Source organism: Phytophthora cinnamomi (assembly GCF_018691715.1).
Source record: "Phytophthora cinnamomi strain GKB4 chromosome Unknown Contig5, whole genome shotgun sequence".
Classification (NCBI taxonomy): domain Eukaryota; phylum Oomycota; class Peronosporomycetes; order Peronosporales; family Peronosporaceae; genus Phytophthora; species Phytophthora cinnamomi.
The window spans coordinates 176,772-316,820 of NW_027150938.1; the positions used below are offsets into that span (position 1 = coordinate 176,772).

A 140,049-nucleotide genomic window follows, 5' to 3' on the forward strand; every position below is an offset into this window, starting at 1 on the left:
CTAAAGTGCGTTCGCCACCCACTTTGGAGCCAGTGCCGAATCACATTCGTTTTTGCCACATAACACTTGATTTTGGGTAGAAGGGAGTCACGGGTGGTCGTGTGATGGGTTGAGACAGGGGATTTTGGCTCACCTTAGCACACACATAAGAAGAGTTACGAAGCTGACTTTGCTCTTCTCGGTCTTACGTTCAACAAAAAAAACTCACATCAATCGTCAACAAGGTGTTCGCCAGTTGGAGAACGCGGACGTCGACATATCGCTGACTCGCCGTTATGGTAGATGGGGAATGGATACATGCGAAGCCGTCTACTCAGCTCTCCTTGCCCATGCAGCGATGCGTGCACTAGCTGGACACCCACCTCATTCGCGATTTTATTTTCTAGAGCGTGCGTCAGTTGATCCAACTCCTGACTTACAACGCCTAGTATTTCCTGAAATTGAAAATTGCCAAGAACATATTTCCGCAGGGAGGTTGGAGGGAAATTTGGCTGCACGTGGATTTCTAGAGTTATTTTTGTACCTTCGTGTAGTAATTCTTCGAGGCTGTGCTGTATTATTTGACTGTCTCCCCGCTCGCTGTTGCCAACATCAAATGTTTGGTGAATCGTTTCAACGCTTTCGTGCGCAAGCACTAGCTGGAGCTGCAAACACGAAGTCAATGAAATGCAACTGCAGGTGGCAATGCCCATTTTGTCTGAGCAAATAGCTAACCAATACGCAGAGATAATGCAAGGGTTGCACACACCACACTGAGATTGTGCAGCTTTTGACAGGGGCTAACAGCAGTCTCACGTCATTGTCGAGTGGGAAAATGTCATTTCGTCTTATGCCTGTCGAAAACGCTACCAGGAGCAACATCACCTCGGTGCCTGTGGACGATCAATCTGGCACGCTGAGCAATTCTGAAGGTCTTCGGTCGTCTAACGATAGTGAGAATCCTCCATATTCGATGAGCAGAGGTATGTCCATCGTTCAGGAACTGTGGACAGAATGGTATGTTGGTCTATCTGGTTATCCGTCCACTGAGCACCTTGAAAGACACACGGGCGCAAGTGGCGAGTGTCGTAAAAAAAAGCCAAGTTTTACTCAAGACGGCATTGCATAATTAAACACGTACGCGGACTTAGCGATCGAGGTCTTCCAGTTGATAGTGCGCTCGATAAAACCGAAACAGAAAGCAAGCAGAAACTTCGACGCATTCTCGAAGTATTTAAGTAGCAAGAAACAATTTTAAACAAATATCCAATACGTACACATATAAAAACATCAAAAGTAAATTGCGCCACCTTCTTGTCCATTTCCATTTGCACACTGATGTTGTTGGTCTTGCTGATAGTGTGATCTACTTCGAAGATATCAAAACATTCCATCAAAAACAACTAATATTTCAGTCGCCGCGGCATGTACACATGTGGTGTCGAGAAATGGAGCCGAGACAGGGTGCGGAGAAGACTCGAGGCGCCGGCGCCAACTGGCAAGTCACAACCCATCACCAGTCATTGGGCCAAGCTCCCCGGTCGCTGATTGGCCCAAATTGGTCGGTGACGATGACTCGTCGACGGTCCCAAGTCAAGCGCGGGTGGTTGCAGTTCGCTAAGTACGCTGCGAACCTACTGGCAAGATCCAAACTTATGAGTCATCGGCGCCTGTCCCGAGTCGTCGGTGGCCTTTCGGCGGCCGTTTGAGTCGTCGGTTGCGCCGTCACGTCGCAGAGAAAGGACCGAAGAGTCGTGAGTTACTCTTGGCGGTCCAAAACGGACGCGTTTATACTTGATATTTGTATTGATCGATAGGAAACTTAAGAAATGACAAGATAAGCCTTCGGGCAACAATAACAGAACAGCTTTTCCTCCCAACCACGCAAGGCCGACACCGGTGCCTACAGTGAACGTCCTGCAGCTCAAGGTAAACCTGGTAGGTAGGATTATGACTGTCGGTGGGCACATCTACTAGTGTAGCGTGTGTTCATCCCTGGTAGGGCCAAGAGTTAGTGGCCGGTGTATTGGTAGCGACGAGTCGTCGGCAGGAACTGGAGGAGCGAGAGCGCACTCCATTTATTTCTTCCCACCGGAGTATAGCTCCGGCACCCTCGTATCACGCCGTGAAAGGCCGGGGCTCTTCCTTCTGAGGGCCTGCGCGTATATTTTGTGTGTGAGAGCGTGCTAGCCTTTGCTCGTGGCTAGTGACTCTGAGTCTTCCGTCGGTTGACTAGCGGAAGCTCGGTACACAGGGGAAACATCAACCCGGTGCAAGGGAAAGTTCCTGGTCCTTCAGGTTCTAACCCTAACATGCCCATTGAGTCTACGGTGACTTGGTGGGTGTTGTTGGTGGGGAAAGTGTGCCTTATATAAATTAGCGCGTGTTCCTACACGACACACATCACCAACGTACCCGATACATGTTATCATTTGCAATCAATGAGTCACACGTACAGCCCCCTTATCGGCATCCCCTAGAGGAAAGCGCTGTGTTTACCCTCCTGCTGGTGGATCATGGTTGCAGACAGGATGCACCACACGCTCAACACGGTGTTGTACTGGACGAGATGTAGTCCACAAACAGCAGTTCTGCTTCTAGTATCGGGACAGTATGGCGGTGAGCCACGTCGTCATCGAGAAGGCCCACTCCGTCGTGGTACATTCGGTCACAATGAACAGTAGACGTGAAGTGCACACCGGCTGCGACTGGAAGAGCATCATCGAGCATCACCGAGGGCAAGAACATGGGCGCGATGCCGGACACGAGCATGTCGCGGTCCACGGTGACGGCAACGTAGCGGAGCGGAAGCAGAAGCGGACGGCGGGCCGCCCAGTATCCAGTCGCTCGTGGCTGTGTGGTACTGTTGCTGCGACAGCTCGTGCGCGATGACGAAATAGTTGCGGTACACGTCGAAGTCCGTGCTCCTGTAGCAGTGCATCTGCGTCCGCTTGAGCGCCACGAGATGGAGAAGAATGCACCGACTGGAGCGTCCAACCACGCTGTCCTTGAGCAAATATGACACTAATTGCGCAGTATTTAGGTCATGACCCAACGGCTGGTATCTGCAGGTAACACGCCAAAAAGCGGCTGTTATCTCCAGATACCAGGCATTGGGTCAGGACCTAGTCGTGACTTTATCAGTATCCGTGCCGGACATATTTCAGGTCAGGGGTCTCAGATACAAAATCAAGTCAATAAGGTTGAAGAGGCGCCAGTTTGCGCGCATCGTAACTACTTCAATAATGGCCCTGTTGCACTCAAACCGGCTCTATCGAATAGGCGCGAAATCCTTCTTTCAGATAAGCTTGTGCTCGCCCCCCCCCCACAACGATCACTAGGTCGAGCGCAATGGGCCAGCCAAGTTCAGGTAAATCTAAGAAGCCGAGGGCGAAGAAGAAACCCCCAGTTGACACTTCGATCGCAGCTGTGGCTGCAGTTAAAGGCGGGAGGAGCTTACGGCTTACATCGGAAGGCTATGGGGTGTCTCGAGAGTCCCTTCGTCAGCGGTGTAATGGGCTTGTGCCGCTCGACGCTAAGCCTGGACCTCAACTTGTGTATGTCTCTGAAGGTGGTTCCAATGGTGTTGAAGAGATCGTACACTATCGGGCTTTGCACGGCATTTGTGTCAGGTTCGATGAACTCCGCTGCATGATACGTGAAGCTGCAGAAACTACAGGAACCCGTCCGCTCACTGATGATTTTCCCGACGACAAATACCTACAGCGGTGGGTAACGGCCCATCCAACTTTTTCGCTGCGTCACGCCCAAATCCTGGATTCGAAACGAGCAGCCGCTTCTACTCCCGATACTGCCATGAAGTTTTACAACAATTTGAAAAGTGTGTTGATGAAGTTCGACCTGATGGACAAGCCTGAGCGTATCTGGAATTGCGACGAGACGGTTATCTGCCCTCAAGGCCATACTGGAGAGCGTGTCATATTCCCCAAAGGTTTGAGAGCAAACGTGCAGCGCTCGGACGATCGCGAAAATGTCAGTATCATGGCCTGCGTTAGTGCGGCTGGCGATAGAATGCCACCGCTGTATATTTTCAAGGGCAAGTATAAGCAGAAGAAGTGGATGGTGAATGCGGAGAAGAAGGCGCGATGTGCCGTGAGTGAAAGCTCCAACATCAATGGCAAGTTGTTTGTCCATTGGTTGAAATGGTTTGTAGCCCTCCTCCCTCCGGAGCGTCATCAACTGCTTCTTTTGGATGGTCACTTTGCTCATATTGCATGTCGGCATGGGTCTGAGGTATGTGTACAAGACTTTCGAGGATCACGGTACTCCATAGTTAAGCAAAGGTGGCCTCGAGTGTGTCCAGCCCAATATCGTCTACATAGTTTAATCAAAATAATCAAAATCTGACCTGAAATATGTCCAGCACGGATATCCCAAAGAAAATCGCTTTTATCACGAGAACAGCAACATTTTGGATGCCGACGTTGACTTCTCGTAATGGGAGCTGCACTGAGATACTATTCGTTATAGATGGCGGTTGCAATCAGGTCGAAAGTGAATCGCATTTCTCGAGTTCACACAAGAAGCAGATCTGCAACGAAAGGTAGCATCATACCCACAAAGAGCAGTCATGAAGTCGTAAAGGTGAAAGTCCACGCAGCGATAAAACTCCGGTCCGTTGTCCAATTTGGCGTACTATTGGTCGCTGATGTTCCCGCTCGACTGGTTGACGGCACGCTTCAACGTATCAAGTAGCCAAAAGCAACACGCGTAATACGTCGCAGCGACAAAAATTTTCAGAGCGCCAAGACATAGTTAGTATCTTGGCTTTCACACTCGCCTTGACATCCTGAGGGGTTGCCATACATCAAGTGAAGTGTCTTAATCGAGACACACCGGTTAATGAAGAACGCAAGCAGCACAAAGGTGTAGACGAAAACCCAGCCAATCCACGGGCATGTCCAAAATCCAGTGCTTGCCCCACTTGTCCCAATGCTCAATTGTGACGTGGACGTCCGTCTGCCAATGAGATGGCAGAGGACTCCCACGTCAATTGCTAATGCATACATTTCTGTTTACGCGGTACAGCGTAATAAAACATTGCATGGGTTATATTCGTTACATGCTATCCTACTGGTCAATATCAAGAATAATCATGATTATGGGACGCATAAACATGGAGTTTCATGAGACTTCATTGGTTAGAAATCCTTGAGATGTGCAAGAATCAAGTTTTCGAGCCGAACTTTTGATTATGGGACGCGAATCGCATATTTGGATCAAGCTACGTTTTGGATTTGTAGATTCTCATTGGTAGATCAGGATAGAATTAGGATCTGAGATTGATAGACTTTAGGATGGGACCTGAATACTTGTTTGCGTGTCCAGGTCGCCAAGAACTACTGTTTGTGCGGCGGCAATGAACCGACGCCAAACTAACGATTCAATCAATCACTTTTCAACTTCCAATTTTACTCTCAAGTGTTCGACGGGCGCCCGCCACTGCGCCCTCAAGCTTCGGGTCTTCGCATCGGTTTGTGTGACATAGTAGCACTTGCCGTGTCAAGCTTCGGTTCGAGTTCAGGAAAGGTTTACTCGTGGCCACATCGTGGGAAGCGAGTTTTACCTGTGACTATTGGAGCCAGCCACATCGTGGGGAAGCTCTAGGTTGCGAACGTGCAGCGTTTGAGGAGCACACTTCGAACAAGTGGTACATTATGACTCCGTGTGGCCGGTGGAAATACCACGTAGGGGCTTTGCCTCCGCCTAGATCGGATTGTACCTAACCTTCGCTGTGTGCTTGGCTTTCACTAGAAGTTGGTTTAGCACCAGGGCGCCTGCATTGTGTCTGCGAAAGCGGAACTTTGTAGAAGTATAACGGTCCTTGGTTACCCGGTGATAGTCCCTTGCCGCTTTTTCGATCTTTGGAGTCGGTCTATGGCCCGCTACAAGAAGGGTCGCAACCAAAGCAGTAAGAGGAAGCATCAGAAAGCGAGTGACGTCAAAGTATCATCGACGTCCAGTCCTGCTCCTCCACCTGTTACGGCGATTGACACCAGCCTTTTCTTCTCGCCAGCCGAGGCGGAGAGTTTCGCTAAACTTCAAGTGGATCTCCTCCGCCAGGTCATAGCGGTTAAGCGGGATTTGGGCAAGTTTCGCAAAGAGACTTTCTGGATCAAGGACGAGAGCATCGAGTCCGAGGTTCATCGTCAACTTCACCTGGCGTTTCTGAACCTTTTGGAGTACCAAGACAATCTTGCTGCGAAGCTTAACAGCCTTATTTGCAGTGGGTCTAACTTGACTCACTACTTTTGCTTACACGTTGCGCAACGTGTATGAGGAAGCGTAAGTACTTAGTAATTACTTAGGTTAATTATATTTGAATACACAAATATAATTTAAATCCGATAAGACTCCAAGTGACTTTGAATAGGTAAAATGAGAACTGTACTGCTTGTAAATTGATCTTCCTCCTAGATCTGCTAAAACTGTTTATCATCTATGAAAGGGGTTGACAGCGGCTGGCTGTCAGAGCCCCGCCAATATGCACGTCTCTAATTGGTAGAAAGATGCTGCTTTCTACCAATAGGATCTTTGGGTAGGTGTGGACCACTCATTGTGGTGGCCCACTTCAATGTATCAATTGGTGTGACTTACACCAATGTGAGGAAGTATCTAAACCTTTAACAGATATCCTATCTGTTAAATTCAAAAGTGACTTGTAGCCACTTGTACGTGTAACCCCGTTACATTATTCGCCAGAAACCGCAGCAACACCAAGTTGTAAAACACTTTTTGAGCTTTTGATTCCTTTTCCGTTTTATTTCGCCGTATTTTACGGATCACTCACCGAAAAATCCGTCTGTCCTACCCCTAATGACTATGTACGTGTAACCCCGTTACACCATCCCCCCTTAAGGTTAGACGCGCGGGGCCTCCGCACGTCAATCTTCTGAATTGACCATTCGTCAATTCTCCGCGTTTGGAGAAGTAATCCGCGCTCATTCAACGATGAGCGCGCCTCAAGAAAAGAAGACTCCGAAGTCGTTGGAGAGTCATCTCTCCATCGATGACTACTTCGAACGCCAGAAGGCGAAGTATGGCGACGTCGTCGACTTCGACGACGACGATGAAGACGTGGAGGACGAGAAGGACTCGTCCTCAAAGCTCAAAGACTCAGTGTCGAGCGAGTCGCTCGACCCTCATGCCAAGAACATTCGCCCGCGCGAAGGGGACGAATCGGACGCTTCGAGTTCGAAGCGTTTGCGAACTGAGAGTGATACCCCGCTCGCTTCCGCTGGGGCTCTCAGTTCTCCGTGCGCTGCAACTGCAACTCGTGATTCCAAAGCTCAAGGCTCTCCGCGCGCTGCGCCTGCAGCGCGCGAACCGTTGATGCCGTCCGCGTCCGAGATCGCGGGCCAGTATGGGAACTCGGTACCTCCGGATGAGGTGCCGCTGTACGTATGCAGCGCCATCAAAGATGACGCTGTGGCTGCCGAGCTGCACTTTGATGCGGAAACGCATCAAAGGCGCGATTATTACATCGGACTCTTCCATGAGCTCCGATGGTTTCAAAGCAAGAAGACATCTTCTCGCAGCAAAGTGCCCGAGTGGCAGGCACTTTGTCAAAGTTGGAACGCTTTTGTTGAGAACTTCAACAAGAAGCCGAGTGCTTACCGTGATCGGATTAAGCAAACGCGTGATCGCTTTGAGACGTGCGCGAAGCGTGGAAAGTTGGAGCAACTCCACGTTGCTGCGGAGGAGCCTAATGTGCCGTGCGCTGTACCTGAGGGCTTTCAGTGCGCGAAATGCTTCCCAGGCGCGGTCCGCTTGAGCGACCGCGACCTGAACGGGTACACGTCGTTCCGTGTGCCCGAGACTCTCAAAGAGCTCCGTGCTAAATTCTTAGCACGTGAGGGTTCGGGCGCTAGCGATGACCGCAGCGCTCGTACTACTTCCGCTGCACCAGCGCGTACTGTTCCTCGTACGCCCTCACCATTTCCGGAACGTCCTCCAGCAAGACGCTCCGCGGCTCCCATGTATCTTGATGGGGAGGAAATCCTCTCCAACGAATACGAAAACGAGCCCCTTGAGGGTTCGTTTTCGGGATACTATGGTCAACAATCCGCTCAACAATCCAGCGGGTTGAGCCGCGGGCGTCATGGATCGGCGGTGGCGGGGGTGGGAACACACCCCGGGTATGGTCAGCCCCGGGCTGATCAGCACGCGTCTCTCCACGACCGGGTGACCGCCGTGGAGCGTTTGCAGGGCGTTGAGTTCGCCGCCCTGAAGCAGGAGCTGGCGAACCAGAAGGCCCAAGTCGCGGCGGTCTCGCAGGCCGCCTCGAATATCCAGGTCGAGTTGGGGACCCAGATGAAGGGGTTGCTCCCGCGCGTCCGCGCGCTGGAGGAGAGGCTGCTCGTCGCCGAGGCCAAGTCCTCCGCTTCTGCCTCGGCTCCTGCCGAGGCTTCGGGTCAGCCGAGCTAGATGGCTCGTGCTGCAGGTATGGCTTCAGCCGTCCTACGTAGAAGGTCGGATGGAGGCGCATGCTAGACGGTATGTCTAGCGTGTATGCGTTGCCGTGCCGTGCCAACACAGTGAACGGCCCGATGAAGCGCGGAGCAAGCTTGATTGCTCCGAAACCCGACACTGCATGTTTAGGCGCGTTTTGTGTAGCTAACAAGACAAATGAACTAACTTTGAATTCATGTGTGTTGCCTCTGCCCACATTGTCTGCGTTCAGCTTCTGTTGATCAACAGAAGCCGCTATTGTGTCTTGGACAAACCGAATTACGGCTTGTCCTTTGGTGATGAAATTGATTGCATCCGAGCTGAAGTCATTCAGCTCGCTCTCCGCTAGAGGCCCGGCCTCTGCGTGGTTCTTCGCGGTGTCTGCGCCCTGCGCAGACCCGTGGTCTTTGTCCTTGTTGTTGGAGGAGTCTGCGCCCTGCGCAGACTCATGTGGTTTGTTCGTTGTTGCAGCTGACACTGTGCAAGTGTCAGCGGTTTCTGCAGCTGCTGTTTTGCAGTCGAAGATCCTCCCCCACTTAAAGTGGGAGCCACCACTCCGAGTAAACTCGGCAGACGGGGATGCCGCATGGCATTCACATAAAACGGTGTATGCCCGGTCCAGGCATGCACCGAGTTATTGATGGCGAATTCCGCCATCGACAAACACTCGCTCCTGTATTGGAACGAGTGAGCGTAGCTCATCAAAATATCGACGAGCACGCGATTCACGCGCTCGGTTTGGCCGTCCGTCTGCGGATGATCCGCAGTCGACATGGAAATCTGGCTCCCAAGAAGTGTAAACACTTCTTGCCACAGGTGCGCTGTGAAGCGCGGGTCTCTGTCCGACACGATGTCGGACGGCATGCCATGGTGTTTGAACACCATGTCGACGAACAGACGGGCCGTCTGCTTCGCGGTCACCTCTGCCGGCACCGCAGCAAGATGTATCATCTTGCTGAAGCGGTCGACGAAGACCACAACACCGGTATTCCCTCCGCTGTCCGGGGGAAGACCAAAGATGAAGTCCAATGACATGGACTTCCAACACTCCGACGGAGTCGGTAGTGATTGTAATGGAGCCTGCGCAAACGGCGCAGGCTTTACGCGTTGGCATACCTCGCAAGCACGGATGTACTTGCGCACCCACTTATACTGGTGGTGCCAGTAGAAGTCGCGCGTGAGAAGGACGTAAGTCTTCTCACGTCCGAGATGTCCCGCAGTCGGGGCATCATGATATTCGTACATGATCCTGAGTCGCAGGTCATGATCGTTCGGTACGACAACGCGATCCGCGTCGTCGTCGACTGCATTATAAAGCAGTAATCCGTCGTGCACTCGAAAGCAGTGTGCACGCGCACGAAGGTGTTTGGGCAGCTTCTGACGAGCCTTGTCAGAAGGCGCTGTGCCATAGGCCAGCAAGAGGTTCGCGTCCGCGTCGTGCGCGTACGCGGCCTTCACATCGTCCAGCAGAGACGACGTGGGTTTGCTCGATCGCATGGCGTCAATGGCATTGACGTCAGCAACTTCTGCGTAGTCTGGCCGACGTGATAACGCGTCGGCCACTACATTCAATCTTCCGGGTTTGTATTCGACCCGGAAGTTATACTCCGCAAAGAATGAGAGCCATCTCGCCATTCTTTGTGATATGTGTGTGTGGCGACTTCACTGCGGTGCGCAGTGAAGCATGGTCGGTGTAGACCACAAATGGTCTACTTCCAAGTAGATACACTCGGAACTTTGCGAGTGCATATTTCATGGCAAGGAGTTCCTTGTCATGTATCGGATAATTACGCTCAGCTGCTTTCAGCTGACGCGACTGGTAATAGACGACACGATCACGGCCCTCGTGATCGTGCTGCATCAACGCGCATCCGATTTCGCGATCGGATGCGTCACACACTACGTGAAATGGGCGATCTTGGTCAGCCACTGCCAAGATCGGCGCCTCAGTCAAGCCCCGCTTGACTGCATCGAATGCCTTTTGGCAATCGGGTGTCCAATTCCACACAGCTTCTTTCTTAAGAAGCTGTGACAGCGGGCGGATCTTGCCCGCGTAATCCTCCACGTACTTGCACAAGTACGTGGCCAAGCCAAGGAACTGTCTCAGTTCCTTGACACTTGAAGGCGTTGACCATTCATTGATCACTCTGACCGTTTCCGGGTCAGGGCGAACACCATTCTTCCCTACGAAACACCCGAGGACGGGTATCTCGCTCGCCCCGAAAATACACTTCTTCAGGTTCGCGTAGAGCTTATACTTTCGCATAAGCTCAAGTAGCTTCCGGAGATGCACCCGGTGCATCTCTACGTCGGTCTTCCCGTCCACAGCCCGGCTGTGGATGAACACATCATCGAAGTAGCTCGGCGCGAAGTCGCGCACCGAGCGCAACAAGTGCGTCACGCACCTGTTGAAGGTCGCAGGGGCGTTGTTAAGCCCCTGTGGCATTACTAGCCACTCCCAGAGCATGCCGCTTGGCGTGCTCACTGCCGTGAGAGGGATATCGCTCTCACGCATTAGGATTTGATAAAATCCATCTCGCAAGTCGAGAGCACTGTAAACGGTGCTCCCGGCCATCGAATCGATGATAACATCTTTTCGCGGTATCGGCGTCTGCGCCGGTACCGTCGCATCGTTCAGCTTGTTGTAGGCATGAACGATGCGCCATCCGCCCTGTGGCGTTTTGACACAGAACGTCGGAGCACTGTGCGGGGACTTTGATTCCCGCACTTGTCCTGCTTTGCGACGACCTTCAAAGAAGTCGTCGATTGCTTTTACTCGCTCTCGCGGCAGTGGCCACTGCCGCGTGACACAGTACTTCGTGCCCGGCACGAGATCAATCTCGTGCTGAATGCCCTTATCCTGCGGAAGCTCCGCAGGAATGTCTTCCGGGAGTACGTCTTTGTACTCCCTCAACAATTCGTAATAGAGACTCGACTTTAACGAGTCCCAACCTTGTTCCTCGAAGCGCTCTCGCTTCGTCTTCGCACTGAGAGTGTCTTCACTCTCAGTGGTACTTCCCATGAAGAGCTGCCTCAGCTCTTCGCTCTCGCTCTCCGTTCTTTCGCTGTTCGAAAGAACGCAGACCTGCTCGATGCGTCCATCGTGCAAGTCGCGTGTGAAGCGCTTCCAGCCATGAGCTGGAAACGAAGTCAACTCCGACGCCGTCGTCGGAAGATTAGCAAGTTCCTTTTCCTGATACTGGAATCCAGTATCGGTGCGCGTCAAGACGCTTAGCGTCTCGACATTCGGCGTCACCGCCGCAGTCTGCCCAGCAGACTGCTCTTGTTGCGTCTCGGTCCCGGACCGAGACTTGCGCAGCGTTTTCCGTTTGCGCCGTCTTCTTGTTGTGCGGAGCCGGGCTCCGCACAGTTGTTCTTCTGGTCCAGGCCCGGCCGTGGACAGTTGTTCGCCGGCGGACCCTGTCCGCGGGCGCGCGGTATCAAGCCCGGCTTGACCGCATTTTCCTTCGTGCAGCCCGGCTGCACGGTAACGTGTCCCTTCGCCGGCAGACCCTGTCTGCGGGCGCGCGATATCAAGCCCGGCTTGATCGCATGGCGCTTCGTCGTGCAGCCCGGCTGCACGACAGCATGCAAATTGCGTCAGTGCGGTACGTTTGCAACCGTCCGCACTGTTTGCAACGTCAACTCCCGGAGTTGACACGCCTTTGTCACCTCGACGCCATTCATTGGCGGAGCCCCTCATGACCGAGGGTGCGTCGGCTCCCGGAGCCGACGCGTCGTTGTCGACCTGACCGCTTCGGGTCAGGGACTGTCCCTTATACGCTTGAACGTGGGTGTTGGTTCCCGGAACCAACACATCTTTTTCCTCCGACGTGGGCAGCATTGCCGACGTGGGTCTCACTTGTGCGCGCCCTCGCGCACTTCTTGGGCACTCCGGGACAGCAGCATAAAGCGCTGTCTCGACTGGTGAGCCGCGCGCACCTGCTGGTGCGTGCGCTGCGGTAACAGGGCCATCGCTCTCTGTTCCGCTGTCGCAGCCGAAGCGCACGAGCGTGCGCTTCTTCCAGTCTATCACCGGATCATGCCGTGCAAGCCACGGCATGCCCATTACTACGTCGAACTTATCGTCCAGGTCCAGGACGATAAAGTGTTCGACAAACACTCGTTGTTTGTACGAGAAGCGCACGTTCACGACGCGCTTCTCGGTCTTCACGATGGCTGTAGTGGGTCTAACTTGACTCACTACTTTAGCTTACACGTTGCGCTACGTGTATGAGGAAGCGTAGGAGTTTATTAATAATTTGAATTAATTATACTTGAGTCCACAAGTATAATATAAATCAAATAAAACACCAAGTAGGTAGTTTAAGGTAAAATGAGAACTGTATTGTTTGTAAATTGATCTTCCTCTAAAATCTGCTAAAAACTGTTTATCATCTATGAAAGGGTTGGCAGCGGCTGTCTGTCAGAGCCCCGCTAATATGCATGTCTCTGATTGGTAGAAAGATGCTGCTTTCTACCAATAGGATCTTTGGGTATGTGTGGACCACTCATTGTGGTGGTCCACTTCAATGTATCCATTGGTGTGCCTTACACCAAGGTAAGGAAGTATTCAAAGCTTTTAACAGATATTTATCTGTTAAATTCACAAGTGGCTTGCAGCCACTTGTACATGTAACCCCGTTACACCATCCCCCCGTTAAGCTTAGACGTGTCGGTCTCGACACGTCAATTAATATTGACTGCTTGTCAATTGTTTGTGCTGGGGTTTCCGTGCTCATCCGCAATGAGCACGATCAAGCTGAAGACCACCATTGCAACAGAGTGTAAACTCTCTGTTGCTGTGTACAATGCGCGGTAGCGCGAGGTTCGCCGCTACCACGGGGACAGACAACACAGTGTCTGTGTACGATTCTTCGATGTCGACCGCGTCTATGCGTCGACATCTCTAAGCGAATTTCTGTTGCTTACCGTGATCGGGTAAGCAAGCGCCAAAGCACTTCGAGTCCTTCTCGAAGTGGCAAGTATTAGCAACTCCACGCTGTTGCGGTGGAGGCTGGTGTCCGTGCGCCGTGCGCACTGTCCGTCCAGGTGGCGGTGCATATTAGCAACCGCGACCACAACAGGTATACTATATGTATACCTGAGAGCTTCAATGATCTCCGTGCTAATTATCTAGCACGCGAGTCGTCAGGCGTTGTAGATTACTACAGCGCTCGCACTACCTTCTTGCTGGTAGTGCGTGTTGGGTTTCGTACTCCTTCACCATGTCCGGAACGTCTTCCATAAGGACGTTCCGTGGTTCCCACGTGTCGTGTTGGGGAGGGAAACCTCTCCAACGAATGCGAAAACAATCCGGACCTCGGATTGTTTTCCTATGATCAACAATTCGCTGGACGATCCAGCGAATTTCTCCGCGTGCGTCTCGCAGCGGTGGCGGAGGTGGTGGAAACACGCTCCGATGGTCAACGCCGTGTTGACCTTCATCTCGTGTTGCTCCACGACCAAGTGACGGTCGTGGAGTACTTTCAGAGCGCGGCGATTGCCGCTCTGTTCCTTCGTGTCCCGGCTCTGGCGGTCTCCCAGACCGCCTTGAACGTGTCGGTCGGGCTGTAGGCCCGACTGTATTAACTGCTCCAGCGCGACTACGCGCTGGAGAGGGTTTCCCCTGTCGAGTCTGTCTCTTCGGGTCAGACGAGCCACTTGGCTCGTGCTGGAAGTATGGCTTTAACCGCCCGACATAAAATGTCGGGTGGAGCCGCATGCTAGACGGTATGTCTAGCGTGTATGCGTTACCGTGGCGTGCCATCACCGTGAATGGCCCGATGAAGCGCGGAGCAAGCTTGCTTGCTCCGAAATCCGAAACTGCATGTTTGGGCAGGTTTTGAGTAGATAACAAAACCAATGAATTCACGTTGAATTCATGTGTTGCCCCTGCCACTATTATCGGCGTTCAGCTTCTGTTTATCCACAGAAGCTGCAATCGTGTCCTGGACAAACCGAATTACGGCTTGTCTTTTATTGATAAAGTCAATCGCATCCGAGCTGAACTCGTTCAGCTCGCTCTCCGCAAGAGGCCCGGCCTCTGCGTGGTTCTTCGCGGTGTCTGCGCCCTGCGCAGACCCGTGGTCCTTGTTCCTTGTGGAGTCTGTGCCGAGCACAGACTCGTTTTCCTTGTTCTGGGGGTCAGCGCACTGCGCTGACCGTTGGTTCTTCCTGCCAAGGTCTGCGACCCGCGCAGACCTGGTTGTCTTGGCCCTTGTTGTCGCGGCTGACACCGTGCAAGTGTCAGCGGCTTCTGCAGCTGCTGTTTTGCAGTCGTAGATCCTCCCCCACTTAAAGTGGGAGCCACCACTCCGAGTAAACTCGGCAGACGGGGATGCCGCATGGCATTCACATAAAACGGTGTATGCCCGGTCCAGGCATGCACCGAGTTGTTGATGGCGAATTCCGCCATCGACAAACACTCGCTCCTGTATTGGAACGAGTGAGCGTAGCTCATCAAAATATCGACGAGCACGCGATTCACGCGCTCGGTTTGGCCGTCCGTCTGCGGATGATCCGCAGTCGACATGGAAAGCTGGCTCCCAAGAAGTGTAAACACTTCTTGCCACAGGTGCGCTGTGAAGCGCGGGTCTCTGTCCGACACGATGTCGGACGGCATGCCATGGTGTTTGAACACCATGTCGACGAACAGACGGGCCGTCTGCTTCGCGGTCACCTCTGCCGGCACCGCAGCAAGATGTATCATCTTGCTGAAGCGGTCGACGAAGACCACAACACCGGTATTCCCTCCGCTGTCCGGGGGAAGACCAAAGATGAAGTCCAATGACATGGACTTCCAACACTCCGACGGAGTCGGTAGTGATTGTAATGGAGCCTGCGCAAACGGCGCAGGCTTTACGCGTTGGCATACCTCGCAAGCACGGATGTACTTGCGCACCCACTTATACTGGTGGTGCCAGTAGAAGTCGCGCGTGAGAAGGACGTAAGTCTTCTCACGTCCGAGATGTCCCGCAGTCGGGGCATCATGATATTCGTACATGATCCTGAGTCGCAGGTCATGGTCATTCGGTACGACAACGCGATCCGCGTCGTCGTCGACTGCATTATAAAGCAGTAATCCGTCGTGCACTCGAAAGCAGTGTGCACGCGCACGAAGGTGTTTGGGCAGCTTCTGACGAGCCTTGTCAGAAGGCGCTGTGCCATAGGCCAGCAAGAGGTTCGCGTCCGCGTCGTGCGCGTACGCGGCCTTCACATCGTCCAGCAGAGACGACGTGGGTTTGCTCGATCGCATGGCGTCAATGGCATTGACGTCAGCAACTTCTGCGTAGTCTGGCCGACGTGATAACGCGTCGGCCACTACATTCAATCTTCCGGGTTTGTATTCGACCCGGAAGTTATACTCCGCAAAGAATGAGAGCCATCTCGCCATTCTTTGTGATATGTGTGGCGACTTCACTGCGGTGCGCAGTGAAGCATGGTCGGTGTAGACCACAAATGGTCTACTTCCAAGTAGATACACTCGGAACTTTGCGAGTGCATATTTCATGGCAAGGAGTTCCTTGTCATGTATCGGATAATTACGCTCAGCTGCTTTCAGCTGACGCGACTGGTAATAGACGACACGATCACGGCCCTCGTGATCGTGCTGCATCAACGCGCATCCGATCGCGAAATCGGATGCGTCACACACTACGTGAAATGGGCGATCTTGGTCAGCCACTGCCAAGATCGGCGCCTCAGTCAAGCCCCGCTTGACTGCATCGAATGCCTTTTGGCAATCGGGTGTCCAATTCCACACAGCTTCTTTCTTAAGAAGCTGTGACAGCGGGCGGATCTTGCCCGCGTAATCCTCCACGTACTTGCACAAGTACGTGGCCTACGTGGCCAAGCCAAGGAACTGCCTCAGTTCCTTGACACTTGAAGGCGTTGACCATTCATTGATCACTCTGACCGTTTCCGGGTCAGGGCGAACACCATTCTTCCCTACGAAACACCCGAGGACGGGTATCTCGCTCGCCCCGAAAATACACTTCTTCAGGTTCGCGTAGAGCTTATGCTTTCGTATAAGCTCAAGTAGCTTCCGGAGATGCACCCGGTGCATCTCTACGTCGGTCTTCCCGTCCACAGCCCGGCTGTGGATGAACACATCATCGAAGTAGCTCGGCGCGAAGTCGCGCACCGAGCGCAACAAGTGCGTCACGCACCTGTTGAAGGTTGCAGGGGCGTTCTTAAGCCCCTGTGGCATTACTAGCCACTCCCAGAGCATGCCGCTTGGCGTGCTCACTGCCGTGAGAGGGATATCGCTCTCACGCATTAGGATCTGATAGAATCCATCTCGCAAGTCGAGAGCACTGTAAACGGTGCTCCCGGCCATCGAATCGATGATAACATCTTTTCGCGGTATCGGCGTCTGCGCCGGTACCGTCGCATCGTTCAGCTTGTTGTAGGCATGAACGATGCGCCATCCGCCCTGTGGCGTTTTGACACAGAACGTCGGAGCACTGTGATGGGACTTTGATTCCCGCACTTGTCCTGCTTTACGACGACTTTCAAAGAAGTCGTCGATCGCTTTCACTTGCTCTCGCGGCAGTGGCCACTGCCGCGTGACACAGTACTTCGTGCCCGGCACGAGATCAATCTCGTGCTGAATGCCCTTATCCTGCGGAAGCTCCGCAGGAATGTCTTCCGGGAGTACGTCTTTGTACTCCTTCAACAATTCGTAATAGAGACTCGACTTTAACGAGTCCCAACCTTGTTCCTCGAAGCGCTCTCGCTTCGTCTTCGCACTGAGAGTGTCTTCACTCTCAGTGGTACTTCCCATGAAGAGCTGCCTCAGCTCTTCGCTCTCGCTCGCCGTTCTTTCGCTGTCCGAAAGAACGCAGACTTGCTCGATGCATCCATCGTGCAAGTCGCGCGTGAAGCGCTTCCAGCTCATGGCTGGAAGCGAAGTCAACTCCGACGCCCTCGTCGGAGGATTAGCGAGTTCCTTTTCCTGATACTGGAATCCAGTATCGGTGCGCGTCAAGACGCTTAGCGTCTCGACATTCGGCGTCACCGCCGCAGTCTGCCCAGCAGACTGCTCTTGTTGCGTCTCGGTCCCGGACCGAGACTTGCGCAGCGTTTTCCGTTTGCGCCGTCTTCTTGTTGTGCGGAGCCGGGCTCCGCACAGTTGTTCTTCTGGTCCAGGCCCGGCCGTGGACAGTTGTTCGCCGGCGGACCCTGTCCGCGGGCGCGCGGTATCAAGCCCGGCTTGACCGCATTTTCCTTCATGCAGCCCGGCTGCACGGTAACGTGTCCCTTCGCCGGCAGACCCTGTCTGCGGGCGCGCGATATCAAGCCCGGCTTGATCGCATGGCGCTTCGTCGTGCAGCCCGGCTGCACGACAGCATGCAAATTGCGTCAGTGCGGTACGTTTGCAACCGTCCGCACTGTTTGCAGCGTCAACTCCCGGAGTTGACACGCCTTCGTCACCTCGACGCCATTCATTGGCGGAGCCCCTCATGACCGAGGGTGCGTCGGCTCCCGGAGCCGACGCGTCGTTGTCGACCTGACCGCTTCGGGTCAGGGACTGTCCCTTACACGCTTGAACGTGGGTGTTGGTTCCCGGAACCAACACATCTTTTTCTTCCGACGTCGGCAGCATTGCCGACGTGGGTCTCACTTGTGCGCGTCCTCGCGCACTTCTTGGGCACTCCGGGACAGCAGCATTAAGCGCTGTCTCGACTGGTGAGCCGCGCGCACCTGCTGGTGCGTGCGCTGCGGTAACAGGGCCATCGCTCTCTGTTCCGCTGTCGCAGCCGAAGCGCACGAGCGTGCGCTTCTTCCAGTCTATCACCGGATCATGCCGTGCAAGCCACGGCATGCCCATTACTACGTCGAACTTATCGTCCAGGTCCAGGACGATAAAGTGTTCGACAAACACCCGTTGTTTGTACGAGAAGCGCACGTTCACGACGCGCTTCTCGGTCTTCACGATGGCACCTGTTGCCAGTCGTACCTCCAGAAGACTTCGAGGTGTATCTACCTCCTCGAAGTCAAGTCTCGGCAGGCTTCGTAGTCGAACAAAGTTGTTCGACGCGCCTGAATCTACCAAAACTCGAAGAGAGTCACTCGCTCTCTTCGAGTAAACCTTCAGGATGACTAGGTTCGGCCTGTCATCTTGTTTCTTGCAGTGAGAGCTAGTCTCACTGGGGGCTGCAGTCCTCAGTGTCGCGTGCCCGATGTCGGCACGCGCGACTGCATTACCAGTAGGGCGCCCCGCGCCTACTGGATGTTCGCGTTTTTTGTTGGTCCGCGGCGATGCCTAGCATCGCCACGACGGCCACCTCCAGGGGGCACGGGAGCCGTGCACTCTCTGGCAAAGTGACCGATCCTTCCGCAACGGAAGCATCGCACGTTATTTCCGTGCTGCTGGTGACCAGCAGCCGTTGCATTCGAGAGGTCCATTGGTTCCGGACCTCCCGTGCTCACTACCGGGCGCGGTTGCGACCTCGGCACGCTCGCATGCAGTTTAGCCTGCGGCAGGCTAAACTCTTCTTGCATGGCAAGGGTGATTGCAACTTCGAGAGTACTCGGGTACTCTCGGAAGAGATAGGTCTTCACGGGCCCATCTCTAAGTCCCTTCATGAACGTGACGACCTTGGTCGCCTCGTCAATCGGGTTAGTCACGATATTTGATACCAAATATCGTGCGCGCTGCGCGTAAGCATGGACGTCATGCTTACCCTGCTCAAGTTCGAGGAACTCCGCCCTCGACCGGAACTCGTTTTGCGGGGCTCAAACGCTTGTCTGAGCTCCTCTTTGAACACTTCGTACGTGCTGAAGCACGTAGGATCGGAGAGTCGGTGTCCATACGCCCAACTCCTTGCGCGTCCGCCAAGGCAGGACATGGCGAACGCGACCTTCGACAGCGGGTCGACGATGCGTCGAGCCGCTATGGCTGTGTCGAGCTCGACAAGCCATCGGAGGAGAGGCTCGCCCTCTCTTCCCACGTAATTGCTTACGCTCAACTTTAATGGTTGAGCACGCGGTGTCGTCCCTGACGACGCCGTCACTGAGGAAGCAGCATCACGCTGCTCCTTCATGATGAAGCCCAGAGCAACACCATGTTGCTCCGTCGGCGATAGCGTACGCAGCATCGTGGCTATCGCCGCTTCTCCGATGACTGTTGACAGTCGTTGGAGGGCCTCCCACTCTGGATCCGACAGGTGGGGGCAGTCCGCGCGTGCAACATGCGTTGCAGGCGTGTTGGAGCTCTCCATGGGCACCTCCGTGCTCATGTGGTTCTCGGCTCCGCGTTCGTACACCTCGTACGAACGTCAAGCAGTCGGTCGTTGGACGGACTACAAAGTGTTACCAGGTGTAGTGGGTCTAACTTGACTCACTACTTTTGCTTACACGTTGCGCAACGTGTATGAGGAAGCGTAAGTACTTAGTAATTACTTAGGTTAATTATATTTGAATACACAAATATAATTTAAGTAAGAAAAGGATTCCAAGTGACTTTGATTAGGTAAAATGAGAACTGTATTGTTTGTAAATTGATCTTCCTCCTAGATCTGCTAAAACTGTTTATCATCTATGAAAGAGGTTGACAGCGGCTGGCTGTCAGAGCCCCGCCAATATGCACGTCTCTAATTGGTAGAAAGATGCTGCTTTCTACCAATAGGATCTTTGGGTAGGTGTGGACCACTCATTGTGGTGGCCCACTTCAATGTATCCATTGGTGTGCCTTACACCAAGGTGAGGAAGTATCTAAAACTTTTAACAGATATTTATCTGTTAAATTCACAAGTGGCTTGTAGCCACTTGTACGTGTAACCCCGTTACATTATTCGCCAGAAACCGCAGCAACACCAAGTTGTAAAACACTTTTTGAGCTTTTGATTCCTTTTCCGTTTTATTTCGCCGTATTTTACGGATCACTCACCGAAAAATCCGTCTGTCCTACCCCTAATGACTATGACAAGGAGTAGGGCAGCTGAGAGTGAATCGCCTAACCCGCGGCAACGCCAAGTGCCACGGACGGCTCAAACGGAGGCGGCAACGCCGCAGGAAGCTCACTACGAAGTCCCACCCGCCGGAACGGCAAACGTTGCACCTGACGCAATGTCAATGCAACAGTTAATGATCTGGTTAACGCACCAACAGCAAACGTATCAGACGCAGATGCAAACGCAATTTCAAATGCAAATGCAGCAAGCCAATAACCGTTTTGAAAGCTTGCTCGCATCGCAAGGTGAACGACGGAAGAAGGATCCTCCCATGTATGAAGGGAAATTCGGTGAAGATTTGAAACTATGGATCTTTATCATGGAGGAATATTACGCTAACAAGCGCGGATTGATGGATGCTGATACGTCCGATTTTGTGACCATGATATCCAGCGGTTTAGGTAAATCTGTGCTGAACTGGTATCGCGCTTTTTCGTCAGATTGTGAAGCGGCAGGAGTTCCCAAAACATGGCAATTGTTTAAGGCGAAGCTACGTGAACGCTTTCGTCCCAAAGACTTTGAATACAATCTACGTGAGCGATTGTTTCAGCTGAAACAGCACGGGACCATCCATGAATATGTGTCATCGTTTCAGGATCTGATGTCTCAATCCGAGTTGGAGATTTCGGAGATGGAGAAGCGGTTCTACTTTCAGAACGGACTTCGGCCGGAGACAGCGAAAAAGGTGAAGGAGCTCAGTCCAAGATTCTTGCATGAAGTAATTGAGATTGCAACGAGTTTCGAGTTTGCTCACTATGGAGGACTCTCGGCAAAGACCACGGCGAATCACCAGCCTTGTTCGAAAGCGTCATCATCTGTGAAACCAGCGGCTAACAATACAAGCAAGCCGCCGGAGCGAAAGCTGCCACCGAAGAGTGGACCAAAAGAGGATTGGAGAAAGTCCGTCACTTGTCATAATTGTGGACAAGTCGGTCATATCAAGCCGCAATGCAAGTCCACCAAGGAAATCAATCACTATGTTGGCGGATCATTCTACGCCATTTTGGAAGTGAAAGCTTTAGCCTACAATCAGGAGGAGGCAGCGACTGACGTCTCAATATTCGTCGACAATGGAAGCAGCCTCAACGGTGTCACTGAAGATCTAGCTGTACGGCTTCAGCTGGACATCAAGGAGCATCCTGACGACATGATGACAGTTCGTCTAGGATACAACCAAACAGTGCAAAGACCGAGACGTACCGTCGAAATGATGTTGCACATTTCGGATTTCCCGGTGACGTGTGAAACGTTTACGGTCATGCCTGTCCTGGAGGATAAGGATGTGCTCCTCGGAATGAAGTAGCTTCGGGAGAATAACCCGGACACCGATTGGGAACGTTTACTATTGTGCCCGCGTACAAGGACCGAGGAACCTCAGGCTCTTCAATTGGTGGTACCTAACAGACCTCGAACGCGTATGATCGGAGGCCGTCGTTTCAAGAACGCAAACCAGAACCGCGAAATCTTCCATTACTACCGTCGTCATGGTCACAAGGGTGCGTTCGGTGAAACGAAACCGATCACAACGAAGCAATTTCTGAAGGAACTCCGCAAAGGGAAGGATATCAAAGCTGTGTTTGTTGTCAATCCACACGACTCAGAAAAGGCTGAGCGTTTTAAGCAACAAGAATGGGAGGCACTGGTGAACAACCCCGCATATGAAGTCTTGCTCAAGTATCGCGATACTGTGTTTCGCACTGAGCTGCCAAGTACCACACACCCTGTCCGCGAAGGGATTGAACACGAAACTCAACTCCAGCCGGGAACACAACCGATTTCGGTGAAATAATGGCGCCAAAGCCCGGAACACCGAACGGTGATCCAGGATTGGACGAAAGAGATGGCGCAGGCAGGCATTATTCGACCTAGCACCTCTGCATTCAGCGCTCCGACGTTCTGCGTCAAGAAGCCCGTGGGTTGGCGCATTGTGCACAATTATCGTCAACTCAATAGTGCCACCATTTTGCCAGCGATATCGATGCCGAGAAAGGAGGACACATTTGACGCGATGGGCGGTAGTTACTGGTTCTCCTGCATGGACCTCTTGTGGGGATACGATCAGGTTAAACTTCGTGAATCTGATATTCCATTTACTGCTTTTTCGACGCCCGATGGGCTGTTTGAGTATCTTGTAACCCCGATGGGTTTGAGCGGTAGTCCGGGCACATTTAACAGGCTGTTACAGCGAGTGTTCAGTGACTTGCACGATGTGATGCGCATCTATTTTGACGACATCTACGTTTTTACGCAAGACAAGGACGTGCTGGTGCATGTCGACGCGTTGGACAGAGTGCTTCAACGGTGGCAAGAACAGCGATTGTACGTAAAATTGTCGAGGTGTCAATTCTGCGTTGAAGAGATCCCCTGTCTCGGTGACTTTGTGGGTCGTCATGGTGCTCGAATGGACCCTGACAAAGTGCGCGTGATCAGCGACTGGCCGATTCCATGTACCAAGAAACAAATGGAAAGCTTCTTAGGTACGACTGTCTACGTCTCACGTTTTTGCGCCGACTTCGCACAATTTGCAGGCCCACTGCACGAAAGTACTAAGGGTTTACGCCCAAAGGAAATGTAACATTTGTCTGAGCATCAGTTGGAATGCTTCCATGAACTCAAACGCCGTCTTTCCACCCCTCCTGTACTACAACTTCCTGATTTCGACAAACCGTTTGGTATTCGTATGGATGCCTCGAATTTTGCCATAGGGGGAGTCTTGTTTCAAAACGAGGGAGGGTTGAAGCATCCGATTGCATACACAGGACGCAAAATGAAACCAGCGGAACTCAACTACCATGTTCGTGAGCAGGAGTTACTGGCTATCATGCATGCCCGTCGCGTGTGGAGAGTTTACCTTCTCGATCGCCCATTTACCGTGGAGACAGACCACAAGAGCATCGAGACTATATTGACGCAAAGGACAACCAATCGTCGTGTTGCGCACTGGTTTAACGAGCTAGCTGAATTCCAACCGCAGTTCAAGTGGATTCCAGGAGAAAGTAATCAAGTGTCGGACGCAATGTCCCGAAACCCACTCTTTGAGCATAAAGCCGCTAGTTAGTCTCAGCGAGCTCATCGAAGCTGCTCGAAACCGTGAAATTATTACTAGCATCCAAACGCCAAGTGCGACTGTGACGCACTCGGCCAAACAACTGTACCCTACCGACCGGACAGTTCAGGAGTTGTTGCAGAGTATTACTAGTGGTAAAGAGGTACTACTCTACTCTGTGAAGAATGGATTGCTATTTTACCAAACGAGAGATGATGAAAATGCTCGACTGGTAATCCGGATAATGAAGATCTGAAGAACCGTGTTATTTGTGAAAACCACGATGTGGTCACGGCAGGTCACCCCGGATACTTTAAGACATACTTGGGTGTCCAGAAAAGTATTACTGGCCCAAGATGTCGAAATACATTTAACGTTATGTCAACACGTGTGAACGTTGTCAGCGGAATAAGGCACGCCAAACGAAGCCGCCCGGACTACTACAGCATTTGGAGATTGCAGGAGGTAGATGGGTTGATGTGTCGATGGTCTTTATGATTGCACTGCCGAGCACGGAAACCGGAAAAGACGCCATTATGGTTATTGTGGACCGGTTGACGAAGCGTGCGAAGTTCATAGCAACAAATACAAATGCGACAGCAGAAGAGACTGCTGCGCTATTCATGGTCAATTATGTGAAAGACCATGGCGTGCAGAAATCGATCGTTTCTGACAGAGACTCCAAATTTACGTCCAAGTTCTGGCAAGAAGTGATCAAGACTTTGGAGACGACCCACAATCTGTCGTCTGCCTTTCGCTCACAGACTGATGGTCAGACCGAACGTACTAATCGGTTTATTGAAGACTATCTTCGGGGTGTTGTGAACCCATTCCAAAATGACTGGGATGAATATTTGCATCTCGCTGAATTCGCGTACAATAGACGTGTTCATTCCTCAATCGGTATGTCACCGTTTAGGCTGATCTGGGATATGTGCCCTATATGCCAGATGATGTGGCTAGGGACCCGGAATTTGAACAGTTGCACAAATCGGCGCAAGAATTTCTGCTCAAGCAAGATGCAATTTTGAAGATGGCACAAGATGCAATGAGTGAAGCACAAACTCGTATGAAGTCTTACTACGACAAGAACAGGCTTGCTCAAGACTTCAAACCTGGAGATATGGTACTCCTAGATGGACGAAACTTGGACATTCGTCATAAAGGCTTCGCACAGTCAAAGAAGCTCGCACCGCGGATTATTGGACCTTACCCGGTTGTGAAACAAATTCATCGTGACTCATACGAGCTGAAGTTATCGAAGGGTCTCAAGTTTCATCCCATATTTCACACCTCATTGCTCAAGACATATCGCAGTGATGAATCACGGAGCCAAAGTGTGAACAAAGTGATTTTGAAGGACGGTACGGAAGGTCAACTTGTGCGCGAAGTCATTGGTCATCGTAACAAGAAGAAGAAACTCCTATACCGGATTTGGTGGCTTGGTGAATCACGCGAAGAAGCAACGTGGGAACCAGTAGAGAACCTGAATCAGATTCCAGGTCTCATTGACAAGTACTGGGAAACGAAGAAGAAGAGAAAGCCAGCTTCGAAATAGCGGGGTCTTCTAGGAAGGGAGGTCATGTGACGTGGACGTCCGTCTGCCAATGAGATGGCAGAGGACTCCCACGTCAATTGCTAATGCATACATTTCTGTTTACGCGGTACAGCGTAATAAAACATTGCATGGGTTATATTCGTTACATGCTATCCTACTGGTCAATATCAAGAATAATCATGATTATGGGACGCATAAACATGGAGTTTCATGAGACTTCATTGGTTAAAAATCCTTGAGATGTGCAAGAATCAAGTTTTCGAGCCGAACTTTTGATTATGGGACGCGAATCGCATATTTGGATTAGCTACGTTTTGGATTTGTAGATTCTCATTGGTAGATCAGGATAGATTAGGATCTGAGATTGATAGACTTTAGGATGGGACCTGAATACTTGTTTGCGTGTCCAGGTTGGCCAGCACCCTGCTGAGCGAGAACACTCCTCTCCCCGATCAGCATCTCGTTCTCCACCGCCCACCCAAGAAGGCACTCGTCTCCTCGATTCCGTCCGAGGCAAGAACCCTCGCTCCTAGTAAGTTCGTCTGGTCCGCCTGCAGGCGGTGGCGATCTCATGATTCGAATTACTGCATTCGACGTAGATGCAGTCAGAGCCACCGCCACTGCGACAAATACAAGAGCTGCGCTGGTCTTCATGTCCGAGTATCTTACCTCTTGTTGGTCAATTTTCGATTGAGAAATGCCCAAACGACCAAGCCACGCCGGTCATCGCCACTTAAGTATTGGTTTCGTGCGATCCTCGCATCGGACGCTGTGGATCTTTGCCCCAGACGCTTAACCGCCCATTATTCATGCAAACGTACCAATACAAGTACTTCTGGTGCTAGGTTAACGGACTGGATGGTGAGGATTAACGGGCAATGAGGTGCCGCTAGCCGATCTTTATTCGGCTAGACGGACACCATGCTCTTGTTGTTGAATTAGGTACATGCACGACACTACTTTCGCTCCTAAGCTTGGCGACCGGGTCGCATCGACCCTTCCTTCCTGCCTTCCTTCTGCTCTCGGGCGTTCTCTCTCTCCACTCTCTCTCTCTCTCTCTCTCTCTCCGCTGCTCACTCGATGATCTCCACGTAGTTGGGTGAGCGCAGGCGGCGCATGCGGAACTTGGTGGGCTCGGCCTGCACCTCGTCGTCGTTGTCCTCATCCTGCATGATGCGCTCCTGCAGGTCGCGCGCCGTCTGGTGCTGGTTCTCGAAGAGCGAGGCCACGGCCTTCCCCACGCGGAGCTGGCGCCGCATGATGTCGGTGGCCTCGTTGGCCGCGCCGCCGCCCAGCTGCGAGAGGCTCACGAGCGCCAGGAGGAACAACGTGGGCAGCTTCATCTTGGTTTGTCTTGGCTCCTTCTTGGCTTGTGTTCTCGACGGACTGTGGCCGTTCGAGGTCTGGCTTCTGCGACGCCTCATGATCCATCACGAGACCGTTACGCCTCGATACGAATCGAGTCGTGACCGGCAACGATGGACACCTCTCTTCTTCGTTGATGGTTGCGATGGCTAAATAGTTGGAGGTGCATTTGGTAGCGTCATTAATCCTCTGGTGCTCACTTCACCGCGTCTCTCGTCTGGCGGCTTGTCATAGCGTTCAAAATACAAGTAGTACATCTATCCCCACGCACACTAGGCACTGCGTCTAGCTCCGTTTAGATCGAGCCGCTGAGCGCGATCTGGATGGTCAGGAACACCATGAACGCGAACGCAGTGGCCGACACGGTGGTCGGCACGGACTTGGTGTCTTCGAGCGACTCCGGAAGCAGCTCCTGCACGGCCACGTACGCCATAGCGCCGCCAGCGAAGCCCAGTCCGCATGGCAGGATGGGTAGCCACTGCTCCACGAACAGGAAGGCCGGGACGGCGAAGATCGGCTGCGGCGCGCTCGACATGATGCACCACAGCACCGCATAGAAGACGCTGAGGCCGCGCGGCACGAGCGACAGACTGATGGCCACCCCCTCCGGGATGTTGTGGATGGCCATCGTCATGGTGACGATGTGGCCGCGCCGGATGCCTCCCTCGCCGCCGAACGAGACGCCCACGCCGATGCCCTCCGAGACCGAGTGCAGCGTCATGACGGCCATGATGAGCAGCGCCTTGCGCGCGTCCAGGCCCTTGAGCCCGCACACCGACACGTCCTCGTAGTCCTCTAGGAAGACCTTGGTGAACTTGATGAAGAGCACGCCCAGGAACGCGCCCAGCAGCAGGCGGTAGCTCACGGACACGGCGTAGTCGGCCGCCTGCGGCAGGTACCAGCCCTCGTAGAACAGGCAGCCCGTGGCCGCGATCATCATGCCCGCGGCCAGGCCGTTGCAGATGCCCAGCCAGTACTTGTCCAGGTCGCGGATCCAGTAAAAGGGCAGCGCACCGATGCCCGTGGCGATGGCCGTGAGCCAGCCGCACCACCACACGTAGCGCGCGTTCTTGCCGCCGCGCCCGTGGAAGTGGTGGTGCATGGGGAAGCTGTAGAAGGTCACGAGCAGCATGGCCACGGCCAGCGCGTAGGCCAGCCGCTTGGTGGTGCGCGAGGAGCCCATGAGGGGCTTGGCGACGTCGTCATCCTGCTGCTGCTGAGAGGAAGAGGAGGAGGAAGACGAAGAGACTTTGCCTGAGCGCTGCTTCATGACTTCGGCGTCGCTGTCGACGGGCAGATCGAGCGTCTCGAGCGGCTCGACGTTGCTGATGGCCACGCTGGTCTCCATGCGGCTGGCTTCGGGCGGACGGAGCAGGAAGACACGCAGGCGCAGGAGGCAAAGTGAGCGGAGACGTTGGGCTGCTGCTGCTGGCTTCGAGGTGTGGAGGTGTGGGGGAGAGACTGACGTGTTTATTTGGACGACGCTACGAGTACTGCGCGTTTTTGTGTGCGTCGACCGGATATTTGAGCGCCGTTTTAGGCGTACAGGCGACGGATTAATGGAGGGGTAGGGGAGTTCGGACCAAAAGTCGGAGCCTGTCACACGTTGCATGCTCGCATCTGTGCTGTGCTGGTGGTGCCACCACGTGGCTGTGACGGCTCGTGTCAGGAGCGCAGTCGCTGTTGTTGCAGCGTGAAGCGATGCAGATCACGCTGCTTGCGGTGAGCCACCCGCGTCGGATGCACTCGGCACTGTTTAACAGGCTGCCGACGAGCACTTCAACGTCCGGGACCTTGCAGACCCTCCTCTTCGGCCGAGCGCGTTGGTTGGACACTCCGGCTACAGTAGAACCCGCCAAGCTACTGCAAGGCAACGCCGGCGTTTGTGCAGCGGCATCTTATACGTAGACTGCACTTGAGCTACGAGACTTGGGTCGCAAATTTTGACCACCAAGCACGCGCTAACGTTACATGTACTCTTGTTCAGCAACGTCGCCAGCGGCATCTTCATGGCAGTCTTCAAGAACCCACGAAGACTCCGCCTCGAACCTGCTGGAGCACCCATTCGCTCGCATTCAGTGATTGCATCACACTGTGATGCACAGCACAACACCAGAGTCAAGAAGCAGCTGAGGATCCGCGAGCTGGATGTGAGCTACGGGGTCAACGCCCGCAAGCAATGACGACGGAGCTGCAGGCCGCTGTAGCCAAGTCGGCTTGACGATTTGCCCGACCTCTTCCTATTGGCCGAAATCCTTCATTCGTATCCTCCAATCCGCATCCCCCGATCTTGCCGCCTTTTCATTTCGCGTCGATCCTCCAGCAGCATGTCCACCCTCACCAGCACCGACTTCGGCGAGCTCAAGCGCCCCACCACGCGCGTGCACGCGCCTCCGGGCGGCGGCTCCAGCTGGAGCTTCGGAGACGACTCGGCGCCCGCACCCACGGGCCGCAAGCGCTTCAACCAGCCGGCGGCGCAGACCCCGCAGCAGGACGCCAAGATGGAGTCGCCGCGCGCGGCCCCTGCTGCTGCCCAAGCGCCCGTTCAACCGACCGCCAAGGCCCCGAGGGCACCGTGCGTGTGGCGCTGCTCAAGACCAGCAGCGACGCGGAGCTTGTGGACCGCGTGGTGCAGAACTGCTTCGAGAAGCTCGAGGGCCAGGCCGTGAGCTCCGAGACCTTCACGGTGGCGTCGCTGGAGCAGCTGCCGTACGCGGCCAACAAGCTCACGGAATTCGGCGGCTTCGACGGCGTCATTTGCTTCGGCTTCCTCAACACGCAGGAGCCGCAGTTCCCGGCGCTGAGCGCCGCTCTGACGCAGAGCTTCATCGACATCAGCGTCAAGAACGTGCGCCCCGTGGTGCGCGCGGTGTTTGTTGGCGAGCCGCGCGTAGCGTCGGTCAAGATCAAGGGGGGATGGGGCGCCGAGTTCGCGGAGGGCGTCGTGTCCTTGGTGCAGCTCGGCGGATTCAAGGGATCCAAGTAGAAGTTGCAGGCAGACACTGGCCCAGCGTGTAGCAGACGGCGGCACTAAGCGGCGAGAGAGGAAGCAACACTGCTGGTGCGATGCTCCGCTACTGCAGGTGCAGGGTTCTGCAGTAAGCCAATGAATCAGAGATTACATAGTTCGAGTGCACGGTCAGCCTACGCCCCTTGTCGCCTTCACTTCACTTCGCTCGCTTCAAAGTCGATTCCAGTGCGATTGACGCAAGTGTTGCCGAAAACTGTACCCATGTCTATCTTTTCCGCCAATCACACGCCCGCATTTTCTCATAGCGAAAGGATCCGCGGCATTCCCCCTTTATCCAGCAGCCAGGACTCGAGCTCCAGCACCTGCGGCCATGTCGACGCTCACCAGCACCGACATGGGCGAGCTCAAGCGCCCCACCACGCGCGTGCACGCACCTCCGGGCGGCGGCTCCAACTGGAGCTTCGGAGACGACTCAGCGCCGGCGCCCACGGGCCGCAAGCGCTTCAACCAGCAGCAGCAAGAGCAGCAGCAGCCAGACGCCTCGATGGAGTCGCCGCCTCCCGCTCCCGAGCAGATCCAGACTCAGACGCAGACTCAGACGCAGGCTGCGGGTGCTCAGCCCGTCGGCGCCCTGCGCGTGGCGCTGCTCAAGACCAGCAGCGACGCGGAGATCGTGGACGCGGCGGCGCAGAACTGCCTGGCCAAGCTGCAGGCGCAGGCGGAGGCCGTGATCGCCGAGACGTTCACGGTAGCGTCGCTGGAGCAGCTGCCGTACGCGGCCAACAAGCTCACGGAGCTCGGCGGCTTCGACGGCGTCATCTGCTTCGGCTTCCTCAGCACGCAGGACGCGCAGTTCGCGGCGCTCAGCACAGCGCTCACGCAGAGCCTCATCAAGATCAGCGTCAAGAACGTGCGCCCCGTGGTGCACGCGGTGTTCGTCGGAGAGCCCCGCGTGGCCTCCGTGAAGGTCCGTGGCGGCTGGGGGGCCGAGTTCGCGGAGGGCGTGGTGCCGCTCATCAACTTGGGCGGCTTCGCTGGCCCCATCGCCCACCCGGCGTCCGGCGCGCCCGTGAAGAGGCACTTCGAGGTAAGTCGCGGCAACGTGCTGCCCGCCACGCTGCTGCGCGGGTCCAAGACGGTGCTGCAGTCGCTGGAGATCCTGAGGGACTCGCTCTACGAGCACGGAGCCAAAGGCATTTGCGGACTGGGACGCAAGTTCCGCATCATTGACGACGACGGCAACCGCTCGCTGAGTCTGGACGAGTTCCGCAAGGCTGTCAGCGAGCACGCGCTGGAGCTGAGCGAGAAGGAGGTGGAGGAGCTGTTCCACTTCATTGACACGAACAACTCGGGCGGCGTGGACTTTGACGAGTTCCTGCTGGCTGTGCGCGGTGAGCTCAACGAGCGCCGCACGCAGCTGGTTCTGACGGCGTTCAAGATCCTGGATGCGGATGGAAGCGGCGTCGTGGACCTCAACGACATCAAGGCCAAGTACAGCGCCAAGCAGCACCCCGATGTGCTGCAGGGCCGCAAGACCGAGGACGAGGTGCTGCTCGAGTTCCTGGACACGTTTGATGGCGGCGAGAAGGACGGTAAGGTGCACCCGAGCGAGTTTGTGCGCTACTACGCCAACGTGAGCGCGTCCATCGACGACGACGACTACTTTGAGCTCGTGATCCGCAACGCCTGGCACATCAGTGGCGGCGAGGGCTGGTCGGCCAACACCACTTGCCGTCGCGTGCTCGTGAAGCACGCCGACGGCTCGCACACGATCGAAGAGGTCAAGGACGACATCGGCATCGCCGCCGGCAACGTCGAGGCCATCCGTGCCAACCTCCAGGCACAGGGCATCAACGACATCGAGTCCGTGAGTACGACTGGCAACGTCCAGGCCGAGAGCGACACAGCTAACAAGCGCTCGAACGAGAGCTTCCACCCGCAAGTGGCACGAAAGAAGCAGCACGGTGCCGGCGCGAGCTCCATCATCTTCGGCTAGACCCACACCACAGTTTGAGCGTCTCATGCAATGAACAAGGAAAATGAAAGCAAGTCCAAAGTAACCACAATTCAACTGCATGTTTAGACATCACACTCCTTAATTCATCGACAACTTAGCTACAGTCACCACAAAATACAAGGCTCAACAGTTACGTGGGGGGGATCTGTGTGCCTCAACTTGTTGTACTTTGTCCTCATTCCGGATCAGAGTATATTAAAGTATGTTGAATTGGCGATCATCGGCAGCACAAATCCCCACACATAAATACACACATGCACACATCCACACGCAGTCCTCAATACCTTTACCGCCGGTCCCGCCACCTGCACTCCACAGTCACAAATCCAACTCGCAACGCACGTCTTCGCTCTGCAAAAAGGTTCCCAGGGTCGTATTGGTCGGGCGTCAGCAAGCCTCCGCCTTAACCTCTACACGTCCGCGTAGAGTCCATCTGCAAAAAGGTCCTTCCAGTGCGTCAAGCTTAGTTCTCCGGGATGTCCAGCTCGCCCTCGGTGATGAGGCGCTGGATCTCCGTGGGGGCCTCGCCGTTGACCGTGCAGCCGAGCGACGAAGCCGTGCCCAGGATCTCCTTGACCGTGCCGGCCAGCGTGCGGGCCATGGAGCGCTCGCGCATGACGCGTGCCACGCCGATGACCTGGTCCAGCGACAGGTTGCCGTCGTGCTTGATGTTCTTGACCTTCTTGCGGTCGCGCGGGGGCTCCTTGAGCTCCTTGACCAGCAGCGACGAGGCGCTGGGGATCAGCGTGACCGTGGCCTGGCGGTTGACGATCGTGAGCTTGACCGTCACGTTCAGACCCTTCCAGTCCTTGGTGGCCTTGCAGATGTCCTCGCCGATCTTCTTGGGGGACAGACCGAGCGGGCCGACCTTGGGGGCTAGCGCCGAAGCGGGGGCAACCTCGCCGCCCACCGTACGCAGAACGACGACCTTCTCTTCGCCAGCCGGAGGTGGAGCGCCCATGGTGTTTATAGAGGATGCGAGTGCGGGAAGAAGCTTCGGGGATTGAGAGCGAACTCGAATGGCGCACGGGACGTCAAGCCGCAACGCGCGGCGTAGCTCCTCGACCAACCAACGGCCAGGCCGCGCGCTAAGTACGACAACCTGGCCTACAGCTTGCGATATGATGAGAGAGAGGGGGATATAAAACCTCGAGGTTTTTTTAAGGTTAAGAACAACACTAAAGCGAGGGACACGGAGAGAGTGCCTTCAACTTGCCAGACGACGGTGACGACCTCTTGACGTTAGCAGACCAGCTCGATCTCCTTCTTGGCGTTGGCCAGGCAGGCCAGCTCCTCCTTGAGCTGGCTGCGCTCGGCGACCTTGTGCACCGGGTCCTGCATCAAGCGCGCGAGCTTCTCGTCCGTCAGCCCGTTCAGCTCGTCCGTCATCTCCGCGACGAAACTGCGCAGCACCAAGTCGTTCAGCCGCATCGGAATCGCGTCCACGAAGCGCGGCACCGCCACGTCCAAGTACGCCTGCAGCGCCACCTGCATCTCCAGTGCCTCGCGGTCTTCGGTCGAGATTGTAACCGCCTCCATGGCCTTCATGACATCAGTGAGTAGGACTTTGCCGCCCGGATGGACGGGTACCGAGGCCTTCACGTGCTCCTGAACAGCTCGCAGACGCTGCTGGTCCAGGTCTGCAAACAGACGCTTGTCTTGCGTGTATGGACGGCCTTCCGCGTGCAACAGGCTGGTCACCTCTGTTCTGGCAGACTCGACCACGCGATCAAGCACATCGGACGACGTGCTCTTGATGAACTGCACCACTCGAGAGGTAGCGTGGATCTCCCCGGCTACGTAGTCCGACACCAGTTTCGTTTGGCTCTGATAGGCGCGAAAAAGCTGCTGCGCTGGTGGGCCCCACTTGTCCACGCACTGGCGGAACAGGTTGCAGAAGACTTGGTACGACGGGAAGATGGCGAGTTCATCGCCTCGGTTTTCGCGAATGAATTGTTTCAGCACTGCGCGTTCATCAAAGCGCCAACGCTCCTTGGACAACCACTGGTTGTCGAATTCGACGCAGCAAATGTCGGTCCGGTTGATCTCTTTCACTTGTCCACAGCGCCACTGACCGTTGATCTCAATGAGCACCGCGTCTCCGACAGCGACTTCTTCTTGCGGCTTCCTAGCGTCGACGCCAAGGACATGGTCCTTCGTCTCATTCACTCCGGCCTGATGAGCTGCCTCCTCCACGCAAAGCACCGCCCGAAGTCGGGCGTTCATTTCACCGTGACGTTTACCAGTAATCTCATTCTCGTCTCCCCTTGGAGATGAGGACGGAGCAGGTAGCAGCTCGTACTGCCCCGACATCGCCGCTTCCATCAAGCGCAAGTACTGGTCGGCCCATTTGCCAAACTGCTGGCGCTGGGCAGTTGGAGAATCTAGCGGAGTGCCCAAACTCGACAGTGCCTTCTGCGTCTCGGCCATCAAAGCACTGATCTCCGTGATCACCTTGGGCAGTGAACGACGAATGTTGTCCTGCAGAATCGACACCAACCGCTCGCTCAACCTCGGCACTCCCCACAACTGTGTCGGAAGCTTACGCCAGTACTCGTGCTGACCGAAGAATGCCAACTCGTTCGCCACACCTTTCTCGATAGTCGTACCCTTGGTCAACTCGCGTTGACTACGGCACTTCACTGCGTGGTAGCCCAGACGCAGGCGCTTCTTCTTGTTCAGGAGTAACTCGTGCACCGCCAACTCCGCGCCGGCATCCACCAAATCCACCTTCGTCACCACAGCGATTGTCCTCGTTCCGTTCGGGTCAGCTTCCTGCGCCGCCTGCAAGATCTCCGTGTTGTGCATATCCACGTTGGCCGGTACGACGGCGATGATCACGGTGCGTTCCTGCTGCATGTACCGGTCCACCATCTGCCGCACCCTCGGGATGATACTCTGGTCCTCATGGTCACCAACCGTGCGGACAAGCCCCGGTAGATCGGTGAGCGTGAGATTCGGCAGGTCGGGGCCGCACATCTCGACCACGATCTGGTCGTCACTGATGTACTGGCCTTCGTCGACCAATTTCTGGGTGAGTTTGGTGATGGCGTCGGGGACGTCTTCCAGTCGGTGCAGCTCTTCCTTCTCTTCGCCGTCGTCATTATTCCCACCGTTGGTGCTCGATTGGAATCGAACGAGACGAACGGTGCCATGAAAAGTATCGGCGCGAGTGAGGACGAGTTGCGTGGGGCACCTCGTCGTGAGCTGGTCAGAGGACGGGAACGAGACGCCCGACAGAGCTGACAGCAGGGAGGACTTTCCACTGGAGGTGTCGCCCATGACGGCGATCTGCGGCAGCTCAATGTACTGCCCGAAACCGATGTCACGCAGCTTGTCAACAAGCTTGCGCTCTTCTTGAGCCTTGACGTGCGTGAACAAATTACTTTTCGTCTTGGTCATCTTTGTTGAAGCTGCTTTGGAGTGCGGTCGACTGCGAAAGTGGTGGAATGAAAAACACTGCCAGCGAGTGTGCTTACGAAGTTCCCCATCAATCTGAAAGAAATCTACTTCATTTGAAGAGATGATGGATGCCCATCAAAGTGCACAACGTGAAGAATTTGCTTTGCGCCAGTCAATCTACACCCCTAAAGCGAGCTCAGAAACGTCTCTACGCTCTTGACGACGCCGTGTTGCTTCATCTCCCTTGCGAACCAGCTCATAAGTTCTTGCTCCATGACAAGCGTCTCGTTTCGAGGGCATGAACTTTCATCTGGGACGCGCTTCGGCTTCGGTGCCGTCCTCCCTCCGAGGCGAATCCGCTCTTTTAGTTGCGTGAAGCAGATGCGCAGCTTTTGAGCTAATGGGATCACCTTCTCTCGAATGTGAAAGTTGAAAGTGACGAAAAGCAGGAAGCCGTAACGACTGTCATATTCGACTTCAACCTCGACGGGAATGCCAGGATCCAGCATGCCAGCAGCCCCAGCGCTAAGTGGTGATACCGCATTTCCGGCCATAGCACCCGCTGCACCGGTTGCACCTCGGCTAGTGCGAGCTTTGGGCCGCCACTTACTCGACACGGCTTCAAACATGTCCATAAGTTTGTGTTTCCACGAAACAGGGACGCCCTTCGCGTAGGCTACGCTTCTGCGCGGATGAGCGTGCTCGTCATCGCAGGCTTGAAGACCGAGATCTTTCCAGACGACGCGGCGTACTTCCGACGCGAGTTGGGACACGCTCTCTTGCTTGTCCAGCACGCGCGTCCCGAGGAACAACTCGAAATTATCAATGTCGATGGCTTTGTTCACTTTGATTCGCAGAGTTCGCCGGCCGAACTCCGCTTCATGACTTCGTTTCTTCTTGTAGCGGATTAAAGCGTAGATGCATCCAGCCATCCAGATAATATTCAGCACGAAGAACAGCAAGGGCACGTCGATGATAGTCTTCGCAAAAGCAGCCTCCACCCATTCAGGCATCTCTGCGTTTAAGGTTCCACCGGGAATTCGATCCAGGAGCGTGAACGCGAAGCTGCCTGCAAGGAGCACCTGCACTAACTCGAGCGACGAACCACATTGCTCCACCGCCAGCGAGGAGTCTGCGAGCACCTTGGTGTTGCCTTCGACAGTCTTGAAAATATCTTCGAGCTCGGAGGTGTTGAGCACCTCAGCCATTTGCCGCAAGTTAACAACCTCGTATTTTGCACCGTGCACGAGCTTTTCTAAATCGCGCGCGCGAAGGAGAATGTCGTGGTGCTGCTTCTTCAGGTCGAGGTAGCTGAAGATCGACTCTTCTTCTTCGGACGCGTTCGGTGATTTTTGAGGAATCTTCACGAACTCCAGCGACTCTAGCAGATAACCCAGCGTATCTGTGAACTGAAGCAATAAAACCACGACAATAAAAGTGAGTATGGCAAGAACACTGAGAGCCGTTAGCAATAAAAACACGTACAAGAATGAGGTCGTTCGTCGCCTCGTTCAACTTTGCTCGGATCGTGATGAGATGATGCGGGTCTTCTTTTGCACGGAAAATGAGCTCTCGGATATGTTTCAGCAGCTCTTCCAGCACGAAAATGCGCGTGAAGAAGCTACGCAAGAACATCTCGCGACACAGCAACGAGAAGTACGAGATGAAAACTTTCTCGAAGCGCTTGCAGGCTGAGCCGGCGATCAGCATGCCATCTCTCCCGACGATTAGCACGCTGTCCTCACCGATATCGTAGGCACAGTGAATATCGCCCAATACCTGCTTCAGCTCGTTCTCGAAGTCGCCCCGATCCATATATTCCAGGCCGGGCATGAACGGATCAATTTGGTCTGCCATGATCATGTTAAATTTGCCGCGATTCGCAATATCACCGAGGAACACCATGTCCAGCAAACTCGTTTGGTAGGATGATAGCAAGTCATCCATGACCTCGGACGAATCCTGGTGAATATCAACCAGCAAACGCGACAGCAAGTCGACGGAAATACGGTCCGCTCGTTTGTCCAAGATGGCGTCAACCTTGATCCCGTAGAAAATGGTTCCGTCTACGTTGAGATGAATGCCGAAGTTTTCAACTTGCACGATTCCGTCGTCTTCTGGGAAATTAATCTCGGCCTCGAAGTTGATGTATCGCACTGGATCGTAGTCGAGAATACGAACCTCCGTTAACCCCGGAGGCACTTCAAATTGAGTATCCGTGGGGCGATTATCGATTAGGGACGTGAAAAGCCCCCCTTGGCATCGATCCATTGACCCCAGCCGCTCATTCAGCGCGACGATTTGGTTTGACCCAAACGGAATCCACTCGCCTACAAGACAAACCGGATTGGCGAGTGCTATCGCTTCCGACAGCGTGTCACGAATATTGGATTGTCCGCTCGCAGCCTCTAAAGCTCGGTGTGCATTCGAGGACAATTGCTGGTACGCCTCGAGGCTTCGAACGCACTGCGGGACAAAGGGGCTGGACACGTACGACACATCTTCCGTCTCGGTCACTCCTGAATATCGGAAGTACCCGATCGACTCTAAAATGAAGCGACCTTCTTCGTTGAACTCGGGTTCTTCTTCATCTGCGCTCTGAATAGCCCCACTTGGAGCACTAGTAAGGTGCTTATCACTGCCCTTGGTGAACATCCATGCCGGCCCACTAGCTTCAATGGTAGTGGAGAGGTCCGGCGGGTCTTTGATCGGTATATAGCGGATTTTCAGAAGTTCACGTCGGTAAGGCTTCGGGGCAAAGATAAAGGCGTCAACATCAGCCTTCAACTCCTTGCTGACCTGGGACAGAAGCTGGAGGCCTCTGAACGACACCTGAAATGCCGTCACGGAGTGATAATCCTTCGTAGAGAGCTTCAGACCATTGATGAGGTTCGCCTCACGCAGATCGTCAATCGCTGACTTGCCGTCTTGGGTAGTGTTAATCCAAATGCGCTTCGGTCGTCCTTCTTGCGCGATGACCATCGCTGCTGGTGCGTAGTCGAAGTTGAGGGATCCTGCAGCGATACCTTCGTACATCAAGACGAGCAGAGGGATCTGTCGAATCCAAGACTCCTTGTCCTCCTTCGTGCGAGCACACACTGCATACCTCGACAGCATGTAGAGCAGCATGACATGATCCGTGGGCCATGTCTCCCTCACCGTACGGCCAGTTTCATCGCCTTCTTTCGACAATTCGGGCAGCGTGAAGGTCAATTCATCCGTGTCTCCTCCACCTTCTTCTTCATTGCCATTGGGAGCAGTCTGCTGCGAGGTAACTTCTCCTTCCCTGACAGCATGGCTAGAACCGAATTGTCGAGACATCCGACCACCAACTCGTGGATTACTATCATTTCTCGCCGTGGTTTGTCGACGATACGGCTGAGCGGGTGCAGCACAGTTGTCGGACTGCTTCACTACTACCGGGCTGGTAGCAGCGTTTGCTTCTTCTCTGGGAGATTTCACTCGGGCTGACGCAGTGCGTGGACTCTGATCCGCCAGCCCTGACTGCTGCGATGGGGGTCGAGGAGACGGCGACGAAGCTGTCCGCTTCATTTCAGCTACAACCGAAGCGTTACCTGTACTACCCGCTACTGTAGACTTGCTTTCATCACTCGAAAGGCTGGAAGTGCTGCCACCCTGTGACGACGAAGGAGCTTCGCCATTTTCGAGCGAACCAGACGTCGACCCAACAGGAGCAGGTGGGCGAGAGGCCATCAGCTGCTGCCTCGGTGACACGGGGGGTTCAGGGGGTTTCGAGCTTGGGATCAAACGATAGGCGGGGCTGGTCGAACCGCTGGTGGACGGACTCTGCTGTCTGGGAGATTCCTCGATGAGCTCGTCGAGGTGGGGGATCTGGCCTGGAAGAGGGTGATCTCTAGTTGCCATCCATCTGAGAAGATGGCAGCGGGGTTGCGAGTCGGAAGGCTGGTTCGGGAATGGCAAGCGACCCTCCCGGCCCAAGGCGTTTCGAGGTCACTTTTGGCAAACCGTTTTCGTTGAAGTTTTGCTACTTTTTCTTGAGATCATAAAGTGGAAGTGGATTTCGAGTAGTTCGGATTTGTTTCGAGTACAAGAATGCCTTTGTCAAAACCCGATTTTTTTTTTTACCATAATCAAACATGTCTCATATTTGATGAATTCCCATTTCGGTCCATTTTGGCATTTCGACACGAAGCAAACGATGGTGACGATCAGTGAGTCGGAGCGCGAGGGGTTCGACGACGTCCTGGGCAGCGGGGGCATCTTCCGCAAGATGCTGACGGTCAACACGGACGGCATCCAAGCAGGTACCGCGCTCGCGCAGGCCCCGTCTCCGGGGGCGTTGCCCCCGCCGAGGTATCGCTCCGTCCGGTAAAGTATCATCGCTGACTGTTTTGTCGCCTCTCCTTTGCTGCAGAATTCGGAGAGGAAGTGGGCGTCAAGTACTCGACGTGGGTGCTCAAGTCCGGGCAGAAGGTGGCGACCGACGAGACCAGGAAGTTCCGCATCGGAGACGGCGAGGTGATGCCCGGTACGGCGTTTTGACACAATTCCGCTACGAATTGGGATAGTATCCTAGTGGATGCTGCTGTGCTGTTAGCTAACCTTTAGCTATGATGCGACGCAGCACTGGAGCTGGTGGCCAAGATGATGCACGTGGGAGAAACTTGCGAGGTGCGCTGCGACGCCCGCTTCGCCTACGGGGACGTGGGGCTGGAGCCGCACGTGGCTCCCAGCGCCGAGATGAAGCTCGTGGTGGAGCTCTGCCGCGTGGGGAAGAAAATCACGGCCGAGATGAGCTCCCAGGAGCTGATCGTCGAGGCCACGCAGAAGAAGGAGAGCGGCAACCGCTACTTCAAGGAGAAGAACTACGAGCAGGCGGCCAAGCTGTACAAGCGCGCGCTCAAGCTGCTGGAGACGTGGGAGCACTCGGAGGAGGACGCCGCGCAGTGTAAGGAGCTGCTCATCGCGCTGGGCAACAACGTGGGCAACGTGCAGCACAAGCTCAAGCAGTACAAGGAGGCGCGCCAGTCGAGCCTCGAGGTGCTGCAGCTGGACCCGACCAACGTCAAGGCCATGTACCGCATCGGCCAGATCGCGCTGGACCAGAACGAGTTCGATGAGGCCAACATGTTCCTGCGCAAGGCCCTGGAGATCGAGCCGAAGAACGCCAAGGTGCGTCAGCTGCTGGTGCAGCTCAAGAAAAAGAAACGCGACCAGAAGGCGTTAGAGAGGAAGCTGTACTCAAAGCTGGGAGGCAGCAAGCCTGCTGACACGGCCGAGACGGGCAAGATCGCTGCGCTGGTGGCTCGAGTTCGGCAAAACCCAGCACTTATCGCCGCTGTAGTCACAGTTATCATCGCGATCCTCATGTACGTGTACATCGGGAAGCCGAACTACGCCATCGAAGACAGCAGCACCACCACCACCAACGACGTCGAAACAGATTAGGCAAGCAGTATCACTGCTCTGATAATTGCGATACAATGAAAGCAGTATTGAACTACGATGCGTTCTTACCATTTCCATCAGCTACACTACCCCTCTAGTTCTCGAGCACAACACGGTAGCGGACCTTGCCGTCGCGCAGCATCTGGATGCCCTCGTTGGCCTTGCTCATGGGCATCTTCTGGATCACGGGGCGCACGTTCTTCTCCGCCGCCAGCGCCAGCATGTCCTTGACGTCCTGGATGCTGCCGATGTGGCTGCCCACGAACTTGGCGCCCTTCATGACGACCTGGGCGGGCTTGAACTTGACCTCGTCGTTGGGCAGCCCAACCATGATGCACGTGCCGCGCGACGCGAGGAAGCTCAGGAACAATTGGTACGGCATGCCATCGGCATCAGCCGTCACGAGCAGGACGTCGACAGATCCCTCCGCGGCCTTCGCCTGCTCGGGGTCCGAGTAGTTGACGAACTCGTCCGCGCCGAGTGAGCGCACTTCCGCCTCCTTGTTGGCGGATCGCGAGAAGGCCACCACGGCTTCGGCGCCCATGGCCTTGGCGAACTGAATAGCCAGGTGGCCGAGGCCACCGATGCCCACGATGCCCACACGGTCGCCGGGCTTCACTCCCGCCTCCTTGAACGGCGTGAACACCGTCGTGCCGGCACACAGCAGCGGGGCGGCAGCGTCCGACGGGATGCTCTCGGGGATCTTGAAGGCGTAGGCGCCCAGCACGCGCACGTACTCGGCGTAGCCGCCGTAGGTCTTGCTGCCGTCCTTGTACGTGGAGTTGTAGGTGCCCACGAGGCCGGAGCAGTAGGCGTCGGCGCCCTTGGCGCAGTCCTTGCACGGAGCCTTGGGGTCCTTGTTGAGGCAGGCCCAGACCTGCGCGCCGACGCCCACGCGGTCGCCCACCTTGAGCTCTGCGACGTCGGGGCCCGCCTGCGTCACCTCGCCCACGATCTCGTGGCCCACCACGCACGGGTACAGCGTGGGCTTCCAGCCGCTGTCGATCACGTGCAGGTCCGAGCCGCAGATGCCGCAGTGGGAGATCTTGATCTCCACGTCCTCCGGGCCCAGCGGGCGCGACTCGTACTCCCAGGGCTGCACGGGCTCGCTCTTGCCGAAGCAGGCGAGCGCCTTGATGGTGCGCGGGGCGGCCGACATGACGCTGCAGGAGTTTTTTTCTGAGTCCCGTGACCCTCGCGTGAGCTCTGGTCCCCTGCCTAAAGTGGTAGCAATTCCGACAGAAACCTGCGAAACCAGATGAAATCAGCGATCGGATTCTACAAGGTTACCTGTCTCGTCTTATTAATGTGGGACACACCGTTTGAAATTAGAAGAAAATCAACGTGTTAGCACATTAAATGTGCTAACATTAAATTTTAATGTGCTCACACGTTGATTTTCTGCTAGTTATCCTGTTTGGCGCAGATACTTTTCACGCTGGTGGAGGCGCGCGAAATTTGCTCGAAGCAACTTGGTGAGAGTTTCGGCGGGAACGCGACGAGGCCGCTCAAGGTTCGCAATCGCTACGATCAAGGCAAAAGTCTGCAAAGAAACGTCAAAGTGGACTGCGCCGAGAGCAGTTCGCGAGATGGCAACGTTACCGTAGGCATTGGGTGCAGGACATTTTCATGGATGAGGACCGAAGTGGAGAAGCGACTGAATTCGGCGATTGTCGACTGGTGGTTTTCGGGCGAGGGAGAGAGGGTGCTGCAGTACATTCGAGAGGCTACGGAGTCGATCTGCGTGGGCATGTTCATTTTAACACATAAAGGGGCTACATGTACTGATGAGATCATTGAGAAAGCGAAAAAGGGACTGAAATTGAGGCTGGTGACGGACCTGGCCCAAGCTTGAGGGACAAGTTTTGAATGCATGATGAAGTGTTTGACGCTGGTATTCAAGTTTTATCACAGTGTGAATCTGTGTCATTGGAAAGTGGCGATATTCGACGGACGGCAGGTGATGTCCTCGTCGCACAACTGGTCCGGTAGTGGACTGAATGGTCCTAACGTCGAGTGCGGATTAATGAGCTACGGTCCTGTCGGCAAGCGCTTTTTTCTTCCTTTTTCTTAAAGATCGTCGGGAGTTAACTTTTTGGTGCATTTTTATAGTAAAATTTCGGCAGCAGATCAAAGAGGCCGAGCGAGACGAGAACGACGAACAGAAATACGAAAACGAGGAGCAGAAAACCGAGGATGCCTCTAAACAACACAGGAGGTCTTTCACGACGTTCTTGTGAGGGGAAAAGGGCGATCTGCGTTCATCGCTCCTGGCAATACCTGTAAATCGCACCCAAAAAGATTGAGGCATAAAAACAATTTTACATCAACGGTGTCACTTGCTGTCCATTGACTGCGCCCGGTACTCAGTCTGCATCAGCCAATGTTTCGTTTCGGATATGGTCGATCCTCACCCCAGACCCCATTTCGGTCGCGTCATATGCAACTTGCATGACCAAGGGAACGGCCAAAGCCTCGGCTGCCATTAAGCGGCGATCCATTTATGCAAGCACACTCATCTTGCAGAATGCGACACTATGTAGAAGATATTGTCTGTCCTCCACTGGCTGACCGATGGCGCCGCCGTTGGCGGCAGTTCCAAGATTCAGCATCTGTACTACAGCAGCTGCTGAATTTCGGCACGGTCGTGTGGTGACTTTAGATCCTGACAAAAGCACAGCTTCGGTCAAAATCTTGGCTCTCCGGTGTTTACAGGAAATTCCACAGTTAACCGACGCGTGGCAATCGCTGCTTGCATGATATGTTCACTTTTCTGAGTGAAGATCCTCACGCAAGGGGGATCGTTTGACCTCGATAACGTTTCTCCTGTTGACAAGGATTATGCGGGTGAGTATTCATGTCGACGGCGATTATGCAGTTCACGGTATCCAACGTTTCGAACGCACACTTTCACATAGAATACATGTCAACCTCCTTGAACACACGAACGTGTTCAGGAGCCCTATGTTCTCTGCAAGCAAGGCTGTAGGCACGCAGGCGGAGGTCTGCAAAAACACAGAGATCCTTGTCTGCGTGTGATCAGTCATCTGGTGATCATGATCAACTGGTACATGGATTGGATCAACTTCCCTGTCCACGTCATCGATTAGCTAGGCAGCTTGCCATACGCAAGCAGCCTCGAACACCACACGCTGATCAGCAAAGCTCACTTTGCAATTTGCCACCTTCGCAGCAGCTATATCCAAGAACAACGATGTCCACCGCCCCGAGAACCGTGCACGCTTACGCCGCCTTTGGCAAGGACGAGGAGATCAAGCCCTGGGAATACCAGTCGCGTCCGCTTGGCCCCGAGGACGTGGAGATCAAGATCTCGCACTGCGGTATCTGCGGCTCGGACCTACACACCATTGAGAGCGGCTGGGGTCCGTCTACCTACCCGTGTGTTGTTGGCCACGAGATCGTTGGTGAGGTCACTCTCGCCGGTGACAAGGTGACGGACTTGAAGGTCGGCGACCGCGTGGGCGTCGGCGCGCAGGTCTGGGCCTGCCTGAACAAGGACCCCGCGACCCCATGCAAGGAGTGCGCCAGCGGCGACGACGCCTACTGCGCGCACAAGGTGTGGACGTACAACGACACCTACAAGAACGACGGTGCTAACTCGTACGGCGGATACGCCGATTACGTGCGCGTGACTCATGAGTACGCCTTCAAGATCCCGGACAACCTCCCGTCGGACGTGGTCGCACCATTATTGTGCGCCGGTACGACGGTGTTCACGCCGTTGAAGGAGGCTGATGTGAAGCCAGGCAAGCGCGTGGGAGTCGTGGGCATTGGTGGCCTTGGTCACCTGGGCATCCAGTTCGCCAAGGCCATGGGCGCCGATGCGGTGGTGGCCTTCTCCCGCTCGGCCAACAAGGAGGACGAGGTGCGCGCTCTGGGAGCGACGGAGTTTGTTGTGTACACGGACGAGAAGCAGGCCGCTGCTGCGGAGGGGTCAGTTGACGTGTTGCTGATCTGCGCCAACGCTGACAACATGCCGTACACGCTGTTCCTGAGCTTCTTGGCCGTGCGCGGCTCGTGCATCATGGTGGGTCTGCCCAACGACGATGTCAAGTTCAACGCGTTCGGCGTGGTGGGCAAGGGTGCCAAGTTCGTGGGCAGCAACATCGGCAGCATCCAGGACATCAAGGACATGCTGGAGCTGGCGTCCAAGAAGAACGTGCGCGCGGTAGTCCAGAAGCTGCCGATGGCCAAGGTGAACGAGGGCATCAAAATGGTGCGTGACGGCTCGGTTCGCTATCGCGTGGTACTCGAGAACTAAACGTGATTAGGTCACGGAGAATTCGTGTACTACAATACATGCGCCTGAATGAAGTCATGAGCAGCATTAAGCTGTGCAATCAGGGAAAACGAAGGTGCGACATTTTAGGGTATTCATCTCTCGGCCGAGAGCTGACCAAGGGATCGATATTGAAAGAGCTGAGAAGATATGATCAGTCGTTCACTTGGTCGTCTCCTTCGTGCGTGCACGAATCGCGCGAATTCTCTCTGCTTTTCACTCAGTCGCTGCATGTCATTCTTCAAAATCCCATCTCGCTACCGATCATCATGGCTCGCTCCACTCCCAGCACCCGATCCTCGCTTTCTTCAGCCCGCTCTGGCCCGACTTCGAGCTCTCTTCGTCCCGAGGAAGCCTCGGAAGAGAGGCGCAATGCTCGTCGGGGTTTCTTACAGCTCCAGGAGCTGGAGAGTTTACGCGCGAGCAAGCGCGCGCGTCATCACTTCGATCCATTGCCTGATAGTGACGAAGATGAAGACGCGGACCACGCCATTTTGGACAACTTCCAGGCGCTTGGGTACCGCGTACTAAGTTTCACCGTCACTTTCACTGCACGAAAATCACGATCTGCCCATTTAATCAGAATCCGATCGTCCAACTCGGAATCTTTCGTATTGTGCTAGCCGTAGTGGAATAAAGGGAGTAGCTGAGCTCGTGTCATCGTCATGGTGCTCTCGATCAGTAGCAGGCGGAAAAGGGAACAAAGGTTGTGCTTGGGCAGCTAGGCCCTACCGTGCAGGGTAGGCAGCTTCTGACCTCGAGGTCTATTGACTGGCTGGCGTACGTTGAAGTGGCTGTGTCGCGCATCCCTTTCGCTTTCTTTTTGTATGTCCCGACTTTTAGAAGTGCTGCTTGGTACAGTATCGCAATGTGATTCAAACTATGTGAAGCACAGCTTCAAGGCAGACCTCGGAAAATACAGTATAGTATTGAATTGCAAAGTTTCAAATTCCATAATAATAATTTCAATAATTTCATGATCAGTAATACATATTTATTGCAATTATTTTTCTATTGCAAAATGTATGATACTACTACTGTGGAAATCCAATCTGTTACTGCTTTTCCTGTCTCAGTAATAATTGTACTGGAGACCTTGGGGTCCAATAGTACATATTTCCGCACAAAAATACAGTAATTGCAATTCAATAATATTTTTTTCCGAGGTCTGCTTCAAGGTGTCCGCTCACAAAGTTCATTCCGGAATCTGCCACGCAGGACTCGGAAGGACCAAGAAGACCAAGCAACTAAGCACCAGCCCATCCACCATGTCGACCGGCCCACGAACCATCCACGCCTACGCCTGCTTCGGCAAGAGCGAGGAGGTGAAGCCCTGGGAGTACCAGTCGCGCCCTCTCGGGCCGGAGGACATCGAGGTCAAGATCTCGCACTGCGGCATCTGCGGCTCGGATCTGCACACCATCGACAGTGGCTGGGGTCCGTCCATCTACCCGTGCGTCGTGGGTCACGAGATCGTTGGTGAGGTCACTCTCGCCGGTGACATGGTCAAAGGCATCAAGGTCGGCGACCGCGTGGGCGTCGGCGCTCAAGCCTGGGCCTGTCTGAACAAGGACCCCACGGCCCCATGCAAGGAGTGCGCCAGCGGCGACGACGCCTACTGCTCCCGCAAAGTGTGGACGTACGGCGACACGTACCTGAACGACATGGCCATGTCCTACGGCGGATACGCCGACTACATTCGTGTGGCTCACGAGTACGCCTTCAAGATCCCGGACAACCTCCCGTCGGACGTGGTCGCACCATTATTGTGCGCCGGTACGACGGTGTTCACGCCGTTGAAGGAGGCTGATGTGAAGCCAGGCAAGCGCGTGGGTGTCGTGGGCATTGGTGGCCTTGGTCACCTGGGCATCCAGTTCGCCAAGGCCATGGGCGCTGATGCGGTGGTGGCCTTCTCCCGCTCGGCCAACAAGGAGGACGAGGTGCGCGCTCTGGGAGCGACGGAGTTTGTGGTGTACACAGACGAGAAGCAGGCCGCTGCTGCGGAGGGGTCAGTTGACGTGTTGCTGATCTGCGCCAACGCTGACAACATGCCGTACACGCTGTTCCTGAGCTTCTTGGCCGTGCGCGGCTCGTGCATCATGGTGGGTCTGCCCAATGACGACATCAAGTTCAACGCGTTTGGTGTGATCGCCAAGGGCGCCAAGTTTGTGGGGAGCAACATCGGCAGCATCCAGGACATCAAGGACATGCTGGAGGTGGCGTCTAAGAAGAACGTGCACGCCGTGATCCAGAAATTGCCCATGAGTAAGGCCAATGTGGGCATCAAGATGGTGCGCGACGGCACGGTTCGCTACCGCGTGGTGCTGGAGAACTAAGGGACGACCAAAGCCGAATCTGGACGGCAGATTCAACGGCGCATCTTGTTAACAATCATCCCTGACACTATCAGCTGGTGGGCACCGTGGCCATATCCGTGAGCATCTTAACTGAGTTGTATCTTTCGCGTTGCTAGTATCATATCAACACCCTGCTTATCTGCACACATCACACGCGGCAACTGAGGCGATCAATGAGGCCGATCATACGAAGCAGTTATCATGCTAGCTCGCTTGCTATGAGTTCATAAGCTGTATGTCGGTGCTTGGAGAATATCCCACCATCCCCTTGTCATCCACCAATACGTTTCTCAGTCGGTTCCTGAGTCATAGGTGCAACGCACGAGACAGAATTGCCTGCAATTTTCGGTGTTGTTGTCACACTCATGGCTTGCTGCTTCATCTGCTGGCAATTCCCTTGATCACCTACCCCAAAACGGTGAAGGCTGTTACGAGTTGTCTTTCGTTTTATCAAGAAGATATGGTGGGACTTACAAACCCGTACAATTGCTCATCCTGGGAAGACTTTTTATCCTTAGAGAATCTCTAGTTGATCTCCCCACGAAGTACCAGTAGCTGGGGCGACGCTAGCGCTTGAAGAGCGCAGAAACATATCCCAGTACCCCCTTGACCGAAGTTTCCGCCGCACCTGAAGACGAATCTTCCTCAAGTTCAACGACAGGTTTTGCCGTCGTATCAGCGGATATCCGAACCACTTCATCTTGAATAATACGCTGCATCTCCTCCTGCACAGTCTTGAAGTCCTTCGGTGAAATCGTGCGACTGAACTCGTTGACAATATTCACAACGCGTAGCTGCATCTCCTTGCTATCAGAGTACGCATGACCGCGGAGCACTGCTCGCAAGCTCCTTCTGCTCGATAGTTGAGCTCGAAGCGACTCGGGCATCAAGTTGTAGATGTCAACCGCCCTGTTCAGGTGACCGCGCTTCGAGCATTCACCTAAAGCCATTGTATACATGGCTAAAGTAGGTTTGAAGCCTTCGTCCTGAAGACTCGCCATGATGTCGATGACTGTCTCCCACTCGTCCATCTTGGCTGCACACTTGACGAGAGAGTAGACGCTGTCTTCAGTTGTGGAAAGTCCACAACTATGCATTGTTCTCCTCACACCAAGCGCGGTATTCAGGTCGTTCGCACGCGCACAACTCTAGGATGATTTCGCACATTGAGTCGGTGAAGTTCACGCCGTTAACAACGGCGTGATCTGTGATAGCCACTATCAGTCCGTGCCGTTTTGCTCGCTTTGCTTTTCGCAGCATGGTCAAATAATCCTCGTTGGGATTTGTTGTGGTTTTCAGCAAATGATCTAGTATCTTGGGAACCATCTCTTGCTTGCCATCGGGCACCCCGGCTACTTGCAAAGCCGCGCTATACGCATTAAGCCTATTGGGTATATTCTTCAAGCAACGTGCCATAATTTCAGGCGCGGCAACGTCTTGCGGAAATTCGGCTGTGGTCGGCTTCTTCGCTACGGCGTTGGGCTTCTTCACAATGGCGTCGACCTGCTTCATATTACCGAAGATGATGTCCACGAGGTCGTGCTTGTTTGCGGCGCGAGCTTTCTTTAAGGCGTACGTGTACAAGCGTGCAGATGGGTGCTCACTTCCGCTCGGTCTATGGCAGATCTCGAATACGTCGCTGTGTTTGTCCAGCTTGATAACCGCCCTTAAAGCAGCCTTACACAAAAGCTCTTTCTGCTCAAAGCCGAGTTCGCGCATAGTCTTGAAGGCACGCAGAAGGTGGCCATAGCACTCCAGTTTACCGAATGACATCACAGCGTGAGTGTATTCCTCGTTCGCGTCCAGACCGTTCTCGTCCATTTTTTCAATATATCAAAGACGAAATCATACTGTTTTGACTTGAACGCGGTTCTTACAGCAGTAGTGTACGCGAGCAATGCGTCAGAATCTGCCCGTGCATGTAATCAAAAATGTCCAGCGTAAGTGCATGCTGTTTCGACTTCACAGCCGCCCCCACTACTCCGCAAAAGAAATCTGTCGAAATCTCAGCTGCGGCGAATTGTTCTCTCATGTCGAGGAAATCCAACGCTAAGTCATGCTTCTTCAAGTGAATCGCCGCTCTTACGATGACCTCGTACGTTTCGCCGTCGCAGGTGAGTCCAGAATTTCTCATTGACTCGAACACGTTTAGAACCTCTTCGTACAAATGATTTTTGTGCAAGGACACGATGAAGCTCTTGTATCCACTATTCGATTCACACCGTGATCGTCCATGTGCCGGAAGAGATCAAATACAAAGCCATTTTCGCCATTTTTGACCGCCCATCCGATAGCCGTGCGATAGACAAGCGCAGTATCGTCACCAATTCTGTGCATGTAGTCTAACACGCGCAGCACGAGTTGGTACCGCTTGTGTTGACACGCAGCAACCACCACGTACCCGTACGCCTTGGCGGCGTCTACATCAGCAGCTTTCATGAATTCCAGAATCCAAAAGACATGCTCATTTTGCTCCAAATTAGCCGCCGCCAGTAATGCTGGGATGTGGAAGGACGGCTCAACCTCTCCTCCATCCCGACGTATAGCGTCCCACACACGGAGCACCGTCTTGTATTGCTGCGTGTCGAAGTTGGTCAGCCCGTCTGGGCATCCAGCCGCACGCCTCGCCCCCACGCGTACTGCACCACCTCCCGAGACTCGTCCACTGAGCCCTCTCTCGCCAAAGTGCAGAAGACGTTCGATGCTACAAATTGCGACAGCGCGGTGCCGCCGCCTTCCCTTATGTCTTCAAACACGAGTCGAGCCAGAACTGCGTCGTTCGGAGCCGATTCCAGTCGCTCCCGATAGTCCCTCGCCAGAGCCCGATCTTCCAGGGACATTGCAGGCCTAGAGAGGGTGTTGCTGGTCGCTGCCTGCGAGTAGAAGCGGCTGGGGAGTTGCAGAGTGGCCGCAACATGTTGACACGCACCTGCTTGAGGGTTTTTTGGTGACAGAACGACCTGGAAACGGCAAGTTGTAGCGGACAAAGGGTGTGAGAGTGACAGCGCGCCTCTGGCGGAGCGTGACGGCGTGGTTGGAGGCCTCCAGAGGCTTGCGCGGCGAAGCGCGCGAGATGTCCACCTCAGCATTTTGGACGGGCTGAAAATGAGGGGCCAGACTCAATTTCGACATTTTTGACATTTTTTTTACATATGGTCTGGTTTTGGACAAGTACGGTCCTCTATTCAGGGTATACTGTCAAAAATGCAGTTGTTGGAACCTTTGAAAGTGTTTGAACGGCTTTCAATGAACGCAAGTTGTAAGCGGACACGTCTACAGAAATTCGAAGACGTATCGATGCGGCTGAGTGTGGTTGCTCTACCACCGCAGTCGTTGAACTGCGGACAACGTTGATGCAAACTCGTGTATCTGCACTGCATAATCAAAGTCGAACATCCCTCTCTCCGATTATGCAGGTCATGTTGTATTTCTGACCGCCTAGGGATGCCAACCACGACGCTCACTTTGCGATTTGCCAACTTCGAAGCACCAAGGCTACTACCACTACAGCAACAACCATGTCGACCGCCCCGAGAACTGTGCACGCCTACGCCGCCTTTGGCAAGAACGAGGAAGTCAGGCGTTGGGAGTACCAGTCTCGCCCGCTTGGCCCCGAGGACGTGGAGATCAAGATCTCGCACTGCGGTATCTGCGGCTCGGATCTGCACACCATTGAGAGCGGTTGGAGACCTACGACGTACCCGTGTGTTGTTGGCCATGAAATCGTTGGTGAGGTCACCCTTGCTGGAGACGAGGTGAAGGGCTTGAAGGTCGGCGACCGCGTGGGCGTCGGCGCTCAAGCTTGGGCCTGCCTGAACAAGGACCCCGCGGCCCCCTGCAAGGAGTGCGCCACTGGTGACGACGCTTACTGCAAGCGCAAGGTCGGGACATACAATTCGACTTACAAGAACGACGGCGCTAACTCGTACGGTGGCTACGCCGACTACGTGCGCGTGACTCACGAGTACGCTTTCAAGATCCCGGACAACCTCCCGTCGGACGTGGCCGCGCCGCTACTGTGCGCCGGTACGACGGTGTTCACGCCGTTGAAGGAGGCTGATGTGAAGCCGGGCAAGCGCGTAGGTGTCGTGGGCATTGGTGGTCTGGGCCACCTCGGCATCCAATTCGCGAAGGCTATGGGCGCCGACGCCGTCGTTGCTTTCTCCCGCTCGGCCAACAAGGAGGACGAGGTGCGTGCTCTGGGCGCCACGGAGTTCGTCGTGTACACGGACGAGAAGCAGGCCGCTGCTGCGGAGGGGTCAGTTGACGTGTTGCTGATCTGCGCCAACGCTGACAACATGCCGTACACGCTGTTCCTGAGCTTCTTGGCCGTGCGCGGCTCGTGCATCATGGTAGGTCTGCCCAACGACGATGTCAAGTTCAACGCGTTCGGCGTGGTGGGCAAGGGCGCCAAGTTCGTGGGCAGCAACATCGGCAGCATCCAGGACATCAAGGACATGCTGGAGGTGGCGTCCAAGAAGAACGTGCGCGCGGTGATCCAGAAGCTGCCGATGGCCAAGGTGAACGAGGGCATCAAAATGGTGCGCGACGGCACGGTTCGCTATCGCGTGGTGCTCGAGAACTAAGCGCTACGAATGGGGTAGAGCGCATCGTTAATGTATGTGCTTCGCTTTAATGCACGAGTGATGGTTAGGAGTGGTGGCCAACTTCAACTTGCCACAATGCAGGACTGGCAGTGACAAATTGACAAGGGTGTCAGAAACGAGAGATCCAGGAAGGCCCCCACCGATGTTGGCGGCGCGGCGCGTTGGCGTCGGCGCTCGGGCCCCGCGGCCCATGTCAGTTGTCAGCCCAGTTCAAGTCTCTGCACTGCTTGCCGCCCCGTTTCCGTGTTGCAAGTCGAGTGTTCCGCCCACCTCAAACCAATCTGCATTATCTCCCCGTCTCTAGTCGATTCTTCTCGCAGCTGCCGAAACGCAAACCCCACGTGATGACCCAGACGAACGTTGCGACGGCCAGAGACTACAAGACGATCCTGCAATGCGCTCCGGACGACGCGGGCCTGGCTCGAGTGATCTTCAAAGACATCCAGGACGACGTCGGCGCGACGCTCACCCGGTCCTTAGCAGGTGCCATCGCCTTCGCTCTGCTAAAGGAAGGGTCAGTAGGGGAAAGCGTGGAGGTGCTCGACTATGCACGGGACAAGGGCGTGCAGGTACACCCCAAGCTGTACGGAAATGCTTTTGGCGTGAGTTCGCGCGAGAGGGATAACGGTTGTATTCTGCGTTTATGAGATGCTATGCGGGCTAATAGTGGGTGTGAACGCCGCCCAAGGCAATTCACATCTGCGCTGGTGGCGGCTGTTCACTTGAAGCAGGAGAAGTGTGTGTTTGAGATCCTCAGTGAAGTGAAAGCCGAGGAAGTGAAACATAACAAGATGTGCGAACTTGTTGTTGGAGCCGGGTGCCAAACCAAACAACACGATCTTGCATTAAGAATTGGGCTACATGCACGCAAGCGGCGTCGACTGCGCGATTGGTACCATAATACTATTCGACTGGCATTCAAGTCGGGCAAGTATGGTCTGCCCAACGCGACACATAGCCATAAACGTGCTTAGAACTTGATCATGCAAATCAGCCTTATCCAGTGACATAATGTGACCTCTGTACGCTTTAGTCGGGTCGATTCCGTGCTCTTTCATCAGAAGCAATAACTCCAGAGCAAGCCCGAAGAGTGTTTGTCGTTGAAGTGGGTGCGAGTGTTGGTCCTGTCGAGAAGCGCGGTAGTTGTGGTCGATGTGCGGGGTAGACGGTTTATTTAATACTGAATTGCTACTGCTAGCCTAACATGCATGCCTCGCTGTGCTCCTACGCGAGCACAGGGCTCTCTTTGCGTATTTCTGGGGTTTTCCTTGACTATATGCTACCCTGCGTCTTTTTGTTTTCTTTTCATTTCTTTTCTACTAAATGCATGTTCCATGTTTCTTTTTCATGTTTTTCCTACAAAATGCATGTTCACTGTGACGGCTGACCCTCTCGGGTAGCTGCCACAGGAACTTCAAGCCTCTAGCCGCGAGCAAGCAAGCCAGAGTCTTTGCGCCGTATCGCTCTGGCTTGCTTGCTCAGCAGGCCAGAGGTGGGCCTGACATCTCCCCCTGGTTGACTTCGCGTTGGCGGAGTCGATACCCATCCAGGAGTTGACGCCAATGCGAAACGTGCTTGATCTGCGCTTCGCTTTCCCAGGTTGCCTCATGCTCCGGCAACCCATGCCACTTCACGAGCCATTGACGTTTGCGACGTCTAGTTCGTTTCTTGAGCAGCTTCTCCACAGTGTAGAGTTCTTCTCCAGTGTCCTCGTCCAAGATTAGAGGTACAGCCTTCGGAATCGGTCGATTCGGAAAATCCTCACGGTTCGTTTGGTAATGGGGCAGTAACTCCACGTTGAATGTCGGATTAAGACGTTTCATCGTGCGCGGAAGTATCAACTTCGCCACGTTGTCGTTCACCATAAGTTCAATCACGAACGGTCCAACCTTCTTAGCCGCTAATTTCGCTTTCTTCAATTCCGTGTTCTTGTTTACGGTTTTCAGCGGTAAGTTCTTCGTGTCGAGCAGCACTAAGTCACCTCTTTTAAAGACAATTTGTCTGCGCTTGCGATCGTAGTACTCCTTTTGTCTTGCTTGAGCTTCTTCCAAATTCTTCTGAGCACGTTCTACGATCTCCTGTCGCTCCTTCGCAAAGTTCTTCGCGAACTCCGCGAGCGTCACGTCATTCTCCGATTGCAGCAGGTCTTTCAACTCCTCTGCCACAATGTTTGACACCTTACGTCCTGTGTCAAGTTCGAATGGCGCAAACTTCGTAGACGCGTTGACGAGGGTCGAATGCGCATATTCGATAGTCCCTAGGTGCTTAACCCAATCGTCACCGTGATACGAGATCATACATCTCAATGCATCTTCGAGCACGAGGTTCTGGCGCTCTGTCTGGCCATCTGCCTGAGCTCGGTGCGCAGTTGTCATGCTGAGTTTGATACCCATCAACTTCATCAATGACTTCCAAAAGTCCGAGATGAACTTTGAGTCGCGATCACTGATGATGACCTTCGGCAATCCGTGATGCCGAACAACTGCATCAAAGAACACTTTAGCCGTGTCCTTCGCGTCAGCTGTCGAATACGTTGGTGCATACTTCGCTCCCTTGGACAACTTGTCCACTGCAACTAGTATTGCATCAAACCCTTCCGACACTGGCAAACCCGTGATAAAATCCATTGACACCACTTCCCAGCATTCCTTTGGCACTGGTATCGGCATCAGTAGTCCTTTCTTCTTCTGGCTACTGGACTTCCATCGTGCACAAGTCTCACACGTGCGAACGTATTCCCTTACGTCGCGGTCCATAGTCGGCCAGTAGTACCATTGCGCTGCTTTCAGGTACGTGCGTCGACTTCCAGGATGCGCGGACGTCTTTCCATCATGAAATTCGATCATGACATTTGTGCGAAGCTCTTTTACCTTCGGCACACAAAGTCGGTAGACAGTTTCGCCTTTCGTCTGTTTGAAAAACAGAAGCCCATTGTGCTTGACGAACTTCTCCTTTCCTGCTCCATTAGACCACTGTTGCTTGAAAGCAGGGTCTGATTCGTATCCTTCCTGAAACGCTCTTTTCGTCTCAGGGACCAAGTGCGGACTTACAAAATGATAGTCGACGCTGTTGACTTGCTGCTGTGCTACGCCAATCGGGCGACCCTCCCCCCGTAAGTCGACATCGTCGAGTAACAGGCGAGTATCATCCGTTGACAAGTTGCGCAACACTGCAGACTTAATACGGTGGTCATGAACTGGTGCGGCATTCTTCGCGCATTCGTCGTCGCAGTCATGAACCGTATACGTCACATCCGGAAGAGGTGCTTCTTTCTCCTCTTCGTCTTCCAGTCCATCCGGTGGAGGCCGTGAGAGCGCATCCGCTACAACGTTCATCTTACCTCGCACATGATGCAAAGTAAACGTGTATTGCGAAAAGTGCGTCAAAAAGCGAGCCATCTTTGGTGACACTCGTGGGTGATGCAACATCCACGAACACGCTGCGTTATCCGTGTAGACGTCGAATGGGCGTCCACGCAGATAGTGTCTCCACTTCTCCGTAGCCACTTTGATAGCTAGTAGCTCCTTCTCATGCGTCGGCCATCCACGCTCATGTTTATCCAACTTCTTCGAATAGAAGGCAATCGGATGATCTGCTCCGTCATACTTCTGTGACAGAACTCCACCAATACAATGTCCTGACGCGTCCGTCGTCACGATAAACGGTCGCTCAAAGTCCGGCAACTTCAGCGTAGGCGCTTGCTGAAGTGCGAGCTTGAGATGCAAATACGCGTCCTCCACAGGCTTCGTCCAATTCCATGGGGCAACTCCCTTCGTCAAATCCCTCAACGGACGAGCAATCTCGGCAAAATCACAGATAAATCTGCGATAACATCCTGCCAAACCCAAGAAACTCAACAACTCCTTTCGATTCGTCGGAGTCGGATACTTGGCTATCGCTTCCGTTTTACGCGGATCAACGCTTACTCCTGCCTGCGAGACAACATGTCCTAGGAAAGCCACTTCGGACTGACCATACGAACACTTTGCCATGTCCGCAAAAAGCTTCTCGCGACGCAGTACCATACAAACTGCACGCAGATGCTCCACATGCTCCTCCATACTCTTCGAGAAGACGCAGATGTCATCGAGATACACGACGACAAATTCGTACTTGTCGAACAGCTTGTGCATGAGCCTGGACCATGTCCCTGGCATTTCAGCCACTCCCATGGGCGCTACACACCACTGATACGTTTCCTTGTGTGTTCGAAACGCAGTGTACGGACGACTTGACTTCACCACCAGCATTTGATGGTATCCCTGCGCAAGGTCGATCAACGTGTAGATGACACAACCTACCATCTTATCGAACAACTCCTCGATTAATGGCAACGGGATCTTGGCAATGACAGTCACGCTGTTGAGATAGCGGTAGTCGAACACCCAACGCAACGGAATCTTCAAATTGCCGCTACGCAACCATTCAGCCATTTTCGGCATTTGACCTGTGACTGGGTCCTTCTTCGGGATAGCGAAAATGTTCGAAACCCACGGCGAGTTCGACACTTCAATCCATCCTTTCTTCAACTTGTCTTTGACAAATTCTTCGAAAGCATCCTGTTCCATCTTCGACATGCGGAACGGTGCACGAGAGCTTGGCTGAGCCCCCTTCTTCAACGTCACTTCAAAGTTGACTTCACGCATCGGAGGCAATCCGTCTGGTAATTGCTCCGGAAACACATCCTTGAACTCCTTACCGACTACGTTGAAGATCGGTTCTGGAATTCCTTCCACTTCGGGCACAAGTTGTATCTTCACCCGAAACACCTGCTCATACTCGCCTTCCTTCAAGTTGTGCGAGAACGACGGTGCATCGACGTCGATGAATTACATCCGGTCAGGTATGACAACCTCCTCCTTTTGCCAATCCACTTGAGGGTTGTAGTCCTTAAACCACGGTTTCCCCAAAATGACGTCGTGCGACTCCGGCAACTTCCATTCCACGAACTCGATCGCTGGAAAGAAGTACCCATCCATGCTCACTGGCGCCTCCACGTGTTTGACATTCGTCGCCGGTGTTAACGTGCCGTCAAAGCGCTGAGCTTGAAGTCGTCTTGACAGAAGCACATTACTAGCCAAACCTGGCATAATCATGTTCGTGCTTGCACCCGTGTCCAACAGAATTCGGACATCTCTGCCATTGATGCGACCCTTCCTGATGAAAAGGTTACTCGTACGTTCGGACTTCACTGCGTTCACCTTCAAGGTCTCCGTTGTACTTGTTGGTTGCGATCCTTGCTGAACCAACTTCACTGGCTGCTTCTCATGCAACTCAGCTTCCTGCTCTGGCGGCGATCCGCACACACCAGACTCCAATTCCGGTTGCATCGCATGCAAACTCGGTTCTTCAACTGGCTGTAGTCCACACGAGCCAGCATCTTCCGTCATTTCTGACGCTGCAGTGACAGTCTCTTCCACTTGTACACGTGCCTTGTCCATGAATGCCTGTAACCCATCCGCTTGTTCCTGGATGTCAGCCACACTCATAGTCACGCGATCCATGACGACAGTATCCACCTGTTCGTCATCCTCGAGGACCATGTTCATCCTCGGCTTACGCCCTTGATTACTGCCCGAGTTGTTGTACTTCGGCACATTCCGCTTAGCCATTTGCGTCTGCTGCAGCTGTATCGGACATTGACGAGCCCGATGGGCGCTACTCCCGCACCGGAAACACAGGTTTCGGCGCATACATTCCTCCTTCGACGGTACCCTTACGTTGTCGATCTCCATCGGCACTGGTCCATCGTTGTTGCTCTTCGATCGTCTGTTGTCGTACGATCGGTACCTCGGTCTGTCGCGTGCTCCTTCCGAGCGTCCACGATGCGCGTGAGACCGGTCATAGTCGAGCGCTACGGTAATAGCGTCGGTCAACGTTGCACTCCTGCGATACTGGACTTCCTCCCGAATACTTGACGGCAGACCACGCAAGAAATACATGATCTTGTCCAGTTCGCTCATCTCCTTGACTTGAGTAATCAAGTGCCTGAACTTGCTGATATAATCGGGCAAGTCTCGACACTGACGCTCCTTCAAGTCATTCATCTGGTCCCGAAGACGTTCTTGCAGATCCGGAGGCACGAACTCTTCCTCCAGCTTCAAAAAGAAGTATTCCACACTCTTCACATCGTCCTTCTTGACGATGTGCCACTGCGCGGCTCCATACTTCAGCGATCCCGCTAACACAGCCAAAATGCGTCCACTCAACTTACTATCCTTACAGTCTATGCCCTTAGCTAAAACGTACTGCTCCACCTGCTCCCGGTATAGTTGGAACGATTCCTTGAGCGTCCCCCCGTAGCTGGGCATTTTTATCCCATCCAGCTTTAGTTGCGACAGCTGCCTTGACTTGCGCAGCTCGTCGATCAATTCTGTCTGCTTCTCCATGGCCACCAACATACTATGCATTAGTTGGGCCGGATCCGCCATCTTGAACACGCGAAAACTTCGTACTTTGTGTGTTCACCCTTGAAACTTGATACCGGTGGGAGCAATCTACTTTTAGGGGCACTGACTAAAAGAAAGTAAAAGAGAAAACCTGTTAAAGAAAATAACCTACGCTACTTCCTAAAATTGGCCGAGTTATGCGCTGTGGGAGGTCTTGGACTTCTTCGATGCCTTTGAAGAGGTCGATGACACGTGAGAGGTCGATGACGCGTGAGAGGTCGAGCGGTGACGGTTGTCGTCCTGGTCTTCGCTTCGCCAAAATTTTGCTGTGCCGGGCTACCAAGAACAAAAACTGACTAACCGGCTTCGAGACTTATAGTGCTCGATTTATATGCGGTGCAGTCTTTTGAGAACAGTAGCTACTTGGGCAAATGGGCTGTCACCGGGGCCAGATGCAAAACAAATTTGCACCACGGCTGCCCTCCAGTTATATCCCACGTCAGCGTACAATAGTAGATTGCCCTATTAATGTACCAATGTCTCCCCAACAGCTGGGTTGGTCACGCTGACGTGACACTTACACCTCAAGGTGAAAAAGCCTCCCCTTGAGTGCCGTGCAGCAGCGAGCCTTCCCCCCCCCGCAAGTGCTACCAGATGTCACGTTGGGCCCGAAGAGTGTTTGTCGTTGAAGTGGGTGCGAGTGTTGGTCCTGTCGAGAAGCGCGGTAGTTGTGGTCGATGTGCGGGGTAGACGGTTTATTTAATACTGAATTGCTACTGCTAGCCTAACATGCATGCCTCGCTGTGCTCCTACGCGAGCACAGGGCTCTCTTTGCGTATTTCTGGGGTTTTCCTTGACTATGTGCTACCCTGCGTCTTTTTGTTTTCTTTTCATTTCTTTTCTACTAAATGCATGTTCCATGTTTCTTTTTCATGTTTTTCCTACAAAATGCATGTTCACTGTGACGGCTGACCCTCTCGGGTAGCTGCCACAGGAACTTCAAGCCTCTGGCCGCGAGCAAGCAAGCCAGAGTCTTTGCGCCGCATCGCTCTGGCTTGCTTGCTCAGCAGGCCAGAGGTGGGCCTGACACTATGCGGAAAGTGGGGTGTGTCTGCGATGTAGACATGTATGGATCTGTTGTGACTTCAGCCGTGCAAGTGAAGAACCGTGAAGTGGTAATGTCGATCCTAGATGACATGGAGCAAAACGTGGACCTGTCGAAGACGCAACCTGAAGTCTATCTTCGTGCTGTAAGAGCAGCAGTCTGTTCTAACCAGCATCAGTTGGTATTGACATGTTTGATTTCATGGATCAAGCCGGCGTGAATGCATCTGCCGCATACGTTTCTGCCATCAAAACCGCGTTCGAGTCGAAGCAGTATGATTTTGTCTTCGACATCTTGCAGAAAATGCAAGAGAATGGAGTGGACGAGAAGGTGCGGTACAAACGCACAGTAATCTCATTCGCCAAAGTTGAATGCTATGATCACGTTTTGCGTCCATACGAGGCTATGCGCGAACTCGGCTATGAGCAGGAAGAAGCCGTGTGTACGGCTGCAATAATAGCAGCTATTAAAGTGGACAGATATGGTGATGTGCTTGGAACCTGCGATGAATCGGGTGGCAAGTTGAGTACCTCCACACGTTTGTACTCGTTTGCATTGGCGCAAGCTCGCGCAGCGAACAAGCAAGCCTTGGTTGTCAGCATCTTGAATCATATAAAGAATTCCCCCACTGCTGCGAGGAAGCCTTCAACTGCTGGAAAGATGGCCACCATTGCCGCGAAGAATTCCTCCCTAGCTAAAACTCGATCAGATGACACGGAAACAGTGCCTGAGATTCTGTCGGAGTACTTGAAGAATTAACCCGGCAGAGTTGATGCTCATAACGCGGTCAGGTTCAACCATTGCCTTCACTCTGGTGAACAAGGGATCGTTGGGCAGGAGCGTCGAGATGCTCAAGTATGCACAGGACAAGGAGGTGAACTTGCACCTCAAGATCTACAGGGCGGTCTTTGGTGTCGCCTCACGCGAGAGGGAGTACCCTCTCCTGCTGCGTGTGTGAGACGGTATGCCGACTAACGGCTATAGACGCCGGCCATGGCAGTACACAGCTACGCTGTCGGCTGTCCACTTGAAAAAGGAGAAGCGGGTGTTTGAGATCTTCAATGAAGTGAAAACCCACACGGTGAAAGACGACATGTACGAAATTATCCTAGGAGCCGCGTGCCAAATGAAGCAGCACAAGCTTGTGCTTGAGATTCTCGACTACATGCAAGCGAGCGGTGTGGATTCCACTGCCGGATACCAAAATACTCGTCGACCCGTGTTCAAGCTGGGCGGGCGAGTATGATTTCGGTCTGGAACTTTTGCGTCTGATGAAAAAGCACGGAATCGACCCGATTGAAGAGTACAAGTATCAAATCATCTCTTTGCACAAGGCTGATTTGCATGATCAAGTTCTAAGCACGTTTATGGCTATGCGGAAAGTGGGGTGTATATGCACGTGCGGAGCTATTATGGAGTCAGCTGTCCGAGTGAAGAACCGTAACTGGTGCTGTCAATCCTGGATGACATGAAGCAGAACGTGGACTTGTCGAAGACGAAAACTAAAGCCTTTCCCCGTGCTATAATATAAGAGCAGCAGTTTGGACAAACCAGCATCGGTTAGTGTTGGACATGATTGATTTCATGAATCGAGCTGGTGTGAAGACACTTGCACCCGTATACGTATCTGCTACCAGAACCGCTTTCAAGTCGAAGCAGTACGATTTGGTTTTTGATATTTTACAGAAGATGAAGGAGATTGAAGTGAGTGCAGGGGGGGGGGGGGTACCATCGCGTAGTGATGTCATTCAACGCTCTGACCAGCTTCTGCGTGCCTTCAAGGCTATGCGCGAATGCGGTTACGAATCGAATGAGTTGCTTGTCCAGACTGCTTTGCGGGCCGCTATTAAGTTGGAAAGACACGATGATGTCATTTCAATCTGCAATGACTAGAGTGGCAAAGCTTCCGCGTCTACGCGTTTAAACTCCCGTGCGTTGGAGCAAGCTTACGCTTCAAACAATCAACCTCTGGTCGACAGCATCTTGGATAACATAAAGAAGTCCACCACAGCTGCTTGAGCTTCGAGCTGTTTGCATTCAGGTGCTGCGGACACCCCGACAAGTTGACTGTGTTTGCATCTTTTTTTATGTGGTCACTCAAGCGGTTAGCGCTAGTCTAACTACCTAACGACTGCAGAGACCAAGCCCTCCAGGTGCTGTGTGTTTGCATCGTTCAACATAGGCTTACACCGTAGAAGTTTAACAAGATGTCCGCTTAGAAGAAAAACGATGGCTGTGAGGGTTTGCATTTATACTCGCACAAATGGGTTTCGCTGTCATGGAGATAAGCATATTTGTGTTGCAAATTTAACATGGAGAAGCGTATGCTACTCATTCGAGTTTATCGCTTCTGGTGGTTGATGAAGCGAATTGCCAGCAACCCCAGGAAGAGATAGAGTGCCGTGATCCCGACAAGAACACCGAAGTTGCGGGCGATTCTGTCGTGCTTCATACCAAAATGATCTTCCGTGTACTCTTTCAGTGTAGTATGACCCACCGTTACGGGTGCATTCGCCATCGGCTGGCAACCAAGCTGCGAGCCCACGTTGACGTAGGCCCCGGCGGCGTCATCCCACTGGGGAAGCTGGTCACAGTCGGCGAATACCAGAGCCACCATGGTGGAGAGTGGGTACTTGAGGGGCGAGATCTTGTACAACCACTTGTAGCCTGACGGGATCGCGTTCGCCGGCGGAGTGAACCCCATGAACATCATGAAGATGGCGTTGACCAAGTATCCAGCGACGATTGCCACTTCCTCCGTTGGGAAAACGAATGCCAACATTTGACCCTGATAAACTTGCATCAGCGTCATCATGGAGTATGCCAACCAGTACACGACAGCCGTGTCGAAGCCCTTGAAGCCCACGAGCGGGTAGAACACGACGGTAAAGAACAAACCGCTGGCAAATGAGTACGGAATCTCCACGATAGTCGCGCCCACGAAGTACCAGAAGGCATTGTACGTTTGGGACGCGCGCTCGCGGTAGAATGAGGCGCGGTCAGCGAAGACGACAGGAAGGACGCTTTCGAACGACACGAACGCGTTGAAGAGCGCAGCCATGTAGATCAGCCCCACTCCTGAATTCAAGCCCGAGTAGGTCGTGTATGTCGCGTCGACGAACACCAAGCCGAAGACGATTCCGAGGAACAGCGAGACAAGCATCCGCGTCAAGTTGTATGACGGAGTACGCCAGTAGGATCGAATGAAGCGCGTGACGACAAACTTCATTTGAGTGACCGAGTTGGCGGCACGCTTCTTGCCGAAGACCATTTCCGGTAGGTCTGGTGATGGGGTGGAGATGCCTTCCTTCGCCATACTTGCTACTAGCAGTTGCTTGTGTGGGCTCTCATTGAAGACTTTGACAAAATCCGTGGTAATCGATCCATTGCTCACGCCCGCGCCAATGCACTCCAACATCCAAGTGGCTGGGTTGTAGCCTGCAGGTAGTGGCACAACACCGGGGATCCCCTCGAAGTAGTCGATCAAGTTGCGGCAGTCGTCGCCCAAGTCGCCGAAGAAAACCGTCTCGCCGCCGCGCTTGAGCAGCAGCAAGCTGTCAAAAAAGGCGAACACGTCTGAGGACGGCTGATGAATCGTGCACACGATCGTGCGGCCTGAGTCCGCCACCTTGCGAACCCCGGTCATGATCAACTTCGCCGATCGGGCATCCAAACCACTTGTAGGCTCGTCCAAGAAAATGACACTGGGCTGTGCCGCAAGCTCCACGCCGATTGTCAGCCGCTTCATTTGCTCCATCGAACTGCCGCGGATGATTCTGTCCGCGATATCTTCCAGACCCAGAAGCTCAATGCACTCGTTGACCGAGTCGTACTTCTTGGTGTCGGATACGGAACTATCCATACGCAAGAAGGCGCTGAAGGTGAGCGCCTCCCGGAAGGTAGCAGCCTCCGTGTGCACATCCATCTGCTCGCAATAACCAGTGGAGCGGCGAATGGCCAAGTCGCTGGCCTCGTAGCCGTTCAAGAGGATCTTGCCCGTGATCTTGCCTCCAGTTTTTCGACCCGCGATCACATCCATCAACGTTGTTTTGCCGGCACCTGAGGAGCCCATGAGAGCCGTGATTGAGCCTGGAAGCGCGAAGCCGCTGATACCTTTGAGGAGATCCAGGGATTCCTTCGGGTTGTGTGGGTCCGGAACAGAGTACCGCAAGTCCTGGAAAGCCACTGTCACGGGTTCGACAACGTGCTTTTCGCGGCTATCAATCGTCACTGAACAATCATCCCCGGGCCGACCATGCTTGGGTGTTTCCGCCAGCGCGTACGAGTCGTTTTCCTCTGCTTCTGCTGACAAATCGACGTTCTCGGGTGCTTCGTAGCGGATGTATTCCAGCCCCAAATACGAGAGGAACATGAAAACGAAGTAGATTGCGGCCGTGTATAGAATGCCGTACAAAACCCACACCTTGTCTGTCTTCATGGCGAACAGCTGCAGATTGTACTCGCCCATTGTGACCCCGTAAGTCGCACAATAGTCAACAGCATCGTACACGCAGACATTGAAAGTGCTCGCTCGGTACTGATTAATGGCCAACGCTCGAAGACTCCAACTCATCGGACTAATCCAGTGCCCCCAGATCAGAAAATCCGGGATGTTGTCTTTCGTGACGATGAAGCCCGCAAAAATGATGAAGACCAAGAGTGACACAATGCCCAACGGTGCCGCAACGTTGGCATTGGGGCTGATCGCAGCCAGGAACGAGAACCACATCCCCATAGCCAGATTCGTAAAGAGGAGGACGATCTCGAAGATGATGAATCGCACGGCGTCTGCCTCAAACCCACAAATCCAGTACACCAGCACTCCGAAGACGATCGACTCGGCCAAGATCAGCGGGATCTGGCTGGCTGACGTGGCTAACACGTACGCCTTGGTGCTGAAGAAGTTTGCGCCGCGCTGCTTGTAGAAAATGTCTCGCTCAGCGATGTACGTAGGCACCTGTGACGACTGACCCATGGAGAGGAAGAGAATGGAGGCGAAGAGAACGCCCATGACAACTGAGGCATCGGTCGGCTTAAAGTCGTAGAAAACCGTCGAGTACAGCAGCCCCATGATCAAGATCATCAGGACTCGTCCTATGATGAAGGGTTTGTTCCGGTACAACACCATCACTTGGCGTCTGAGCAGCGTCTGCATGCTCTTCATGAACGATTGCTGAAACACGGGCACTTTATCCAGTCGCTCCTCCGCGATTTTCAGAGCGTTCGGATCGGTAGGTGATGTCACTTGGTCTACCATTTCTAGATGAATTCGTGACTGTCGAAAGTGCTCGGCGAAATCACAGGCGAGTCTCGGATGATTTTTCTGGTAAGTGTCCGTCTCGTAACGATACTGCTGCGATGTTCCCAGATCTAGCAAAAAGTCCGCGAGGTCACGTTCGGGAGGACAGGAGAATCCCAGCTCCTCAAAGTATTGCTGCACGAGACTGCAGGAGCCGTGATATATCACCTCTCCTTCGTTCAGGATCATCACGTCGTCGAAAAGAGCGAAGACCTCCGGCGACGGCTGAAGCAGCGCGATGACTACGGTCTTGTGAAGCTTCCTCGCGACGCTACGTTGGGTGTTGATGATGTCGAACGTCGCGGCGCTGTCGAGACCCGTGCTGATCTCGTCCATCAACATCACGCTCTTCATGCCAAACTCCATTTCCGCGGTTGTCACTCGCTTGCGTTCACCCCCAGAGACGCCGCGCGTCATCGCGTCGCCCACGATCGTGTCCTGGCAGTTGTGAAGCCCGAACTGCTCGACGACAACGCCAGGGTAGTTGGACGAAATCGCTCGCAGAGCTTCAACAGCTTCCAGATCCGCATGTTGGGGGTCGTTCTTGAGCTTCTCCTCCGCGCCACGCAAGAACTCGGCGCCTCCGACCGTGTGCGCGAACTCCAATGTCTCGTTCACAGTCAGCAGAGGATAATGCTTGTCGCGCTGGTTCACGTACGACACGATCTGAGGCAGACGGTTGAGAAGTGCTTCACGCGAGACCCCGTTGAAAGAGACGTCGCCCTCCACTGAGATGTTCTTCTTCATGGGGAACCGACCGCTGAGGATTTTCATGAGTGACGACTTGCCCGAGCCTGGCTGTCCCAGCAACAGCGTGATCTTCCCTGGCGCGAAGGCGCCGGTGACATTCTTCAGAATCTCCTTGCGCACGGTGTGCTTTCTCGACACGGAAAACATCTTGACGGTCTCGTTGAACATCGTCGGAAGCTCGTTCTTCGTTTCATTCTTGTCCGCGACGGTGATGTTGGCCGTGACCGACAGATTGTCGAAGTGGACATTCACTTCCGGTAGACTTCGACCCGTGGCTGCCTCCATCTTCGACGCGATCAAGTCGTGCAATGCTTCAGGACCTTTGGCCATGAGAGTTACGCCGGACTCGTAACCAAGTCTATTGGTGGTAGGGGGATCGTTTGGGTCGCCCATTCTTGAGTTCGTTGAACTGGTGCTTGGTGTCGGTGGGTGGGCTGCAAGTTTGGAAATGAGGTCGGATGAAGCACATCCTGCGTCGGGCAGCAGAGGCCTGCGCGCGAGAAATACCATCAAGCAACGACGGCTCGGCTTGGTATGCCAGAGGCTCCCTTGATGGTACGGTCTTCCGGTGACCGTACCATCAACAAGGATTAATCGCATTCTCCGACAGCTGGTTCGCAGTGTGTTGATGGCACGGCTCCATCGCATCATCAAGAAAGGTCGATGAGTCGAGAGGATCACGAAACCCACAGGCGATACATGTACAGAGGAGGATCGCTCGCTCTCACGCAAGCCTGTGTTGCAATCCGTCTTGGTCTAAGTAAAAATTCCGCAGCTCGTACCAAATCAATTCGCCTTCCCATTGGCTAAAAATGCGTACGTTGCTCAAAACAGGTTTCGGGTTTTATATTGTTCTGTACGGCGTTCTGAGTTGGGAGCGAGTTTTTTTTGGTGTGGTAATATGCTAATTCTACCCACATCACTACCGAGGCAAACTCACGCTGCCTCTTGCTGGAGGACTGCACACGGAGGTAGACAAGGTCAACATTGGTCCCTGTGTGATGGAGCTCACTTGTATGTGGCTTGCAGGACCACTACGAACCTCTCACCAGCTCGCAGTGTGTGAACCGCTATTACACGCCTAGAACTCGTTGGTGTTTGGGAACCAACTCCGGAGTCCATCTACTTGGGCTACAAAATCGTTCCGGCCGTACCCAATTCCTTGAGCAATTCTCGACACAATTTACTTCGACCAGGGCCTCAAGGCTTGTCGCGGCATGCAAATCGTCACGAACGATCTCACACGAACATGGCGACACGGCACACCGTGTAAACACCGTTGATGGTACACTACCGTTGACGGTACACTACCACACACAAACATTCCTACATGTACCTGTATACACACGGCTTCTTCCTGCTCATAGCCGGGTTCGCGCATAGCCTCGTATGGACGCAAAACGTGATCATAGCATTCAAGTTTGGCGAATGAGATTACTACAGGGGACCCGAAAATAATATTTATATTTATCATGGGCTTCGAGCCTGGATAAATTATGGCAAGTGTCGAGGCTGCACCAAACATACTTTATGACCTGCGCGCAAGAAGGTAAATAAATAATTGAGTAATTGGTGTCAATAAGAACACAGAGCCACAGCTTTTTCGCACATTCACGTGTATTGAATGAAGAGCGAAGTCACTAGTGCATGGCCTCATCAACCGTCTTGGCGTCCCAATAGGCAGCGTTTTCTCGTAAGAAAAGAATCATCTCCAAGGTGATTGGCATCAGACCATGACGTTCATGTCCGAACGTGATGCGAGCCACGCTGGTGTCACTACAAGAGGAAACACTGAAAGTGGTCTTGCAGAAGTTTGTAAAGGAACAGCAGAACGACTGGGTGGGCGCTGCAAGAAATAATTTAGGGTTTGATACACATAAAATTACCTGAAATAATGTAGCCCAACATAAATAACGGGCACATCTAGGCATGATTGAGAAAATAAATAACTTGCTGTTATTTATCAAAATTACTGCAGCGACAATATTATTTTCGGCGGCCCTGGATTACTATGCGTTTGTACCGCACCTTCTCGTCCACTCCATTCTCTTGCATTTTCTGCAAGATGCCGAAGACAAAATCATACTGCTTCGACTTGAACGCGGTTCTGATGGCAGAAACGTATGCGGCAGACGCATCCACGCCGGTTTGATCCATGAAATCAAACATGTCGAATACCAACTGATGCTGGTTTGTCCAAATTGCTGTCGTTACGACGACTGAAAAAAACTGCAGTTCGCGTCTTAGACAGGTCTAAGTTCTGTTTCGTATCATTCAGAATTGATAGCACCCGCTCCTGATTCTTCACTCGGACGGCTGACTCCACCGCAGCTACACCCCGCGTTTCGCATAGCTTCGAACACGCTCAAAAGTCGATCGTGCAAATGAACCTTGTGTGATGACAGCATCTGGCTTTTATTTATACTCCACCGTCGGTGGACCCCATGCTATTTCATCAGATGCAAAAGCTGGAAACGAAATCATACTCGCCTGACGTGAACGCCATTCGGATACTATGTCGGTACTCGGTAGAACATTCGACGCCGCGTACATGCATGTAGTTCAGTAGCCCACACACAAGTTCGTGTTGTTTGGTTCGGCACGCGGCTCCAACAACACGTTCGTACACTTCATCGCCTTTGACTTGGTTATCTATCCTTCATGTACTCGAGGATCTCAAACACTCGCTTTTCCTGCTTCAAGTGGACAGCCGCCACCAGCGCAGATGTGAATTGCCATGGACGGCGTCAAACTCACTATTAGCGCTCATAGCGTCCCACACAAGCAGCACGTCAGCGTATTGCTTTGCATAGGGGGTGTCATTTAAGGCCTTCGCGTAGAGGACGGGGTCCACATGCACCTTCCTCTCTCGAGCGTACTCGAGAACCTCCACACTCCCCCTCACTGATCCCTCCTTTAGCAGAGCGGAGGGGACGGTGGTTGCTGAGAAATTGGTGAGCGCCACGCCGCCGTCCTCTTGGATGTTCTTGAAGACCATTCGGGCCAGGTCCGCGTCGTCTTGTAGTCTCTGGCCGTCGTAACGTCCTTCTGGGTCATCACGTGGGGTTTGCATTTCGGTAGCTGCGAGAAGAATCGACTGGAGACGTGAAGAGACTGAAGGTTGATTTGAGGCGCCAAAGTGGAGTGGACACCTCGAACTGCAGCGGAAAAAGTGGAGTGCAGAGGCTTAAACTGGGCTATGGGCCGCGCCGGTGACGCCAACGCGCCGCCCCCCAACATCAGTGGGGGACCTTCCTGGATATTTCGTTTCTGACACCCTCCGTCAATTTGTCGCTCGAAATAGAGGCTGGTCCTGTATTATGGGATGTTGAAGCTGACAACCACTCCTAACCATCACTTGTGCATGTAAGCGAAAAGCACCACGCGATAGCGAACCGAGCCGTCGCGCACTATTTTGATGCCCTCGTTCACCTTGGCCATCGGCAGCTTCTGGATCACCGCACGCACGTTCTTCTTGGACGCCAGCCCCAACATGTCCTTGATGTCCTGATGTTGCTGCCCATGAACTTGGCACCCTTGTCCACCATTCAGACAGCCCAGGCTTGACCGCCGACGTCCACGTGGTCGCCGACCTTGATGCATTCGTAGATTATTTTGGGGGTCGTATTTGGGTCGGGTCGGGATTTATGGTCGGGTGTTTTTCCCGACCTAAACCACCGACCCCGACCGAACAAGCTTTTCAGCTAAATCTATTCCTGCTGAACATGCAAACGCTGGCGGCAGCTCAATAGAGTGCTCTAGCAAGCAGTGCACTTATGCACTTACACTGTTCCAATTAGTGTAGTATAGTGGTTTCCTTCGTAGCGCCCCTCGCCCTCGTAGTCGAAGGAAAAGTCGGGCACGTCATCTTCACCTACGTCACCGCTGTTATCCGTACCGCGGTCGCTGCCTCCATCGCTTTCACTACTGCTATCGCTACTGCTGCTACCGTTGCTGCTACCGTTGCTGCTACTGTCACTGCTGCTGCTTTCGTCGGCTTCTTCAGCCACGACAGCCTCATCTTCACTTTCAGATTCTGAGAGGCCTTCAACATGGAGTAGATCGATCGGCAGTGGAAGTCCTGACTCATCCACAGGTACTGATGGTGCTTGGTCGTTGCTGCCTTTACACTTCTTCTTGCCCTTCTTCTTACTCTTACGTTTCTTTGAGTTCTTTGCGGCACCTTTCCTTCGGCGACCAGCAGCAACATTGGAGAGCTTTGCGACGTAGTCCTGTGAAATGCGTCCGATGGTGGCTACAAAGGTGACTATGTTGGGGTGTGGACTGATGGCACTGTTTAGTCCACGGTGAAATCGCTCTAGCGGGTTATTTTTTCGTGCCACAAGGTCGCGCTCGAAACCGTGCACATTCCATTCCTCAATGTCGTTCTAGCCATGTACCTCAGAAGTAGCCCCAAAATGCACGCCACTTGATGTGAGAGTATTCAATTCCCTTTGCGGAACAACGCGCTCGAATCTGTTTTTTTACCCACTTTATGCCTTTGGCAGGAACCAACTCCGGGTCGACGATTGTAAGCATATCAAGGACACCCCGGGTCATAGCTATCTCAATCTCTTCTTCTGGTATGTGAAGGATCTGCTTCATTCGACGACGAATTGCCTGCTTCCAATGGAAAAGGCACCCGATTATCAATGCATTTTCGAACTGCTTCTGGCAAGCTTTAATCAATTGTTTCTCGAAGTCGCAGATGATTTCACTTGGAAACAACTTTTCGCCAGTATCTCGGTAAATGAGTTCAAGTATGTCAAAGTACATATCTTCCGTCTTGCCAGTGCACAAAACAAAATATACGGGTACGTAGAGTTCTGAGGCTCGGTGTAGTGGGCCTACTTTGGCTCACTACTTTAGCTTACACGTCGCGCTACGTGTATGAGGAAGCGTAGGAGTTTATTAATAATTTGAATTAATTATACTTGAGTCCACAAGTATAATATAAATCAAATAAAACACCAAATAGGTAGTTTAAGATAAAATGAGAACTGTATTGTTTGTGAATTGATCTTCCTCTAAAATCTGCTAAAAACTGTTTATCATCTATGAAAGGGTTGGCAGCGGCTGGCTGTCAGTGTAGTGGGTCTAACTTGACTCACTACTTTAGCTTACACGTTGCGCAACGTGTATGAGGAAGCGTAAGTACTTAGTAATTACTTAGGTTAATTATATTTGAATACACAAATATAAGTTAACTTTAGACAAGACTCCAAGTAGCTAGTTTGAGGTAAAATGAGAACTGTATTGTTTGTAAATTGATCTTCCTCTAAAATCTGCTAAAAACTGTTTATCATCTATGAAAGGGTTGGCAGCGGCTGGCTGTCAGAGCCCCGCTAATATGCATGTCTCTGATTGGTAGAAAGATGCTGCTTTCTACCAATAGGATCTTTTGGGTATGTGTGGACCACTCACTGTGGTGGTCCACTTCAATGTATCCATCGGTGTGTCTTACACCAATGTGAGGAAGTATCCAAAACGTTTAACAGATAACCTATCTGTTAAATTCACAAGTGGCTTGCAGCCACTTGTACGTGTAACCCCGTTACACCATCCCCCCCTTATAGGTTAGACGCGCGGGGTCCCCGCACGTCAATTTTTGGAATTGACCATTCGTCAATTCTCCGCGTTTGGAGAAGAAATCCGCGCTCATTCAACGATGAGCGCGCCTCAGAAGAAGTCCGCTAAGTCGATGGGGAGTCATCTCTCCATCGACGACTACTCGAACGCCAGAAGGCGAAGTACGGTGACGTCGTCGACTTCGACGACGACGATGAAGACATGGAGGGCGAGGAGGACTCGCCCTCAAAGCGTAAAGACTCAGTGTCGAGCGAATCGCTCGACCCTCACGCCAAGAACGTTCGCCCGCGTGAAGGGGACGAATCGGACGCTTCGAGTTCGAAGCGTTCGCGTACTGAGAGTGATACCCCACTCGCTTCAGCTGGGGCTCTCAGTACTCCGCGCGCTGCTGCTGCAGCGCGTGATGTTAAAGCTCAAGGCTCTCCGCGCGCTGCGCCTGCAGCGCGCGATCCATGGATGCCGTCCGCGTCCGAGATCGCGGACCGGTTTGGGAACTCGGTACCTCCGAATGAGGTGCCGCTGTACGTATGCAGCGCCATCAAAGATGACGCTGTGGCTGCCGAGCTGCACTTTGATGCGTTTCCGCTTCAAAGGCGCGATTACTACATCGGACTCTTTCATGAGCTCCGATGGTTTCAAAGCAAGAAGACCTCTTCTCGCAGCAAAGTGCCCGAGTGGCAGGCACTTTGTCAAAGCTGGAACGCCTTTGTTGAGAACTTCAACAAGAGGCCGAGTGCTTACCGTGATCGGATTAAGCAAGCGCGTGATCGCTTCGAGACGTACTCGAAGCGTGGAAAGCTGGAGCAACTTCATGTTGCTGCTGAGGAGGCAAATGTGCCGTGCGCTGTGCCCGAGGGCTTTCAGTGCACGAAGTGCTTCAGGTGCGGTCCGCTTGAGCGACCGCGACCTGAACGGGTACACGTCGTTCCGTGTGCCCGAGAGTCTCAAGAGCTCCGTGCTAAGTTCTTAGCACGTGAGGGTTCGGGCGCTAGCGATGATCGCAGCGCTCGTGTTACTTCCCGCTGCGCCAGCGCGTACTGCTCTTCGTACGCCCTCATCATTTCCGGAACGTCCTCCAGCAAGACGTTCCGCGGCTCCAATGTATCTCGATGGGGAGGAAATCCTCTCCAACGAATACGAAAACGAGCCCCTTGAGGGTTCGTTTTCGGGATACTATGGTCAACAATCCGCTCAACAATCCAGCGGGTTGAGCCGTGGGCGTCACGGATCGGCGGTGGCGGGGTGGGAACACGCCCGGATATGATCAGCCCCGGGCTGATCAGTATGCGCCTCTCCACGACCGGGTGACCGTCGTGGAGCGTTTGTAGGCGCTGAGTTCGCCGCCCTAAAACAGGAGCTGGCGAACCAGAAGGCCCAAGTCGCGGCGGTCTCGCAGACCGCCTCGAATATCCAGGTCGAGTTGGGGACCCAGATGAAGGGGTTGCTCCAGCGCGTCCGCGCGCTGGAGGAGAGGTTGCTCGTCGCCGAGGCCAAGTCCTCCGCTTCTGCCTCGGCTCCTGCCGAGGCTTCGGGTCAGCCGAGCTAGATGGCTCGTGCTGCCGGTATGGCTTCAGCCGTCCGACGTAAAAGGTCGGATGGAGGAGCATGCTAGACGGTATGTCTAGCGTGTATGCGTTGCCGTGCCGTGCCAACACAGTGAACGGCCCGATGAAGCGCGGAGCAAGTAAGCTTGCTCCGAAGTCCGAAACTGCATGTCTAGGCAGGTTTTGTGTAGCTAACAAAACTAATGAACCAACTTTAAATTCATTTGTGTTGCCTCTGCCCGCATTGTCTGCGTTCAGCTTCTGTTGATCAACAGAAGCTGCTATAGTGTCTTGGACAAACCGAATCACGGCTTGTCTTTTGGTGATGAAACTGATTGCATCCGAGCTGAAGTCATTCAGCTCGCTCTCCGCTAGAGGCCCGGCCTCTGCGTGGTTCTTTGCGGTGTCTGCGCCCTGCGCAGACCCGTGGTCGTTGGCCATGTTGTTGGGGGAGTCTGCGCCTTGCGCAGACTCATGTGGTTTGTCCATTGTTGCAGCTGACACTGTGCAAGTGTCAGCGGTTTTCTGCGGCTGCTGTATTGCAGGCGTAGATCCTCCCCCACTTAAAGTGGGAGCCATCACTCCGAGTAAACTCGGTAGACGTGGATGCCGCATGGCATTCACGTAGAACGGTGTATGCCCGGTCGAAGCATGCACTGAGTTATTGATGGCAAACTCTGCCATCGATAAGCACTCGCTCCAGTATTGGAACGAGTGAGCGTAGCTCTTCAACATATCGACGAGCACGCGATTCACGCGCTCGGTTTGACCGTCCGTCTGCGGATGATCCGCAGTCGACATGGAAAGCTGGCTCCCAAGAAGTGTAAACACTTCTTGCCACAGGTGCGCTGTGAAGCGCGGGTCTCTGTCCGACACGATGTCGGACGGCATGCCATGGTGTTTGAACACCATGTCGACGAGCAGACGGGCCGTATGCTTCGCGGTTACCTCTGCTGGCACCGCAGCAAGATGTACCATCTTGCTGAAACGGTCTACAAAGACCACAACACCGGTGTTCCCTCCGCTATCCGGGGGGAAGACCAAAGATGAAGTCCAAAGACATGGACTTCCAACACTCCGACGGAGTCGGTAGTGATTGCAGTGGAGCCTGCGCGAATGGCGCAGGCTTCACGCGTTGGCATACCTCGCAAGCACGGATGTACTTGCGCACCCACTTATACTGGTGGTGCCAGTAGAAGTCGCGCGTGAGTAGGACGTAAGTCTTCTCACGTCCGAGATGTCCCGCAGTCGGGGCATCATGATACTCGTACATGATCCTGAGTCGCAGGTCATGGTCATTTGGCACGACAACGCGATCCGCGTTGTCGTCGACTGCGTTGTAAAGTAGCAGTCCTTCGTGCACACGAAAGCGGTGTGCACGCGCTCGAAGGTGCTTGGGCAGCTTCTGACGGGACTTGTCAGAAGGCGCTGTGCCATAGGCCAGCAGAGCTTCGCGTCCGCGTCGTGCGCGTACGCGGCCTTCACATCATCCAACAGAGATGATGTGGGTTTGCTCGATCGTATGGCGTCAATGGCATTGACGTCAACAGCTTCTGCATAGTCCGGCCGACGTGATAACGCGTCGGCCACCACGTTCAATCTTCCGGGTTTGTATTCGACCCGGAAGTTATACTCCGCAAAGAATGAGAGCCATCTCGCCATTCTTTGTGAAATGTGGCGACTTCACTGCGGTGCGCAGTGAAGCATGGTCGGTGTAGACCACAAATGGTCTACTCCCAAGCAAGTACACTCGGAACTTTGCGAGTGCATACTTCATGGCAAGGAGTTCCTTGTCATGCACCGGATAGCTGCGCACAGCTGGCTTCAGCTGACGCGATTGGTAGTAGACGACACGATCACGGCCCTCGTGATCGTGCTGCATTAACGCGCATCCGATCGCGAAATCGGATGCGTCACACACTACGTGAAATGGGCGATCTTGGTCAGCCACTGCCAAGATCGGCGCCTCAGTCAAGCCCCGCTTGACTGTATCGAATGCCTTTTGGCAATCGGGTGTCCAATTCCACACAGCTTCTTTCTTAAGAAGCTGTGACAGCGGGCGGATCTTGCCCGCATAGTCCTCCACGTACTTGCACAAGTACGTGGCTGCCAAGGAACTGCCTCAGTTCCTTGACACTTGAAGGCGTTGGCCATTCGTTGATCACTCTGACCTTTTCCGGGTCAGGGCGAACACCATTCTTCCCTACGAGACACCCGAGGACGGGTATCTCGCTCGCCCCGAAGATACACTTCTTCAGGTTCGCGTAGAGCTTATGCTTTCGCATAAGCTCAAGTAGCTGCCGGAGATGCACCCTGTGCATCTCTACGTCGAGTCTTCCCGTCCACAGCCCGGCTGTGGATGAATACATCATCGAAGTAGCTCGGTGCGAAGTCGCGCACCGAGCGCAACAAGTGCGTCACGCACCTGTTGAAAGTCGCAGGGGCATTCTTAAGCCCCTGTGGCATTACTAGCCATTCCCAGAGCATGCCGCTTGGCGTGCTCACTGCCGTGAGAGGGATATCGCTCTCACGCATTAGGATTTGATAAAATCCATCTCGCAAGTCGAGAGCACTGTAAACGGTGCTCCCGGCCATCGAATCGATGATAACATCTTTTCGCGGTATCGGCGTCTGCGCCGGTACCGTCGCATCGTTCAGCTTGTTGTAAGCATGAACGATGCGCCATCCGCCCTGTGGCTTCTTGACACAGAACGTCGGAGCACTGTGCGGGGACTTTGATTCCCGCACTTGTCTCTGTTTTTACGACGACTTTCAAAGAAGTCGTCGATCGCTTTCACTTGCTCTCGCGGCAGTGGCCACTGCCGCGTGACACAGTACTTCGTGCCCGGCACGAGATCAATCTCGTGCTGAATGCCCTTATCCTGCGGAAGCTCCGCAGGAATGTCTTCCGGGAGTACGTCTTTGTACTCCCTCAACAATTCGTAATAGGGACTCGACTTCAGCGAGTCCCAACCTTGTTCCTCGAAGCGCTCTCGCTTCGTCTTCGCACTGAGAGTGTCTTCACTCTCAGTGGTACTTCCCATGAAGAGCTGCCTCAGCTCTTCGCTCTCGCTCGCCGTTCTTTCGCTGTCCGAAAGAACGCAGACTTGCTCGATGCGTCCATCGTGCAAGTCGCGCGTGAAGCGCTTCCAGCTCATGGCTGGAAGCGAAGTCAACTCCGACGCCGTCGTCGGAGGACTAGCGAGTTCCGTGTCACGATACTGGAATCCAGTATCGGTGCGCGTCAAGACGCTTAGCGTCTTGACATTCGGCGTCACCGCCGCAGTCTGCCCAGCAGACTGCTCTTGTTGCGTCTCGGTCCCGGACCGAGACTTGCGCAGCGTTTTCCGCTTGCGCCGTCTTCTTGTTGTGCGGAGCCCGGCTCCGCACAGTTGTTCTTCTTGTCCAGGCCCGGCCGTGGACAGTCGTTCGCCGGCGGACCCTGTCCGCGGGCGCGCGGTATCAAGCCCGGCTTGACCGCATTTTCCTTCGTGCAGCCCGGCTGCACGGTAATGTCCTTCGCCGGCAGACCCTGTCTGCGGGCGCGCGATATCAAGCCCGGCTTGATCGCATGGCGCTCCGTCGTGCAGCCCGGCTGCACGACAGCATACAAATTGCGTCAGTGCGGTACGTTTGCAACCGTCCGCACTGTTTGCAGCGTCAACTCCCGGAGTTGACACGCCTTCGTCACCTCGACGCCATTCATTGGCGGAGCCCCTCATGACCGAGGGTGCGTCGGCTCCCGGAGCCGACGCGTCGTTGTCGACCTGACCGCTTCGGGTCAGGGACTGTCCCTTACACGCTTGAACGTGGGTGTTGGTTCCCGGAACCAACACATCTTTTTCTTCCGACGTCGGCAGCATTGCCGACGTGGGTCTCACTTGTGCGCGCCCTCGCGCACCCCTTGGGCACCCCGGGACAGCGGCATTAAGCGCTGTCTCGACTGGCGAGTCGCGCGCACCTGCTGGTGCGTGCGCTGCGGTAACAGGGCCATCGCTCTCTGTTCCGCAGTCGCGACCGAAGCGCACGAGCGTGCGCTTCTTCCAGTCAATTACCTGATCATGCCGTGCAAGCCACGGCATGCCCATAACAACGTCGAACTTATCGTCCAGGTCCAGGACGATAAAGTGTTCGACAAACACCCGTTGTTTGTACGAGAAGCGCACGTTCACGACGCGCTTCTCGGTCTTCACAATGGCACCTGTTGCCAGTCGTACCTCCAGAAGACTTCGAGGTGTATCTACCTCCTCGAAGTCAAGTCTTGACAGGCTTCGTAGTCGAACAAAGTTGCTCGACGCGCCTGAGTCTACCAATGCTCGAAGAGAGTCACTCGCTCTCTTCGAGTAAACCTTCAAGATGACTAGGTTTGGCCTGTCATCTTGTTTCTTGCAGTGAGAGCTGGTCTCACTGGGGGCTGCAGTCCTCAGTGTCGCGTGCCCGATGTCGGCACGCGCGACTGCATTACCAGTAGGGCGCCCCGCGCCTACTGGATGTTCACGTTTTTTGTTTGTTCGCGGCGATGCCCAGCATCGCCACGACGGCCACTATTGTAGTGCACGGGAGCCGTGCACTCTCTGGCAAAGTGACCGATCCTTCCGCAACGGAAGCATCGCACATTATTTCCGTGCTGCTGGTGACCAGCAGTTGTTGCGCTCGAGAGGTCCATTGGTTCCGGACCTCCCGTGCTCACTACCGGGCGCGGTTGCGACCTCGGCACGCTCGCATGCAGTTTAGCCTGCCGCAGGCTAAACTCTTCTTGCATTGCGAGAGTATCGCAGCTTCGAGAGTACTCGGGTACTCTCGGAAGAGATAGGTCTTCACAGGCCCATCTCTCAGTCCCTTCATGAACGTGACGACTGTAGTCGCCTCGTCTATCGGGTTGGTCACGATATTTGATACCAAATATCGTGCACGCTGCGCGTAAGCATGGACGTCATGCTTACCCTGCTGCAGGTCGAGGAATTCCGCCCTCGACCGGAACTCGTTTGCGGGGGCTCAAACGCTTGTTTGAGCTCCTCTTGAATACTTCGTACGTGCTGAAGCACGTAGGATCGGAGAGTCGGCGTCCATACGCCCAACTCCTTGCGCGTCCGCCAAGGCAGGACATGGCGAACGCGACCTTCGACAGCGGGTCGACGATGCGTCGAGCCGCTATGGCTGTGTCGAGTTCGACAAGCCATCGGAGGAGAGGCTCGCCCTCTCTTCCCACGTAATTGCTTACGCTCAACTTTAATGGTTGAGCACGCGGTGTCGTCCCTGACGACGCCGTCACTGAGGAAGCAGCGTCACGCTGCTCCTTCATGATGAACCCCAGAGCAACACCATGTTGCTCCGTCGGCGATAGCGTACGCAGCATTGTAGCTATCGCGGCTTCTCCAATGACTGTTGACAGTCGTTGGAGGGCCTCCCACTCTGGGTCAGACAGGTGGGGGCAGTCAGCGCGTGCAACATGCGTTGCAGGCGTGTTGGAGCTCTCCATGAGCACCTCCGTGCTCATGTGGTTCTCGGCTCCGCGTTCGTACACCTCGTACGAACGTCAAGTAGTCGGTCGTTGGACGGACTACAAAGTGCTACCAGGTGTAGTGGGCCTACTTTGGCTCACTACTTTAGCTTACACGTTGCGCAACGTGTATGAGGAAGCGTAAGTACTTAGTAATTACTTAGGTTAATTATATTTCAATACACAAATATAAGTTAACTTTAGACAAGACTCCAAGTAGCTAGTTTGAGGTAAAATGAGAACTGTATTGTTTGTAAATTGATCTTCCTCTAAAATCTGCTAAAAACTGTTTATCATCTATGAAAGGGTTGGCAGCGGCTGGCTGTCAGAGCCCCGCTAATATGCATGTCTCTGATTGGTAGAAAGATGCTGCTTTCTACCAATAGGATCTTTTGGGTATGTGTGGACCACTCACTGTGGTGGTCCACTTCAATGTATCCATCGGTGTGTCTTACACCAATGTGAGGAAGTATCCAAAACGTTTAACAGATAACCTATCTGTTAAATTCACAAGTGGCTTGCAGCCACTTGTACGTGTAACCCCGTTACAGTCAGAGCCCCGCTAATATGCATGTCTCTGATTGGTAGAAAGATGCTGCTTTCTACCAATAGGATCTTTTGGGTATGTGTGGACCACTCACTGTGGTGGTCCACTTCAATGTATCCATTGGTGTGTCTTACACCAATGTGAGGAAGTATCTAAAACCTTTAACAGATATTTATCTGTTAAACCATAAGTGACAAATGTCATGCACAAGTGACAGTTGTCACTTGTGACCGTTATCGTGCACAAGTGATTGTTGTCACTTGTGTGTGTAACCCCGTTACACCATCCCCCCGTTAAGCTTAGACGTGTCGGTCTCGACACGTCAATTAATATTGACTGCTTGTCAATTGTTTGTGCTGGGGTTTCCGTGCTCATCCGCAATGAGCACGATCAAGCTGAAGACCACCATTGCAACAGAGTGTAAACTCTCTGTTGCTGTGTACAATGCGCGGTAGCGCGAGGTGCGCCGCTACCACGGGGACAGACAACACAGTGTCTGTGTACGATTCTTCGATGTCGACCGCGTCTATGCGTCGACATCTCTAAGCGAATTTCTGTTGCTTACCGTGATCGGGTAAGCAAGCGCCAAAGCACTTCGAGTCCTTCTCGAAGTGGCAAGTATTAGCAACTCCACGCTGTTGCGGTGGAGGCTGGTGTCCGTGCGCCGTGCGCACTGCCCGTCCAGGTGGCGGTGCATATTAGCAACCGCGACCACAACAGGTATACTATATGTATACCTGAGAGCTTCAATGATCTCCGTGCTAATTATCTAGCACGCGAGTTGTCAGGCGTTGTAGATTACTACAGCGCTCGCACTACCTTCTTGCTGGTAGTGCGTGTTGGGTTTCGTACTCCTTCACCATGTCCGGAACGTCTTCCATCAGGACGTTCCGTGGTTCCCACGTGTCGTGTTGGGGAGGGAAACCTCTCCAACGAATGCGAAAACAATCCGGACCTCGGATTGTTTTCCTATGATCAACAATTCGCTGGACGATCCAGCGAATTTCTCCGCGTGCGTCTCGCAGCGGTGGCGGAAGTGGTGGAAACACGCCCCGATGGTCAACGCCGTGTTGACCTTCATCTCGTGTTGCTCCACGACCAAGTGACGGTCGTGGAGTATTTTCAGAGCGCGGCGGTTGCCGCTCTGTTCCTTCGTGTCCCGGCTCTGGCGGTCTCCCAGACCGCCTTGAACGTGCCGGTCGGGCTGTAGGCCCGACTGTATTAACTGCTCCAGCGCGACTACGCGCTGGAGAGGGTTTCCCCTGTCGAGGCTGTCTCTTCGGGTCAGACGAGCCACTTGGCTCGTGCTGGAGGTATGGCTTTAACCGCCCGACATAAAATGTCGGGTGGAGCCGCGTGCTAGACGGTATGTCTAGCGTGTATGCGTTACCGTGGCGTGCCATCACCGTGAATGGCCCGATGAAGCGCGGAGCAAGCTTGCTTGCTCCGAAATCCGAAACTGCATGTCTAGGCAGGTTTTGAGTAGATAACAAAACCAATGAATCCACGTTGAATTCATTTGTGTTGCCCCTGCCAATATTATCGGCGTTCAGATTCTGTTTATCCACATAAGTTGCAATCGCATTCTGGACAAACCGAATTACGGCTTCCCGTGTTCCTTGTTCCTTGTGGAGTCTGTGCTCTGCACAGACTCATTTTCCTTGTTCTGGGGTCTGCGCAGGGCGCGGACCCTTGGTTCTTCCTGCCAAGGTCTGCGCCCCGCGCAGACCTGGTTGTCGTGTTCCTTGTTGCCGCGGCTGACACTGTGCAGGTGTCAGCGGCTTTTTGCGACTGCTGTGTTGCAGTCGCAGATCCTCCCCCACTTAAAGTGGGAGCCACCACTCCGAGTAAACTCGGCAGACGGGGATGCCGCATGGCATTCACATAAAACGGTGTATGCCCGGTCGAGGCATGCACCGAGTTGTTGATGGCGAATTCCGCCATCGACAAACACTCGCTCCAGTATTGGAACGAGTGAGCGTAGCTCTTCAACATATCAACGAGCACGCGATTCACGCGCTCGGTTTGACCGTCCGTCTGCGGATGGTCCGCAGTCGACATGGAAAGCTGGCTCCCAAGAAGTGCAAACACTTCTTGCCACAGGTGCGCTGTGAAGCGCGGGTCTCTGTCCGACACGATGTCGGACGGCATGCCATGGTGTTTGAACACCATGTCGACGAACAGACGGGCCGTCTGCTTCGCGGTCACCTCTGCCGGCACCGCAGCAAGATGTACCATCTTGCTGAAGCGGTCGACGAAGACCACAACACCGGTGTTCCCTCCGCTATCCGGGGGAAGACCAAAGATGAAGTCCAATGACATGGACTTCCAACACTCCGACGGAGTCGGTAGTGATTGTAATGGAGCCTGCGCAAACGGCGCAGGCTTTACGCGTTGGCACACCTCGCAAGCACGGACGTACTTGCGCACCCACTTATACTGGTGGTGCCAGTAGAAGTCGCGCGTGAGTAGGACGTAAGTCTTCTCACGTCCGAGATGTCCCGCAGTCGGGGCATCATGATACTCGTACATGATCCTGAGTCGCAGGTCATGGTCATTTGGCACGACAACGCGATCCGCGTTGTCGTCGACTGCGTTGTAAAGTAGCAGTCCTTCGTGCACACGAAAGCGGTGTGCACGCGCTCGAAGGTGCTTGGGCAGCTTCTGACGGGACTTGTCAGAAGGCGCTGTGCCATAGGCCAGCAAGAGCTTCGCGTCCGCGTCGTGCGCGTACGCGGCCTTCACATCATCCAACAGAGATGATGTGGGTTTGCTCGATCGTATGGCGTCAATGGCATTGACGTCAACAGCTTCTGCATAGTCCGGCCGACGTGATAACGCGTCGGCCACCACGTTCAATCTTCCGGGTTTGTATTCGACCCGGAAGTTATACTCCGCAAAGAATGAGAGCCATCTCGCCATTCTTTGTGAAATGTGGCGACTTCACTGCGGTGCGCAGTGAAGCATGGTCGGTGTAGACCACAAATGGTCTACTCCCAAGCAAGTACACTCGGAACTTTGCGAGTGCATACTTCATGGCAAGGAGTTCCTTGTCATGCACCGGATAGTTGCGCTCAGCTGGCTTCAGCTGACGCGATTGGTAGTAGACGACACGATCACGGCCCTCGTGATCGTGCTGCATTAACGCGCATCCGATCGCGAAATCGGATGCGTCACATACTACGTGAAATGGGCGATCTTGGTCAGCCACTGCCAAGATCGGCGCCTCAGTCAAGCCCCGCTTGACTGTATCGAATGCCTTTGGCAATCGGGTGTCCAATTCCACACAGCTTCTTTCTTAAGAAGCTGTGACAGCGGGCGGATCTTGCCCGCATAGTCCTCCACGTACTTGCACAAGTACGTGGCCAAGCCAAGGAACTGCCTCAGTTCCTTGACACTTGAAGGCGTTGGCCATTCGTTAATCACTCTGACCTTTTCTGGGTCAGGGCGGACACCATTCTTCCCTACGAGACACCCGAGGACGGGTATCTCGCTCGCCCCGAAGATACACTTCTTCAGGTTCGCGTAGAGCTTATGCTTTCGCATAAGCTCAAGTATGCCGGAGATGCACCCTGTGCATCTCTACGTCGGTCTTCCCGTCCACAGCCCGGCTGTGGATGAATACATCATCGAAGTAGCTCGGTGCGAAGTCGCGCACCGAGCGCAACAAGTGCGTCACGCACCTGTTGAAAGTCGCAGGGGCGTTCTTAAGCCCCTGTGGCATTACTAGCCATTCCCAGAGCATGCCGCTTGGCGTGCTCACTGCCGTGAGAGGGATATCGCTCTCACGCATTAGGATTTGATAGAATCCATCTCGCAAGTCGAGAGCACTGTAAACGGTGCTCCCGGCCATCGAATCGATGATAACATCTTTTCGCGGTATCGGCGTCTGCGCCGGTACCGTCGCATCGTTCAGCTTGTTGTAGGCATGAACGATGCGCCATCCGCCCTGTGGCTTCTTGACACAGAACGTCGGAGCACTGTGCGGGGACTTTGATTCCCGCACTTGTCCTGCTTTACGACGACTTTCAAAGAAGTCGTCGATCGCTTTCACTTGCTCTCGCGGCAGTGGCCACTGCCGCGTGACACAGTACTTCGTGCCCGGCACGAGATCAATCTCGTGCTGAATGCCCTTATCCTGCGGAAGCTCCGCAGGAATGTCTTCCGGGAGTACGTCTTTGTACTCCCTCAACAATTCGTAATAGGGACTCGACTTCAGCGAGTCCCAACCTTATTCCTCGAAGCGCTCTCGCTTCGTCTTCGCACTGAGAGTGTCTTCACTCTCAGTGGTACTTCCATGAAGAGCTGCCTCAGCTCTTCGCTCTCGCTCGCCGTTCTTTCGCTGTCCGAAGAACGCAGACTTGCTCGATGCGTCCATCGTGCAAGTCGCGCGTGAAGCGCTTCCAGCTCATGGCTGGAAGCGAAGTCAACTCCGACGCCGTCGTCGGAGGACTAGCGAGTTCCGTGTCACGATACTGGAATCCAGTATCGGTGCGCGTCAAGACGCTTAGCGTCTTGACATTCGGCGTCACCGCCGCAGTCTGCCCAGCAGACTGCTCTTGTTGCGTCTCGGTCCCGGACCGAGACTTGCGCAGCGTTTTCCGCTTGCGCCGTCTTCTTGTTGTGCGGAGCCCGGCTCCGCACAGTTGTTCTTCTTGTCCAGGCCCGGCCGTGGACAGTCGTTCGCCGGCGGACCCTGTCCGCGGGCGCGCGGTATCAAGCCCGGCTTGACCGCATTTTCCTTCGTGCAGCCCGGCTGCACGGTAATGTGTCCCTTCGCCGGCAGACCCTGTCTGCGGGCGCGCGATATCAAGCCCGGCTTGATCGCATGGCGCTCCGTCGTGCAGCCCGGCTGCACGACAGCATACAAATTGCGTCAGTGCGGTACGTTTGCAACCGTCCGCACTGTTTGCAGCGTCAACTCCCGGAGTTGACACGCCTTCGTCACCTCGACGCCATTCATTGGCGGAGCCCCTCATGACCGAGGATGCGTCGGCTCCCGGAGCCGACGCGTCGTCGTCGACCTGACTGCTTCGGGTCAGGGACTGTCCCTTACACGCTTGAACGTGGGTGTTGGTTCCCGGAACCAACACATCTTTTTCTTCCGACGTCGGCAGCATTGCCGACGTGGATTTCTCTTGTGCGCATCCACGCGCACCCCTTGGGCACCCCGGGACAGCGGCATTAAACGCTGTCTCGACTGGCGAGTCGCGCGCACCTGCTGGTGCGTGCGCTGCGGTAACAGGGCCATCGCTCTCTGTTCCGCAGTCGCGACCGAAGCGCACGAGCGTGCGCTTCTTCCAGTCAATTACCTGATCATGCCGTGCAAGCCACGGCATGCCCATAACAACGTCGAACTTATCGTCCAGGTCCAGGACGATAAAGTGTTCGACAAACACCCGTTGTTTGTACGAGAAGCGCACGTTCACGAGGCGTTTCTCGGTCTTTACGATGGCACATGTTGCCAGTCGTACCTCCAGAAGACTTCGAGGTGTATCTACCTCCTCGAAGTCAAGTCTCGGCAGGCTCCGTAGTCGAACAAAGTTGTTCGACGCGCCTGAATCCACCAAAGCTCGAAGAGAGTCACTCGCTCTCTTCGAGTAAACCTTCAAGATGACTAGGTTTGGCCTGTCATCTTGTTTCTTGCAGTGAGAGCTGGTCTCACTGGGGGCTGCAGTCCTCAGTGTCGCGTGCCCGATGTCGGCACGCGCGACTGCATTACTAGTAGGGCGCCCCGCGCCTACTGGATGTTCACGTTTTTTGTTTGTTCGCGGCGATGCCCAGCATCGCCACGACGGCCACTATTGTAGTGCACGGGAGCCGTGCACTCTCTGGCAAAGTGACCGATCCTTCCGCAACGGAAGCATCGCACATTATTTCCGTGCTGCTGGTGACCAGCAGCCGTTGCATTCGAGAGGTCCATTGGTTCCGGACCTCCCGTGCTCACTACCGGGCGCGGTTGCGACCTCGGCACGCTCGCATGTAGTTTAGCCTGCCGCAGGCTAAACTCTTCTTGCATTGCGAGAGTAATCGCAGCTTCGAGAGTACTCGGGTACTCTCGGAAGAGATAGGTCTTCACAGGCCCATCTCTCAGTCCCTTCATGAACGTGACGACTTTAGTCGCCTCGTCTATCGGGTTGGTCACGATGTTCGAGACCAAGTACCGTGCACGCTGCGCGTAAGCATGGACGTCATGCTTACCCTGCTGCAGGTCGAGGAATTCCGTCCTCGACCGGAACTCGTTTTGCGGGGGCTCAAACGCTTGTTTGAGCTCCTCTTTGAACACTTCGTACGTGCTGAAGCACGTAGGATCGGAGAGTCGGCGTCCATACGCCCAACTCCTTGCGCGTCCGCCAAGGCAGGACATGGCGAACGCGACCTTCGACAGCGGGTCGACGATGCGTCGAGCCGCTATGGCTGTGTCGAGTTCGACAAGCCATCGGAGGAGAGGCTCGCCCTCTCTTCCCACGTAATTGCTTACGCTCAACTTTAATGGTTGAGCACGCGGTGTCGTCCCTGACGACGCCGTCACTGAGGAAGCAGCGTCACGCTGCTCCTTCATGATGAACCCCAGAGCAACACCATGTTGCTCCGTCGGCGATAGCGTACGCAGCATTGTAGCTATCGCGGCTTCTCCAATGACTGTTGACAGTCGTTGGAGGGCCTCCCACTCTGGGTCAGACAGGTGGGGGCAGTCAGCGCGTGCAACATGCGTTGCAGGCGTGTTGGAGCTCTCCATGAGCACCTCCGTGCTCATGTGGTTCTCGGCTCCGCGTTCGTACACCTCGTACGAACGTCAAGTAGTCGGTCGTTGGACGGACTACAAAGTGCTACCAGGTGTAGTGGGCCTACTTTGGCTCACTACTTTAGCTTACACGTTGCGCAACGTGTATGAGGAAGCGTAAGTACTTAGTAATTACTTAGGTTAATTATATTTCAATACACAAATATAAGTTAACTTTAGACAAGACTCCAAGTAGCTAGTTTGAGGTAAAATGAGAACTGTATTGTTTGTAAATTGATCTTCCTCTAAAATCTGCTAAAAACTGTTTATCATCTATGAAAGGGTTGGCAGCGGCTGGCTGTCAGAGCCCCGCTAATATGCATGTCTCTGATTGGTAGAAAGATGCTGCTTTCTACCAATAGGATCTTTTGGGTATGTGTGGACCACTCACTGTGGTGGTCCACTTCAATGTATCCATTGGTGTGTCTTACACCAATGTGAGGAAATATCTAAAACCTTTAACAGATATTTATCTGTTAAACCATAAGTGACAAATGTCATGCACAAGTGACAGTTGTCACTTGTGACCGTTATCGTGCACAAGTGATTGTTGTCACTTGTGTGTGTAACCCCGTTACACTCGGTCGTGGACCATTGCGATGGCGCATTGGTTGAACCCTCTTGGTACGCAGCAGAAGGTGCCATCTACGAAAATGGTAACATTGTGATACAGCAAGAGTTGACGAAGCTCAGGATGAGCCCACCCAAGGATTCTTTGGGGCTTATCTGTGGGGTCTGGACGGGGGCGAGAAACGTGAAATTACTTAGCTTCTTCCCTTCAACCATTGATAGCGGTGGAACTTCTACCGTACCTAGAAGATGTGAGCCATAATGCTTTCGGCGAGTACGATATACTCAGCTGGTTACCTGCTCTTCTGACAATCCTGTGCGAGAGATTTCATCATTTGGGTAGTACCTTTCACTAACCGCTTTCCAAATGTCGTGCACAGCTTTGGCGAGATCTTGTATGCTCAACGTATCCACCGTTTCTTTCATCTTTCGTGTCACATCCAAAGTCTCGCTGTTCCCATGCTGTGCGGGAGCGCATGTATGCTCATTGATGACAACTTTTCCACCAGCAGGATACACGTCCAATTGAGTCTTGCATGCGGTTCTGCGGTAAACACTGCACCGCAACGTAATTTTCTTCATTGAGGACGAACCCTTTGTGTATCGAAAGCCTTTATACTGCATACACGTTTTACCCTTCCCACGGCCCTTTGGTTTCCTCGAACTCCGAGAAGATGATGCAGCATGGTGTGAAGAACTCGGTGCAGAATCGCCCACACTTTGATGAGTCATGGGTATCAGGTACTTGATGTAGCTTACTCAGCACCAATCCACGGCTAGACAGGTGGATCACACAGTGATGTCACTCGTGAAGTCAATTTCCTTGTGCAGCTCGATAGGAATAGTCGTAACGGACGATGCAGGTCCGGTAAGTGGAGCTCTCAGCACAGCTGGACAACGATCTACATGTTATTGGGTTTGTTGCATGCGAAGGAGCTTGCATCGCGTACATTGTGCTGGCTGCTATATTCGCCCCGACCTAAAGTCCCGGCCCGACCCAAACTACACAATTGAACTACCGACCATAAATCCCGACCCGACCCAAATACGACCCCCAAAAAAGTCTATCGATGCATTTGACCTTGTCACCGGCGAGAGTGACCTCGCCAACGATCTCGTGGGCAACAACACACGGGTAGGTAGACGGACCTCAGCCGCTGTCAAGGGTGTGCACGTCCGAGCTGCAGATACCGCTGTGCGAGATCTTGGTCTCCACGTCCTTGGGGCCTATCGGGCGCGACTGGTACTCCCAGGGCTTGATCTCCTCGTTCTTGCCGAAGGCGGCGTAGGCGTGTGTGGTATCGGGAAATGAAGCGGAAGCCAAAACCCAAAGGCGGGACGAGGGACGAAGAAGACTCGAGGCGCCGGCGTTAACTGGCAAGTCACAACCCATCGCCAGTCATTGGACTAAACTCCCTGATCGCTGATTGGCCTAAATAGGCCGGTGACGATGACTCGTCGACGGTCCCCAGTCAAGCGCGGGCGGTTGCAGCTCGCTAAGTGCGGGGCGAACCTACTGGCAAGATCCGAACTTATGAGTCGCCGGCGCCTGTCCCCAGTCGTCGGTGGCGTTTCGGCGGCCGTTTGAGTCGTCGGTAGCACCGCCACGTCGTAGAAAAATGGCGGGAGAGTCGTGGGTTACACTTGGCGGTCCAAAAACGGACGCGTTTATAATTGATATTTGTATTGATCGATAGGAAACTTAAGAGAAGACAAGATAAGCCTTCGGGCAACAATAACATAACAGCTTTTCCTCCCAACCACGCAAGGGCGACACCGGTGCCTGCAGTGAACGACCTGCAGCTCAATGTAAACCTGGTAGGTAGGATTATGACTGTCGGTGGGCACATCTACTAGTGTAGCGTGTGTTCATCCCTGGCAGGGCCAAGAGTTAGTGGCCGGTGTATTGGTAGCGACGAGTGTCGCCAGGAACTGGAGGAGCGAGAGCGCACACCATTTATTTCTTCCCGCCGGAGTATAGCTCCGGCACCCTCGTATCACGCCGTAAAAGGCCGGGACCCTTCCTTCTGAGGGCCTGCGACGCATATTTTGTGTGTGAAAGCGTGCTAGCCTTTGCTCGTGGCTAGTGACGCTGAGTCTTCCGTCGGTCGACTAGCGGAAGCTCGGTACACAGGGGAAACATCAACCCGGTGCAAGGGAAAGTTCCTGGGCCTTCAGGTTCTAACCCTAACAAGCCCATTGAGTCTTCGGTGACTCGGTGGGTGTTGTTGGTGGGGAAAGTGTGCCATATATAATTTAGCGCGTGTTCCTACACGACAACTGGTGCCGCGACCCGGGATTGGTGTGACCTTCTGTGTTTCGTGCTACTGCAGGTCGATCGACTTTACGAGCAACCAAGAAGAAGAAGAACAAGAACAAGAAAAAGAAGAAAAAAGACGAAGAAAGAAGAAAATGGCGAAAGGATCACGTTCAGCGGTACCAGCAACTCCGATGAAGACTGGCGGAACCCGTGGCGACGACTCGACTGCGGCCCTGATCACGCCGCACATCAACCCGATTGCTGAGCGGACCGTCAGCTTCGACGACTCGATGACTGGATCCGACGCCAAGGACGAAGAAATGGATGAAGACTACGACGATTACCTGGAGGAGAAGGCGCCTGCGCCAGCGGTGGTGAAACCCGAGACTCTGGAAGATGCAGTGCTGTCTGCGGGACGCAGTGCGGGCACGCGTTCGTTGTCGCGAAACCTCGCGGTTGAGCTTGACGATGACACGCGTTCCGTGACGCGCAACCTCGCGGATGAACTGGATGATGTGGATGGCCCAGGGCCAGCGTATGACGACTTGGAAGACTTTGAAGACGCCGCCGACGACTCGAGGTCACCGGTCCTGACGACTCAAGTGACCGAGCAAACATCCGGTAACCGGCCGCCACTCAACGGTGACACGCCGGCAGCCAACAAAGTTCTCGGTCGACTTTACGAAGAGATGAAGAAGAGCGACTGGGGCGAGTTATTCGAGCCGACGATGACTCGCCAAGCTGTTTGGGCCGACTTGTACCACGAGTTGGCTCGCCCCGTGAGCTTCGTGACCATTGAACAAGTGGCGAAAGACACGGAGCGGTTCCTGAAAGCATTGGGGCTTCGGCCTCTGGAGCACCCTTCGCCGTCGACTCTGGAGTGCTGGGTGCCGACCGAAGCGGGCGCAGAGCTCTGGAAATGGAAGAAGCGACTCCGCACAGCCTTCGGCGTGAACTCGTTCACACTGGACGACTCGAGGAAGACTCGTGCGGCTCGCGAAGTGGTCGACCCGGCTAGCGTACCGCTGCCGACGACTCCGAAGAGGGCAACCCGCGAAAACCCCAGCCGAAAACCCACCGGAGGGGTGTTTAGCGCGTCAGGGGAGCGATCCCCGTACTTTCAAGACTCCCACATGGTGACTCCACCACCTACGGGCTACTCAGACCGCGCTGGACGCACCACCGATGACTCAAAATCGGCCAGGAGCACGAAAAGCAGTTCAGGACGGAGCAGGAGCCGCCGCTACCAGTCCACCGACGACTCGTCGGACGAATAAGCGGACTTTACCGGCGATGGAGGAGCGCAGATGGGCGAATACCTGCGCCAAATCCGTGAGGTGACCGAATCCGAGTTGCTTAACGCGACTCCGAGGATCGAGGTGGCAACGCATCGCCCACTGGGGCAGATCGAGGCGTTCTCGGGCACCAGGAACAAGAGCGAGAACTCGATGCAATGGCTTCGCGCCTTTGTCTACGAGATGAAAGGAACACGAGCATCGCCCAATGAATGGTGCATGCCTTTCGAGCTGAGTCTTCGGGACGGCGCTCTACATTGGTACCGACAACTGCCCAAGAAGACCAAGCGAACGTGGAGCCTCTTAAGCGAAGCTTTCATCAAGTACTATTGCTCCCAGTTCAGCCAGTCAGCGGAGACTCGCTACTACTCAGCCAAGCGCGAAGACAAGGAACATGTTTGCGACTACCTAAACCGGCTCAATGGCTATGCCAGGAACGCCGGAATTCGGTTTGAGAGCAACGGCCGCAAAGCACGCGACCACGTCAAGCGCTTCCTCGAGACTTGCGGCGACCGAGGACTCGAACGGCGCCTGTGCCATCGCGGATATCCATGAGTTGGAGGAAATGATCCAAGCGATATTGAAGATTGACGAGCGCATTCGTCCCGCTAGTCGTCGCTGTCTCACTCCCGAGCTCGTGATGCCTCTCGACAACGTGATGACAGGTGTCGCGACGACTCGCGCCGCCACGAACGCTCGGGAGACACTCGCCGACGTGATGACCCCCGCCGCGACGACTCGCGGGATGCTTACAACCGTCGCGACCGACGCGAACGAGATTACGAGCGCCGTCTCGACGACTCACGCAATATGCCTCGCGTAAGCCTGGCTGAAGCATCTGTCGCCGACATCGTCGCCGAACTTCATGGACGGGACACGCGGGACGCGAGGAGCGAGCTGCAGCAACAAAGCCACAGATATGATGGCGACAGCAACATCGAAGATGGAAGTGATCACGGCAGCGACGACTCACAACGTTGCGGCGAAGACTGGGGTGATAGCTATTCGTCAGACGGAAGCGACCACTACCTTGCGGCAGCCAATGACAACGAACGACGAGTCGCCGCCGAAGGCACGTACGCCCGGTCCGCCAACCGACAACCCTGGGGTGACACAGCGGGGCGCAGCCAAGGCCGGGACAATCGGCTCCAGAACCGCGGTCACCGCGACGAGAAACCTCGCCAGTATGAGCCTGCGGGGGCCTCTATCACTCGGTGCACTTCTGCCGACGTCGGTGCAAGCTGTGCAAACAAATGCACGACGCCGGGAAATGTGAAGTATTCCAAGAAATCACCAAGATCATCAAGTCCAAGGTGGACAAGAAAGACCTCACACCCGAGCTCCAAGAACTCCTGTTTTCGGATCATTTAAACTAGGCAGCCCGCCAACTACGACTGGATTGGTCCCAATCGGGCTGCCACAGTTAGTCGAGCCCGCAATTGAAGCCGAGTGCATCTTTGCATTTGTGGGCGAGTGCGAATGGACGAAGACTGAACAAGACAACGACATGAAAACGACGGAATTGGAAAAGGAGAGAGGCGATTGCCTCGGTGGAGGTGTATGGTGTGAAGAAGACGATAACGAAGAGGTGGGAGATACCGCCGAAGACTGGCTGACAAGCGCAATACAAGAAGACTCGCGCCGACGACTCGTTCCAGAAGTGCGACTCTTAGCTGGAGAACGGATGGGATGGTGGTCGGCGCAGAAATTTGACAAGCGCGTAAGGATGCGGACACTCGTGAACGGAGCCGTGAACGACTCGCGCACGAGGATATTGCTGGACACTGGGGCAAACGTCAGTGCCATCTCGGAGAATTGCCAAGCGACTGAAACTCCGCGAAGTAGTGGGGCATGGACGTTGCATGGATGTACAAGGAATCACCAAGGGCAAGATGATGACGACTCGCCGAGCGAAGGTGAAAGTCACCCTCGGAGGATGGGAGCGCGTTTATGTTTTTGAAGTCTAGATAATGGATCACTGCGCCGGGGTAGAAGTGGTGCTTCGCACCGACTTTATGATCCCGGCCGGTATCCGACTGGACCTCCTAAACGCGACGGCCAAGCTTCCCGACGAAGTAATGATCCCGCTGATCAAGACTCAAAATATGATGGACGAGGCCGAAGGAAGCCACGTCGCATACGGTCCGACGGAACCAATGCAAATACCAGGCCACGAATGGGACGAGTTCAAACTACAGCGGCGACAACCCGAGCCGACGACTCACGTGCCTCGGATTCGCCGAACTGAGACGTTCATCCCGACTGTCACCAGGTTCTACAAGGGACGTCCGGTCAGGATTCGACTTACCAACGCCACCGATAGGCTGGCGAGTTGTCCGGTGCACTTCCCGGTGATAGTCTGGGTTCCGATCGGGTCGCTGCCGAAGCCTGAAGGCTACGTGCGGCTAGATTCCGCAAAGTACAAAGAATGGCAGGTACTCGCATACGCTGCCGCACGGGACAAGACACTACTCAAGTGGGAGGCTGAACTCTACCAACAATGGTTGGCCAAGCAGCCTCCAGCGGTGGAACGAGTGAGTTACCCGGCGCCTACGGGTATCCTGCAGCGACCTGACGAAGACTCGGCCGAGAAACCACCCGTCAACAGTTAACGTGACAGTGCCGACGACTCGGGGGTGACGGATGACTCAGAATGGATAGCGGAAGAACATCACCGACGACTCGACGCTACTGCCGGCGACTCGACGGGGGTGACGACAACTGACGATGAAGTCATGACTCCAGAAGCAGCTGGATCAGGACTGGAGACTGCTGAGTCGACGGTGCGCCGCGACGAAGACCGAGGACTAGAGTGCAGTCCGAAGAGGCATCCACCGATGACTCAGACTGCACCCAGCTGAGAAGCCGGAGCCATTTCGACGACTCTCGACCAGACGCTCATAGCAGTAATGCGCGTACTGGCCACGGAAGGTACCACCGACAGAAGCGACGAGACGACTGAGCACCCGGCGGCGGACATCGAACTGGAGGACTACGCGCATGAATTAGCGTTCCTCCCCAATTTATCGGAACCGGCGCCGACAACACTCGACTACTCGGCGGTGAACGTCAAGAATCCCGAGTTGTCGGCAGACCAACAAGGGAACCTGATCGAAGTACTCCGACGCCATGAAAGTATCATGATTGCGAGCGGGAATGCACTCCCACCGCCAGCATATGGCGTTGTCTGCGACATAACTGTTCAGGGGCACGCGTCGATCAAACAGCGGGCCCGACGGATCCCATTCAAGCATCTCAAGAAATTGTACGAACTACTCAAAGGACTGCTCAAGGCAGGGCTCATCGCGTTCTCGGACAGCCCGTGGGCCTCGCCAATCGTCATTGTCCTCAAGAAGAATGGCCAAGACATCCGCGTCTGCATCGACTACAAGATGGTCAACGCATCCTGGAGTACGCCATGTCACTCGTCGACGACTTGCTCACGGACCTGGAGACTTACCTGTGGTTCTGCTCGCTCGACGCGGCCAGCGGATTCTGGGCCATCCTGATGACTCTACGTGCGCGCAAGATTTCGGCATTTGTGTGTCCTCTGGGGCATTTCGAGTGGCTACGAATGCCTTTCGGCCTAAAAAATGCGCCGATGATCTACCAACGGATGATAGACAACGCGTTGTGGGGATTTGTGTAACCGAAGGGCGGCTGGAACGCCTTTGCCGCAAAAATGAAGGCCGCCAAAGACTCGGCAGAACACTGCCGACGACTCGAGTCGTCACCTCGCCTACCAGGCACTACAGCGACGACTCGAACCATGTTTGCAGCCGCCCGCGATGACTCGAAGACGGCTGAACCCATTACTCAACTCATTAACAGCTCAGAAGCCGATATGTTTACGACCAACGAAGCCGACGAGTCGTCGCTGGTACCTGTGTTCGACCGGCGATCCTTCGTGGACGATATCTGTTTCGGTGGCGAAGACTTTGCCAGTTGTTTGGCGACGCTGGATCGGCTCCTCAGTCGTTTTGAAGAATGCCGGATCAGCGTCAGCTTTACCAAGAGTATTTTCGTGCAAGGAAGCGTTGACTTCCTGTCCAATGAAGTGTCAAAAGACGGCATTCGGCCCGATCCGAAGAAGCTGGACGCGATCACTAAGCTGTCCTTCCCACCCACAAAGAAGGGAATGCAGTCTTTCCTAGGTGCGCTGAACTATTACAGCCGCTTCATCCAAGACTTCGCTGTCTACGGCGCGGCACTGTTCCAGCTCAAAGAAGACGATTTCGCCCCGGAGGGTGACCTCACAGTTGCCCGCCGGAGTTTCCAAGCTCTCCAAGACAAGGTTGCGGCAGCGCCGATACTCCGCCACTTCGACCGCACCAAGGAAGTGCACGTCATGCTGCTCGCAAATGAGTGGGCATTAAGCTCCACGCTACTACAGTTGCATGATGACAAGTTGCACCCTGTTCGCTTCTGCGGACGTGTATTGAAGGAGGTCGAGATGAACTATCATGCGGCAGAGAAAGAGGTGCTAGCGCTGTTGCTACTGCTGAAGACTTGCTACACTCAGTTGGCGGGGCGCACAATACGAGTCTACACTCGCTTCTCCACATTGGAATGGATTACCAAGTCGAAGTCATTCTTTGGGAGAACTGTACAATTCGCGGTATTGCTCTCCCCGTGGCACCTGATCGTCCAACGAGTCAAAGAGAAGGACTGTGCCTTCACCTAGCTGCTCCAGTCGACGGTGACCAACTTCGTGGATCTCGAGGACTCATTGGAACTGGTTGCCCCGCCGACTAAAGGCTCACCGACGACTCGCATGGACCCAAACTTGCTCTATGCACGCCTACCGACGACTCATACAGGCTTCGTGGTCTCTTTCGATGGGTCAGCGAAGACTGAGAAGTACGGTGGTTACGGCAGTTGCTCATGGATCGTGTGGAGCCTTCCGGAGTGGAAAATAGTTATTGCAGCGAACGCTTACCTGGAGAAAACCACGGTCAATATCGCCGAGTACACTGGTATGAACAACGGCGTTCTCGCCGCGATCGAACTCGGCGCCGAAGACTTAGTGGTCGTGAGAGACTCGAGCCTCGCGATCCAGCAATCCCTAGGGGTGATAGCTTGCCGGAAGGAATCACTGATGGCACAGCTGAATCATCACAAGGAGATCACGGCACGATTGCGGTCAGTCAAATACCTGCACGTGGTACGCGAATACAATGCTGCCGCGGACTCGTTGGCAACAGAAGCCTTGGAGGCAAAAGGTTCCAAGGTCATTCTGAGTGAAACCCGGAAAGCAGAGTTGGCCGGACTCAATCGGATACAAGAAGTGATCTACGAGTCGCCGCCGCAAGGATCAGAAGCACAAAACCTGGTTCCAGGAGGCTCTATTCAAATTCTGAGCGGCGTCTCAACCGTGAAACGCAAGACATTTACTGATTTCGTACGTCCAGAACCTGGAATGCTACTGGGGATGACTCGGGCGCAGACCAAGAGCAAGAAAAAACATGTTCGATTCACTCACGACAAGCCGAAGCTACCGCCGAAGACTCGCCCCAACCGGAAACCTCCTGAGATTCAAGCCCCAGAAACGACTCAAGCTCTACCAGCAGCTCCTAACGCACAAGACATTGATCCTGTGGAAGTCCAAGACGAGAGACGACGACGCATAGCTGCTGCACAAGACGAAGAATTGCGATGGGCCAACCTGAAGACCTTGCTACGTGGAGATGTTGAGAAGGTTGGATACCGAGCCGCCAGAGATGCATGGAAAATCGCGGATAAGTTCGTGTTGTCGGAGGACAATTTGCTACACTACATGGGAACGAGTCGTCGGCGTGACGCTGAGTCGCAAGAGGAGATCTCGCTGCGTCTGGTGGTACCCACCACGATGATTCAAGAAGTACTCCAGAATTGTCATGACTCGCTGGTAGGTGGCCATCAGGGTGTGGTGAGAACCTACCAGCGAGTCAAGCGAGATTACTACTGGTTGGGACTCTACACCGACGTGGAGAAGCACGTGAGATCGTGCCCCGATTGCAGCACCAGCAAGAGCCGCCCCCAACTGAAAGGATACTCTCCTGGCAACGTGCTGGCGGAACGGCCTTTCCAGTTAGTGTCTATGGATTTTGTGATACCACTGCCGAAGACTCGGAGGGGCAACACAGCCTTGCTGCTCTTCCAATGTTCCTTTGCGGGTTTCATCATTGCGAAAGCCATGGCGGATACGAGCGCACTCAAGGTGGCACAAGCATTCGAAGAATACATATACCGACGATTCGGTGCGCCATCACTCATCCGCCATGACCGCGACCCACGGTTCATGAGCGAAGTGTTTCAAGCGTTTGCAGAAATGATGCAGTCAAGGTCCCGAGCAACGCTGAGTTACCGGCCGCAAGCCAACAGACAGCAAGAACAATCAGTCAAAACTGTAATGCAATCCGTCAAGGTATACGCCGAAGACCCGCTCCAACAAGACTGGGACGAGATCGTGGAGCGCTTAGTCTTCGCCATCAACAACTCACAAGACACGCCTCGGAAGGAAACACCATTCTACTTGGTGCACGGGTGGGATGCCCAGTCAACGCTTAAAGCCATGTCATCCTCGCTCCGACACGGCACGCCGAAGCAGTCAGACGCACTGGCGTGGCGCCGCGAAGTCAACAGACAACAGCTGATTGCGATGGAAATGGCCAGGGAATACCAAGCCACCGAGAAGACTCGCAGAGCCCGGGAACACAACGCCAAACTCAGCAGGAAAGAGAAAAAGATACTGGCGAAGACTCGGGATCACGAGTCGTTGGCGGCGGCACAAGACCAACCGTCTGCGGGACAAGACACCCCCGTCCCAAGTCACCTGTCGCTCAAACCAAGTACGCATGTGCCACCGACGACTCGCGAGTCGTCGGCGAGTGCCCCAAACCAACCGTTTGTGGGACAGGGGGGACATGTCTCTCGGGACAGGGTGGATCCACCGAAGACTGGCGGAATTGAGCCGATTGCAGGCCGAAAATCAATGCTGCCGGTCCCGTTTGATGTCGGCAGCAGGGTCTGGTTGTACATGGAGAGAGTCAAGCCCGGCCTTACCAAGAAACTGGCACACTGGTGGCATGGACCCTTCCGGATCAAAAAGAAGATCGAAGACTATGCCTTCCAACTCGAGTTACTGGACCGCAGTGGATACCGATTCTATCCAGTCATCCATATCTCCCGACTGAAGCTGGTTGATGAGTTTGGAGATCGACCGAAGACTCGTCTCGCGCCCGGACTCGTCGACGACACGCGACTAGCCTTTGACGAAGAACTGCTCCCTGAAGATAGTTGGGAGCCAGATCACGTGGCAGGAGAATATGAAGTTGAAGCCATCCTCGACGACCGTGTGCCGTGTCCACGGGAACTGAAAGATCAGTGCGCGAGTTTAGAGTCAAATGGGTCGGCTACGATGAACCAACGTGGGAGCAGCCGCTAACCTTTCTTGCGGAGGACTCCTCTATGATTACCTGCGGCAAAAACGAAGTGATCAGCGCCTGCAGATGGTTCAAGTCGCCGACGAAGACTAGGTGGCTATGAGTCACCACAATGATGACCTGTACTTGGGGCAACGCAGCCCAAGACCACAGAAGAAAACATTTAAAAATTAAAAACGCTACCAAGACGGACAGCTAACGCAACGGCAACTCAGAAGCGGAATTGGAAACGAAAACCGAATGGATAGAAGACGCTGCCGACGACTCGCTTGAACCCGACTTCAACTCAATCAGGATCGGAGGCAACAGCTGCCCGAGCCAAGACACCAAGCAAGCTCGAGTCATCGGAGCCACCAGCAGCATCCAGAGCTGGTCCTCCCGGAACAGACGCAGCAGTCGGCGAAGACTCAGACGCAGCAGGAACGCGAGCATCACCAAACTCGGCCACCCATTCTGAGCTCAACTCACCCGGCTGCAGCGACGAACTTGGAACAACTCGACGACCAACATCGGCGCGCGAAGAACCAGCCGGGACAAAGAGCGGAGCCGACGGGTTGCATGTGACGAACGTGGTGTTGTAGAGGTGCTGCTCCGGCACATCGTTCCGCCAAGGCTCCGCAGCATCCAGGGCAGCGACCTCGCTCAACCAGTCGCCACTCTTGGGCTCCCAAGGCAAGTACTCCAGAGAATATCCGGGCATGGTCGGCTCGAGCATGAACTCGGGCTTCACCTCCGAGAAGCCAGGATCCTGGCTGCTGCCCCACTTCCAGATGTACGGGACCACCTTGGCGCGGAGACGGTCGCTGCGTTTGTTGCGCTCGACCACGTACCTCGACCAGGCAGCTTTCAAAGCATCCAAGTCCTTCCTCGTCCGAGTCTTCCGCGCGGCAGTCCAGTCCATCATGTCCAAGTCAGCGGCAACTGCGGAGAACGTAGTCTCCACTGCCTTCGGAAGGATCCAGTGATCACGCTCCCAAAGCGAGAAACCAAGGTCGACGTTGTCCGAGTCGCCGCTCCCACGAAAATTGCTCCAGTACCCCATCACTCGAGTCATCGGCGAAGCCCGCTGGGACACCTTGGAGTCGGGATCAAACTCTGAAGTGTCAAAAAGACACGCTTGAGACGGGAGTCGCCGGCGAAGCTTCTGCCACGGATGATCAGGGTTTTTGTTGTCCGCGAATGCCGCGATGCCTTCAGGACTGGAAATAATTCGGAGATCCCGGGGCACCGGTGCAGGCAACCGAGCATTCAGCATCTGGGTCCAGCACTTGAGAGCCCCAGGACGCGTAAAAGGCGGCTCGATGTACGGCACAGCCCACTTGGCCACTTGCTTGGAAAATCGGACGAGGGGTAACTGACCCCGCGCCGGCGACGGTACCACAGGAAGACGCCGGGGGCTGGAATCTGACCCAGGGGTGGACGACGAAGTGGCGACGACTCGACTGCTTCCGGAAGACGCAGACTGGCGTGGAACGGAAGAACGACGGGGTTTTCGACGGTGACTCGTGTGAGTCTTCGGTGGAACTGGAGGTGTTTTCTGAGGCTCCACACCAGCACCTGAGATAGCTCCCGACGACTCGGAACCTGGGAGCTCCAAGAGAGAAGAGGAGTGAGGGACGCCCACCGATAACTCAATCACTGATCCAACGACCAAATTCTCCGCCTCCGAGCCAGTGTCTGGAAACCATTCGAGACAAGCGCCAGCATCAACGTGAACTTGTTCGGAAGGAGGAGAAATAGTGCTCGACGAGACAGCATCTTCATCCGATGAATCCACCACACTAGACGGCTTGCGGGAAGGAACAACGGGTGAGCTGTCCGACGAAGACTTGGCAGCGGCCCCGGAGAAGACGACCCGAGCGGGCGGACCAGTAGATCGCTGAGAACGAGCCTGTAGTGGGTCTAACTTGACTCACTACTTTAGCTTACACGTTGCGCAACGTGTATGAGGAAGCGTAAGTACTTAGTACTTACTTAGATTAATTTTATTTGAATACACAAATATAAGTTAACTTAGACAAGACTCCAAGTAGCTAGTTTAAGGTAAAAATGAGAACTGTATTGTTTGTAAATTGATCTTCCTCTAAAATCTGCTAAAAACTGTTTATCATCTATGAAAGGGATTAGCAGCGGCTGGCTGTCAGAGCCCCGCTAATATGCATGTCTCTGATTGGTAGAAAGATGCTGCTTTCTACCAATAGGATCTTTTGGGTATGTGTGGACCACTAATTGTGGTGGCCCACTTCAATGTATCCATTGGTGTGTCTTACACCAAGGTGAGGAAGTATCTAAAACTTTTAACAGATAACCTTATCTGTTAAATTCACAAGTGGCTTGCAGCCACTTGTACGTGTAACCCCGTTACACCATCCCCCCCTTAAGGTTAGACGCGCGGGGTCTCCGCACGTCAATCTTCGGAATTGACCATTCGTCAATTCTCCGCGTTTGGAGAAGAAACCCGCGCTCATTCAACGATGAGCGCGCCTCAGAAGAAGTCCAGGGAGTCATCTCTCCATCGACGACTACTTCGAACGCCAGAAGGCGAAGTACGGCGACGTCGTCGACTTCGACGACGACGATGAAGACATGGAGGGCGAGGAGGACTCGCCCTCAAAGCGTAAAGACTCAGTGTCGAGCGAATCGCTCGACCCTCATGCCAAGAACGTTCGCCCGCGTGAAGGGGACGAATCGGACGCTTCGAATTCGAAGCGTTCGCGTACTGAGAGTGACACCCCACTCGCTTCAGCTGGGGCTCTCAGTACTCCGCGCGCTGCTGCTGCAGCGCGTGATGTTAAAACTCAAGGCTCTCCGCGCGCTGCGCCTGCAGCGCGCGATCCATGGATGCCGTCCGCGTCCGAGATCGCGGACCGGTATGGGAACTCGGTACCTCCGAATGAGGTACCGCTGTACGTATGCAGCGCCATCAAAGATGACGCTGTGGCTGCCGAGCTGCAGTTTGATGCGGGAACGCATCAAAGACGCGATTACTACATCGGACTCTTTCATGAGCTCCGATGGTTTCAAAGCAAGAAGACCTCTTCTCGCAGCAAAGTGCCCGAATGGCAGGCACTTTGTCAAAGCTGGAACGCCTTTGTTGAGAACTTCAACAAGAAGCCGAGTGCTTACCGCGATCGGATTAAACAAGCGCGTGATCGCTTCGAGACGTACTCGAAGCGTGGAAAGCTGGAGCAACTTCATGTTGCTGCTGGGGAGGCAAATGTGCCGTGCGCTGTGCCCGAGGGCTTTCAGTGCACGAAGTGCTTTCCAGGCGCGGTTCGCTTGAGCGACCGCGACCTGAACGGGTACACGTCGTTCTGTGTGCCCGAGAGTCTCGAAGAGCTCCGTGCTAAGTTCTTAGCACGTGAGGGTTCGGGCGCTAGCGATGATCGCAGCGCTCGTGTTACTTCCGCTGCGCCAGCGCGTACTGCTCTTCGTACGCCCTCACCATTTCCGGAACGTCCTCCAGCAAGACGTTCCGCGGCTCCCATGTATCTCGATGGGGAGGAAATCCTCTCCAACGAATACGAAAACGAGCCCCTTGAGGGTTCGTTTTCGGGATACTATGGTCAACAATCCGCTCAACAATCCAGCGGGTTGAGCCGCGGGCGTCACGGATCGGCGGTGGCGGGGTGGGAACACGCCCGGGTATGATCAGCCCCGGGCTGATCAGTATGCCTCTCCACGACCGGGTGACCGTCGTGGAGCGTCTGTAGGGCGCTGAGTTCGCCGCCCTGAAACAGGAGCTGGCGAACCAGAGCCTTAAGTCGCGGCGGTCTCGCAGACCGCCTCGAATATCCAGGTCGAGCTGGGGACCCAGATGAAGGGGTTGCTCCAGCGCGTCCGCGCGCTGGAGGAGAGGCTGCTCGTCGCCGAGGCCAAGTCCTCGCTTCTGCCTTGGCTCCTGCCGAGGCTTCGGGTCAGCCGAGCTAGATGGCTCGTGCTGCAGGTATGGCTTCAGCCGTCCGACGTAAAGGTCGGATGGAGGCGCATGCTAGACGGTATGTCTAGCGTGTATGCGTTGCCGTGCCGTGCCAACACAGTGAACGGCCCGATGAAGCGCGGAGCAAGCTTGCTTGCTCCGAAATCCGAAACTGCATGTCTAGGCAGGTTTTGTGTTGCTAACAAAACTAATGAACCAACTTTAAATTCATTTGTGTTGCCTCTGCCCGCATTGTCTGCGTTCAGCTTCTGTTGATCAACAGAAGCTGCTATTGTGTCTTGGACAAACCGAATCACTGCTTGTCTTTTGGTGATGAAACTGATTGCATCCGAGCTGAAGTCATTCCGCTCGCTCTCCGCTAGAGGCCCGGCCTCTGCGTGGTTCTTTGCGGTGTCTGCGCCCTGCGTAGACCCGTGGTCGTTGGCCATGTTGTTGGGGGAGTCTGCGCCCTGCGCAGACTCATGTGGTTTGTCCATTGTTGCAGCTGACACTGTGTAAGTGTCAGCGGTTTTCTGCGGCTGCTGTATTGCAGTCGTAGATCCTCCCCCACTTAAAGTGGGAGCCATCACTCCGAGTAAACTCGGTAGGCGTGGATGCCGCATGGCATTCACGTAGAACGGTGTATGCCCGGTCGAGGCATGCACCGAGTTATTGATGGCAAACTCTGCCATCGATAAGCACTCGCTCCAGTATTGGAACGAGTGAGCGTAGCTCTTCAGCATATCGACGAGCACGCGATTCACGCGCTCGGTTTGACCGTCCGTCTGCGGATGGTCCGCAGTCGACATGGAAAGCTGGCTCCCATGAAGTGTAAACACTTCTTGCCACAGGTGCGCTGTGAAGCGCGGGTCTCTGTCCGACACGATGTCGGTCGGCATGCCATGGTGTTTGAACACCATGTCAACGAACAGACGGGCCGTCTGTTTCGCGGTCACTTCTGCCGGCACCGCAGCAAGATGTACAATCTTGCTGAAACGGTCTACAAAGACCACAACACCGGTGTTCCCTCCGCTGTCCGGGGGAAGACCAAAGATGAAGTCCAAAGACATGGACTTCCAACACTCCGACGGAGTCGGTAGTGATTGCAGTGGAGCCTGCGCGAATGGCGCAGGCTTTACGCGTTGGCATACCTCGCAAGCACGAATGTACTTGCGCACCCACTTATACTGGTGGTGCCAGTAGAAGTCGCGCGTGAGAAGGACGTATGTCTTCTCACGTCCGAGATGTCCCGCAGTCGGGGCATCGTGATACTCGTACATGATCCTGAGTCGCAGGTCATGGTCATTTGGCACGACAACGCGATCCGCGTTGTCGTCGACTGCGTTGTAAAGTAGTAGTCCTTCGTGCACACGAAAGCGGTGTGCACGCGCTCGAAGGTGCTTGGGCAGCTTCTGACGGGACTTGTCATAAGGCGCTGTGCCATAGGCCAGCAAGAGCTTCGCGTCCGCGTCGTGCGCGTACGCGGCCTGCACATCATCCAACAGAGATGATGTGGGTTTGCTCGCTCGCATGGCGTCAATGGCATTGACGTCAACAGCTTCTGCATAGTCCGGCCGACGTGATAACGCGTCGGCCACCACATTCAATCTTCCGGGTTTGTATTCGACCCGGAAGTTATACTCCGCAAAGAATGAGATCCATCTCGCCATTCTTTGTGAAATGTGTGGCGACTTCACTGCGGTGCGCAGTGAAGCATGGTCGGTGTAGACCACAAATGGTCTACTCCCAAGCAAGTATACTCGGAACTTTGCGAGTGCATACTTCATGGCAAGGAGTTCCTTGTCATGCACCGGATAGTTGCGCTCAGCTGGCTTCAGCTGACGCGATTGGTAGTAGACGACACGATCACGGCCCTCGTGATCGTGCTGCATCAACGCGCATTCGATCGCGAAATCGGATGCGTCACACACTACGTGAAATGGGCGATCTTGGTCAGCCACTGCCAAGATCGGCGCCTCAGTCAAGCCCCGCTTGACTGCATCGAATGCCTTTTGGCAATCGGGTGTCCAATTCCACACAGCTTCTGTCTTAAGAAGCTGTGGCAGCGGGCGGATCTTGCACGCATAATACGTGGCCAAGCCAAGGAACTGCCTCAGTTCCTTGACACTTGAAGGCGTTGGCCATTCGTTAACCACTCTGACCTTTTCTGGGTCAGGGCGAACACCATTCTTCCCTACGAGACACCCGGGGACGGGTATCTCGCTCGCCCCGAAGATACACTTCTTCAGGTTCGCGTAGAGCTTATGCTTTCGCATAAGTTCAAGTAGCTTCCGGAGATGCGCCCTGTGCATCTCTACGTCGGTCTTTCCGTCCACAGCCCGGCTGTGGATGAATACATCATCGAAGTAGCTCGGTGCGAAGTCGCGCACCGAGCGCAACAAGTGCGTCACGCACCTGTTGAAGGTCGCAGGGGCGTTCTTAAGCCCCTGTGGCATTACTAGCCATTCCCAGAGCATGCCGCTTGGCGTGCTCACTGCCGTGAGAGGGATATCGCTCTCACGCATTAGGATTTGATAGAATCCATCTCGCAAGTCGAGAGCACTGTAAACGGTGCTCCCGGCCATCGAATCGATGATAACACCTTTTCGCGGTATCGGCGTCTGCGCCGGTACCGTCGCATCGTTCCGCTTGTTATACGCATGAACGATGCGCCATCCGCTCTGTGGCTTTTTGACACAGAACGTCGGAGCACTGTGCGGGGACTTTGATTCCCGCACTTGTCCTGCTTTGCGACGACTTTCAAAGAAGTCGTCGATCGCGTTTACTTGTTCTCGCGGCAGTGGCCAGTGCCGCGTGACACAGTACTTCGTGCCCGACACGAGATCAATCTTGTGCTGAATGCCCTTATCCTGCGGAAGCTCCGCAGGAATCTCTTCCGGGAGTACGTCTTTGTACTCCCTCAACAATTCGTAAGAGGGGCTCAACTTCAGCGAGTCCCAACCTTGTTCCCCGAAGCGCTCTCGCTTCGTCTTCGCACTGAGAGTGTCTTCACTCTCAGTGGTACTTCCCATGAAGAGCTGTCTCAGCTCTTCGCTCTCGCTCTCCGTTCTTTCGCTGTTCGAAAGAACGCAGACCTGCTCGATGCGTCCATCGTGCAAGTCGCGCGTGAAGCGCTTCCAGCTCACGGTTGGAAGCGAAGTCAACTCCGACGCCGTCGTCGGAGGATTAGCGAGTTCCATTTCCTCATACTGGAATTCAGTCTCGGTGCGCGTCAAGACGCTTAGCGTCTTGACATTCGGCGTCACCGCCTCAGTCTGCCCAGCAGACTGTTCTTGTTGCGTCTCGGTCCCGGACCGAGAATTGCGCAGCGTTCTCGTGCAGCCCGGCTGCACGGTAATGTGTCCCTTCGCCGGCAGACCCTGTCTGGGGGCGCGCGATATCAAGCCCGGCTTGATCGCATGGCACTTCGTCGTGCAGCCCGGCTGCACGACAGCATGCAAATTGCGTCAGTGCGGTACGTTTGCAACCGTCCGCACTGTTTGCAGCGTCAACTCCCGGAGTTGACACGCCTTCGTCACCTCGACGCCATTCATTGGCGGAGCCCCTCATGACCGAGGGTGCGTCGGCTCCCGGAGCCGACGCGTCGTTGTCGACCTGACCTCTTCGGGTCAGGGACTGTCCCTTACACGCTTGAACGTGGGTGTTGGTTCCCGGAACCAACACATCTTTTTCTTCCGACGTCGGCAGCATTGCCGACGCGGGTTTCACTTGTGCGCACCCTCGCGCACTCCTTGGGCACTCCGGGACAGTAGCGTTAAGCGCTGTCTCGACTGGTGAGCCGCGCGCACCTGTTGGTGCTTGCGCTGCGGTAACAGGGCCATCGCTCTCTGTTCCGCTGTCGCGTCCGAAGCGCACGAGCGTGCGCTTCTTCCAGTCTATCATCAGATCATGCCCATTACCACGTCGAACTTATCGTCCAGGTCCAGGACGATAAAGTGTTCGACAAACACTCATTGTTTGTACGAGAAGCGCACGTTCACGACGCGCTCCTCCGTCTTTACGATGGCACCTGTTGCCAGTCGTACCTCCAGAAGACTTCGAGGTGTATCTACCTCCTCGAAGTCAAGTCTCGGCAGGCTTCGTAGTCGAACAAAGTTGTTCGACGCGCCTGAATCTACCAAAGCTCGAAGAGAGTCATTCGCTCTCTTCGAGTAAACCTTCAAGATGACTAGGTTCGGCCTGTCATCTTGGTTCTTGCAGTGAGAGCTGGTCTCACTGGGGGCTGCAGTCCTCAGTGTCGCGTGCCCGATATCGGCACGCGCGACTGCATTACCAGTAGGGCGCCCCGCGCCTACTGGATGTTCGCGTTTTTTGTTGGTCCGCGGCGATGCCTAGCATCGCCACGACGGCCACCTCCAGGGGGCATGGGAGCTGTGCACTCCCGTGCAAAGTGACCGATCCTTCCGCAACGGAAGCATCGCACGTTACCTCCCTGCTGCTGGTAACCAGCAGTTGTTGCGCTCGAGAGGTCCATTGGTTCTGGACCTCCCGACCTCGCTACCGGGCGCGGTTGCAGCCTCGGCACGTTCACATGCAGTTTAGCCTGCCGCAGGCTAAACTCTTCTTGCATGGCAAGAGTAATCGCAGCTTCGAGAGTACTCGGGTACTCTCGGAAGAGATAGGTCTTCACGGGCCCATCGCTAAGTCCTTTCATGAACGTGACGACCTTGGTCGCCTCGTCAATCGGGTTAATCACGATATTTGATACCAAATATCGTGCGCGCTGCGCGTAAGCATGGACGTCATGCTTACCCTGCTGAAGGTCGAGGAACTCCGCCCTCGACCGGAACTCGTTTTGCGGGGGCTCAACGCTTGAGGATGCAGCATCACGCTGCTGCGTCATGATGAATCTTAGAGATTTAATTCACCAGAACCCACACACCAGGCTTGAGGCTTGCTCTGGTGGGGATGTCTGTGGCTTCATGATGAATCCTAGAGCAACGCCATGTTCCTCTGTCGGCGACATCGTACACAGCATCGTAGTTGTCGCCGCCTCCCCAATGACTGTTGACAGTCGTTGGAGGGCTTCCCACGCTGGGTCAGATAGGTGGGGGCAGTCAGCGCGTGTAACATGCGTTGCAGGCGTGTTGGAGCTCTCCATGGGCACCTCCGTGCTCATGTGGTTCTCGGCTCCGCGTTCGTACACCGCGTATGAACGTCAAGCAGTCGGTCGTTGGACGGACTACAAAGTGCTACCAGGTGTAGTGGGTCTAACTTGACTCACTACTTTAGCTTACACGTTGCGCAACGTGTATGAGGAAGCGTAGGAGTTTATTAATAATTTGAATTAATTATACTTGAGTCCACAAGTATAATATAAATCAAATAAAACACCAAGTAGCTAGTTTAAGGTAAAATGAGAACTGTATTGTTTGTAAATTGATGTTCCTCCTAAATCTGCTAAAACTGTTTATCATCTATGAAAGGGATTAGCAGCGGCTGGCTGTCAGAGCCCCGCTAATATGCATGTCTCTGATTGGTAGAAAGATGCTGCTTTCTACCAATAGGATCTTTTGGGTATGTGTGGACCACTAATTGTGGTGGCCCACTTCAATGTATCCATTGGTGTGTCTTACACCAAGGTGAGGAAGTATCCAAAACTTTTAACAGATAACCTTATCTGTTAAATTCACAAGTGGCTTGCAGCCACTTGTACGTGTAACCCCGTTACAAGGATGGCCCAGAATCCGCTGGCCGCGTCGAGCGAGCAGAACCACAGGTAAGTCTCCAGGTCCGTGAACAAGTCGTCGACGAGTGGCATGGCGTACTCCAGGATGCGTTGACCATCTTGTAGTCGATGCAGACGCGGATGTCTTGGCCATTCTTCTTGAGGATAATGACGATTGGCGAGGCCCACGGGCTGTCCGAGAACGCGATGAGCCCTGCCTTGAGCAGTCCTTTGAGTAGTTCGTACAATTTCTTGAGATGCTTGAATGGGATCCGTCGGGCCCGCTGTTTGATCGACGCGTGCCCCTGAACAGCTATGTCGCAGACAACGCCATATGCTGGCGGTGGGAGTGCATTCCCGCTCGCAATCATGATACTTTCATGGCGTCGGAGTACTTCGATCAGGTTCCCTTGTTGGTCTGCCGACAACTCGGGATTCTTGACGTTCACCGCCGAGTAGTCGAGTGTTGTCGGCGCCGGTTCCGATAAATTGGGGAGGAACGCTAATTCATGCGCGTAGTCCTCCAGTTCGATGTCCGCCGCCGGGTGCTCAGTCGTCTCGTCGCTTCTGTCGGTGGTACCTTCCGTGGCCAGTACGCGCATTACTGCTATGAGCGTCTGGTCGAGAGTCGTCGAAATGGCTCCGGCTTCTCAGCTGGGTGCAGTCTGAGTCATCGGTGGATGCCTCTTCGGACTGCACTCTAGTCCTCGGTCTTGTCGCGGCGCACCGTCGACTCAGCAGTCTCCAGTCCTGATCCAGCTGCTTCTGGAGTCATGACTTCATCGTCAGTTGTCGTCACCCCGTCGAGTCGCCGGCAGTAGCGTCGAGTCGTCGGTGATGTTCTTCCGCTATCCATTCTGATCATCCGTCACCCCGAGTCGTCGGCACTGTCACGTTAACTGTTGACGGGTGGTTTCTCGGCCGAGTCTTCGTCAGGTCGCTGCAGGATACCCTTAGGCGCCGGGTAACTCACTCGTTCCACCGCTGGAGGCTGCTTGGCCAACCATTGTTGGTAGAGTTCAGCCTCCCACTTGAGTAGTGTCTTGTCCCGTGCGGCAGCGTATGCGAGTACCTGCCATTCTTTGTACTTTGCGGAATCTAGCCGCACGTAGCCTTCAGGCTTCGGCAGCGACCCGATCGGAACCCAGACTATCACCGGGAAGTGCACCGGACAACTCGCCAGCCTATCGGTGGCGTTGGTAAGTCGAATCCTGACCGGACGTCCCTTGTAGAACCTGGTGACAGTCGGGATGAACGTCTCAGTTCGGCGAATCCGAGGCACGTGAGTCGTCGGCTCGGGTTGTCGCCGCTGTAGTTTGAACTCGTCCCATTCGTGGCCTGGTATTTGCATTGGTTCCGTCGGACCGTATGCGACGTGGCTTCCTTCGGCCTCGTCCATCATATTTTGAGTCTTGATCAGCGGGATCATTACTTCGTCGGGAAGCTTGGCCGTCGCGTTTAGGAGGTCCAGTCGGATACCGGCCGGGATCATAAAGTCGGTGCGAAGCACCACTTCTACCCCGGCGCAGTGATCCATTATCCAGACTTCAAACACATAAACGCGCTCCCATCCGAGGGTGACTTTCACCTTCGCTCGGCGAGTCGTCATCATCTTGCCCTTGGTGATTCCTTGTACATCCATGCAACGTCCATGCCCCACTACTTCGCGGAGTTTCAGTCGCTTGGCAATTCTCCGAGATGGCACTGACGTTTGCCCCAGTGTCCAGCAATATCCTCGTGCGCGAGTCGTTCACGGCTCCGTTCACGAGTGTCCGCATCCTTACGCGCTTGTCAAATTTCTGCGCCGACCACCATCCCATCCGTTCTCCAGCTAAGAGTCGCACTTCTGGAACGAGTCGTCGGCGCGAGTCTTCTTGTATTGCGCTTGTCAGCCAGTCTTCGGCGGTATCTCCCACCTCTTCGTTATCGTCTTCTTCACCATACACCTCCACCGAGGCAATCGCCTCTCTCCTTTCCAATTCCGTCGTTTTCATGTCGTTGTCTTGTTCAGTCTTCGTCCATTCGCACTCGCCCACAAATGCAAAGATGCACTCGGCTTCAATTGCGGGCTCGACTAACTGTGGCAGCCCGATTGGGACCAATCCAGTCGTAGTTGGCGGGCTGCCTAGTTTAAATGATCCGAAAACAGGAGTTCTTGGAGCTCGGGTGTGAGGTCTTTCTTGTCCACCTTGGACTTGATGATCTTGGTGATTTCTTGGAATACTTCACATTTCCCGGCGTCGTGCATTTGTTTGCACAGCTTGCACCGACGTCGGCAGAAGTGCACCGAGTGATAGAGGCCCCCGCAGGCTCATACTGGCGAGGTTTCTCGTCGCGGTGACCGCGGTTCTGGAACCGATTGTCCCGGCCTTGGCTGCGCCCCGCTGTGTCACCCCAGGGTTGTCGGTTGGCGGACCGGGCGTACGTGCCTTCAGCGGCAACTCGTCGTTCGTTGTCATTGGCTGCCGCAAGGTAGTGGTCGCTTCCGTCTGACGAATAGCTATCACCCCAGTCTTCGCCGCAACGTTGTGAGTCGTCGCTGCCGTGATCACTTCCATCTTCGATGTTGCTGTCGCCATCATATCTGTGGCTTTGTTGCTGCAGCTCGCTCCTCGCGTCCCGCGTGTCCCGTCCATGAAGTTCGGCGACGATGTCGGCGACAGATGCTTCAGCCAGGCTTACGCGAGGCATATTGCGTGAGTCGTCGAGACGGCGCTCGTAATCTCGTTCGCGTCGGTCGCGACGGTTGTAAGCATCCCGCGAGTCGTCGCGGCGGGGTCATCACGTCGGCGAGTGTCTCCCGAGCGTTCGTGGCGGCGCGAGTCGTCGCGACACCTGTCATCACGTTGTCGAGAGGCATCACGAGCTCGGGAGTGAGACAGCGACGACTAGCGGGACGAATGCGCTCGTCAATCTTCAATATCGCTTGGATCATTTCCTCCAACTCATGGATATCCGCGATGGCACAGGCGCCGTTCGGTCCTCGGTCGCCGCAAGTCTCGGAAGAACGACGGGTTGTCGACGGTGACTCGTGTGAGTCTTCGGGGGACAGGAGGTGTTTTCTGAGGCTCCACACCAGCACCTGAGATAGCTCCCGACGACTCGGAACCTGGGAGCTCCAAGAGAGAAGAGGAGTGAGGGACGCCCACCGATAACTCAATCACTGATCCAACGACCAAATTCTCCGCCTCCGAGCCAGTGTCTGGAAACCATTCGAGAGAAGCGCCAGCATCAACGTGAACTTGTTCGGAAGGAGGAGAAATAGTGCTCGACGAGACAGCATCTTCATCCGATGAATCCACCACACGAGACGGCTTGCGGGAAGGAACAACAGGTGAGCTGTCCGACGAAGACTTGGCAGCGGCCCCGGAGAAGACGGCCCGAGCGGGCGGACCAGTAGATCGCTGAGAACGAGCCTGTAGTGGGTCTAACTTGACTCACTACTTTAGCTCACACGTTGCGCAACGTGTATGAGGAAGCGTAAGTACTTAGTAATTACTTAGGTTAATTATATTTGAATACACAAATATAAGTTAAGTAAGATAGGATTCCAAGTGACTTAGATTAGGTAAAATGAAAACTGTATTGTTTGGAAATTGATCTTCCTCTAAAATCTGCTAAAAACTGTTTATCATCTATGAAAGGGTTGGCAGCGGCTGGCTGTCAGAGCCCCGCTAATATGCATGTCTCTGATTGGTAGAAAGATGCTGCTTTCTACCAATAAGATCTTTTGGGTATGTGTGGACCACTAATTGTGGTGGCCCACTTCAATGTATCCATTGGTGTGTCTTACACCAAGGTGAGGAAGTATCCAAAACTTTTAACAGATAACCTTATCTGTTAAATTCACAAGTGGCTTGCAGCCACTTGTACGTGTAACCCCGTTACACCATCCCCCCTTAAGGTTAGACGCGCGGGGTCTCCGCACGTCAATCTTTTGGAATTGACCATTCGTCAATTCTCCGCGTTTGGATAAGAAACCCGCGCTCATTCAACGATGAGCGCGCCTCAGAAGAAGTCCGCAAAGTCGGTGGGGAGTCATCTCTCCATCGACGACTACTTCGAACGCCAGAAGGCGAAGTACGGCGACGTCGTCGACTTCGACGACGACGATGAAGATATGGAGGGCGAGGAAGACTCGCCCTCAAAGCGTAAAGACTCAGTGTCGAGCGAATCGCTCGACCCTCACGCCAAGAACGTTCGTCCGCGTGAAGGGGACGAATCGGACGCTTCGAGTTCGAAGCGTTCGCGTACTGAGAGCGATACCCCACTCGCTGCGCCTGCAGCGCGCGATCCATGGATGCCGTCCGCGTCCGAGATCGCGGACCGGTATGGGAACTCGGTACCTCCGAATGAGGTGCCGCTGTACGTATGCAGCGCCATCAAAGATGACGCTGTGGCTGCCGAGCTGCACTTTGATGCGGAAACGCATCAAAGGCGCGATTACTACATCGGACTCTTTCATGAGCTCCGATGGTTTCAAAGCAAGAAGACCTCTTCTCGCAGCAAAGTGCCCGAATGGCAGGCACTTTGTCAAAGCTGGAACGCCTTTGTTGAAAACTTCAACAAGAGGCCGAGTGCTTACCGTGATCGGATTAAGCAAGCGCGTGATCGCTTCGAGACGTACTCGAAGCGTGGAAAGCTGGAGCAACTTCATGTTGCTGCTGAGGAGGCAAATGTGCCGTGCGCTGTGCCCGAGGGCTTTCAGTGTACGAAGTGCTTCCCAGGCGCGGTCCGCTTGAGCGACCGCGACCTGAACGGGTACACGTCGTTCCGTGTGCCCGAGAGTCTCAAAGAGCTCCGTGCTAAGTTCTTAGCACGTGAGGGTTCGGACGCTGGCGATGATCGCAGCGCTCGTGTTATTTCCGCTGTGCCAGCGCGTACTGCTCCTCGTACGCCCTCACCATTTCCGGAACGTCCTCCAGCAAGACGTTCCGCGGCTCCCATGTATCTTGATGGGGAGGAAATCCTCTCCAACGAATACGAAAACGAGCCCCTTGAGGGTTCGTTTTCGGGATACTATGGTCAACAATCCGCTCAACAATCCAGCGGGTTGAGCCGCGGGCGTCACGGATCGGCGGTGGCGGGGGTGGGAACACGCCTCGGGTATGATCAGCCCCGGGCTGATCAGTATGCGCCTCTCCACGACCGGGTGACCGTCGTGGAGCGTCTGCAGGGCGCTGAGTTCGCCGCCCTGAAACAGGAGCTGGCGAACCAGAAGGCCCAAGTCGCGGCGGTCTCGCAGACCGCCTCGAATATCCAGGTCGAGCTGGGGACCCAGATGAAGGGGTTGCTCCAGCGCGTCCGCGCGCTGGAGGAGAGGCTGCTCGTCGCCGAGGCCAAGTCCTCCGCTTCTGCCTCGGCTCCTGCCGAGGCTTCGGGTCAGCCGAGCTAGATGGCTCGTGCTGCAGGTATGGCTTCAGCCGTCCGACGTGAAAGGTCGGATGGAGGCGCATGCTAGACGGTATGTCTAGCGTGTATGCGTTGCCGTGCCGTGCCAACACAGTGAACGGCCCGATGAAGCGCGGAGCAAGCTTGCTTGCTCCGAAATCCGAACCTGCATGTCTAGGCAGGTTTTGGGTAGCTAACAAAACTAATGAACCAACTTTAAATTCATTTGTGTTGCCTCTGCCCGCATTGTCTGCGTTCAGCTTCTGTTGATCAACAGAAGCTGCTATTGTGTCTTGGACAAACCGAATCACGGCTTGTCTTTTGGTGATGAAACTGATTGCATCCGAGCTGAAGTCATTCAGTCGCTCTCCGCTAGAGGCCCAGCCTCTGCGTGGTTCTTTGCGGTGTCTGCGCCCTGCGCAGACCCGTGGTCGTTGGCCTTGTTGTTGGGGGAGTCTGCGCCCTGCGCAGACTCATGTGGTTTGTCCATTGTTGCAGCTGACACTGTGCAAGTGTCAGCGGTTTTCTGCGGCTGCTGTATTTCAGTCGTAGACCCCCCCCCCCCACTTAAAGTGGGAGCCATCACTCCGAGTAAACTCGGTAGGCGTGGATGCCGCATGGCATTCACGTAGAACGGTGTATGCCCGGTCGAGGCATGCACTGAGTTGTTGATGGCAAACTCTGCCATCGATAAACACTCGCTCCAGTATTGGAACGAGTGAGCGTAGCTCTTCAACATATCGACGAGCACGCGATTCACGCGCTCGGTTTGACCGTCCGTCTGCGGATGATCCGCAGTCGACATGGAAAGCTGGCTCCCAAGAAGTGCAAACACTTCTTGCCACAGGTGCGCTGTGAAGCGCGGGTCTCTGTCCGACACGATGTTGGTCGGCATGCAATGATGTTTGAACACCATGTCAACGAACAGACGGGCCGTCTGCTTCGCGGTCACCTCTGCTGGCACCGCAGCAAGATGTACCATCTTGCTGAAACGGTCTACAAAGACCACAACGCCGGTGTTCCCTCCGCTATCCGGGGGAAAACCAAAGATGAAGTCCAAAGACATGGACTTCCAACACTCCGACGGAGTCGGTAGTGATTGCAGTGGAGCCTGCGCGAATGGCGCAGGCTTCACGCGTTGGCATACCTCGCAAGCACGGATGTACTTGCGCACCCACTTGTACTGGTGGTGCCAGTAGAAGTCGCGCGTGAGAAGGACGTAAGTCTTCTCACGTCCGAGATGTCCCGCAGTCGGGGCATCATGATACTCGTACATGATCGTGAGTCGCAGGTCATGGTCATTTGGCACGACAACGCGATCCGCGTTGTCGTCGACTGCGTTGTAGAGTAGCAGTCCGTCGTGCACACGAAAGCGGTGCGCACGCGCTCGAAGGTGCTTGGGCAGCTTCTGACGGGACTTGTCAGAAGGCGCTGTGCCATAGGCCAGCAAGCGTTTCGCGTCCGCGTCGTGCGCGTACGCGGCCTTCACATCATCCAACAGAGATGATGTGGGTTTGCTTGATCGCACGACGTCAATGGCATTGACGTCAGCAGCTTCCGCGTAGTCCGGCCGACGTGATAACGCGTCGGCCACTACATTCAATCTTCCGGGTTTGTATTCGACCCGGAAGTTATACTCCGCAAAGAATGAGAGCCATCTCGCCATTCTTTGTGAAATGTGTGGCGACTTCACTGCGGTGCGCAGTGAAGCATGATCGGTGTAGACCACAAATGGTCTACTTCCAAGCAAATACACTCGGAACTTTGCGAGTGCGTACTTCACGGCAAGGAGTTCCTTGTCATGCACCGGGTAGTTGCGCTCAGCTGGCTTCAGCTGACGCGATTGGTAGTAGATGACACGATCACGGCCCTCGCGATCGTGCTGCATCAACGCGCATCCGATCGCGAAATCGGATGCGTCACACACTACGTGAAATGGGCGATCTTGGTCAGCTACTGCCAAGATCGGCGCCTCAGTCAAGCCCCGCTTGACTGCATCGAATGCCTTTTGGCAATCGGGTATCCAATTCCACACAGCTTCTTTCTTAAGAAGCTGTGGCAGCGGGCGGATCTTGCCCGCATAATCCTCCACATACTTGCACAAGTACGTGGCCAAGCCAAGGAACTGCCTCAGTTCCTTGACACTTGAAGGCGTTGGCCATTCATTTATCACTCTGACCTTTACCGGGTCAGGGCGAACACCATTCTTCCCTACGAGACACCCGAGGACGGGTATCTCGCTCGCCCCGAAGATACACTTCTTCAGGTTCGCGTAGAGCTTATGCTTTCGCATAGGTTCAAGTAGCTTCCGGAGATGCACCCTGTGCATCTCTACGTCGGTCTTCCCGTCCACAGCCCGGCTGTGGATGAATACATCATCGAAGTAGCTCGGTGCGAAGTCGCGCACCGAGCGCAACAAGTGCGTCACGCACCTGTTGAAAGTCGCAGGGGCATTCTTAAGCCCCTGTGGTATTACTAGCCATTCCCAGAGCATGCCGCTTGGCGTGCTCACTGCCGTGAGAGGGATATCGCTCTCACGCATTAGGATTTGATAGAATCCATCTCGCAAGTCGAGAGCACTGTAAACGGTGCTCCCGGCCATCGAATCGATGATAACATCTTTTCGCGGTATCGGCGTCTGCACCGGTACCGTCGCATCGTTCAGCTTGTTATACGCATGAACGATGCGCCATCCGCCCTGCGGCTTTTTGACACAGAACGTCGGAGCACTGTGCGGGGACTTTGATTCCCGCACTTGTCCTGCTTTGCGACGACTTTCAAAGAAGTCGTCGATCGCGTTTACTTGTTCTCGCGGCAGTGGCCACTGCCGCGTGACACAGTACTTCGTGCCCGGCACGAGATCAATCTTGTGCTGAATGCCCTTATCCTGCGGAAGCTCCGCAGGAATCTCTTCCGGGAGTACGTCTTTGTACTCCCTCAACAATTTGTAAGAGGGGCTCAACTTCAGCGAGTCCCAACCTTGTTCCTCGAAGCTCTCTCGCTTCGTCTTCGCACTGAGAGTGTCTTCACTCTCAGTGGTACTTCCCATGAAGAGCTGTCTCAGCTCTTCGCTCTCGCTCTCCGTTCTTTCGCTGTTCGAAAGAACGCAGACCTGCTCGATGCGTCCATCGTGCAAGTCGCGCGTGAAGCGCTTCCAGCTCACGGTTGGAAGCGAAGTCAACTCCGACGCCGTCGTCGGAGGATTAGCGAGTTCCATTTCCTCATACTGGAATTCAGTATCGGTGCGCATCAAGACGCTTAGCGTCTCGACATCCGGCGTCACCGCCTCAGTCTGCCCAGCAGACTGTTCTTGTTGCGTCTCGGTCCCGGACCGAGAATTGCGCAGCGTTCTCGTGCAGCCCGGCTGCACGGTATTGTGTCCTTTCGCCGGCAGACCCTGTCTGGGGGCGCGCGATATCAAGCCCGGCTTAATCGCATGGCACTTCGTCGTGCAGCCCGGCTGCACGACAGCATGCAAATTGCGTCAGTGCGGTACGTTTGCAACCGTCCGCACTGTTTGCAGCGTCAACTCCCGGAGTTGACACGCCTTCGTCACCTCGACGCCATTCATTAGCGGAGCCCCTCATGACCGAGGGTGCGTCGGCTCCCGGAGCCGACGCGTCGTTGTCGACCTGACCTCTTCGGGTCAGGGACCGTCCCTTACACGCTTGAACGTGGGTGTTGGTTCCCGGAACCAACACATCTTTTTCTTCCGACGTCGGCAGCATTGCCGACGTGGGTCTCGCTTGTGTGCGCCCTCGCGCACTCCTTGGGCACTCCGGGACAGCAGCGTTAGGCACTGTCTCGACTGGTGAGCCACGCGCACCTGCTGGTGCGTGCGCTGCGGTAACAGGGCTATCGCTCTCTGATCCGCTGTCGCGGCCGAAGCGCACGAGCGTGCGCTTCTTCCAGTCTATCACCGGATCATGCCGTGCAAGCCACGGCATGCCCATTACCACGTCGAACTTATCGTCCAGGTCCAGGACGATAAAGTGTTCGACAAACACTCGTTGTTTGTACGAGAAGCGCACGTTCACGACGCGCTTCTCGGTCTTTACGATAGCACCTGTTGCCAGTCGTACCTCCAGAAGACTTCGAGGTGTATCTACCTCCTCGAAGTCAAGTCTCGGCAGGCTTCGTAGTCGAACAAAATGTTCGACGCGCCTGAATCTACCAAGGCTCGAAGAGAGTCATTCGCTCTCTTCGAGTAAACCTTCAAGATGACTAGGTTCGGCCTGTCATCTTGTTTCTTGCAGTGAGAGCTGGTCTCACTGGGGGCTGCAGTCCTCAGTGTCGCGTGCCCGATATCGGCACGCGCGACTGCATTACCAGTAGGGCGCCCCGCGCCTACTGGATGTTCGCGTTTTTTGTTGGTCCGCGGCGATGCCTAGCATCGCCACGACGGCCACCTCCAGGGGTCATGGGAGCTGTGCACTCCCGTGCAAAGTGACCGATCCTTCCGCAACGGAAGCATCGCACGTTGCCTCCCTGCTGCTGGTAACCAGCAGTTGTTGCGTTCGAGAGGTCCATTGGTTCCGGACCTCCCGGCCTCGCTACCGGGCGCGGTTGCAGCCTCGGCACGTTCACATGCCGTTTAACCTGCCGCAGGCTAAACTCTTCTTGCATGGCAAGAGTAATCGCAGCTTCGAGAGTACTCGGGTACTCTCGGAAGAGATAGGTCTTCACGGGCACATCTCTAAGTCCTTTCATGAACGTGACGACCTTGGTCGCCTCGTCAATCGGGTTAGTCACGATATTTGATACCAAATATCGTGCGCGCTGCGCGTAAGCATGGACGTCATGCTTACCCTGCTGAAGGTCGAGGAACTCCGCCCTCGACCGGAACTCGTTTTGCGGGGGCTCAAACGCTTGTCTGAGATCCTCTTTAAACACTTCGTACGTGCTGAAGCACGTAGGATCGGAGAGTCGGCGTCCATACGCCCAACTCCTTGCGCGTCCGCCAAGGCAGGACATGGCGAACGCGACCTTCGACAGCGGGTCGACGATGCGCCGAGCCGCTATGGCGGTGTCGAGCTCGACAAGCCATCGGAGGAGAGGCTCGCCCTCTCTTCCCACGTAATTACTTACGCTCAACTTTAATGGTTGAGCACGCGGTGTCGTCCCTGACGACGCCGTCACTGAGGAAGCAGCGTCACGCTGCTCCTTCATGATGAACCCCAGAGCAACACCATGTTGCTCCGTCGGCGATAGCGTACGCAGCATTGTAGCTATCGCTGCTTCTCCAATGACTGTTGACAGTCGTTGGAGGGCTTCCCACGCTGGGTCAGACAGGTGGGGGCAGTCAGCGCGTGCAACATGCGTTGCAGGCGTGTTGGAGATCTCCATGGGCACCTCCGTGCTCATGTGGTTCTCGGCTCCGCGTTCGTACACCGCGTACGAACGTCAAGCAGTCGGTCGTTGGACGGACTACAAAGTGCTACCAGGTGTAGTGGGTCTAACTTGACTCACTACTTTAGCTTACACGTTGCGCAACGTGTATGAGGAAGCGTAAGTACTTAGTAATTACTTAGGTTAATTATATTTGAATACACAAATATAAGTTAAGTAAGATAGGATTCCAAGTGACTTAGATTAGGTAAAATGAAAACTGTATTGTTTGGAAATTGATCTTCCTCTAAAATCTGCTAAAAACTGTTTATCATCTATGAAAGGGTTGGCAGCGGCTGGCTGTCAGAGCCCCGCTAATATGCATGTCTCTGATTGGTAGAAAGATGCTGCTTTCTACCAATAAGATCTTTTGGGTATGTGTGGACCACTAATTGTGGTGGCCCACTTCAATGTATCCATTGGTGTGTCTTACACCAAGGTGAGGAAGTATCCAAAACTTTTAACAGATAACCTTATCTGTTAAATTCACAAGTGGCTTGCAGCCACTTGTACGTGTAACCCCGTTACAAGGATGGCCCAGAATCCGCTGGCCGCGTCGAGCGAGCAGAACCACAGGTAAGTCTCCAGATCCGTGAGCAAGTCGTCGACGAGTGGCATGGCGTACTCCAGGATCGCCGTTACCGCGTTGACCATCTTGTAGTCGATGCAGACGCGGATGTCTTGGCCATTCTTCTTGAGGACAATGACGATTGGCGAGGCCCACGGGCTGTCCGAGAACGCGATGAGCCCTGCCTTGAGCAGTCCTTTGAGTAGTTCGTACAATTTCTTGAGATGCTTGAATGGGATCCGTCGGGCCCGCTGTTTGATCGACGCGTGCCCCTGAACATCTATGTCGCAGACAACGCCATATGCTGGCGGTGGGAGTGCATTCCCGCTCGCAATCATGATACTTTCATGGCGTCGGAGTACTCCGATCAGGTTCCCTTGTTGGTCTGCCGACAACTCGGGATTCTTGACGTTCACCGCCGAGTAGTCGAGTGTTGTCGGCGCCGGTTCCGATAAATCGGGGAGGAACGCTAATTCATGCGCGTAGTCCTCCAGTTCGATGTCCGCCGCCGGGTGCTCAGTCGTCTCGTCGCTTCTGTCGGCGGTACCTTCCGTGGCCAGTACGCGCATTACTGCTATGAGCGTCTGGTCGAGAGTCGTCGAAATGGCTCCGGCTTCTCAGCTGGGTGCAGTCTGAGTCATCGGTGGATGCCTCTTCGGACTGCACTCTAGTCCCCGGTCTTCGTCGCGGCGCACCGTCGACTCAGCAGTCTCCAGTCCTGATCCAGCTGCTTCTGGAGTCATGGTTTCATCGTCAGTTGTCGTCACCCCCGTCGAGTCGCCGGCAGTAGCGTCGAGTCGTCGGTGATGTTCTTCCGCTATCCATTCTGAGTCATCCGTCACCCCCGAGTCGTCGGCACTGTCACGTTAACTGTTGACGGGTGGTTTCTCGGCCGAGTCTTCGTCAGGTCGCTGCAGGATACCCTTAGGCGTCGGGTAACTCACTCGTTCCACCGCTGGAGGCTGCTTGGCCAACCATTGTTGGTAGAGTTCAGCCTCCCACTTGAGTAGTGTCTTGTCCCGTGCGGCAGCGTATGCGAGTACCTGCCATTCTTTGTACTTTGCGGAATCTAGCCGCACGTAGCCTTCAGTCTTCGGCAGCGACCCGATCGGAATCCAGATTATCACCGGGAAGTGCACCGGACAACTCGCCAGCCTATCCGTGGCGTTGGTAAGTCGAATCCTGACCGGACGTCCCTTGTAGAACCTGGTGACAGTCGGGATGAACGTCTCAGTTCGGTAGATCCAAGGCACGTGTGTCGTCGGCTCGGGTTGTCGCCGCTGTAGTTTGAACTCGTCCCATTCGTGGCCTGGTATTTGCATTGGTTCCGTCGGACCGTACGTGACGTGGCTTCCTTCGGCCTCGTCCATTATATTTTGAGTCTTGATCAGCGGGATCATTACTTCGTCGGGAAGCTTGGCCGTCGCGTTTAGGAGGTCCAGTCGGATACCGGCCGGGATCATAAAGTCGGTGCGAAGCACCACTTCTACCCCGGCGCAGTGATCCATTATCCAGACTTCAAAAACATAAACGCGCTCCCATCCAAGGGTGACTTTCACCTTCGCTCGGCGAGTCGTCATCATCTTGCCCTTGGTGATTCCTTGTACATCCATGCAACGTCCATGCCCCACTACTTCGCGGAGTTTCAGTCGCTTGGCAATTCTCCGAGATGGCACTGACGTTTGCCCCAGTGTCCAGCAATATCCTCGTGCGCGAGTCGTTCACGGCTCCGTTCACGAGTGTCCGCATCCTTACGCGCTTGTCAAATTTCTGCGCCGACCACCATCTCATCCGTTCTCCAGCTAAGAGTCGCACTTCTGGAACGAGTCGTCGGCGCGAGTCTTCTTGTATTGCGCTTGTCAGCCAGTCTTCGGCGGTATCTCCCACCTCTTCGTTATCGTCTTCTTCACACCATACACCTCCACCGAGGCAATCGCCTCTCTTCTTTTCCAATTCCGTCGTTTTCATGTCGTTGTCTTGTTCAGTCTTCGTCCATTCGCACTCGCCCACAAATGCAAAGATGCACTCGGCTTCAATTGCGGGCTCGACTAACTGTGGCAGCCCGATTGGGACCAACCCAGTCGTAGTTGGCGGGCTGCCTAGTTTAAATGATCCGAAAACAGGAGTTCTTGGAGCTCGGGTGTGAGGTCTTTCTTGTCCACCTTGGACTTGATGATCTTGGTGATTTCTTGGAATACTTCACATTTCCCGGCGTCGTGTATTTGTTTGCACAGCTTGCACCGACGTCGGCAGAAGTGCGCCGAGTGATAGAGGCCCCCGCAGGCTCATACTGGCGAGGTTTCTCGTCGCGGTGACCGCGGTTCTGGAACCGATTGTCCCGGCCTTGGCTGCGCCCCGCTGTGTCACCCCAGGGTTGTCGGTTGGCGGACCGGGCGTACGTGCCTTCAGCGGCAACTCGTCGTTCGTTGTCATTGGCTGCCGCAAGGTAGTGGTCGCTTCCGTCTGACGAATAGTTAGCACCCCAGTCTTCGCCGCAACGTTGTGAGTCGTCGCTGCCGTGATCACTTCCATCTTCGCTGTTGCTGTCACCATCATATCTGTGGCGTTGTTGCTGCAGCTCGCTCCGCGTGTCCCGCGTGTCCCGTCCATGAAGTTCGGCGACGATGTCGGCGACAGATGCTTCAGCTAAGCTCACCCGAGGCATGTTGCGTGAGTCGTAGCGACGGCGCTCATAACCTCGTTCGCGTCGGTCACGACGGTTGTAGGCATCTCGCGAGTCGTCGCGGCGGCGGCCATCACGTCGGCGAGTGTCTCCCGAGCGTTCGTGGCGGCGCGAGTCGTCGCGACACCTGTCATCACGTTGTCGAGAGGCATCACGAGCTCGGGAGTGAGACAGCGACGACTAGCGGGACGGATGCGCTCGTCAATCTTCAATATCGCTTGGATCATTTCCTCCAACTCATGGATATCCGCGATACACAGATGGCACAGGCGCCGTTCGAGTCCTCGGTCGCCGCAAGTCTCGAGGAAGCGCTTGACGTGGTCGCGTGCTTTGCGGCCGTTGCTCTCAAACCGAATCCCGGCGTTCCTGGCATAGCCATTGAGCCGGTTTAGGTAGTCGCAAACATGTTCCTTGTCTTCGCGCTTGGCTGAGTAGTAGCGAGTCTCCGCTGACTGGCTGAACTGGGAGCAATAGTACTTGATGAAAGCTTCGCTTAAGAGGCTCCACGTTCGCTTGGTCTTCTTGGGCAGTTGTCGGTACCAATGTAGAGCGCCGTCCCGAAGACCCAGCTCGAAAGGCATGCACCATTCATTGGGCGATGCTCGTGTTCCTTTCATCTCGTAGACAAAGGCGCGAAGCCATTGCATCGAGTTCCCGCTCTTGTTCCTGGTGCCCGAGAACGCCTCGATCTGCCCTACTGGGCGATGCGTTGCCACCTCGATCCTCGGAGTCACGTTAAGCAACTCAGATTCGGTCACCTCACGGATTTGGCGTAGGTATTCGCCCATCTGCGCCCCTCCATCACCGGTGAAGTCCGCTTCTTCGTCCGACGAGTCGTCGGTGGACTGGTAGCGCCGGCTCCTGCTCCGTCCTGAACTGCTTTTCGTGCTCCTGGCCGATTTTGAGTCATCGGTGGTGCGTCCGGCGCGGTCTGAGTAGCCCGTAGTTGGTGGAGTCACCATGTGGGAGTCTTGAAAGTACGGGGATCGCTCCCCTGACGCGCTAAACGCCCCTCCGGTGGGTTTTTGGCTGGGGTTTTCGCGGATTGCCCTCTTCGGAGTCGTCGGCAGCGGCACGCTAGCCGGGTCGACCACTTCTCGAGCCGCACGAGTCTTCCGCGAGTCGTCCAGAGTGAACGAGTTCACGCCGAAGGCTGTGCGGAGTCGCTTCTTCCATTTCCAGAGCTCTGCGCCCGCTTCGGCCGGTACCCAGCACTCCAGAGTCGACGGCGAAGGGTGCTCCAGAGGCCGAAGCCCCAATGCTTTCAGGAACCGCTCCGTGTCTTTCGCCACTTGTTCAATGGTCACGAAGCTCACGGGGCGAGCCAACTCGTGGTACAAGTCGGCCCAAACAGCTTGGCGAGTCATCGTCGGCTCGAATAACTCGCCCCAGTCGCTCTTCTTCATCTCTTCGTAAAGTCGACCGAGAACTTTGTTGGCTGCCGGCGTGTCACCGTTGAGTGGCGGCCGGTTACCGGAGGTTTGCTCGGTCACTTGAGTCGTCAGGACCGGTGACCTCGAGTCGTCGGCGGCGTCTTCAAAGTCTTCCAAGTCGTCATACGCTGGCCCTGGGCCATCCACATCATCCAGTTCATCCGCGAGATTGCGCGTCACGGAACGCGTGTCATCGTCAAGCTCAACCGCGAGGTTTCGCGACAACGAACGCGTGCCCGCACTGCGTCCCGCAGACAGCACTGCATCTTCCGGAGTCTCGGGTGTCACCACCGCTGGCGCAGGCGCCTTCTCCTCCAGGTAATCGTCGTAGTCTTCATCCATTTCTTCGTCCTTGGCGTCGGATCCAGTCATCGAGTCGTCGAAGCTGACGGTCCGCTCAGCAATCGGGTTGATGTGCGGCGTGATCAGGGCCGCAGTCGAGTCGTCGCCACGCGTTCCGCCAGTCTTCATCGGAGTTGCTGGTACCGCTGAACGTGATCCTTTCGCCATTTTCTTCTTTCTTCGTCTTTTTTCTTCTTTTTCTTGTTCTTGTTCTTCTTCTTCTTGGTTGCTCGTAAAGTCGATCGACCTGCAGTAGCACGAAACACAGAAGGTCACACCACTCCCGGGTCGCGGCACCAGTTGTCGTGTAGGAACACGCGCTAAATTATATATGGCACACTTTCCCCACCAACAACACCCACCGAGTCACCGAAGACTCAATGGGCTTGTTAGGGTTAGAACCTGAAGGCCCAGGAACTTTCCCTTGCACCGGGTTGATGTTTCCCCTGTGTACCGAGCTTCCGCTAGTCGACCGACGGAAGACTCAGCGTCACTAGCCACGAGCAAAGGCTAGCACGCTTTCACACACAAAATATACGTCGCAGGCCCTCAGAAGGAAGGGTCCCGGCCTTTTACGGCGTGATACGAGGGTGCCGGAGCTATACTCCGGCGGGAAGAAATAAATGGAGTGCGCTCTCGCTCCTCCAGTTCCTGGCGACACTCGTCGCTACCAATACACCGGCCACTAACTCTTGGCCCTGCCAGGGATGAACACACGCTACACTAGTAGATGTGCCCACCGACAGTCATAATCCTACCTACCAGGTTTACCTTGAGCTGCAGGTCGTTCACTGCAGGCACCGGTGTCGCCCTTGCGTGGTTGGGAGGAAAAGCTGTTCTGTTATTGTTGCCCGAAGGCTTATCTTGTCTTCTCTTAAGTTTCCTATCGATCAATACAAATATCAAGTATAAACGCGTCCGTTTTTGGACCGCCAGTTGTACCTCACGACTCTTCGGTGCTTTCTCTGCGACGTGGCGGCGTTACTGACGACTCAAACGGCCGCTGAAACGCCACCGACGACTCGGGACAGGCGCCGATGACTCATAAGTTCGGATCTTGCCAGTAGGTTCGCAGCGTACTTAGCGAGCTGCAACCGCCCGCTCTTGACTTGGGACCGTCGACGAGTCATCGTCACCGGCCTATTTAGGCCAATCAGCGATCAGGGAGTTTAGTCCAATGACTGGCGATGGGTTGTGACTTGCCAGTTAACGCCGGCGCCTCGAGTCTTCTTCGTCCCTCGTCCCGCCTTTGGGTTTTGGCTTCGGCTTCATTTCCCGATACCACACACGCCTACGCCGCCTTCGGCAAGAACGAGGAAATCAAGCCCTGGGAGTACCAGTCGCGCCCGATAGGCCCCAAGGACGTGGAGATCAAGATCTCGCACAGCGGTATCTGCAGCTCGGACCTGCACACCCTTGACAGCAGCTGAGGTCCGTCTACCTACCCGTGTGTTGTTGCCCACGAGATCGTTGGCGAGGTCAATCTCGCCGGTGACAAGGTCAAATGCATCGATAGACTTTTTTGGGGGTCGTATTTGGGTCGGGTCGGGATTTATGGTCGGTAGTTCAATTGTGTAGTTTGGGTCGGGCCGGGACTTTAGGTCGGGGCGAATATAGCAACCAGCACAATGTACGCGATGCAAGCTCCTTCGCATGCAACAAACCCAATAACATGTAGATCGTTGTCCAGCTGTGCTGAGAGCTCCACTTACCGGACCTGCATCGTCCGTTACGACTATTCCTATCGAGCTGCACAAGGAAATTGACTTCACGAGTGACATCACTGTGTGATCCACCTGTCTAGCCGTGGATCGGTGCTGAGTAAGCTACATCAAGTACCTGATACCCATGACTCATCAAAGTGTGGGCGATTCTGCACCGAGTTCTTCACACCATGCTGCATCATCTTCTCGGAGTTCGAGGAAACCAAAGGGCCGTGGGAAGGGTAAAACGTGTATGCAGTATAAAGGCTTTCGATACACAAAGGGTTCGTCCTCAATGAAGAAAATTACGTTGCGGTGCAGTGTTTACCGCAGAACCGCATGCAAGACTCAATTGGACGTGTATCCTGCTGGTGGAAAAGTTGTCATCAATGAGCATACATGCGCTCCCGCACAGCATGGGAACAGCGAGACTTTGGATGTGACACGAAAGATGAAAGAAACGGTGGATACGTTGAGCATACAAGATCTCGCCAAAGCTGTGCACGACATTTGGAAAGCGGTTAGTGAAAGGTACTACCCAAATGATGAAATCTCTCGCACAGGATTGTCAGAAGAGCAGGTAACCAGCTGAGTATATCGTACTCGCCGAAAGCATTATGGCTCACATCTTCTAGGCACGGTAGAAGTTCCACCGCTATCAATGGTTGAAGGGAAGAAGCTAAGTAATTTCACGTTTCTCGCCCCCGTCCAGACCCCACAGATAAGCCCCAAAGAATCCTTGGGTGGGCCCATCCTGAGCTTCGTCAACTCTTGCTGTATCACAATGTTACCATTTTCGTAGATGGCACCTTCTGCTGCGTACCAAGAGGGTTCAAGCAATGCGTCATCGTAATGGTCCACGACCGAGCCTCAGAACTCTACGTACCCGTATATTTTGTTTTGTGCACTGGCAAGACGGAAGATATGTACTTTGACATACTTGAACTCGCTTACCGAGATACTGGCGAAAAGTTGTCTCCAAGTGAAATCATCTGCGACTTCGAGAAACAATTGATTAAAGCTTGCCAGAAGCAGGTCGAAAATGCATTGATAATCGGGTGCCTTTTCCATTGGAAGCAGGCAATTCGTCGTCGAATGAAGCAGATCCTTCACATACCAGAAGAAGAGATTGAGATAGCTATGACCCGGGGTGTCCTTGATATGCTTACAATCGTCGACCCGGAGTTGGTTCCTGCCAAAGGCATAAAGTGGGTAAAGAAACAGATTCGAGCGCGTTGTTCCGCAAAGGGAATTAAATACTCTCACATCAAGTGGCGTGCATTTTGGGGCTACTTCAGAGGTACATGGCTAGAACTCTACGACATTGAGGAATGGAATGTGCACGGTTTCGAGCGCGACCTTGTGGCACGAACAAATAACCCGCTAGAGCGATTTCACCGTGGACTAAACAGTGCCTTCAGTCCACACCCCAACATAGTCACCTTTGTAGCCACCATCCGACGCATTTCACAGGACTACGTCGCAAAGCTCTCCAATGTTGCTGCTGGTCGCCGAAAGAAAGGTGCCGCAAAGAACTCAAAGAAACGTAAGAGTAAGAAGAAGGGCAAGAAGAAGTGTAAAGGCAGCAACGACCAAGCGCCATCAGTACCTGTGGATGAGTCAGGACTTCCACTGCCGATCGATCTACTCCATGTTGAAGGCCTCTCAGAATCTGAAAGTGAAGATGAGGCTGTCGTGGCTGAAGAAGCCGACGAAAGCAGCAGCAGTGACAGTAGCAGCAACGGTAGCAGCAACGGTAGCAGCAGTAGCGATAGCAGTAGTGAAAGCGATGGAGGCAGCGACCGCGGTACGGATAACAGCGGTGACGTAGGTGAAGATGACGTGCCCGACTTTTCCTTCGACTACGAGGGCGAGGGGCGCTACGAAGGAAACCACTATACTACACTAATTGGAACAGTGTAAGTGCATAAGTGCACTGCTTGCTAGAGCACTCTATTGAGCTGCCGCCAGCGTTTGCATGTTCAGCAGGAATAGATTTAGCTGAAAAGCTTGTTCGGTCGGGGTCGGTGGTTTAGGTCGGGAAAACACCCGACCATAAATCCCGACCCGACCCAAATACGACCCCCCAAAATAATCTACGAATGCATCAAGGTCGGCGACCACGTGGACGTCGGCGGTCAAGCCTGGGCTGTCTGAATGGTGGACAAGGGTGCCAAGTTCATGGGCAGCAACATCAGGACATCAAGGACATGTTGGGGCTGGCGTCCAAGAAGAACGTGCGTGCGGTGATCCAGAAGCTGCCGATGGCCAAGGTGAACGAGGGCATCAAAATGGTGCGCGACGGCTCGGTTCGCTATCGCGTGGTGCTCGAGAACTAAGCGCTAGGAATGGGGTACAAGTAGCTTTTCGCTTACATGCACAAGTGATGGTTAGGAGTGGTTGTCAGCTTCAACATTCCATAATACAGGACCAGCCTCTATTTCGAGCGACAAATTGACGGAGGGTGTCAGAAACGAAATATCCAGGAAGGTCCCCCACTGATGTTGGGGGGCGGCGCGTTGGCGTCACCGGCGCGGCCCATAGCCCAGTTTAAGCCTCTGCACTCCACTTTTTCCGCTGCAGTTCGAGGTGTCCACTCCACTTTGGCGCCTCAAATCAACCTTCAGTCTCTTCACGTCTCCAGTCGATTCTTCTCGCAGCTACCGAAATGCAAACCCCACGTGATGACCCAGAAGGACGTTACGACGGCCAGAGACTACAAGACGACGCGGACCTGGCCCGAATGGTCTTCAAGAACATCCAAGAGGACGGCGGCGTGGCGCTCACCAATTTCTCAGCAACCACCGTCCCTCCGCTCTGCTAAAGGAGGGATCAGTGAGGGGAGTGTGGAGGTTCTCGAGTACGCTCGAGAGAGGAAGGTGCATGTGGACCCCGTCCTCTACGCGAAGGCCTTAAATGACACCCCCTATGCAAAGCAATACGCTGACGTGCTGCTTGTGTGGGACGCTATGAGCGCTAATAGTGAGTTTGACGCCGTCCATGGCAATTCACATCTGCGCTGGTGGCGGCTGTCCACTTGAAGCAGGAAAAGCGAGTGTTTGAGATCCTCGAGTACATGAAGGATAGATAACCAAGTCAAAGGCGATGAAGTGTACGAACGTGTTGTTGGAGCCGCGTGCCGAACCAAACAACACGAACTTGTGTGTGGGCTACTGAACTACATGCATGTACGCGGCGTCGAATGTTCTACCGAGTACCGACATAGTATCCGAATGGCGTTCACGTCAGGCGAGTATGATTTCGTTTCCAGCTTTTGCATCTGATGAAATAGCATGGGGTCCACCGACGGTGGAGTATAAATAAAAGCCAGATGCTGTCATCACACAAGGTTCATTTGCACGATCGACTTTTGAGCGTGTTCGAAGCTATGCGAAACGCGGGGTGTAGCTGCGGTGGAGTCAGCCGTCCGAGTGAAGAATCAGGAGCGGGTGCTATCAATTCTGAATGATACGAAACAGAACTTAGACCTGTCTAAGACGCGAACTGCAGTTTTTCCAGTCGTCGTAACGACAGCAATTTGGACAAACCAGCATCAGTTGGTATTCGACATGTTTGATTTCATGGATCAAACCGGCGTGGATGCGTCTGCCGCATACGATTCTGCCATCAGAACCGCGTTCAAGTCGAAGCAGTATGATTTTGTCTTCGGCATATTGCAGAAAATCCAGGAGAATGGAGTGGACACGAATATGCGGTACAAACGCACAGTAATCTCATTCGCCAAACTTGAATGCTATGATCACGTTTTGCGTCCATACGAGGCTATGCGCGAACTCGGCTATGAGCAGGAAGAAGCCGTGTGTATACAGGTACATGTAGGAATGTTTGTGTGGTAGTGTACCGTCAACGGTAGTGTACCATCAACGGTGTTTACACGGTGTGCCGTGTCGCCATGTTCGTGTGAGATCGTTCGTGACGATTTGCATGCCGCGACAAGCCTTGAGGCCCTGGTCGAAGTAAATTGTGTCGAGAATTGCTCAAGGAATTGGGTACGGCCGGAACGATTTTGTAGCCCAAGTAGATGGACTCCGGAGTTGGTTCCCAAACACCAACGAGTTCTAGGCGTGTAATAGCGGTTCACACACTGCGAGCTGGTGAGAGGTTCGTAGTGGTCCTGCAAGCCACATACAAGTGAGCTCCATCACACAGGGACCAATGTTGACCTTGTCTACCTCCGTGTGCAGTCCTCCAGCAAGAGGCAGCGTGAGTTTGCCTCGGTAGTGATGTGGGTAGAATTAGCATATTACCACACTAAAAAAAACTCGCTCCCAACTCAGAACGCCGTACAGAACAATATAAAACCCGAAACCTGTTTTGAGCAACGTACGCATTTTTAGCCAATGAGAAGGCGAATTGATTTGGTACGAGCTGCGGAATTTTTACTTAGACCAAGACGGATTGCAACACAGGCTTGCGTGAGAGCGAGCGATCCTCCTCTGTACATGTATCGCCTGTGGGTTTCGTGATCCTCTCGACTCATCGACCTTTCTTGATGATGCGATGGAGCCGTGCCATCAACACACTGCGAACCAGCTGTCGGAGAATGCGATTAATCCTTGTTGATGGTACGGTCTTCCGGTGACCGTACCGTGTGCACGGTACGGTCACCGGAAGACCGTACCATCAAGGGAGCCTCTGGCATACCAAGCCGAGCCGTCGTTGCTTGATGGTATTTCTCGCGCGCAGGCCTCTGCTGCCCGACGCAGGATGTGCTTCATCCGACCTCATTTCCAAACTTGCAGCCCACCCACCGACACCAAGCACCAGTTCAACGAACTCAAGAATGGGCGACCCAAACGATCCCCCTACCACCAATAGACTTGGTTACGAGTCCGGCGTAACTCTCATGGCCAAAGGTCCTGAAGCATTGCACGACTTGATCGCGTCGAAGATGGAGGCAGCCACGGGTCGAAGTCTACCGGAAGTGAATGTCCACTTCGACAATCTGTCGGTCACGGCCAACATCACCGTCGCGGACAAGAATGAAACGAAGAACGAGCTTCCGACGATGTTCAACGAGACCGTCAAGATGTTTTCCGTGTCGAGAAAGCACACCGTGCGCAAGGAGATTCTGAAGAATGTCACCGGCGCCTTCGCGCCAGGGAAGATCACGCTGTTGCTGGGACAGCCAGGCTCGGGCAAGTCGTCACTCATGAAAATCCTCAGCGGTCGGTTCCCCATGAAGAAGAACATCTCAGTGGAGGGCGACGTCTCTTTCAACGGGGTCTCGCGTGAAGCACTTCTCAACCGTCTGCCTCAGATCGTGTCGTACGTGAACCAGCGCGACAAGCATTATCCACTGCTGACTGTAAACGAGACATTGGAGTTCGCGCACACGGTCGGAGGCGCCGAGTTCTTGCGTGGCGCGGAGGAGAAGCTCAAGAACGACCCCCAACATGCGGATCTGGAAGCTGTTGAAGCTCTGCGAGCGATTTCGTCCAACTACCCTGGCGTTGTCGTCGAGCAGTTCGGGCTTCACAACTGCCAGGACACGATCGTGGGCGACGCGATGACGCGCGGCGTCTCTGGGGGTGAACGCAAGCGAGTGACAACCGCGGAAATGGAGTTTGGCATGAAGAGCGTGATGTTGATGGACGAGATCAGCACGGGTCTCGACAGCGCCGCGACGTTCGACATCATCAACACCCAACGTAGCGTCGCGAGGAAGCTTCACAAGACCGTAGTCATCGCGCTGCTTCAGCCGTCGCCGGAGGTCTTCGCTCTTTCGACGACGTGATGATCCTGAACGAAGGAGAGGTGATATATCACGGCTCCTGCAGTCTCGTGCAGCAATACTTTGAGGAGCTGGGATTCTCCTGTCCTCCCGAACGTGACCTCGCGGACTTTTTGCTAGATCTGGGAACATCGCAGCAGTATCGTTACGAGACGGACACTTACCAGAAAAATCATCCGAGACTCGCCTGTGATTTCGCCGAGCACTTTCGACAGTCACGAATTCATCTAGAAATGGTAGACCAAGTGACATCACCTACCGATCCGAACGCTCTGAAAATCGCGGAGGAGCGACTGGATAAAGTGCCCGTGTTTCAGCAATCGTTCATGAAGAGCATGCAGACGCTGCTCAGACGCCAAGTGATGGTGTTGTACCGGAACAAACCCTTCATCATAGGACGAGTCCTGATGATCTTGATCATGGGGCTGCTGTACTCGACGGTTTTCTACGACTTTAAGCCGACCGATGCCTCAGTTGTCATGGGCGTTCTCTTCGCCTCCATTCTCTTCCTCTCCATGGGTCAGTCGTCACAGGTGCCTACGTACATCGCTGAGCGAGACATTTTCTACAAGCAGCGCGGCGCAAACTTCTTCAGCACCAAGGCGTACGTGTTAGCCACGTCAGCCAGCCAGATCCCGCTGATCTTGGCCGAGTCGATCGTCTTCGGAGTGCTGGTGTACTGGATTTGTGGGTTTGAGGCAGACGCCGTGCGATTCATCATCTTCGAGATCGTCCTCCTCTTTACGAATCTGGCTATGGGGATGTGGTTCTCGTTCCTGGCTGCGATCAGCCCCAATGCCAACGTTGCGGCACCGTTGGGCATTGTGTCACTCTTGGTCTTCATCATTTTGCGGGCTTCATCGTCACGAAAGACAACATCCCGGATTTTCTGATCTGGGGCACTGGATTAGTCCGATGAGTTGGAGTCTTCGAGCGTTGGCCATTAATCAGTACCGAGCGAGCACTTTCAATGTCTGCGTGTACGATGCTGTTGACTATTGTGCGACTTACGGGGTCACAATGGGCGAGTACAATCTGCAGCTGTTCGCCATGAAGACAGACAAGGTGTGGGTTTTGTACGGCATTCTATACACGGCCGCAATCTACTTCGTTTTCATGTTCCTCTCGTATTTGGGGCTGGAATACATCCGCTACGAAGCCCCGAGAACGTCGATTTGTCAGCAGAAGCAGAGGAAAACGACTCGTACGCGCTGGCGGAAACACCCAAGCATGGTCGGCCCGGGGATGATTGTTCAGTGACGATTGATAGCCGCGAAAAGCACGTTGTCGAACCCGTGACAGTGGCTTTCCAGGACTTGCGGTACTCTGTTCCGGACCCACACAACCCGAAGGAATCCTTGGATCTCCTCAAAGGTATCAGCGGCTTCGCGCTTCCAGGCTCAATCACGGCTCTCATGGGCTCCTCAGGTGCCGGCAAAACAACGTTGATGGATGTGATCGCGGGTCGAAAAACTGGAGGCAAGATCACGGGCAAGATCCTCTTGAACGGCTACGAGGCCAGCGACTTGGCCATTCGCCGCTCCACTGGTTATTGCGAGCAGATGGATGTGCACACGGAGGCTGCTACCTTCCGGGAGGCGCTCACCTTCAGCGCCTTCTTGCGTATGGATAGTTCCGTATCCGACGCCAAGAAGTACGACTCGGTCAACGAGTGCATTGAGCTTCTGGGTCTGGAAGATATCGCGGACAGAATCATCCGCGGCAGTTCGATGGAGCAAATGAAGCGGCTGACAATCGGCGTGGAGCTTGCGGCACAGCCCAGTGTCATTTTCTTGGACGAGCCTACAAGTGGTTTGGATGCCCGATCGGCGAAGTTGATCATGACCGGGGTTCGCAAGGTGGCGGACTCAGGCCGCACGATCGTGTGCACGATTCATCAGCCGTCCTCAGACGTGTTCGCCTTTTTTGACAGCTTGCTGCTGCTCAAGCGCGGCGGCGAGACGGTTTTCTTCGGCGACTTGGGCGACGACTGCCGCAACTTGATCGACTACTTCGAGGGGATCCCCGGTGTTGTGCCACTACCTGCAGGCTACAACCCAGCCACTTGGATGTTGGAGTGCATTGGCGCGGGCGTGAGCAATGGATCGATTACCACGGATTTTGTCAAAGTCTTCAATGAGAGCCCACACAAGCAACTGCTAGTAGCAAGTATGGCGAAGGAAGGCATCTCCACCCCATCACCAGACCTACCGGAAATGGTCTTCGGCAAGAAGCGTGCCGCCAACTCGGTCACTCAAATGAAGTTTGTCGTCACGCGCTTCATTCGATCCTACTGGCGTACTCCGTCATACAACTTGACGCGGATGCTTGTCTCGCTGTTCCTCGGAATCGTCTTCGGCTTGGTGTTCGTCGACGCGACATACACGACCTACTCGGGCTTGAATTCAGGAGTGGGGCTGATCTACATGGCTGCGCTCTTCAACGCGTTCGTGTCGTTCGAAAGCGTCCTTCCTGTCGTCTTCGCTGACCGCGCCTCATTCTACCGCGAGCGCGCGTCCCAAACGTACAATGCCTTCTGGTACTTCGTGGGCGCGACTATCGTGGAGATTCCGTACTCATTTGCCAGCGGTTTGTTCTTTACCGTCGTGTTCTACCCGCTCGTGGGCTTCAAGGGCTTCGACACGGCTGTCGTGTACTGGTTGGCATACTCCATGATGACGCTGATGCAAGTTTATCAGGGTCAAATGTTGGCATTCGTTTTCCCAACGGAGGAAGTGGCAATCGTCGCTGGATACTTGGTCAACGCCATCTTCATGATGTTCATGGGGTTCACTCCGCCGGCGAACGCGATCCCGTCAGGCTACAAGTGGTTGTACAAGATCTCGCCCCTCAAGTACCCACTCTCCACCATGGTGGCTCTGGTATTCGCCGACTGTGACCAGCTTCCCCAGTGGGATGACGCCGCCGGGGCCTACGTCAACGTGGGCTCGCAGCTTGGTTGCCAGCCGATGGCGAATGCACCCGTAACGGTGGGTCATACTACACTGAAAGAGTACACGGAAGATCATTTTGGTATGAAGCACGACAGAATCGCCCGCAACTTCGGTGTTCTTGTCGGGATCACGGCTCTGTATCTCTTCCTGGGGTTGCTGGCAATTCGCTTCATCAACCACCTGAAGCGATAAACTCGAATGAGTAGCATACGCTTCTCCATGTTAAATTTGCAACACAAATATGCTTATCTCCATGACAGCGAAACCCATTTGTGCGAGTATAAATGCAAACCCTCACAGCCATCGTTTTTCTTCTAAGCGGACATCTTGTTAAACTTCTACGGTGTAAGCCTATGTTGAACGATGCAAACACACAGCACCTGGAGGGCTTGGTCTCTGCAGTCGTTAGGTAGTTAGACTAGCGCTAACCGCTTGAGTGACCACATAAAAAAAAAGATGCAAACACAGTCAACTTGTCGGGGTGTCCGCAGCACCTGAATGCAAACAGCTCGAAGCTCAAGCAGCTGTGGTGGACTTCTTTATGTTATCCAAGATGCTGTCGACCAGAGGTTGATTGTTTGAAGCGTAAGCTTGCTCCAACGCACGGGAGTTTAAACGCGTAGACGCGGAAGCTTTGCCACTCAAGTCATTGCAGATTGAAATGACATCATCGTGTCTTTCCAACTTAATAGCGGCCCGCAAAGCAGTCTGGACAAGCAACTCATTCGATTCGTAACCGCATTCGCGCATAGCCTTGAAGGCACGCAGAAGCTGGTCAGAGCGTTGAATGACATCACTACGCGATACCCCCCCCCCCCCCCTGCACTACTCAATCTCCTTCATCTTCTGTAAAATATCAAAACCAAATCGTACTGCTTCGACTTGAAAGCGGTTCTGGTAGCAGATACGTATACGGGTGCAAGTGTCTTCACACCAGCTCGATTCATGAAATCAATCATGTCCAACACTAACCGATGCTGGTTTGTCCAAACTGCTGCTCTTATATTATAGCACGGGGAAAGGCTTTAGTTTTCGTCTTCGACAAGTCCACGTTCTGCTTCATGTCATCCAGGATTGACAGCACCAGTTACGGTTCTTCACTCGGACAGCTGACTCCATAATAGCTCCGCACGTGCATATACACCCCACTTTCCGCATAGCCATAAACGTGCTTAGAACTTGATCATGCAAATCAGCCTTGTGCAAAGAGATGATTTGATACTTGTACTCTTCAATCGGGTCGATTCCGTGCTTTTCATCAGACGCAAAGTTCCAGACCGAAATCATACTCGCCCGCCCAGCTTGAACACGGGTCGACGAGTATTTTGGTATCCGGCAGTGGAATCCACACCGCTCGCTTGCATGTAGTCGAGAATCTCGCCACAAGCTTGTGCTGCTTCATTTGGCACGCGGCTCCTAGGATAATTTCGTACATGTCGTCTTTCACCGTGGGTTTTCACTTCATTGAAGATCTCAAACACCCGCTTCTCCTTTTCAAGTGGACAGCCGACAGCGTAGCTGTGTACTGCCATGGCCGGCGTCTATAGCCGTTAGTCGGCATACCGTCTCACACACGCAGCAGGAGAGGGTACTCCCTCTCGCGTGAGGCGACACCAAAGACCGCCCTGTAGATCTTGAGGTGCAAGTTCACCTCCTTGTCCTGTGCATACTTGAGCATCTCGACGCTCCTGCCCAACGATCCCTTGTTCACCAGAGTGAAGGCAATGGTTGAACCTGACCGCGTTATGAGCATCAACGCTGCCGGGTTAATTCTTCAAGCATACTCCTGACAGAATCTCAGGCACTGTTTCCGTGTCATCTGATCGAGTTTTAGCTAGGAGGAATTCTTCGCGGCAATGGTGGCCATCTTTCCAGCAGTTGAAGGCTTCCTCGCAGCAGTGGGGAATTCTTTATATGATTCAAGATGCTGACAACCAAGGCTTGCTTGTTGCTGCGCGAGCTTGCGCCAATGCAAACGAGTACAAACGTGTGGAGGTACTCAACTTGCCACCCGATTCATCGCAGATTCCAAGCACATCACCATATCTGTCCACTTTAATAGCTGCTATTATTGCAGCCGTACACACGGCTTCTTCCTGCTCATAGCCGAGTTCGCGCATAGCCTCGTATGGACGCAAAACGTGATCATAGCATTCAAGTTTGGCGAATGAGATTACTGTGCGTTTGTACCGCACCTTCGTCCACTCCATTCTCTTGCATTTTTTCTGCAAGATGTCGAAGACAAAATCATACTGCTTCGACTCGAACGCGGTTTTGATGGCAGAAACGTATGCGGCAGATGCATTCACGCCGGCTTGATCCATGAAATCAAACATGTCAATACCAACTGATGCTGGTTAGAACAGACTGCTGCTCTTACAGCACGAAGATAGACTTCAGGTTGCGTCTTCGACAGGTCCACGTTTTGCTCCATGTCATCTAGGATCGACATTACCACTTCACGGTTCTTCACTTGCACGGCTGAAGTCACAACAGATCCATACATGTCTACATCGCAGACACACCCCACTTTCCGCATAGTGTCAGGCCCACCTCTGGCCTGCTGAGCAAGCAAGCCAGAGCGATGCGGCGCAAAGACTCTGGCTTGCTTGCTCGCGGCCAGAGGTTTGAAGTTCCTGTGGCAGCTACCCGAGAGGGTCAGCCGTCACAGTGAACATGCATTTTGTAGGAAAAACATGAAAAGAAACATGGAACATGCATTTAGTAGAAAAGAAATGAAAAGAAAACAAAAGACGCAGGGTAGCACATAGTCAAGGAAAACCCCAGAAATACGCAAAGAGAGCCCTGTGCTCGCGTAGGAGCACAGCGAGGCATGCATGTTAGGCTAGCAGTAGCAATTCAGTATTAAATAAACCGTCTACCCCGCACATCGACCACAACTACCGCGCTTCTCGACAGGACCAACACTCGCACCCACTTCAACGACAAACACTCTTCGGGCCCAACGTGACATCTGGTAGCACTTGCGGGGAAGGCTCGCTGCTGCACGGCACTCAAGGGGAGGCTTTTCACCTTGAGGTGTAAGTGTCACGTCAGCGTGACCAACCCAGCTGTTGGGGAGACATTGGTACATTAATAGGGCAATCTACTATTGTACGCTGACGTGGGATATAACTGAGGGCAGCCGTGGTGCAAATTTGTTTTGCATCTGGCCCCGGTGACAGCCCATTTGCCCAAGTAGCTACTGTTCTCAAAAGACTGCACCGCATATAAATCGAGCACTATAAGTCTCGAAGCCGGTTAGTCAGTTTTGTTCTTGGTAGCCCGGCACAGCAAAATTTTGGCGAAGCGAAGACCAGGACGACAACCGTCACCGCTCGACCCTCTCACGCGTCATCGACCCTCACGTGTCATCGACCTCTTCAAAGGCATCGAAGAAGTCCAAGACCTCCCACAGCGCATAACTCGGCCAATTTTAGGAAGTAGCGTAGGTTATTTTCTTTAACAGGTTTTCTTTTACTTTCTTTTAGTCAGTGCCCCTAAAAGTAGATTGCTCCCACCGGTATCGTTTTCAAGGGTGAACACACAAAGTACGAAGTTTTCGCGTGTTCAAGATGGCGGATCCGGCCCAACTAATGCATAGTATGTTGGCGGCCATGGAGAAGCAGACAGAATTGATCGACAAGCTGCGCAAGTCAAGGCAGCTGTCGCAACTAAAGCTGGATGGGATAAAATGCCCAGCTACGGGGGGACGCTCAAGGAATCGTTCCAACTATACCGGGAGCAGGTGGAGCAGTACTTTTTAGCTAAGGGCATAGACTGGAAGGATAGTAAGTTGAGTGGACGCATTTTGGCTGTGTTAGCGGGATCGCTGAAGTATGGAGCGCGTGGCACATCGTCAAGAAGGACGATGTGAAGAGTGTGGAATACTTCTTTGAAGCTGGAGGAAGGGTTCGTGCCTCCGGATCTGCAAGAACGTCTTCGGGACCAGATGAATGACTTGAAGGAGCGTCAGTGTCGAGACTTGCCCGATTATATCAGCAAGTTCAGGCAATTTGATTACTCAAGTCAAGGAGATGAGCGAACTGGACAAGATCATGTATTTCTTGCGTGGTCTGCCGTCAAGTATTCGGGAGGAAGTCCAGTATCGCAGGAGTGCAACGTTGACCGACGCTATTACCGTAGCGCTCGACTATGACCGGTCTCACGCGCATCGTGGACGCTCGGAAGGAGCACGCGACAGACCGAGGTACCGATCGTACGACAACAGACGATCGAAGAGCAACAACGATGGACCAGTGCCGATGGAGATCGACAACGTAAGGGTACCGTCGAAGGAGGAATGTATGCGCCGAAACCTGTGTTTCCGGTGCGGGAGTAGCGCCCATCGGGCTCGTCAATGTCCGATACAGCTGCAGCAGACGCAAATGGCTAAGCGGAATGTGCCGAAGTACAACAACTCGGGCAGTAATCAAGGGCGTAAGCCGAGGATGAACATGGTTCCTCGGAGGATGACGAACAGGTGGATACTGTCGTCATGGATCGCGTGACTATGAGTGTGGCTGACATCCAGGAACAAGCGGATGGGTTACAGGCATTCATGGACAAGGCACGTGTACAAGTGGAAGAGACTGTCACTGCAGCGTCAGAAATGACGGAAGATGCTGGCTCGTGTGGACTACAGCCAGTTGAAGAACCGAGTTTGCATGCGATGCAACCGGAATTGAGTCTGGTGTGTGCGGATCGCCGCCAGAGCAGGAAGCTGAGTTGCATGAGAAGCAGCCAGTGAAGTTGGTTCAGCAAGGATCGCAACCAACAAGTACAACGGAGACCTTGAAGGTGAACGCAGTGAAGTCCGAACGTACGAGTAACCTTTCATCAGGAAGGGTCGCATCAATGGCAGAGATGTCCGAATTCTGTTGGACACGGGTGCAAGCACGAACATGATTATGCCAGGTTTGGCTAGTAATGTGCTTCTGTCAAGACGACTTCAAGCTCAGCGCTTTGACGGCACGTTAACACCGGCGACGAATGTCAAACACGTGGAGGCGCCAGTGAGCATGGATGGGTACTTCTTTCCAGCGATCGAGTTCGTGGAATGGAAGTTGCCGGAGTCGCACGACGTCATTTTGGGGAAACCGTGGTTTGGGCGACCACAACCCTCAAGTGGATTGGCAAAGGAGGAGGTTGTCATACCTGACCGGATGTAATTCATCGACGTCGATGCACCGTCGTTCTCGCACAACTTGAAGGAAGGCGAGTATGAGCAGGTGTTTCGGGTGAAGATACAACTTGTGCCCGAAGTGGAAGGAATTCCAGAACCGATCTTCAACGTAGTCGGTAAGGAGTTCAAGGATGTGTTTCCGGAGCAATTACCAGACGGATTGCCTCCGATGCGTGAAGTCAACTTTGAAGTGACGTTGAAGAAGGGGCTCAGCTAAGCTCTCGTGCACCGTTCCGCATGTCGAAGATGGAACAGGATGCTTTCGAAGAATTTGTCAAAGACAAGTTGAAGAAAGGATGGATTGAAGTGTCGAACTCGCCGTGGGTTTCGAACATTTTCGCTATCCCGAAGAAGGACCCAGTCACAGGTCAAATGCCGAAAATGGCTGAATGGTTGCGTAGCGGCAATTTGAAGATTCCGTTGCTGGGTGTTCGACTACCGCTATCTCAACAGCGTGACTGTCATTGCCAAGATCCTGCTGCCATTAATCGAGGAGTTGTTCGATAAGATGGTAGGTTGTGTCATCTACACGTTGATCGACCTTGCGCAGGATACCATCAAATGCTGGTGGTGAAGTCAAGTCGTCCGTACACTGCGTTTCGGAACACAAGGAAACGTATCAGTGGTGTGTAGCGCCCATGGAGTGGCTGAAATGCCAGGGACATGGTCCAGGCTCATGCACAAGCTGTTCGACAAGTACGAATTTGTCGTCGTGTATCTCGATGACATCTGCGTCTTCTCGAAGAGTATGGAGGAGCATGTGGAGCATCTGCGTGCAGTTTGTATGGTACTGCGTCGCGAGAAGCTTTTGCGGACATGGCAAAGTGTTCGTATGGTCAGTCCGAAGTGGCTTTCCAGGACATGTTGTCTCGCAGGCAGGAGTAAGCGTTGATCCGCGTAAAACGGAAGCGATAGCCAAGTATCCGACCCGACGAATCGAAAGGAGTTGTTGAGTTTTGGGTTTGGCAGGATGTTATCGCAGATTTATCTGTGATTTTGCCGAGATTGCTCGTCCGTTGAGGGATTTGACGAAGGGAGTTGCCCCATGGAATTGGACGAAGCCTGTGGAGGACGCGTATTTGCATCTCAAGCTCGCACTTCAGCAAGCGCCTACGCTGAAGTTGCCGGACTTTGAGCGACCGTTTATCGTGACGACGGACGCCAGGACATTGTATTGGTGGAGTTCTGTCACAGAAGTATGACGGAGCAGATCATCCGATTGCCTTCTATTCGAAGAAGTTGATAAACATGAGCGTGGATGGCCGACGCATGAGAAGGAGCTACTAGCTATCAAAGTGGCTACGGAGAAGTGGAGACACTATCTGCGTGGACGCCCATTCGACGTCTACACGGATAACGCAGCGTGTTCGTGGATGTTGCATCACCCACGAGTGTCACCAAAGATGGCTCGCTTTTGACGCACTTTTCGCAATACACGTTTACTTTGCATCATGTGCGAGGTAAGATGAACGTTGTAGCGGATGCGCTCACGGCCTCCACCGGATGGACTGGAAGACGAAGAGGAGAAAGAAGCACCTCTTCCGGATGTGACGTATACGGTTCATGACTGCGACGACGAATGCGCGAAGAATGCCGCACCAGTTCATGACCACCGTATTAAGTCTGCAGTGTTGCGCAACTTGTCAACGGATGATACTCGCCTGTTACTCGACGATGTCGACTTACGGGGAGGGTCGCCCGATTGGCGTAGCACAGCAGCAAGTCAACAGCGTCGACTATCATTTTGTAAGTCCGCACTTGGTCCCTGAGACGAAAAGAGCGTTTCAGGAAGGATACGAATCAGACCCCTGCTTTCAAGCAACAGTGGTCTAATGGAGCAGGAAAGGAGAAGTTCGTCAAGCACAATGGGCTTCTGTTTTTCAAACAGACGAAAGGCGAAACTGTCTACCGACTTTGTGTGCCGAAGGTAAAAGAGCTTCGCACAAATGTCATGATCGAATTTCATGATGGAAAGACGTCCGCGTATCCTGGAAGTCGACGCACGTACCTGAAAGCAGCGCAATGGTACTACTGGCCGACTATGGACCGCGACGTAAGGGAATACGTTCGCACGTGTGAGACTTGTGCACGATGGAAGTCCAGTAGCCAGAAGAAGAAAGGACTACTGATGCCGATACCAGTGCCAAAGGAATGCTGGGAAGTGGTGTCAATGGATTTTATCACGGGTTTGCCAGTGTCGGAAGGGTTTGATGCAATACTAGTTGCAGTGGACAAGTTGTCCAAGGAGCGAAGTATGCACCAACGTATTCGACAGCTGACGCGAAGGACACGGCTAAAGAGTTCTTTGATGCAGTTGTTCGGCATCACGGATTGCCGAAGGTCATCATCAGTGATCGCGACTCAAAGTTCATCTCGGACTTTTGGAAGTCACTGATGAAGTTGATGGGTATCAAACTCAGCATGACAACTGCGCACCGAGCTCAGGCAGATGGCCAGACAGAGCGCCAGAACCTCGTGCTCGAAGATGCATTGAGATGTATGATCTCGTATCACGGTGA

At 54.2% G+C, this 140,049-nt stretch overlaps 20 protein-coding genes across 20 annotated transcripts; 11 read left to right on the plus strand and 9 right to left on the minus strand.

Moving 5' to 3' along the window:
- Nucleotides 1–3,828: 3,828 nt before the first annotated feature.
- On the plus strand, nucleotides 3,829–25,709 carry IUM83_09704 (putative TRAF3-interacting protein; the record flags this gene model as incomplete). The annotated part of the gene is made up of 3 exons (XM_067934159.1): nucleotides 3,829–4,145; nucleotides 25,426–25,547; nucleotides 25,615–25,709. 3 exons carry the CDS (start codon nucleotides 3,829–3,831, stop codon nucleotides 25,707–25,709), a joined length of 534 nt encoding a protein of 177 aa, XP_067799285.1.
- A 379-nt stretch (nucleotides 25,710–26,088) lies between these two features.
- On the minus strand, nucleotides 26,089–26,358 carry IUM83_09705 (putative secreted RxLR effector protein; the record flags this gene model as incomplete). Its single annotated transcript, XM_067934160.1, has 1 exon — nucleotides 26,089–26,358. The coding sequence occupies one exon, from the start codon at nucleotides 26,356–26,358 to the stop codon at nucleotides 26,089–26,091; it is 270 nt and encodes an 89-aa protein (XP_067799318.1).
- A 317-nt stretch (nucleotides 26,359–26,675) lies between these two features.
- IUM83_09706 (Zinc (Zn2)-Iron (Fe2) Permease (ZIP) Family) lies at nucleotides 26,676–27,728 on the minus strand (the record flags this gene model as incomplete). Its single annotated transcript, XM_067934161.1, has 1 exon — nucleotides 26,676–27,728. One exon carries the CDS (start codon nucleotides 27,726–27,728, stop codon nucleotides 26,676–26,678), a length of 1,053 nt encoding a protein of 350 aa, XP_067799423.1.
- A 979-nt stretch (nucleotides 27,729–28,707) lies between these two features.
- On the plus strand, nucleotides 28,708–29,366 carry IUM83_09707 (Calcyphosin-like protein; the record flags this gene model as incomplete). The annotated part of the gene is made up of 2 exons (XM_067934162.1): nucleotides 28,708–28,959; nucleotides 29,016–29,366. The coding sequence occupies 2 exons, from the start codon at nucleotides 28,708–28,710 to the stop codon at nucleotides 29,364–29,366; spliced, it is 603 nt and encodes a 200-aa protein (XP_067799424.1).
- Nucleotides 29,367–29,721: 355 nt separating this feature from the next.
- IUM83_09708 (Calcyphosin-like protein) lies at nucleotides 29,722–31,347 on the plus strand (the record flags this gene model as incomplete). Its single annotated transcript, XM_067934163.1, has 1 exon — nucleotides 29,722–31,347. One exon carries the CDS (start codon nucleotides 29,722–29,724, stop codon nucleotides 31,345–31,347), a length of 1,626 nt encoding a protein of 541 aa, XP_067799319.1.
- A 484-nt stretch (nucleotides 31,348–31,831) lies between these two features.
- IUM83_09709 (60S ribosomal protein L12) lies at nucleotides 31,832–32,329 on the minus strand (the record flags this gene model as incomplete). Its single annotated transcript, XM_067934164.1, has 1 exon — nucleotides 31,832–32,329. The coding sequence occupies one exon, from the start codon at nucleotides 32,327–32,329 to the stop codon at nucleotides 31,832–31,834; it is 498 nt and encodes a 165-aa protein (XP_067799436.1).
- Nucleotides 32,330–32,610: 281 nt separating this feature from the next.
- On the minus strand, nucleotides 32,611–34,770 carry IUM83_09710 (interferon-induced gtp-binding protein mx; the record flags this gene model as incomplete). The annotated part of the gene is made up of 1 exon (XM_067934165.1): nucleotides 32,611–34,770. One exon carries the CDS (start codon nucleotides 34,768–34,770, stop codon nucleotides 32,611–32,613), a length of 2,160 nt encoding a protein of 719 aa, XP_067799321.1.
- A 185-nt stretch (nucleotides 34,771–34,955) lies between these two features.
- On the minus strand, nucleotides 34,956–38,091 carry IUM83_09711 ((+)-neomenthol dehydrogenase; the record flags this gene model as incomplete). The annotated part of the gene is made up of 2 exons (XM_067934166.1): nucleotides 34,956–36,179; nucleotides 36,256–38,091. The coding sequence occupies 2 exons, from the start codon at nucleotides 38,089–38,091 to the stop codon at nucleotides 34,956–34,958; spliced, it is 3,060 nt and encodes a 1,019-aa protein (XP_067799444.1).
- An 859-nt stretch (nucleotides 38,092–38,950) lies between these two features.
- Nucleotides 38,951–40,200, plus strand: IUM83_09712 (Peptidyl-prolyl cis-trans isomerase FKBP8; the record flags this gene model as incomplete). Its single annotated transcript, XM_067934167.1, has 3 exons — nucleotides 38,951–39,056; nucleotides 39,167–39,280; nucleotides 39,377–40,200. 3 exons carry the CDS (start codon nucleotides 38,951–38,953, stop codon nucleotides 40,198–40,200), a joined length of 1,044 nt encoding a protein of 347 aa, XP_067799411.1.
- Nucleotides 40,201–40,294: 94 nt separating this feature from the next.
- Nucleotides 40,295–41,359, minus strand: IUM83_09713 (Mannitol dehydrogenase; the record flags this gene model as incomplete). Its single annotated transcript, XM_067934168.1, has 1 exon — nucleotides 40,295–41,359. One exon carries the CDS (start codon nucleotides 41,357–41,359, stop codon nucleotides 40,295–40,297), a length of 1,065 nt encoding a protein of 354 aa, XP_067799445.1.
- A 2,055-nt stretch (nucleotides 41,360–43,414) lies between these two features.
- Nucleotides 43,415–44,482, plus strand: IUM83_09714 (NADP-dependent alcohol dehydrogenase C 2; the record flags this gene model as incomplete). The annotated part of the gene is made up of 1 exon (XM_067934169.1): nucleotides 43,415–44,482. One exon carries the CDS (start codon nucleotides 43,415–43,417, stop codon nucleotides 44,480–44,482), a length of 1,068 nt encoding a protein of 355 aa, XP_067799405.1.
- Nucleotides 44,483–45,768: 1,286 nt separating this feature from the next.
- On the plus strand, nucleotides 45,769–46,836 carry IUM83_09715 (putative mannitol dehydrogenase; the record flags this gene model as incomplete). The annotated part of the gene is made up of 1 exon (XM_067934170.1): nucleotides 45,769–46,836. The coding sequence occupies one exon, from the start codon at nucleotides 45,769–45,771 to the stop codon at nucleotides 46,834–46,836; it is 1,068 nt and encodes a 355-aa protein (XP_067799441.1).
- Nucleotides 46,837–47,423: 587 nt separating this feature from the next.
- IUM83_09716 (Pentatricopeptide repeat-containing protein) lies at nucleotides 47,424–47,888 on the minus strand (the record flags this gene model as incomplete). Its single annotated transcript, XM_067934171.1, has 1 exon — nucleotides 47,424–47,888. The coding sequence occupies one exon, from the start codon at nucleotides 47,886–47,888 to the stop codon at nucleotides 47,424–47,426; it is 465 nt and encodes a 154-aa protein (XP_067799443.1).
- A 2,487-nt stretch (nucleotides 47,889–50,375) lies between these two features.
- IUM83_09717 (NADP-dependent alcohol dehydrogenase C 2) lies at nucleotides 50,376–51,443 on the plus strand (the record flags this gene model as incomplete). Its single annotated transcript, XM_067934172.1, has 1 exon — nucleotides 50,376–51,443. The coding sequence occupies one exon, from the start codon at nucleotides 50,376–50,378 to the stop codon at nucleotides 51,441–51,443; it is 1,068 nt and encodes a 355-aa protein (XP_067799442.1).
- Nucleotides 51,444–51,808: 365 nt separating this feature from the next.
- Nucleotides 51,809–52,140, plus strand: IUM83_09718 (uncharacterized protein; the record flags this gene model as incomplete). Its single annotated transcript, XM_067934173.1, has 2 exons — nucleotides 51,809–52,033; nucleotides 52,132–52,140. The coding sequence occupies 2 exons, from the start codon at nucleotides 51,809–51,811 to the stop codon at nucleotides 52,138–52,140; spliced, it is 234 nt and encodes a 77-aa protein (XP_067799409.1).
- Nucleotides 52,141–61,299: 9,159 nt separating this feature from the next.
- IUM83_09719 (ABC transporter G family member 31) lies at nucleotides 61,300–62,229 on the minus strand (the record flags this gene model as incomplete). The annotated part of the gene is made up of 1 exon (XM_067934174.1): nucleotides 61,300–62,229. One exon carries the CDS (start codon nucleotides 62,227–62,229, stop codon nucleotides 61,300–61,302), a length of 930 nt encoding a protein of 309 aa, XP_067799408.1.
- Nucleotides 62,230–67,705: 5,476 nt separating this feature from the next.
- On the minus strand, nucleotides 67,706–68,502 carry IUM83_09720 (uncharacterized protein; the record flags this gene model as incomplete). Its single annotated transcript, XM_067934175.1, has 2 exons — nucleotides 67,706–68,035; nucleotides 68,404–68,502. The coding sequence occupies 2 exons, from the start codon at nucleotides 68,500–68,502 to the stop codon at nucleotides 67,706–67,708; spliced, it is 429 nt and encodes a 142-aa protein (XP_067799300.1).
- A 60,001-nt stretch (nucleotides 68,503–128,503) lies between these two features.
- IUM83_09721 (ABC transporter G family member 31) lies at nucleotides 128,504–129,394 on the plus strand (the record flags this gene model as incomplete). The annotated part of the gene is made up of 1 exon (XM_067934176.1): nucleotides 128,504–129,394. One exon carries the CDS (start codon nucleotides 128,504–128,506, stop codon nucleotides 129,392–129,394), a length of 891 nt encoding a protein of 296 aa, XP_067799292.1.
- A 230-nt stretch (nucleotides 129,395–129,624) lies between these two features.
- IUM83_09722 (ABC transporter G family member 31) lies at nucleotides 129,625–130,284 on the plus strand (the record flags this gene model as incomplete). Its single annotated transcript, XM_067934177.1, has 1 exon — nucleotides 129,625–130,284. The coding sequence occupies one exon, from the start codon at nucleotides 129,625–129,627 to the stop codon at nucleotides 130,282–130,284; it is 660 nt and encodes a 219-aa protein (XP_067799301.1).
- Nucleotides 130,285–130,411: 127 nt separating this feature from the next.
- IUM83_09723 (ABC transporter G family member 31) lies at nucleotides 130,412–132,537 on the plus strand (the record flags this gene model as incomplete). Its single annotated transcript, XM_067934178.1, has 2 exons — nucleotides 130,412–130,595; nucleotides 130,694–132,537. The coding sequence occupies 2 exons, from the start codon at nucleotides 130,412–130,414 to the stop codon at nucleotides 132,535–132,537; spliced, it is 2,028 nt and encodes a 675-aa protein (XP_067799302.1).
- Between the last annotated feature and the right edge of the window lie 7,512 nt (nucleotides 132,538–140,049).